The sequence below is a fragment of the Danio rerio genome, chromosome 16 (assembly GCF_049306965.1).
Source record: "Danio rerio strain Tuebingen ecotype United States chromosome 16, GRCz12tu, whole genome shotgun sequence".
Taxonomy (NCBI): Eukaryota; Metazoa; Chordata; class Actinopteri; order Cypriniformes; family Danionidae; genus Danio; species Danio rerio.
The window spans coordinates 50,453,072-50,597,250 of NC_133191.1; the positions used below are offsets into that span (position 1 = coordinate 50,453,072).

Sequence of the window (144,179 nt, forward strand, 5' to 3'; positions counted from 1 at the left end):
CATGGACATTCTGCTAAACTTCTTATGTTACAGACTTTACCCACAGGATTTATCTAAATGTTTAATTGCAGCATTTTAACTCCCATTTATTTTCATTATACAGAACAGAGCAGCATGGACATTCTGCTAAACCTCTTATGTTTTGGATTTTACCCACTGATTTTAACTAAATGTTTATTCGCAGCATTTTGACACCCATTTATTTTCAATACATAGAAAAGAGCAGCATGGACATTCTGCTAAACCTCTTATGTTACAGATTTTACCCACTGGTTTTAGCTAAATGTTTAGTTGCAGCATTTTGACTCCCATTTATTTTCATTACGTACAATCAGAGGTTTAGCAGTTTGTCCATGCTGCTCATTTCTATGTATTGAAAATAAGTGGGTGCCAAAATGCTTTAACTAAACGTCTAGTTAAATCAGTGGGTAAAATCTGTAACCTAAAAGGTTTAGCAGAATGTTCATGCTGCTCTTTTCTGTTACAGATTTTACCCACTGGTTTAACTAAATTATTTAGTTCTAGCATTTTGACTCCCATTTATTTATTTATATATATATATATATATATATATATATATATATATATATATATATATATATATATATATATATATATATATATATATATATATATATATATATATATATATATATATATAATATATTATATTATATTTCATTTTATTCAATACATAGAATAGAGCAGCATGGACATTCTGCTAAACCTGTTATTATGTTACAGATTTTACCCACTGGATTTATATGAATGTTTAGCTGCAACATTTTGACTCCCGTTTACTTTCATTATATATAAAATAGCAGCATGGACATTCTGCTAAACCACTTGTTATGTAACAGATTTTACCCTCTGGTTTTAGCTAAATGTTTAGTTGCAGCATTTTGACTCCTATTAATTTTCATTACATATAATAAGAGGTTTAGCAGAATGTTCAAGCTGCTCTTCTCTATGGAATGAAAATAACTGGATGTCAAAATGCTGCAACTAAACGTTTAGTTAAAATTAGTGGGTAAAATCTGTAACCTCTGTATCCTGCTGCTCTTTTCTGTTACAGATTTTACCCACTGGTTTAACTAAATTATTTAGTTGCAGCATTTTGACACCAATTTATTTTCATTATACAGAATAGAGCAGAATGGACATTCTGCTAAACCTCTTATGTTACAGATTTTACCCACTGGTTTAACTAAATTATTTAGTTACACAATTTTACTCCCATTTATTTTCAATACAAAAGAGCTGCATGAACATTCTGCTAAACCTCTAATGTTACAGACTTCACCCACTCGTTTAACTAGACTTTTAGTTGCAGCAATTTGACGCCTGTTTATTTTCGTTACATGCATGGACATTCTGCTAAACCTCTTATTTTGTGTTTGACAGCAGAAAAGTAAATCCATAAAGGTTAAGAATGACACAAGAGTGAGTAAACACTGTCAGCGTCTTCATTTCGGGGTGAACGATCCCTTTACCCTCTCGTGGCTCATGTCAAATGGGCTCTATAGTACTGTAAGAGGAGTTGCTGCTGATGTTCATTTGTTGTGGGTAAGTGTTCACGTAATGCGCTGGTGGTAGATGTAAGGTGTGTTGTAGTCCGCAACTAACCTTCTGAAACACTCAATACAAATGTAATCAGTCATATGCAAGCAAATATTTGTATAACCGTGTCAGCTCAAGGCCACATCGCTTCTCTAACCTTCCCAAATTTGCATTACTGATTTGCACAATTAAAGATGCTAGATTAGTATCCTAACCTCTTCATGTGGTATCGGCCATGTCTTTATAGCTTTAAATTCTCGAGTTTAAATAACATTCACATTTTAAAGCACTAGATTTCCTACTGCAAAATAAGGATTTTTTTGTCCCTCTTCCTAAATGAAAGCAACATGTTATTCACTCTTGTAACCAATAGATGGCACACTTAGGCCTTGTTTTTTCACCATTACCCCTGTTTCTAAATCAGTGACCTTTAGACACTCGTGGCTAAACGCGTAAATAAATAAGGGACAGAGAGTTTGCTGCTGATTTTGGATTCAGAATTTATGTTTGTTATTTGTTTGTTCATTCAAGAAGATTTGAGTATAATGTAATCACGAAACGCAAGCATTTAATTCAGGGGTCTCAAACTCAAATTGTCCAGAGGCCATATCAGTGACTGACAATTCATATGAGGGCCATTTTAACATTCAAGCACAACAATGTGAAAACCGATGCACTCAGACATTGTTCCCCAGAGTATATGCAGTCAAAGCTCATTTCTCTTTCTTATTGTAGACATTTTAAGGGGTGGTTTAAATTGCTTTGATAATACCATACAATAATAGGCTTAATTATTATTATTCTGTTCCAAACAATTGTTGCTTAACCACAAGTTGAACAGATAGCCTAAGAACAGCAGAAAGCAGTTTAGGTAACCTGTGACTTTACTGCACTGTAAACAATTATATGATCTATTAGTCATGACCGCATATATTTTACCTCATTGTAACTTATTAAACTAAGTTAATCCTGCTCTAACTTAATTATATAAGTTACACAAGTCAGTTTAACCTGATATAAGTTCAATGGACTCATTGGATTTATTTTGATTCAGCTTCAAATTTTAAGGCAACCAGGACTTTTTACAGTGTGGCAATTGTTCTTCTCAATATCTTTCTGTTTTTATAAACTACAGCAAAGAAGGGGAAAGATTGTATTTATTCACATTTTACTATGTTTAATTCAGCCAGCAGTAAAACTTCACATTTTTATACAAATCTTAATATGCATATTAGGAAAATCTTATGGCCCGAGAACCGGTGTTGTGTTAATTAACGCACCCCTGCCAAAAACTGCAACCCTTCAAAGACTTTCATTAGCATTCTCAATCTATAATTTAAAAAAATGAAAGGCCATAATTGATTAAAAAAGTAAATATTATTATTGTTTTGATGGATAAACAAGGACAAGGAGTGAATTTGGCTCACTTGTGACTTTTCTGCACTGTAAACAATTATGTAATCATTTAGTCATGACAGCATATGTTTTTAGTTCATTGTAACTTGTTAGACTAGGTTAATCATGCTCAAACTTATTTTTATAAGTTATGCAAGCTATTTTAAGTCAGTTTAACATAATATAAGTTCAATGGACTCATAAATTTAATTTGGTTTAGCTTGAAAAATTTAAGGCAACCAGGATTTTTTAAAGTGTGGCAATTGTTCTTCTCAATATCTTTCGGTTTTTGTAAAACTACAGCAAAGAAGGGGAAAGAATGGATATATTCACATTTACTTTAACATGTTTAATTTATTTACTAATGCACATTTTTTATACAAACCGTAATGTGCATATTAGGAAAATCTAATAAATGAAACCATTTTAATCAAATATTAGCAAAATTATCATATTTACACCACCATAATAACATGTAAGCCATGAAGATGTGTAAAATACATATGGTATGATAATAATCAAATGACCCTTGAATAATTACAAAAATAGTGCTTTAGTAATAAATAGAGCACTTACGGACATATTTCAGCGTTAAAATCTCGATCGCACACTGAGAGAAACCGAAGGTAACCTGCATATATAATATATATATATATATATATATATATATATATATATATATATATATATATATATATATATATATATATATATATATATATATATATATATATATGTACAGTACTTTAATTGTTGGTGGGTCAAAACCACAAGTGGCTGTATGCAACAATGAAAGTGATTCAGAAATGTATGTTTTGGTGGGCTGAATCTTGTTATATTTTTGACGTCAGTTGTGGGCAGGATAAAGGAAGAGTGGGGGCCGTAAATGGCCCGAAGGCCGGTGTTGTGCTAAGAAACGCACACCTGCTGCAAAATGCACCCCCTCATAGATTTCATTAGCATTCTCAGTCTACATTTAACACAAATAAAAGGCCATGATTGATTAAAACGTAAATATTATTATTGTTTTGATGGATAAAGCAAGGACAAGTAAGTAGTGAAATGCATTTTAAAACGCACCAGGTTTAATATAAATTAAATACAAATAAATGTTAAATAATAATATTGACTGTAGTCAGGGTTCATACGGTCATAGGAAACCTGGAACAGTCATAGATTTTTGACATGGCATTTTTCCAGGCCTGGAAAAGTTTTGGAAAATCAGTAAAACCCACAATGTTTTGAAAAAGCCATGGAAAACAGATCTCTGTATCCGCTTGTTAAGTGGTGACGTATGTAATAATGTTTTTGCGTCCAAGACGCCACTCGTTTGAATTGAGAAATATTCGTTTATGACCACTTTTTATTTGTCACACATTAAAGTGAATTTTATATAAAATCATAGTCTATGCATCGATCTCTGGAATTGCTGCATCACAAATACCAACATTTTAACAATATATAATAAACAAATCACTTTCTGGCCATCGAACATTAGGCATGCATATATATATATATATATATATATATATATATATATATATATATATATATATATATATATTGCAATGGTGGTTTGCGAAAGTATTACAGTGCTATTATTATCATTTGATGAGTCACCCCTATACAGTTTGATATAGCCCTTGGACACGGAAGCTGCTTCACGTGACGGTCACACTTAACAAGCGGATACTTGAAAATAGGTTATTTACTTTTCTGTCCTTTGCCAATCACATACTCTCACATTATTAGTGCGGTGTAAGCATTATCTAAATCAATTTCACATAGATATAAATTTAAATTAAATAGATTTTTCCGTGTTTTACTATATGCTGTAATAAATTTGAACGTGCATTGTTTTTCTTTTACCACACAAAGGCAGACATTGCATAAAACAATAGGTCATGAAAATTTACTTGAAAGTCTTGTAAAAATCAGGGAAAAGTCATGGAATTTTAATAATAAAAATGTGTATGAACCCTGTGTAGTGTAGCCTAAAATTAGGCTTTTTGGTGGGTTTTAACTAGACATTTAGGAACACATAAAATTGTTTCTGTTTTAAACTAAACCACACATTAAACAATTTATTTAATCTCATCGGTATTGTATTTTTAAGGCTTGGTTGTGTTTATAAGATGCAAAGCAATGTGTGCTCATGCTTCATTTGTAAAAAATCACGTTATTTGTTCACATACCTTACGTTGATTATATATAGCCACTCCACTAGCATGAAAACGACTGTCATACTTTTCTAGTTCCTCTGAAAGGCCCGCCCTCAAGAGGCTCTGATTGGTCAGCTAACATAAAGTGCTGTGAACGGCTCCAGGTTATAACATTACAGCACATCTGGCCATGCCCCTTCACTGCGCATGGTGTATGTTTATGAAAACATTAACCCAGATGTATATTTTTGTAGTCCCCAAACTTTGTTCGCTGTAGGCTTTGCTAAGCTAATTCTGTAAAAGATGCACATATTAGAGGGGGTGCGTTTTACAGCAGGGGCGCACCTCCCGCCACAACACTGGCAGTTTGAGACCCCTGAATTAACTCATGTAAATTATTATTATCGTCTTACATAAGGCATATACTCATTTACCCACATTGCGAGGTCGCAAAAAAGAAATTCAGTATGTGTGAGCTTGTGTATGCATCAGGTAAATGGTGTTTTTGCAACTTCAAGGCACAAACAAGAGGAAATTGTCAGCGAAAATGACAACTCCGGTGTGTAGGAGTTGATGTTCTCTTTCCAATGTACTCCTAGCTTGCTTTTTTTAAAGGGTTCGTTTAATTTAAGGAATGGAAAAGCTCCGCCGGACTCAATAAGAGTGCAAACCTTTTTGTATTAAGAAATAAACAAACAGTTGTATAAATACGTTCAAGTTATTTTTGTAAGTCAAGTTTTACAGTGTTTTTCTAATAGATACGAATGTATGCTGTAGGAACGCACCCTGAGTTGATGGTGGAGTCAGTGTTGCGGCGCTTGCTGGCAAAGAGAAGCTTCTTAAATCCCACAAACTAATTTCTCCATCCGTGATCTGACAAGGTATGATTTGAAAATCTATATTTGTAGTGATATTTTTCCGAAGTTTGGGATGTTTAGTTCTGAACTGGGATGTTCTTTCTTACGTGGCTATAGTTGTCAAACAGACGGGCCTCCTGAAGTTTCCTAATTTCTATTTTAACTCGAATTATGCTACTTGCTCACGTTTTATTTTTAGCGCTGACAGTGGCACCCGCCGTCAGATTTCACACACTAAATTCTCTTTATTTAATACAGTGGGCTTTGTTTTTGGTATGACGTAGCTTACTATTTTTATATGGTATGTTTTCATCGGATGTGACAGAGCCGCAGTCGTCAGCATTCTCGGATTTTGCATGAGACTGAAACTGTTGCATGTACAGAACTGGCAAATGCAATTTATCTAATCCTCTTTGTGCGTTACTTCTGACTAATTGGGCAATTTTTGTTTGTTTTCAGCCGTTTTTCTTACCTTTCTTCTTGTTTGAGAGGTGACCCCAGGCTGTGTGACAGTGCAATCTAGGTGGAAAGAACATCAGATTTTTATGTTAGTTTTTGTTTTATTTTTAATTTTATTTTTCTTTTCTTTTTGCACCATTTTAATAAAACTCTCATTGTATTTAAGCACCGCTGTTGGTGTTGGTTTTATTTTGAGCTCTCGTTGTTTAACAAATGCTGGGTTCCACACAATCCCTTCATGTTGTGCCAACACCAGTGGTGGAAAGAGAACTGAAAAAATCATACTCAAGTAAAAGTACCATTACTTGCCTAAAAATGTAGTGCAAGTAGAGTAAAAATATCTGTTGTAAACATTACTCAAAGTAGGAGTAAAAACTAAAACTTAAACACTCATGACTAGGCCACAATTAATCTGCACACATTGAAATCCACAGAGTATTTAGCCCATGAGTTTATTTAATTACTTATGTAAATGTGTGTAAATATACATTTATTATAGGTGAACATAGATCTATTTTTTAAATCTAGATTAATCTCACTGTGATCTTGGAAATAATATAGATTAAAGTGGCTCATTTGAATATTGCTGAAGGCATTCAGAATATGTGTGCTACCCAAATAACGACTAAAACTAAGTATTTGAGAACTGGTTTCTCAAGCCAGGTGGCGCATTAAACTAGGGGCTCATCTCCCGTTTCCAAAATGCATCACAAATTTTTTACTGGAGGCTTACATAAGCTCGAAACATCGATTTTCAATTACCTTAACCTGACTTAAGTTATAACTGAACTAAACAAAAATGGAATAAATATGTGGAGTATGCAGATATTTGTGGCATTATTGAAGTAAACACCGTAATCAAACTATTACTGTCATGGAGGACTTTTCACCATATATTCCGACAAGATCCCCACACGAGGCTTTCAGTAAATGACCGCACACACACACATTTAGAAATGTGGACGTTTTTTTCTTTCCATTTGGCGTGCGTTAATAAATTCCTTAACACTCTCACCAGTCCTTACTCATTATTTGCGTCTAATACTCCAATTTGTCACGGCGGCATGAATGAAATGTTCATGAATTAAAGTGAAACTGCCAAATTGCAGTTAAAGTCACCTAAAATCACAGGAAACTTCACGTACTCAAGCCAGGTGGCGCATTAAACTAGGGGCTCATCTCCCGTTTCCAAAATGCATCACAAATTTTTTACTGGAGGTTTACATAAGCTCGAAACATCGATTTTCAATTACCTTAACCTGACTTAAGTCATAACTGAACTAAACAGAAATGGAATAAAAATGTGGAGTATGCAGATATTCGTGCAATTATTGAAGTAAACACCGTAATCAAACTATTACTGTCATGGAGGACTTTTCACCATATATTCCGACAAGATCCCCACACGAGGCTGCTAGTAAATGACTGCACACACACACATTGCGAAATGTGGACGTTTTTTTCTTTCCATTTGGCGTACGTTAATAAATTCCTTAACACTCTCACCAGTCCTTACTCATTATTTGCGTCTAATACTCCCAATTTGTCACGGCGGCATGAATGAAATGTTCATGAATTAAAGTGAAACTGCCAAACTGCAGTTAAAGTCACCTAAAATCACAGGAAACTTCACGTACTCAAGCCAGGTGGCGCATTAAACTAGGGGCTCATCTCCCGTTTCCAAAATGCATCACAAATTTTTTACTGGAGGCTTACATAAGCTCGAAACATCGATTTTCAATTACCTTAACCTGACTTAAGTCATAACTGAACTAAACAGAAATGGAATAAAAATGTGGAGTATGCAGATATTCGTGCAATTATTGAAGTAAACACCGTAATCAAACTATTACTGTCATGGAGGACTTTTCACCATATATTCCGACAAGATCCCCACACGAGGCTGCTAGTAAATGACTGCACACACACACATTGCGAAATGTGGACGTTTTTTTCTTTCCATTTGGCGTACGTTAATAAATTCCTTAACACTCTCACCAGTCCTTACTCATTATTTGCGTCTAATACTCCCAATTTGTCACGGCGGCATGAATGAAATGTTCATGAATTAAAGTGAAACTGCCAAACTGCAGTTAAAGTCACCTAAAATCACAGGAAACTTCACGTAAACACCTTAATTACATTGTTGTCTATTAGGGCAAATAACTAGATTACAAATGTCCATGTAAGCGTAGTCAGTAGTGTCTTCGAAGTAAGTGAAAGATCCAGACGGGCATCCTGCTGATTTGTTTCAGAAGGAGACATTTTATTTCTATTTTTTTTGTCAGATGGCTCACTCGTCAGGTATACATCCATGCTAAAATATCAAGGTGAAAGTCATCATAGCTTGCGTAGAATAGACCCAGCTCCAAAACCAACTTTGAGAATAGATTAACGGCTATTTTTTTTTTTTATCGAGCGATAAAAGTCTCGCGTTAACGGCGATAATGGCCCACCCCTAATATTTACTCATTTGGTTAAATCAGTTTCAGTTAATTAATTAAATAATATGCCAATGTTTGTATGATTTATTTACAAATCAGTTTTTAAAGTAGTACAATGTAAAACCCCCCAAAAATGCTGTGTTATTTCAACCCATTTCTGGGTGTAATATGGACTAACCTAACAGCTGAATTTATTCAATAGGACCATTTCTTTATACAAGATTCTGCTCAAAAATAGCAAAAAGCATCCATAGATTCTCTTCCTACTCATGACCTCAAATATGGACAAACCCAACTTTAGTTTTAAATGACACTTTTTAACCCAATGGTTTGGTTTTGAGTTGCAACAACCAATTGTTTTTAAACAGATGAGTTAAAAGGTACATTTTTTTAAAGTAAAAAATTAACCCAATGTTGGATTTGTGCATGAACCACTACAACTCATGTTGAAATCATGTTCAGTCAAGTCCCTTTTCTTCCCAATTCTGATCATCTGTTTGAACTAAAGCATACCGTTTTGATTGTGTGCCTAAGTGCATTGAGTTGCTGCCTACTTCTCATTAACTAGCAGTTAAACAGGTTTTTTCCAACAAAGTTTGTTCCTTAGCCCAAATTCACAATTCAATTCATCTTTATTTCTATAGCACGTTTGCAATGTAGATTGTGTCAGTGCAGCTTAACATAGAAGATCTAGTAAATTGAAGACTGGACTGACAGTTTCAATTTCAGCGTTGAAGTTCAGTTCAGTGTGGTTTAATTATCACTGCTGAATGTCCAAACATTGAAGAGCAAGTCCATCGATGCGCAGCTCCACAAGTCCCAAACCAAGCAAGCCAGTGGCGAGGAGCAAACTTCACCAAGTGACGAAAGTGAAAAAAAAAAAACTTGAGAGAAAACAGGCTCAGTTGGGCACGACCATTTCTCCTCTGGCCAAACTTCTTGTGCAGAGCTGCATTCTAGGCGCCGGGGACTGGAGAACACTGGACGTCCATCGCAGAGAAGCAGCAGGTTTGAGTAGGTCATCGGCAGGTGTTCAGACTAATCCACAGGATCATTGCGGAAACTTGTCTGTCACTGGGGTCTTTCAGGAATTATGCTTTCCACGACCATCACAGCATCTGCTCGGGATACGGCCTGGTCCAGGATTATAGTGACCACTGGAAGTCATCTATGGTTGGATTCATTGCATAATAACACTTTCTCCAGTGTAAAAAGAAAATGAAAACATTCAAGTTGTCCACATATCAAAGTCCACTCAAATATTTGTTTAGAACTGTTATCACTTGTAAATGTTGAGTAATATCTTTACATTTCCTGATTCTAATAAGATGAAGTTTGCTGAGGAGAAAGCCATGTTTAGTATTATTTTCACTGGAAGAAACCATGTGAAGCTTAAATCCTAATGTTTGTTAAAAAAAAATAAATAAAAGCTTTTCACTGTAAAAATGCCTGGTTGTACTAACAGTTTGGTGTCAAGTGAGCATAAACCCAACATTAGGCTAGTTTTTAGATTTAACTTTTTTTTTTTTTTTTTTTTTTTTTCCCCCAGCTGTCATGTTTGTATATAAGTGTTGGGTTAATATACAGCCCAGGGTTTATAAAAAATCTCTGAATTTGTTCGGATGAAAAAAACTAAATTCTTTACATTTTGGATGGCCTAAGAAAGAATTAAGCATGTTTTCATTTTTGGCTCACCCAAAAAAGAAAATTTGGTAATTTATTTATTAAATTACTTGAGTTTCCTTCTACAATTGAACACACAGAAAGCTATTTTGAAGAATCTTGAAAACAAGCAAATTAAAATATTCTTGTAACCCTAAAATCTGCCAACACCTTTTTTCCACTAAAACTGTCTCACTGACTGAAAACCTTTGCTTAGAGGCCATTTTCAATTGCGAGAGCTTCGGGAGCCCACAAAGCACAAAGAGAAATGGTTTAGAAGATTCTGTGCAAGCTTTTATAGCTTTGCACCTGCTCTATTAGCCATGTGAATTATGTTTTCCCCTCCCACAAAAAAAAACACAGGAAATATCTATATATATTAGTTATATAGTTCTCGCAAGAATATGATTTTCCCCTCCACCATGTCATGTGAACTGTCAGTGGTTCTCACAATACTACAGGTATGGTTGTTACTTTTTTATTTTTGTATTTTTTTGTTATACTTAACATATAAAATCATTCATTCAATCCGGGGTCGCCACAGCGGAATGAACCGCCAACTTATCCAGCAGGTTTTTACGCAGCGGATGCCCTTCCAGCTGCAACCTATCTCTGGGAAACATCCACACACACATTCACACAATTTAGCCTACCCAATTCACCTGTACTGCATGTCTTTGGACTGTGGGGGAAACTGGAGCACCTGGAGAAAACCCACGTGAACGCAGGGAGAACATGCAAACTCCACACAGAAACGCCAACTGAGCCGAGGTTCGACCCAGCAACCTTCTTGCTGTGAGGCGACAGCTCTACCTACTGCGCCCCTGCCTCGCTAACATATAAAATGATTGTGCATATTATAAAATCATAGCATGTTATTGTGACCTCAATATCACCCAAAACAAATATGTACATTTTTAATATTTCTTATGTTTTATACAGCTAAAAGACCCTGGTGTTGGTGTTGACCCCAAAGAACACGGATGTTACAAAATGTGTACAGGGCATTAAAAAAATAATATCATGTTCATTTTATGTTTACCAAGTTTTCCCTCATTTCCCAGAGATGGGTTGCAGCTGGAAGGGCATCCGCTGTGTAAAAACTTGCTGGATAAGTTGGTGGTTCATTCCGCTGTGGCCACCCCAGATTAATAAAGGGACTAAGCCGACAAGAAAATGAATGAATGAATGAAAGTTTTCCCCCATTAAATTATGAAAAGTCATTCAATCTGAAGCAAAAAAAAAAAAAACAATGTTAATTATACATGCACAAGGGTGATGGGAGGGTTACGTTCAACAAAAGAGGATTAGTACTGTAAATGGTGAATAAACATATGTTTGGTTAAACCATCCCTTTAATTTGCAACATCAAAGTTCCTGAAAGCAAAGAAGGTCAAGCTGCTATAGGATTGGCCAGCCCAGTCACCAGACATGAACATTATTGAGCATATCTGGGGTAAGATGGAGGAGTCCTGCAAGAACGCTTTCTTTGCCATTCCAGATGACTTTATTAATGAGTGATTTGAGTCATTGCAGAGATGTATGGATGCAGTTCTCCAAGCTCGTGGGAGTCGTACACAATATTCATTCTGTTTCCACTGCAGCATGACTTTATATTCTATACTGGACATTATTTCTGTTAGGTGACAGGACTTTTGTCTAAGCAAAGTCAGACCTTACTGTCCTAATTAAATCATTAAAATTCAAGACATGATCATATTTTAATTTGGTAAAATAAGAGTAATCTAGAGGCCTTTGCCTTTCATATAAACCACTTCTGATACCAAATGATCGACTAGAAGTCCAGTTATTATTTGTTGTTCCTAAAACTTAGATAGGCGACAAGACTTTTGTCAGGTAGTGTATATATGAATATATATAATGCATTAAATTTAACAAGAACAAAACTAAAAAGCAAAGAAACGAATGTCCCCAAGTGTCTGAAGTTACTTCAAGGTGAAGTCATTTAAATTTAATTCACAGCAAGCCCTGTCTGCCATTTAAGACTGCTAATTACCACAGCATGTGATCTTTGCCTTGTGTCAGGACACAGTTTACAGGCTAAAGAATAAATAAAGTTCACTCTCCCTGATGAAGTTGTACATTTAATTGCCAAAGGGTGGTTCACTTCCCACTGGATGTGCGAAATAATTCTTTCTATTTCAGCGGTTGCCAGATTGGTATTTGAGATCTTTGTTTTATTTATGAAGTATTTTTGTGGGCCATCAGCTGCGAGTTCTTTTGCTCTAATAAATTCAAAGTGAGAGTCTGATGAATTAGTAATCGCAACACTGATATCTTTGGGATCAGTTTTCATTTGTTTTTGCTTTGCAGGTATCCATTTCAAGAGCAAGCCTTTTCCACAACGACACACACACACTGCATCGGTTCATATCCAGCTCGATACTGATGCTGAACCTCTTCTGCTGTCTCTATCTGCGGTTTGGAAGTTGCTGTGAAATGGTTCTTTGATCCTGCATTGACAAGGTAACTAAACTAAAAGACCAGCTACACTGTAAAAACAAATATGATCAATTAGTCCTGACAGCATATGTTTTAGGTCATTGTAACTTATTTAACTGAATTAATTATACTTTAACTCAATTTTATAAGTTACGCAAGCTGTTTTAAGTCAGTTTAACATAATATAAGTTTAATGTATTCATAAATTTTAATGGATTCAGATTAAAAATTTAAGGCAACCAGGATTGTTTACGGTGTATGGAAATGTCAAGTGTGCTGTAAAAAAAAGTTGACTCAGCTTAAAATTATACGGTAGTTCACTGCAGAGCTTTTTTTTTTTGTTTAGTTTACTCAAATCGAGTGAAGTGCAGTACTTGGATGAAAAGTTGAGTCAATTCAAAAAAGCTGTGAAGCAAGTTGCCTTACAATTTTAAGTTGAGTCAATTTTTTTTTCTGTGAAGTGATTGCTTAAAAAAGTAAGTCCATTGCCTTTAAAGTAACACATTGATTTTACTTTTTAAAGTGTTTAGTTCACATAATTTATTTAATAAAATTATGCACAGTAATTGCCTAATAGTTTTAAGCCAATGGGTTTACAATGTAAAAATTATATAATCAATTAGTCCTGAAAGCATATGTTTTATGTCATTGTAACTTATTAAGCTGAATGAATCATGTTCTAACTTAATTTTATCAGTTACGCAAGCTGTTTTAAGTCAGTTTAACATAATATAAGTTCAATGGACTCATAAGGTTGATGTGTTTCAGCTTCAAAATTTAAGGCAATTGTTACAATTGTTTGAAAATGTTGAGTGCACTGTTAAAAAAAGTTGACTCAGCTTCAAATTGTACAGCAACTTACCGCAGAGCTTTTTTTTTTATTTTTTTATTTTTTTTATAGCTGATGCTACTTAAATCATGTTAAGTGCAGTACTTGGATTAAAAGGCGAGTCAATTAATAAAAGCTGTGAAGCAAGTTGCCCTAAAATTTTAAGTTGAGTCAACTTTTTTTGTTTCTGTGAAGTGATTGCTTAAAAAATTAAGTCCATTGCCTTAAAAGTAACACGTTGATTTTACTTTAAAAATCTTAGTAAATCTCCCGTAGCTAACAAGTGTTAAGTTCACTTTAATTTATTTAAGAAAATTATGCACAGTAATTGCCTAATAATTTTAAGCCAATGGGTTTACACTGTAAAAATATATAATCAATTAGTCCTGACAGCATATGTTTTAGGTCATTGTAACTTATTAAACTGAATTAATCATGTTCTAACTTAATTTTATAAGTTACGCAAGCTGTTTTAAGTCAGTTTAACATAATATAAGTTCAATGGACTCATAAGGTTGATGTGTTTCAGCTTCAAAATTTAAGGCAATTGTTACAATTGTTTGAAAATGTTGAGTGCACTGTTAAAAAAGTTGACTCAGCTTCAAATTGTACAGCAACTTACCGCAGAGCTTTTTTTTTATTTTTTTTTTTATATATAGCTGATGCTACTTAAATCATGTTAAGTGCAGTACTTGGATTAAAAGGCGAGTCAATTAATAAAAGCTGTGAAGCAAGTTGCCCTAAAATTTTAAGTTGAGTCAACTTTTTTTGTTTCTGTGAAGTGATTGCTTAAAAAATTAAGTCCATTGCCTTAAAAGTAACACGTTAATTTTACTTTAAAAATCTTAGTAAATCTCCCGTAGCTAACAAGTGTTAAGTTCACTTTAATTTATTTAAGAAAATTATGCACAGTAATTGCCTAATAATTTTAAGCCAATGGGTTTACACTGTAAAAAATATATAATCAATTAGTCCTGACAGCATATGTTTTAGGTCATTGTAACTTATTAAACTGAATTAATCATGTTCTAACTTAATTTTATAAGTTACGCAAGCTGTTTTAAGTCAGTTTAACATAATATAAGTTCAATGGATTCAAAAATTTTGTTTGATTCAGCTTAATTTAAGGCAACCAGGATTGTTTACAGCGTATGGAAAGTCAAGTGCACTGTTAAAAAAAAGTTGACTCAGCTTAAAATTATACGGCAACCTACTGCAGAGCTTTTTTGTTGTTGTTGACTCTACTTAAATCAAGTTAAGTGCAGTACTTGGGCTAAAAGTTTAGTCAATTAAAAAAAAAACCTGTAAAGCAAGTTGCCTTACATTTTTAAGTTGAGTCAACTTTTTTTTTTCTCTGAAGTGATTGCTTAAAGTTATGTCTATTGCCTTTAAAGTAACACGTTGAATTTACTTAAAAATCCAAGTAAATCTCTTTTAACTTAAAAGTGTAAAGTTCACTTATTGAATTATTTTAGAGTTATGCACAGTTAATTGCCTAATAATCTTAAGCCAAAGGGTTTACACTGTAAAATTATGATCAATTAGTCCTGACAGCATATAGTTTTGGGTCATTGTAACTTATAAAATTAAGTTAGAACATGATTAACTTTGTTTAATAAGTTACGCTAGCTGTTTTAAGTCAGTTTAACATAATATAAGTTCAATGGATTCATAAGGTTAATCTGATTCCGCGTAAAAATTTAAGGTAATCAGGATTATTTTTACAAGTGTACTCACTTTTTTTTTAAGTCAACTAAACTGTTTTTACAGTGAGTCTGAACAGATTGTTTGTAAAATAACTTCTAAACATTATTGTATTGGTTCTTTGTGCATTTGGTGGAACAATATTTAAAGGGGTAGTTTATTTAAAAATGACTATTTTGTGGTAACACTTTAGTTTAGGTCACAATTCATGCTAATAGCTTATTACCTGCCTACAGTCAAAAAAGTGTTGCTTGTTCAAACTAATTTATAATGAACTGAAACCACACAGTTCTTGAGATTTTTTTTGGGGGGGGGGGGGTAGTTTATTTTTTTATGTTCAATCCACCTAAATTTGTTATGTTAACTTGATCCGTTTGTGTTGGGACAACATGATTGAATTTTTGTAACCCTACATGTTTTTATTAAGTTATGAACTGTTTATTAGTTCTAAAGTATTAGTTATTTTTCTGCATCCTTAATCCTACGCAAATCTTAAATCCAACTTCTACCTTACTAACTACTAATAAGCAGCTCATTAGTATTAAGCTTGTAGTGTTAGTTTAATATTGTAGTGGTTTAATACCGTGAATTGTGACCCAAGCTGAAGTGTTACCATTTTTTTTTTATCATTTACTCGCCCTTTAATTGTTTCAAACCTTTGAGTTTCTTTCTTCTCGTTGTCATTTTTGTCACATTGTCACTTTCATTTTTACTGTATGAACTCATTGTCATGTTAAAGAAACCAGTCTGAGATGATTCATGCTTTATGACATGGTGCATTATCAGCCTGAACCGTTAAACACAAGATATTTTGAAAATGTTGGAAATCTGTAACCATTGACTTCCATGGTATTTGTTTTCCTATGGTAAGCCAATGGTTGCAGGTTTCTAACATTTTTCAAAATATCCCTTTTTATCTTTAACAGAAGAAAGATTCTCAATAGTGAGTAAATTTAATTTGTTGGGTAAATCTCTTTAACACACACTCCAACTATATTATTCATCAATAGGCTTGTCAGTTTTTTTTTTTTTTTTTTTTTGGGAGCTGGTGGGACATCAGAGACTTGTTTGGCATCTTGTAAAAAGGGACGTAATAGGTTCCCTTTAATATTTTTTTTTAGCAAAAAAGTATTTCTTTATATATTTTTATATATCTTTAATGCAATAAAAAGGTAAACCTGACCCAATACAAGGTTAGGTCTTAATATAGCTGGTGCTGACTTAAGTTAATTTATCACAAGGTAAATGAAGGACCAAAACAGTTGCGTTGCATTCCGGGATAGATTGCAAATTGCAGCATTTTCCGATGTGTATTGCACAAACAGTCAAGTTCATGCGGGTATTTCGTAAAGAAATTGCTATTTACTGTAAGCATATTGCATAAATAGTTGATTTAGTTCTGTGGTACGCACGTCCAAATAAATCTGCAGCTCATTTTGTGTTTGAGACTGTTCGGTGTGTTTTGGCGCTGCTGGCCCTTTAAGAGACTCGGTCCTGCTGGTTTTTGTTACTCAGTAACACCCGTGTCATTACACACTATGGCGAAGGAGCTGTAAACAAATGCTCAGGAAAAAAGCGGGTTTTCTGTGCAGCAAAAATAGATGTGATATCGCGAATAATTCACTATATTGACATGGTTAGGATGGAGAAATGTGTGAAAGCGCTTTAATGATGCAGACTGGACGTGGACCATCCGATTTCTGTAACGTATACATGGAGAGGATCATACATTTACCGCTAAACCTCCTTCGGATACACTATTTATGCTGATAGCGTTCGTCCAGAGCCCTTTTATGTTGAAATCATGTTGACAGGATCCAAAACCACCTTTAAAGTGAGGCAGATGGTGCCCGACATGAAGGTAAGCGTTCAGATTAACGTTAGCTTTAATAATGATGTGAATAATTCTAGCGCTTTTTCTTCTCAATTCTGCGGTGTGTGTGTGAGAGAGAGAGACGTCGTACTCCATATTAAAATATGAAAAAAGGATTTTGACGGACAAAGAACATGTGTCGTTTTGTTATTTCATCTGTCAGTAAGTTTGTAACTGATGGCTGTTTGTTTATGCAAGTTTCATGCAAGTGAAATTAGTCACATTTTCTGGAAACTTCATTCAGGTCAATAGAAACACTGTTTAATGGAGTTGACCACAGTCTGCTGATGTGCTGGTCAGCTTTTTTTTTTTTTTTACTAAAATAGATTAAGTTTTCTAAGTTTACATATTTTTATATTGTAGTGTTTTTTTCATATGCTGTGATTATGAATTTTGGACCATACTTCTGACTATTCAATTCAATTTATGTTTATTTCTACAGCACATTTACAATGTAGATTGTGTCAAAGCAGCTTAACATAGAAGTCAGTCCAGTTTTTAGAGTTGAAGTTCAGTTTAGTTCTGTTCTGTTTTTAATTTCACTGCTGAAAGTCCAAACACTGAATACTTAAATGACTATAAATACTTCTTTATAACTCACTTTTTGCAATTATGACATCATTTGCATGGTTCCAGTTCATTTCAAAACTCTGAATTGTCGAGAATCTGTGGAGGCTATTCTTAGTGTATGAAAAATAAAAAAGCAAATTTTCTTCAGTGGACAGAATATGACTGGGATTGCTTTGTCGCTGTTTTAAAATGTTTGAATAACTCTCCCACTTTGATTATTAAAAAAATATTTTGTTCAAAATATGAACACTCACCGGCCACTTTATTAGGTACACCTGTCCAACTGCTCGTTAACGCAATTTCTAATCAGCCAATCACATGGCAGCAACTCAGTGCACCTTTGGGATGTGGTACAAGTAAGGTGTCTCTAATAAAGTGGCCAGTGAGTGTGAAATATATATTTATCTGTATGTTTTTCTTATCTTTTTTTAATTGCTTAATAACAAGTGTAGTTATTGATTGATTGGTAAAATTATAAACTGTAAGTTATGCCGTGAACTTTAAAATGACACAATGCAAAATAGACAAATATGGCCTAAAATACAGAAAATCATATTAACACTGTATTATTAGCCCTTTTTTAAATCAGAGTTTGTTGGTATACACCCTTTACTTTAGTTATATGGAAAAGAGTAGATTACACCATTCTGCCCGACAACTCCCTTTGTCTTTTATTAAGGATGTCAGTAAAGAATGGTCTGAATGACACGAGAGTGACTAAAGGATGACGGTTTTCATTTAGAGTTGAGCTAATCGTCTGCTTTCTTCAGCTGTATTATTCAGCTCGTGTTCACCTCTACTGCACAGCTTTTCTTCCCTGGCTATTTTAAGCAGCCTCTGGGGGGAAAACTGCTAGCAGATGCCTCCACCCTCAGATTCTGGAGCGCGTAGTAGAGGCCCTGATGTGCACAACATCTGCCTGTTTCCATTTTTTTTTTAAATGACACTGAACTCAGTAGTTGTGTGGGAGATGAATATCCATTAGAGCAGTTAAATGCAAATGTCAACCTTGAATAGCGACACCAAATTAGTGAAACCCTTCTAGGTTTTTGCTTAGGCTTCTATTAAAAAAAGTCTTTGGGAATGTTTTCAAACTGTTATATTTGATTGACAAAATCCCACAAGTGGCAATTTAACATCTGTCACATCAATAACGGAGAGACGTTCACATCCATAACCAAGCTTTCCTCATAAATGAAAAAAATGTTCTATAGAGAGCCAACTCTTATAAAGTATGTTATATACTGTAAATTGTCATACTTTTTTGGTCTCTTCCATAGCGCATGTTTATTTATAAAGTATAAAAACAGTTCACAGATTGATATTTTTCTGATCCCATAACTCGGTGTTGAATTGATTCGGAAAATATAAACTGATGTTTTGATATACAATGGTCACTTTATTAGGTACACCTGTTCCTTAATGCAAATTTCAAATCAGCCAATCAGATGGCAGCAACTCAAATAACTACTCGTTACAACCGAAGTATGCAGAAGAGCATCTATGAACGCACAGCACTTCAAACCTTAAGGCGTCTAGGCCACAGCAGCAGAAGACCAGATCGCACCACACGCATCTCAGTCATCTCTGACTGGTTTCTTGAACAAGACAATGAGTTCACTCTACTCAAATGACCTCCACAGTCACCAGGATTTAATCCAATAGTGCACCTTTGGGATGTGGTGAAACGGGAGATTAAATCATGGATGTGCAGCCGACAAATCTGCAGCAACTGCGTGAGGCTATCATGTCAATATGGAGTAAAATCTCTGAGGAATATTTCCAGTACCTTGTTGAATCTATGCCAGGAAGGATCAAGGCAGTATTGAAGGCAAAAGGGGGTCCAACTCAGTACTAGTAAGGTGTACCTAATAAAGTGGCCGGTGAGTGTAATGTAAGCATACTTTCTCTGTGAATTTATGATTTACGTTTTTACTGCAAAAGTCATCCATAACGCTGGAATCGCTCATTACTGGCTTGCCAGACATCAGAAAATGTAAGTCAGTGTTAGGGCTGCACAATATATCGAAAAATGATCGTTATCGTGATAAATAAAAAAGCGTTATCTGGCTAAAATGGGAATCACGATTTATTTATTTTTTTTGCTTAAAATAAAGATCACAATTTTTTCACGATTCTCTAGATGAAAATTAAAGCTTAAAATGAGATTGTTGTTTTTTCTCAAACAAATGGTAAAGCAACAATATTATTATTATGTGTAGGTCTTCTGGTTTCTATAAATAATTCTATACTACTTACAATTCTGATGTTGAATTATGTTTGAGAAAAAGGCCTATGCTTGCAATTTGTCATTGACAACATTATTAGACCATTTAATTCACTGGTAAAATCAACATTATACAGGCTAGAGTAGTTATACTGACACTCTAAACATTTCATGCACAACTATGTGTTTGCTATGTAAGAAAAAACATATCAAATGCTTGTCGCAATCATAACTCTAAAATGCGATATGATCATTTAAATAATGTGCACGCTTTCGGTTTCATTTTCACTGCTAAGTGCTTATTCATACTTCACGCTCGGCTCTGAAACAATCACTCTGTGCCACAAACTGAATATTATTTACAACTTTATTATCTCTTATTCACAGTCTATGCAGGTTCTGTTAACTAAAGTAGATGCGCGAGCGTGTCTATCATAAAGTAGGGTGCATGCCCGCACAGTCAGCAGCTTACATCACGTGTGACTTCCCGGCTGCGAATACAGCATTATATGAAGACAAAAATTATATTTTTAGGTGAATTATATCTTATAAATACAGTATTTGACTCTTTTACCATCATTTGGAGGTGTCCATGTCCCTGAGCAACACATTTCTAAATTTCTTTAAAGGCTTAACTAGGTTATTAGGTTAACTAGGCAGGATAGGGTAATTAGGCAAGTTATTGTATAATGATGGTTTGTTCTGTAGATTATCGAGAAAAAAAATTAGCTTAAAGGGGCTAATAATTTTGTCCCTAAAATGGTGTTTAAAACATTCAAAACGGCTTTTATTCTAGCCGAAATAAAACAAATAACCTAGCACACACAGCAAGAAGGTCGCTGGTATAGGTATGGATGTTTCCCAGTGATTGGTTGTAGCGGGAAGGGCATTCACTGCGTACAACATATCCTGGTAGGTGGATGCTGCACACTGGTGGTGGATGAGGAGATTGCCCCTTTGTGAAGCCAGTGTTTAGAAAAGCGCTATATAAAATGTAAGGAATTATTATCATTATTATTATTATTATTGTTATTATTAATATGGCTCGACAGCGCCATGTATGTGTGTGTGTGTATATATATATATATATATATATACACATACATGGCGCTGTCGAGCCATAATAATATATATATATACTGTTGAAGTCAGAATTTTAAGCTTCCTTTTGATTTTTTTTCTTTCAAAAATATTTCCCAAATTATGTTTAATAGAGCAAGGAAACTTTCAAAGTATGTCTGGTAATATTTTTTTTTCTTCTGGAGAAAGTCTTGTTTTATTTCAGCTACAATAAAAGAAGTTTTACATTTTTTTATGATCCATTTTAAGGACAAAATTATTAGTTTCTTTAAGCGATTTTTTTATTTTTATTTTCCCCGACTGTCAAAACAAACCATCGTTATACAATAACTTGCCTACATATCCTAACCTGCCTAGTTAACCAAATTATCCTTGTTAAGCCTTTAAATGTCACTTTTAGCTGTAAAGAAGTGTCTTGAAAATTATCTAGTCAAATATTATTTACTGTCATCATGGCAAAGATAAAATAAATCAGTTATTAGAGATGAGTTATTAAAACTATTATGTTTAGAAATGTGCTGAATAAATCTTCTCTCCGTTAAACAGAAATTGGGGAAAAAAATAAACAAGGGGGCTAATAACTCTGACTTCAACTGTATATATAAAAATTTATATATATAAAAAAATATAGACTTCAGATGCAAAAGCCACTAAACGTTGCTTCCGCCCAAAATGAGATAATGGCATTAAGTGAATGCTATAGGCACTTCACACCCATAACATATAGGTTTGCTTCAAATTATCTAAATCCCAGCGTCAGTGTATTTAGAAATAACAGTTTGTTTGCAAAAGCCGCTAAACGCCAGATGCCTTTGACAGCAAAAGCCGCTATATCCCGAGAACCAATCAGAAGCGCGTATCGAATCATTTGTTTTTAATGTAGCAGCGCACTGATACCCCGGCTTTTATGAGGAGACATATTCTGCTTTCGTTTTCGATTTTAACATGCCTTCATAATGTGTTTTTGCGCATGAAGCTACTTTGAGTCCGATTTACTATGCAATAAACGGTAACTCCATTTCACGAAAGACAGAGCTAAGATGCTATTCTTTTGTCTCATGTGGGTGCTATGAGGATCAACAATAGACCAAGACCTTAAGTATGGTGAGAATGAATGAATGAATGAATCAATGAATGATTGAATGCCAGTTTCTAAAATTGTCTGAGAGGCATCCCCTCTTTGCCCAGTAGGCCTACCTTGTGTTTTTTGCTAATTTAGACTATTTTTAATAATATAATTATGATGTATAAAACTAAACATTATTTGCATTACTTCATAATACCTACAGATCTGATCAGCTTTTTATATTAATGGACAATGCACAGATATTGATGTTTTACAATGTTTTTACTCTACATTATTTGAATCTACCAAGCTTGGTTTACAATGTTTGCAACGTTTACATTGTTCTGCTTACATTAAATCTAAATCCCAAATATCAGAAATGACAACAGACTGTTCAGATTTAATAAATGTCAGTTTTAATGGTATTGATTAATGCACTTACTTGACAGATTTCATTCATTCATTTTCCTTCCTTCATTTTCCCTGGTTTATCACAGAGGAATGAACCGCCACTTACTTGACAGATTTTTGTATTTTAAATTTCAGGTTTTTAATTCAGTTCAATTCAGCTTTATTTGTATAGCGCTTTTACAATGTAGATTGTGTCAAAGCAGCTTCACATTAATGGTCATAGTAACTGGATCAGGGTAGTTCAGTTTTTAGTGTTTAAGTTCAGTTCAGTTTAGCTCAGTTCAGTGTGGTTTGAAATCATTACTGAGAGTCCAAACACTAAAGAGCAAATCCATTGATGCGTAGCTTTTCAGATCCTGAACCATGCAAGCCAGGGAGGACAGCGGAGAGGGAAAAAAACCACCAATAGGAGAGTGAAGAAAAAAAACCTTGAGAGAACCAGACTCAGTTCGGCACGACCATTTTAATTTGGTTTGTGTAATGTGTTTTATGTTTGGTAAAATAACTCCTAATGGCATCTTCATTTTCAGCTAATTACACTGTCTTGTTCCGATAGGTGGATTTAGAGGGTTTTGCATAAAAAGCAGACGTGGATTTTGCTGGTTTTGACACTAGAGAAAATTTACCTTGTTAAAGAACAAAGAATTGTCTAAAGGGACAGAAAAAAAAGCTATTTTATTTACTAGCTAATAATCTTTTCATTACTTATAAAATGAAACTTCTGAACCTAATCAGAGGAGCCTGATAGAAAATGCTGAAGGATTCGGATTTCTGCTTTCCAATCCGTCTCATCATGGACCAACGTTTATCCTTTTCATCATCCTGTTTCTCAGTATTTAACTGTGAAGTGATTTTAATTAATGAATAAGTTAACACATTGCTTAATATAAGAATGTTCAGTGTATTGGCCTGTCTCTTTATACCTAATTTCAGAAGCCACCAATCTAGGTCAGAGGTCACAGAGACCTTGAGTGGAACTGAGGGCTGAGGACTGGAATCAACTGTTTTTATTTTTATTTCTACGAGTTAATATTGTCTAAAATGTCTAAAGTGATTTTGCTATTTTTACTGTTAATTCTTTTAAAGTTATTCTACTTTTTATTCAAGATAGACTTTGTGTAGTAAGCAATTTTAACTGCCTGAATGTAGATTATACCGTTTTGTAACCAGTTTTGATAAAGACGGCTGAGAGTACAGTCAGCCTTGGATAAGAAACAGATTATACTTTGTGTGTGTGTGTTCTATTTGATTGTTGATCTATTTCACAGGTCTGGAGTCAGCTCTAATCAGTCTAAAGGATGTCTGACGTTTATGTTTAGATATTGTTCAGAATTGTACGCACGAACCCCACGTGGAAATTTTTTTAGTCTATCTGTGTTTTAACCAATCAGGTTAGAACACCTTTATGTATGAAGCAGTTAATGACGTTATGTGAGAGTATAATTGTTATTGATTGGTGATTGTAAGCAGAGCGGCCTAGGAACTCATTGCGAGTGTTGAAGCTGGCTTTTGCGAATGAAACGGCAAACTATCTTCTGTAAACTTGATTTATTTATTTAAATCTCTGACTCCGGCTCTTCTTCATCTACCAGACTGGTCATTCTTTGGGTTAAACTGTAAACTATCCCTACAATGCTCATTTATAAGAAAAGAGGTCTGATGGGTTTAGAGGTTTTTGCATCTGAACTCTTCATATATTATTATTATAATTATTTTATTTTATTTTATTTTATTTTTTTCCAGTGTTGTAAATGAACAGATGGAAAAGGAATTGTGAATGTAGCAGTTGTGGCAAGACTTCTCCACATTGGCTTTTTCCATTCAAAAGTCATTAAGTTTTGCAGCTCAGATGTGAGTCTTGGGAGCAGCTTGTCTGGAATGTCGATGGTTTAAAAGTAAAATTGTAAACATGACTCATTCAGCGGTTCCTTCGTGGGTCAAACTTCACACTGTAAATGCAAATATACTGCTGTAGGGCCACTTCCTAAAGCAGATTTTTCCCTCCTTTTTTGTTGCTTTGTTTGATTTGAGTGGTACGCGACATGTGGTGTATGTAATTACCTTGGTTTATGTTAGTGAAGCAAATGCCGTCATCTGGTTTCACTATGAGATGAGGGGTTGTTTAAGTAAGAGATTTGCTGAAGGCTTCGTTTTGGAAAAAAAGAAAAATCACTTTATTTAAAAAGACATCAATAAGACTGCAACACACCCTCTAATTGAACTTGGCGCTTTTCCTGCACTGCTTTTCTTTTATGAGTCATGGGTTTCTTTTACTGTCTTAGCATGACAACACTGAATAAGCTTTAAAGGCTTTAAACAAACTGCTGGAATCTGTAGTTAAATAGAATAGTTTTGCCGATTTCTTTTATTTGTTGTTGTTGTTGGTGGTGGTGAGTTTGCTAACCAAATCACTGTCACAGTTCTTGGGTCTTGTGGGGGCTGATGTTTGGTTGTGAATGTTTCTGAGAGGGTTTTTATGTTGTGTGGTGCTTGGGTGTTTTGGGTTTCTAACTGGTCTAAGGCAGAGATGCCCCAACTAGGGCCTGTGGGCCAAAATTGGCCCTTGGTAACCTTTGATTAAACCTGGCATCTCATCTGAGAAAAAAGGATGGATTTTGGGAAGTGTTGGGGTTTAATGCCTTTAAAACACATTGTCATTTCTAATTTAAAGTAACCTTCTGTTTTTTTCCTTACAAACGAAAGCTACAAAAAACTACCTTTGATTTAATGTTTGATTTAAATGTTGTGAATGTATATTTTTAAAAATGAACATCCTGTTGTTCAATGGATGGACCACTGTTCAGAAGTCCTCAGTGAGCAAATCAAGGCAAAGGGAGGTGCAGCTTGATGTATTCAACAGTAAACTCCATTGTGTAATAAGTGGAATTCTTATGTTTCCATTAAAATAAGTTAAAATATATAATGCTGTAGTTAAATCTGAATAAAGTAATGTTTTCTATTTATATTGAAATAAAGTAGGAAATTATCCATGGCAACTTTTTAATACAGCTTGATATATTTCCCTTTGCACACAGCCCTGAGTTTGGTCTTTGGCCCTGTATAAGAAAAAGTTTGGGCACTCTTGATCTGAAGAGATCCTGTTTGTGTTTTTTCACTTTACTGATTCACCACGTGGATATGCATAATTTTTTTTAGTAATAAGATCATTTTTTTACGCTTACGAAGTAGGTATCCAAGATAGTTGTAAAATATTGGATTTCTTGAAATGTAACATTACCATAGAGAAATACCGTGATCATACGGCATGAATAAAGCCAGGGCTGCTAATATGGCATTAAAACATTAATTAATTAATTAATTAATTAACACTACCATGGTCATACTAAAATGGTAATATATATTTTCTGGTCTAATAAAATAGATTTCAGGCTAAAAACATAAAAAATGATCACATTGTAAACATTTAAGGCTCGTACACACAGGGACGCTTTTCATTTGTGTTTATCGTCAGTGTTTTTCGAGATGTTTTTCTGGATTTAAACCCAATCGATTTTTACTGGTGTCGTGCAGAAGAGTATGCAAAGAGCAAAACTGTCAATATGAGCGAGCTAGAGCTGGAGGTGCTACTTGAACCTGACACAAATAAGGAGTAAGGACTGATAAGAGCATTATAGAATTTAATTACGCACGGCTAATGAAAATAAAAAACTTCTCATAGTGTGTGTGCGTGCGTGCGGTCCTTCACTGACAGCCGCCTGTCTGGATCCTGTCAGAAAATATGGCAAAGTCCTACATGATGATAATAGTTTGATTGCGGTGTTTACTTCAATAATGCCACTAATGTATGCATACTCCACATCTTAATTCTATTTCTGTTTAGTTCAGTTAGGACTTTAGTCAGATTAATGTAATCAAAAATTGCTGTTTCAAGCTTATATAGGCCTACAGTTCAAAATTCATGTTTACTTGAATCAACAGTTAGTAAACACAAGAACATCTTATTAAACATTATTTATTTTCATCACCAGTTATCTTAGTAGAACAGTTTCTCAAGCAGTTTGTGATGCATTTTGGAAACAGGAGATGAGCCCCTGGTCTAATGCGCCACCTGGCTTGAGAAATTATTTGGGTATCACACATATTCTGAATGCCTTCGGCAGAATTCAAATGAACCATTTTAATCTAGTTTAAAAAAATCAATCTATGCCCACCTATTATATACATTTTAAAATATATATTTATATTATTTTATTTATATTATTATCATTATTGTTTTCAGTTAGTAAATGTTTTTAAATGGTTTCAGTTTAATATGACTGTAATAACCCTGCTAGCAATATGAATGATGATGCAGCTGTTTTAGTTGGCAAATAAAGCCCAGGAAAGGCCGCGTCCCGGCTAGACAGGACTGATATCTAATTTCAGTTGTATATATGCCTAAGAACAAAAGTGCTGTTTTTAGATGCTGCTGGGAGCTGACATACACAGAATATACTTCAAATGCTTTCATAGAAATAGATGCATTGTTCCCGTTTGTTGACTCTTCTTGTAGAGAAGAGAGCGGTGCACGCATAGAAAAAAAAAGCAAGCAAGCCACTGAACAATAGCTCGGCTCTTTAAAGCAATAGGTTCAAGCGTCCCACGGGGCCTCTCGTTGCTTCATTTAGCTCTAGATTGATGCCCTGCACAAAGGCTTATTGTGCCTCCAGGCGATGACTAATAAACTTAACAGTGTGAGGTTTATATGGTGGCACAGTGCATTCCCACATTCCCAAAGGCTGTCCGGTTTCTGCAAGTTTGGCCTAGTTCATTCAGGCCTGCGTGTCTCTTCAGCTGCATTTTCTGGCCTCAGAAACCAAGGGGAAGCCATGAGCAATGGAAACTGCAAGGAGTCTTGGCTGCCGTTATACCCTCAGAAGCCGAAAGGGAGGGAGGGATGTGTTTTAATGGCAACGAAGAAAAAGGCAATGAAAGAGATTGCACGATAGCGGTGGCGACCATGTGACTCCAAGAACTGAACCCTCAGCAGAAATGTGCTGCTACTGTGGGGTTTCTCTCTCTCTCTCTCTCTCTCTCTCTCTCTCTCTCCATTTTATCTGTCCTGCTCTGATTGCACATTTACTGACTTCCTTTAAGATGTGAGGCTGTTCGCTCTTCTGAAGGCTTAATATCTCTTGTAAATCAGCATTGCTTTAGGAATTCTGCAAGGTTTACTCTGTGGTCTAACAACACGCGATAAGATTCCAGGCGAAAAGCAATTTGAATATCCACAGCAGACACGACATGACAGAAACATTTAAATACCAGTCAATTCCATTACCAATACCAATACTAGCTAATTTTCATTCATTTATTCTGTTTTTCGGCTTAGTCTCTTTATTAATCTGGGGTCGCCACAGCGGAATGAACTGCCAACTTATCCAGCATGTGTTTTTTATGCAGCGGATGCCATTCCAGCTGCAACCCATCACTGGGAAACATCCATACACACTCATTCACACTCATACGCTACGGAAAATTTTTGCCTACCCAATTAACCTATGCCACATGTCTTTGAACTTGTGGGGGAAACCGGAGCATCTGGAGGAAACCCACGCAAACACAGGGAGAACATGCAAACTCCACACTGAAACCGACGACCTTCTAGCTGTGAGGCGATTGTGCTACCCACTGCGCCACCATGCTGAGCTTGGAACCCTGAGCTCGGATATAATTGACCGCAGGGGTCCCCCTGGTCGAAAAGCATGTAAGGGGTACGAGATCAGGTAGTTCTCGAGAGCTCCCCCTGGTAAGGGAGGAAAAGGGGGAGATGGGGTGGATGGGGGATTCTTCAAAAAATGAAAATAAGGAAGTAATGCCTATTTATTACCTGTTATTCACAGCCAATGCAGGTTCTGTTTACTAAAGTAGACTTCATTCAAATGCGCGCGTACTCGCCCTCTCTGTGGTAATAGGTCACGGTCTGCTCACGCCACGTGTGATTTCGCGGCCGCAAATACATCATTACGCTTAGACAAAAATGGCATTTTTGGGTGAATTATACCTTATAAATACAGTATGTGACTCTTTTGACACCATTTCAACACCATTGGGGTCTACGTTGCTGAACAATGTGTGTAAAACAATTCAATTCAATTCAGCTTTATTTTTATAGCGCTTTTACAATGTAGATTGTGTCAAAGCAGCTTCACATAAATGGTCATAGTAACTGGATCAGGGTAGTTCAGTTTTTAGTGTTTAAGTTCAGTTCAGTTTAGCTCAGTTCAGTGTGATTTAAAATCATTACTGAGAGTCCAAACTCTGAAGAGCAAATTCATCGATGCGTAGCTTTTCAGATCCTGAACCATGCAAGCCAGTGGCGACAGCGGAGAGGGAAAAAAACCACCAATAGGAGAGTGAAGAAATAAAACCTTGAGAGAACCAGACTCAGTTCGGCACGACCATTTTAATTTCTCTGCTGGCCAAAAGTCTTGTGCAGAGCTGCAGTCTCAGCAGTGGAGGAGTGGAAAACAACACCCTTTGCAACCTTTGCTTCTCTCCTGAACTTGAAATAATGATTGGCAAAATCGTAGAAAATCTGGATTAAGATCGTCTAGTTATAGTGAGTTTGGAATGATTCGATTGGCTTGCTAATAATTGAAGTTGAGAGAACAGCTGCGATCAATCAAATCACGTGCTCTTCTCGAAATTAGTATGTGAAACTTTACTTTTGCACATTTTTGATTTATTGCATAAAAAATGCTTGATTAGAATGCCAGGATGAACATACATTTTAAAAGTGCGCATAAACGAGTAGGATAAACGTTTTATTTTAGAAGATTACACATTAACATGCACATTAACTTTATCGAATAAATTTCGGCATGCGCAAAAAAAGTTGTTATTTTGCTATGAGAGCTCATATGATGATCACCTCCTTTAGTGGACTTTGCTATTATGTGTACTACAAGAAGTGTAGCTTTGAGATCTTAAAGAGCGGGTTGGATTGTAGCGAGACAGAAGGTTGGTTAGATAAACAGGATCTAGATTATTTAAAGCTTTATAGGTAAGAAGCAATATTTTATAATCTATACGGAACTTAACAGGCAGCCAGTGTGAGGAGGATAAAATTGGGGTGATATGGTCATACCTGACCTAGTAAGAACTCTGGCAGCTGCATTTTGTACTAGCTGAACTTTGTTAATAGAGGATGCTGGGCAACCAGTAGACAGAGCATTACAGTAATCCAGTCTAGAAGTCATAAAAGCATGAACTAGTTTTTCTGCATCTGAGATAGATCACATGCTTCGTAACTTAGTGATATTCGATTAAATCACATAACGTTAGCCAATAATTCACATAATCAACACCTGAGGTGATTGTTGTCATACTTTGTTGTTGTTCAGATGGCACATTGTTGAAATGGGAGCTGTTTCTATAGACAATTTTTTTTATCATTTTTTTAACCTCTATGGTATAGGACAATGAAGTTGAGACAGGAAAATGAGGGGAGCTGAGAGAGGGAATCTGGATTGGCAAAGGGCTTGCACTGCATGTAGTTAGGACATAGTGTTAGATTGGATTATTTGGATTATATTTTGTTTCTCATTAAGCATGGGCCGGTATCAGATTCTGATGGTATGATAACTTTGGATAAAATTATCATGGTATCACGGTATTGAGATTACTGCTCTAAAATATATTATTTTTAAATGTCTGGGTAAAAAACAACAATTCTTTCTACTTTGTAGAGAATATATTCTATTTTTTGAAATATTTAAAATATTTTGGAGCAGTAAACATGTCAGGCAAAATAATGAAAATGAATTACTGCTTCTGCTCTCTTCATTGGTTTCAAAAACACAGATTTCCTTACAATGTAAAACCGCATCTTTGGATTTCTTTTCTACTGGAGATACTGTTCTCCTAAAAAACAAAAAATAAAAGGTAAATAAAAAATCTTACACATACCTTACGGTATTACAGAAAATTCAGACAGTTTTAAAACCTTGACTTTTCCGAACCAAGGTATACCGTGAAAACGGTTATCATCCAATGCCCCATAAGTCATTATTATTATAAGTCCCCATAAATGTAGAGGCAAGAACATGTTGGTGTCGGGTAATTTCATTTTTAGCCCAAATATTAGAAACTTTGAGAGAAGTAACTTAATAAAGCATTTGAATGTGTGTAAAAGAATGCGGTAAAAGAACCTTTGTGATCTCACAAGGGCCGGAGGTATTTTTTGTAGTCCCCAAAATTCGTTCATTGGAGGCTTTGCTAAGCTAACTCTGTAAAAACCAAGGTCTCCCTTTGCATTGAACTTTGAGCATTTTACATTCGGGGATGTTGTTTATGTTCAGCTACATTACACATCAACTAAAGTTTAAAATATGATATTGTAGTGGACCACCCTTTTAAATGCTCAATGCACTTATCTGACATTTCCCACTTACAATCAGATAGGAACCCAAGAACTGTTAAGTGATTTTACTCACTGCCTCACTGGTTAACTCTATCAATCTATCAATAAACTATTTCCATTTACCTTTTATCCCTCCTGTTGTGACTGTTTGTAGTGTTTGTTTTGAACACAATTGTTGCTGATCATGTGGAGATAAGCGCCCTTATTATGCTTTTTTTCACATACTTTTGCATGTAGTGTGTAATGTTATGGGTGTGTGATATTTATCATCTAAGAAAGTTTCCTAATTGCTGTTTTAACAATCATCATGTTGATATTATTATGCATGTCAAAAACAAGCAAACAAAAACATTTCAGCATTATTTTTAAGTATTAACTGCATGATGAAGCATGTGCATTTAGATTAGACCATATAATTAAAGTTTTGAAGCAAAAAATATCACTGTTTATATATATAAAGTTGAAGTCAAAAGGATTAGCCTTCCACAATGTTTCCTTTAATATTTTTTCTCCTGGAAAAAATTCTTGTTTTTTTTCGGCTAGAATAAAATCAGTTTTTACATTTTTTAAAAATAACTTTAAGGTCAATATTATTAGTTCCCTTAAGTAATTTTTTTTTCAGATAGTCTACAGAACAAACCCTATTTACTGTATAAAATGACTTGTCTAATTACCCTAACTTGCCTAATTAAGACACTTTAATCTAAATACTAGTCTCTTGAAAAATATCTAATATAATATTATGTACTGTCATCATGGCAAAGATTAAAGAAATCAGATATTTGAAATGAGTTATTATGTAATTATGTGTTATTATGTAAACTATTATGTTTAGAAATGCATTGGAAAAACAATCTCTCCGTTATAAGGAAACTGGGGAAAAAATATACAGGGGGGCTAATAATTCTGACTTCAACTGTTTATACTTTTGCATTTAATCATTCATGCACCAGACAGTGAATCAACAGAAAAGGAACAATATTTAAGTGCTTTAACAAGTCCTTGTTCTTGTACAATACATGTAGAAGTTTTATTTTTATTTATTTATTTTTTTACAGGGGTCATGAACTTAGAAGTGAAAGTTATTTTGCACTATTCATATAAAATGGTAACTGTTCAATAAAAGCATCTGGTTAAAACTTTTTTGTTAATCAAACAGTTTATATTAAAACCAGTCTGCCTAAATGACAAGTCGTGAATGTACAAATGCATCACAGTGTTATAGTGTGGCTAAATCTCACAGCTCAGAACAGCCTGTTACTTCTAATTTATGGTGTTTAGGCTTTATAGTATTACAAGTAAATAGAGTACTAAAATGATAAACGCTGATAAAAAAATGTCTCTTGGAAATGACTGAAGTTAAGGTCTTTAGGTTGAATTGGGCAGGTCATTTGATTTCACCAGCAGGGAACAGACTTACTTCCTTACTAATTAAATTGCAATACATGAATTTTATTTATTTATTTATTTATTTTTAAAATGCCACCACAGGCCTGCCAGGAGAGACTAATCAAAATTAGAAACTTTTACAGTAGCATAATGGGGTACTTTATTGTCTTCTGTTTAGAGCCAAACAAAAAAGTATCGTTATTGCAATAGTGATGCAATAAATTACTTCTTTCTTTTTTTTCCTTTTTTTTTTTTTTAAGTGATGCACCAAAATTTCGCTTTAAACTCAGGATGCCTGAAGTGCAATGCTATAACCATTGTCTTACTTATGTGAATTTGGCAGATGGAGACTTACTTTGTTTATTCCCACCCAGTTGGTGCTCTTTTGCTATAGCCAATATTTTAAAATAAACATTAAAAATATATTTATTTTAGTATGAGTATTACATAAATACGTAAAAAAATAAAAATTATATATATATATATATATATATATATATATATATATATATATATATATATATATATATATATATATATATATGTATATATACTTACAGGAAGAAGGTAGCTGATTCGAGTCCCGGCTGGGTCAGTTGGCATTTCTGTGTGGCATTCCCGTTACCTTCGCGTGCCCCCTGAAAACAAATGTTTATTCAAAAGGTTAAACATGAAAAAAATCAGACAAATTAACATCCTATTACTTTGTTATGCTTTGCTTTTTGGCCTAGTTAAAGTTTAAAACTGAACTTCAGTAACACTTTGTTGCATTGTTCTTGCTGTTTTTCTTCAGGTCTTGTTGGCCAGAACACCAAAAGCTCAAAAACAAAAGCTCCTCTCAAGAAGTTTAAAGGAAACGAGAAAACAACTCGTCTTGTTCTGCTGGATTGTTGTCAAGCTGCCTATTAGACTTTGTTATCTTGCAACTAAATCTATAAATGCTGAACTGAAACTCGCAAATCGAGCAAAATATTTTTTTTTTACATGTGGTTTATTTACAAAAATAATCGCATGTTCTCCATTTACTCATTCAGTATGCAGTTTTATTTTTTGGCTGTACTAGATTGGAACAGCACTATAGTGTGATTAAATACTGATAGATTTTTCAGTTTTGGGTGGACTGTGCCTTTAACAATGGTAGAATGTGTTGATCAAACTTTAGATGTCTGCAGTTATAATCAACATGCTTCTTCTGGTTCAAAGTCTCAATGTAGAAAAGTCTCTGAAGAGCTCCTTATTTAGAAGAGCTCCTAATACTCTGCAAGAATGTTATACTGTATCCAACGCAGTAAGTGATAGACACCTTGTTTTAATATAGAGTGATAACATCAGTTCAAGCTGTTTTAGCCTCTTGTAAATGAAACTGCTTCTGTGGTTTATTGCACTGGTGGAACTGAAACTTGAATGAGCATTCAGACAAACATTAATGTTTTTTAAAGCATAGCTGTCAGCTTTTTTGCATCTTGTAAAAAAAGAAATCTATTCAGATTAATGGAAAATGTTAGATTCTATCTCATTCTGCATCTCAGATGCAGATTTTAGTTTCCTAAATCTTGTTTTATAAAATAATCTACCAAAATTAAGCTAAAATGAGCTAAATAATCTGCCTATGGGGTAAGCAAAATAATCTCCTTTTGTTTTTGACATAACATTATTTTGCTTATCACATTATCAGATTATTTAGCTTGTTTAAGGGAAAAAAACTCACTTTTTTGGCGTATTATTTCTGAAAACAAGACAATATTTTTTGCTTGTCTAGAAAATTATTCTTGATTTAAGACTTTTTAAAGATATTAGGGCTAATAACAAGACGGACAATCAAAGAAAAGCATTTATTTTTTTTTTTTGCGGGGAAGCAAATAAATTGATTGCATCCAAGCGGCAACCTCCCGCTCCTTCTTGGGAAGCCAATACGGAAGTAACTAAAACTGCAATTCATTCGAAATTCCGCTAGTCCTGGCCGCTCCTGGCTCCATAATAGAGCAAATTTCAATTAAGCCCACTGTTAGAATAGCCAGCTTTACAGCAGAAAAAAGGTGTTTACAGCCTGGTACAAAAAAAGATTTTGGTTAATACAGCTAATATTACCCTTCATGACAACTGTGAGGGGGGGAATTTTTTTATTACTCATCTGTTTCCTTTATATTAAGTTATATTGAGTTTGCATAATTAAGGGCGTGGCCACTTGAGTGACAGCTTGGTCTTGCTGGTCGCCGTCACGTCACCTCAGCTGAATCCTGCAGATTAGCCACTGAACTCTGCATATTTATCGTATTTCTGTGTTGTTTTATGTGTCTTTACACACTCAACTGCCTTTTGGACTTGTTTCCTACAATTATCATATAGCATGGCATGCTGAGTGCACTTAATTGTGCTTACAAACTATTCACGTGGGCTCCGTTTCCCATGTGAGTAAAGTTATATACTTATATACCATCTCTATACATGTATTTGTTTTATTTAAGATCATTTATCGTTTATATTTATATTTAGAGCTGTAATGCACTCCAGAATCTGAGGGATTGATTAGCTGTAGGCTCTAGAACAGTCATCTGAAGCGTTGTCATACAGTGTTATGCTGGATTTCATCAATAGTCTTGCATTTACTAACAGACTATATCTGAAGTGTTTGGAAGTATTTCACGTTTTCCTCCTGTTGAAAAACGTCAGAAGAACAATATTTAGTGGCTCAATGTATTACTACAGTATTTTTAAAAGTCTAAACACTTTATTGATATAGTATACAACCAAGCACATGTGGTCAGAACACAAACGAGTCACAGGTGATAAAGTATTAAGCGTTTCTCCCAAAGTAAAGTGTGTCTGAACCAGGTCCAAGCAAAATGCCAGCAGGTGTCTGTAGCTCCGCTCACTCTCCGCCTCTTTGCCCTTGTTTGGTATCCCGTTGTGAGTGCTATGACGCGCGAACAAAATGGCGAGGGTTGGCCGCGCCTACTTGTGGCTTCTTTTGCGTTCTTCAGAAACCTATGGATGACGTCACAGATACTACATCCATATATTTTACACTCTATGATTGCATTCAAGGCTGCTTATCTATCATGCATTATAAAGACCAATTAACCACCTAATATTAAGGCTGTCACAGCAAGAAGTTTGCTGGTTTGAGCCTTGGCTGGGTCAGTTGGCGTTTCTGTGTGGAGTTTGCATGTCCTCCACGTGCTCGCATGGGTTTCCTCCAAAGTCCAAAGACATGTGGTACAGGTGAATTGGGTAAGCTAAATTGTCCGTAGTGTATGAGTGTGAATGAGTGTGTGAGGATGTTTCCCAGAGATGGGTTGCAGCTGAAAGAGCATCCGCTGCATAAAAACATGCTGGATCAGTTGGCGGTTCATTCTGCTGTGGCGACTCCCAATTAATGAAGAGACTGAGATAAGAAAATGAATGAATGAAACTGTGATAAAATTTAAATCGTACATTGTTAATATGGCAAGCTTTTAAATGAATTTTGTAATTGGGAACAGTTGCAACAACATGTCCCAACCCTGTCATCCCTAATTAAACTGTTTATGCTTGGTAGATACATTAGCTTTAACACTTGATAGCTACACCTATACCTATGCCTGAATGAAGTGGTCACAGCTCGATTGTTTTGGCGTGAATCAGAATGCTGTTGCATGGTCCACATACTGTATGCCAAAGGAACCAAGTTAACGGGACAAACCCGCCAGGTTCCGAAACAAACATCTAGGTGTGAAAGCACCCCGAGTCAAAAGAGGTGTATGAAGTTCTGCTGTTCCTTGTCTTTTTTCCTGAAAATGGCGGAGCACCTAGCAACACAAAACATCAGCATTTATTTTAAAGCCTTGTCAGTTGAAACTCTTGATATGTGCTTTTCTGTGTAAATAGACACAGAGTTGATTTGTAAATTTGCCTTGTAACTTTATAAATCTTTTTCATGCTCAAACATCATGCATTAAAAAAACAGGGTGGTCATACGGCTCAATCTTGTTTTTTTCATAGATAATATATGGTGTATAATTCTTTTAAAGAGTTATATTTGATGTAATATCCTTCATTTCTTCATTATTTCTCTACAGGAGAGGATGATGAGCCACAGTAGCCTTCATGCACGAGGAAGAGATGTGCTCGGCCTCTGCTGTTTACCAGGTAAAGTCATACTATATTTATTTTATGCTGACACCTGATTTGTTTCATGTGTTTGACTTCTGAAGTCATTTACACTGATGCATGGAGTTTATTTATGTTTTGGGGTGGGAAAATATTTTCTGCTTACCAAAGCTGAAGTATCAAATATGTAAAAGCTGTGATATTGTAGAATATTAGTACGATTAAAGTAACCATTTTCTGTTGTATTCACTCCTTGCAAATTAGTTTTTGTAGCATAACTGCTTCAGTATCACATGATCATTCTGAAATCATCAATATATTTTGACCCTCATTTAAAACACTGTTCATATATATTTAGGTGTGGCATATATTTCACAATATAGTGATAGTCTTCTGCATCTTTTTCCTTGAAAGTTTTTCAGATTTTGAATTAAATAAAATATATAGGTTGGGGAGTATAAGTACTAAACACGTCACCATCTTTCTCAGAAAACATAAGAAGAAAGGGAGGTGTAGAAAGGCAGTGAAAGCCCAGACAGCAGCTGAAATCTCTCAGTTGCTTTTCAGCCACCCTCCGCCCTTCCTCAGTGTAAATGAATATTAGCCTATTCAGTCCAACATCTACATTGGCAGGAGGATAAAGATGAAACCAGGGTGGACATTTCAGGAAGACAATGATCCAAAACACAGTCAAGGAAACTCTTAGATGCGTTCAGAGAAAGAAAATAAGGCTGTAAAATGGCCCAGCCAATCACCTGATCTGAATCAAATAGAATTACAAATTAAAGAGCAGATTTGATAGAAGAGACCCACACCTCTTCTAAAACTCACACCTGAGCAATGCTTGTGGCTTTGTTCTCCATATGAGAGGCGTATTTTAGCTGCCATCACCAAAAAAGCCTTTTATATAAAGTATTAAATATGTATCAGTATTTCAGTAGTTTCTCCTTGTGTCATTTCATTGTCATTACACAAAACTAATTTTTCAGATTTTTTGTTTTGTTTTATTTTTAAGTGTGTATTGTTTGGGTTTTTCCCAAAATCTTGTTCAATTCCATGTTAACAGCTCCTTTAGAAGTATTATTCCCCGGAAAAATATGAAGTGTTCAATACTAATTTCCCCTTGCTGAATGTACATTTAAGAAGCTATTGTATTGTAAGCAGTGGTGGAAAGAGTACTCAAAAATCATACTCAAGTGAAAGTACCATCACTTGACTAAAAATGTAGTACAAGTAGAGTAAAAGTATCTGTTGTAAATATTACTCAAAGTAGGAGTAAAAAGTAGAATTTTCAAAAGTACTCAAGAGTAGTGAGTATTACGCTGTAAAAAGCTGATGCATTTACATGTCATTTGTGCATGTGTGTGTAAACGTAACATTCTGTAGTGCATTTAGTTATGGATTTAGTGCATTTAGTTATATTATAGATGTAGGTCAGGTGACAGAAATGGTGACGCAGTGGCGCAGTGGGTAGTGCTGTTGCCTCACAGCAAGAAGGTCGCTGGTTCGAGCGTCGGCTAGGTCAGTTGGCGTTTCTGTGTGGAGTTTGCATGTTCTCCCTGCGTTTGCGTGGGTTTCCTCTGGGTGCTCTGGTTTTCCCCACAAAGACACGTGGTACAGATGAATTGGGTAGGCTATATTGTCCGTAGTGTATGTATGTGTGCGAATGATTGTGTATGGGTTTCCCAGTGATAGGTTGCGGCTGGAAAGGCCTCAGCTGCGTAAAACAGGTTGACATGAGTCTACAACTTTGAAAAAACATGGTTTGACCAACTTGACCAACATCGTTTTGTCATTTAGAGCTATTCTATCAGCGGGAGAGTTTGTAGAAACATGTAACACGAGTACATGTAAACAACATGTAAACATGATGAAACTTCTTAACACGAGTACATGTAAACAACATGTAAACATGATGAAACATGTTAATACGAGTCCACAACCACAGCAAAGCACATTTTGTCTATCAAAGATAATAATACAGATGGTTTCATGTGTTGTTATGAACTGCTCAGTTAGATAGGTTGATTGATATGTGTGCTGAACATTTTGACTACACGAGTTCGAATCACATTGATGACATGTACACTATAATTATTTTTTAGCTTAATTTTGGTTATATACTGCTCTGCTACACAGATATTAAAATCAATCATGTTTACAGTGACACTGACAGCAAGTAATAAGAATCTTTATTTGGTATGGGCATGTTTTTTTGTTGTTAAAAAGTGACGAATCTGACAATTTGTTAACACGGTCACCAGTTAAACTGTAACACCATTTTTCCTTTTTGTGTATGTGTGAAAGGGGCTAATAACTTGCCTAATTACTAGGGATGTAACAATATTGTAAATACCGTCATACGGCAATAGTAATTTTTTTCAGTATTACCGTAGGCGCATGACTCAATAAAATGAATGAATGAAGCGAACGGGAGGTAGCTGGAACTACAATTCCTATCAGCCTAGGCGTGAAATATTGAAAAATTGAAGTTCCTGTTACAAAACTTAAATATAGATGGCTAATTTGTATGTCATTGATATGTTAAGCGCTAAGGTAAATAAACACTTTTGGCACTTTTTTCGAGTTTTTTCATTAGTTTTGTTTTTCCTGTAAATTATTCGATAAATATCATTCCGTGCCATTCATACCGAGGTATTACTTTACCGTGAAATTCTGATACCATACATCCCTACTAATTACCCTAACTCGCCTAATTAACTCATTAAAGCCTTTAAATGTCTCTTTAAGCTGTATAGAAGTGTCTTGAAAAATATCTAGTAAAATATTATTTACTGTCATCATGACAAAGATCAAATAAATCAGTTATTAGAAGTGAGTTATGAAAACTATCATGTTTAGTAATGTGCTGAAAACTACTCTCTAATAAGTGAAGTTTCATAAACTAATTTCGAGAGGAGCACGTGATATGATATGACCCCTGGCCACTCATCCGTAATCAGTAAAATTCAATCAGAATGATCCTAGATTAATATAAAGGGATCACTTTCTCCTTATTGCTCTGTCTTCATTTTGGAAGAATCCCCCCTTCCACCCCATCTCCGCCTTTTTTTTCTCCTCTTTTAAAGGGGGAGCAATCAAGACCTTCCTGATCTCGGTTCTCCTGATATGCTTCTAGACCGGGCGGGAGCCCTGGGCTCAATTATCTCCGAGCTCAGTGTTCTCTCCCGGGACAGCATGCCGAACTCTTGAAACAGAAATTGGGGAAAAAAATACACAGGAGGGCTAATAATTCTGACTTCATCTGATTTAAGTATTCACATATTGACTTAATATGTCCAGAGTGTTTGTTTAGTGCAATGTGACACACAAAAACAGTGGTGTAGTGTTCTAACAGGCGAGTTCGCTCTCTGGTGGAAAAAGCTGCAGTGTTTTGATAAATTAAATGCGCCACTGATCCCCTGCAGGTCTGAATGGTTTTGGTCGGTGCGGGAGCGTAACAGTGGGTCTGTGTGGGTGTGAACGGGCTCAGAAAACAATCGTTCAGTGTGTGTTGAAGCCCTGCAGCCCCTCGCCATAATCTCAGTGTCAGCAGAGTGTTTTAGCAGCAGCTTTACTCTGGAATGTTGGCAGACCGTGAGCTCGACCGAGACAAGCTAATCTGAAACGCTTCAGATCAGCACTTACACCCAGCGGCCCTCCAGGAGCGGCAGCGTTTATTAATGCCGCTTTGTGGTTATTCGGATCATATAGTCTCTGTTTAAACACCAGACACACACACACACAACTGTCTGCATTTCCCACCACTGTTTTACTTTTGCTTGCTTTCATTTCTGGACAGTGAAATTACAAAATGTTTACATTTTACATCAATTACAATTTTACTTTTTTTTTCTCAGTAATTTGACTTCTTTGAGCAGTATTAACTGAATTACTTTTCAATAATCTGCTGTGGCAGTATTTTTAATATAAATTCTTTAAAATGTAAAAACAGATGTGCTTATTGGCCGTAGGGATTCAGCGATTAACCAATTTCACTAATAACCGCGCTTTAATTTGTCACTGTTAATCATAAAGGCTTCTCAACACTGCGTTTCTGCATGGAACAAAACTGCTGCAACTAAACAAAAGTTGCCAACTGTGCGCTAGTTTAAAGTTCTAAGCTTGTATGCTAAGGCTAAACTATGGCTGAGGCTATTAACTAAGGGCCCTTCACATATTGCATCTTTTACGTGTGCAAGTTTGTTATTTCCAATGGAGAGGCGCAGCTTGTGCGCGCATATTGGGAGCGATGTGACACGACACACTTACGCTTTCCAGGCACACCTAGTTGAAAGAATGCCACACCGCAAGTCACATGACAAACTGGACTGGTCAGCTTCATACTTTGTATGGAATAAACATGGGAAAAAAATACAAAATGAAAAATGCCAAACAATTTTGTAATATAGTTGATCAGAAGATAGACGTTCAGCAGCCTTTGACTACATTTGTTCTCTTAAAAGGGAAGTACTTGGCTTATATGTAGCTTAGATTTACATTAGATAAATACTAGTTTTTTTTATTTAGTCTTATTTTTATTTATTGTTCTGTCATTTATTTTCAATGTAAAATTATAACTTGTTTAAATGACAACCCCTTTTTTTATACTTATTTTTAAGCCTAAAAAGAAATTGACTGTTGTTTTTTATTACTATTATGTGCTGTATTAATTAGTTCCCCTTCGGTTGGGGAACTTCAGTGCCATGAATGGGAGGATTCGTATCAGAAGCCGCTTATCTGGAGAGTATTGAACGGGCCAATGAATGAAATTAATTGGCAGCGTAAGCTTGCGCAGGTGTGCGACATCTGCAATCATCTCAGCATATAAGCACACCTGAAGCCAGCAGACGCCATCCTTTTCGCTTCAGATCCTTTCTGAGTGAGTCGATGAGGGTTCCTCTTGCTGATCAGCACTTCAGAGCGAACGAGTGTGTCTCCCGGTCCAGAGTGGGTCTTCGCGGTGGCAGACGGTCGAGCTGGGTTACTCCCTTGCCTGCGGTTCTTTGGGTCCGGTCCTCCAGAGCGGTGCGTATAGTTGCAACTTTCCTAAAAGAGCAACACAGTCGTGCAGCACGTCCTTTTCAGGATGGCGCTCCGACTGTGCGTTTCTGGATGCGGGGGTTTCCTGTCTCCGGATGATGGACACGATCACTGCATTGCATGTTTGGGGGTCCAGCATGTTAATGCGGTGCTCGCGGGCGGTTCATGTCGTCATTGCGATGCCATGACCGTTGCACAGCTAAGATCGCGGCTAACTTTCGCAAGAGAGCGAGCCACCCCAGTTGCCTCCTGTTCTAAAAAAGCAGCGGGCGCTCGGGCAGATCTGAGGGTTTCAGCGGGAGCTAATCCGCCGCCCACGGGCTCGCGGACCTCTCGCTCCTCACGGCGCTCCATCCAAGCTTCGGGTGGTGAGAGTGATCCGTCTAACCAGATGGTAGCTCTCACACTCGCTGACACCGGAGATCAGATGTCCTCCGCGGCATCGGAGGGTGGGCTTTCACTGTCCGACGAAGATCCGGACCCGCTCGCCCCCTCCGGGCAGGTGAGCGCTGTCAAATCGGATCCTGAAGCGGACATGTTAGCCGTGCTTTCCGGGCTGCTTCGGCCGTGGGGTTGGAGATGGTTTATCCCCCAGCTCCGCGGCCGGACCGACTAGATGGGTGCTACGTAGAGGACCAGAAGGCGAAGCCTTCGAAGCCTCTCGTCCCCTTCTTCCCGGAAGTGCACAGTAGGCTCACGCAGTCCTGGAGGGCACCTTTCTCTGCCCGTGCTGCGAGTGCCTCCGCCCTCACCGCCCTTGACGGCGGAGCTGCCAGGGGGTATGAGGCGATCCCGTCAGTGGAGCGCGCTATCGCGGTCAATCTTTGTCCGCGCGGCGCCTCTACGTGGCGGGGTTTGCCCCGCCTCCCGTTCAAAGCCTGTAGGTTGTCTGCCTCCCTCGGAGCCAGAGCTTATAAGGCTGCGGGCCAGGCTGCTTCTGCTTTGCACGCGATGGCCACCTACCAGCGCTACCAAGCGCAGGCGCTGGCCGAGCTGCACGAGGGCGGGTCCAACCCAAGCTTATTACATGAGCTGCGCACCGCGACCGACTATGCTCTTCGGACTACTAAGTCCGCCGCGTGTGCGCTGGGGAGGACGATGTCCACACTTGTGGTTCAGGAACGCCACCTCTGGCTAAACCTGGCCGATATGCGCGACGTTGACAAAGTTCGCTTTCTTGACTCGCCCATATCCCAGGCTGGCCTGTTCGGCGACACCGTCGGTGAATTCACCCAGGAATTCAAGGCGGTGAAAGAGCAGTCGGATGCGATGGGCAATGTCATCTATCGGCGTGGCCGTAAGCCCGCTCCGCCCGCCGAGCCATCCACCTCCGCTGTTCCTCGCCGAGGGCGCCCGCCAACGAGTGCTGCCCCGCCCCCGCCTGCGCCTCCGGCCAAGCGGGCGCGGCGTTCACCTCGAAAGCAGGCAGCCCCTCCTGCCCAGGGCGCCGTTAAGTCCGGTAAACGGACCGCGAAGCGTCCCTGAGACAGGCCATCCGGAGAAGAGGAAACTTGCTCTTTCCCCGCTGGAGGGCGGGGCCCCGATAACAACGGTACTTTTCAGTGCCACCAAAACATCAGTAAAAGAGCACTTTTTCCCTTCCCCGGATGTGACTGCACGAGTTCTGCCAGTCCGGGACGCGCTGCCTTCCGGCTCGCAGACTCTACGTGCTTCGCCAGTGGCTCACGAGCGCTGGGGGGACGGTCTCCCTTCCCTCAGCCCTCCAGCCCCCTCTCCGGAGTCAGGGTGCGGAGCCAGAGCGAATCGCTCTCCTCCAGCTTTTCCGCGGGACCCTCGTGCTTCCCGGATCAGCACACCCACTCCGCGCTGCCCCACCGCTGGTACGTCAGCGATTGTAGCGATGACTCCATTAGCGAGGGCTCTGCCTGCCTGGTTAGCGCGGGCCAGCCCCTCGCGGTGGCTCATACGCACAATCAGACTCGGTTACGCGATTCAGTTCGCGAAACGGCCCCCCAAGTTTACGGGCGTGTATTTCTCCAGGGTCAACCCCCTGTCCGCCCCTGTCTTGCGAGAGGAGATTGCTGCCCTCCTGGCGAAGGGTGCAATCGAGCCGGTTCCTCCAGCCGAGATGGAGAGTGGGTTTTACAGCCCATACTTCATCGTACCCAAAAAGAGCGGTGGGTCACGGCCAATCCTAGATCTGCGCGTTTTGAACCGCTGTCTGCACAAGCTGCCGTTCAGAATGCTCACGCAGAGGCGCATTCTCCAATGCGTTCGTCCTCGGGATTGGTTTGCAGCCATAGACCTGAAGGACGCGTATTTCCATGTCTCCATTCTTCCACGCCACCGCCAATTTCTGCGGTTTGCGTTCGAGGGTCGAGCGTGGCAGTACAAGGTCCTCCCCTTCGGGCTCTCTCTGTCTCCGCGGGTCTTCACCAAACTCGCGGAGGGTGCCCTAGCGCCCCTTCGGCTCGCGGGCATTCGCATACTCAGTTATCTCGACGACTGGCTGATTTTAGCCCACTCGCGGGAGCAATTGATTGTGCACAGGGACGAGGTGCTTCGGCATCTCCGCCTACTGGGGCTTCAGGTCAACCGAGAAAAGAGCAAACTCGCCCCCGTGCAGAGGATTTCTTTTCTCGGGATGGAGCTGGACTCGATCACCATGGTAGCGCACCTCTCCGAGGAACGCGCTCGCCTGTTGCTGAACTGTCTGAGGGAGCTCGACAGCAAACTAGTGGTCCCACTGAAGTTCTTTCAGAGGCTCCTGGGGCATATGGCATCCGCAGCCGCCGTCACGCCGCTCGGGTTGCTCCATATGAGACCACTTCAGCACTGGCTTCACGATCGGGTCCCCAGACGCGCATGGCACGCGGGCACACACCGGGTCTCGGTTACTGCGCTGTGTCGCCGCGCCCTCAGCCCTTGGAACGACCCCTCGTTCCTACAGGCCGGTGTGCCTCTAGGACAGGCGTCCAGCCATGTTGTTGTTTCAACAGACGCTTCCAACACGGGTTGGGGGGCCGTGTGTCGCGGGCATGCGGCTGCGGGCCTCTGGAAGGGTGCCCAGCTGCATTGGCATATCAATCGCCTAGAGCTGTTGGCAGTGTTCCTCGCTCTCCACCGCTTTTTACCGGTGCTGGAGCGGCAACACGTGCTGGTCAGGACGGACAGTACGGCGGCGGCGGCGTATATCAACCGCATGGGGGGTATGCGCTCTCGCCGCATGTCTCAGCTCGCCCGCCGTCTGCTCCTCTGGAGTCACCCGCGGCTGAAATCGCTGCGCGCCATTCACGTCCCAGGCACGCTCAATCGTGCAGCCGATGCGCTCTCACGACAGCTGTTACGCCCTGGAGAATGGAGACTCCACCCCGAGTCTGTTCAGCTGATATGGGCGCGATTCGGGGAGGCCCAGATCGATCTGTTTGCTTCCCCCGAGAACGCTCACTGCCAGTTGTTTTTTTCCCTGACCGAGGGCTCTCTCGGCACGGATGCACTGGCCCACAGCTGGCCTCGGGGCATGCGCAAGTATGCGTTTCCCCCAGTGAGCCTGCTCGCGCAGTTTCTGTGCAAGGTCAGGGAGGACGAGGAACAGGTTCTGCTAGTTGCGCCCCTTTGGCCCAACCGGACCTGGATATCAGAGCTCTCACTCCTCGCGACGGCCCTCCCCTGGCGGATCCCTTTGAGAGAGGACCTACTCTCTCAGGGACAGGGCACCATCTGGCACCCTCGCCCCGATCTTTGGAACCTCCACGTGTGGTCCCTAGACGCGAGGAAGACTTAGGTAACCTACCGACTGCGGTGGTTAATACCATCACTCAGGCTAGAGCCCCCTCCACGAGGCGCGCCTACGCCCTGAAGTGGAGTCTATTCACTGAATGGTGCGTCTCTCGCAGAGAAGACCCCCGAAATTGCCAGATTAGTGTTGTGCTCTCTTTCCTTCAAGAGAAGTTGGACAGCAGGCTGTCGCCCTCCACTCTCAAGGTTTACGTGGCCGCCATATCCGCTTATCATAGCGCGGTAGCTGGCGGCACCGTGGGAAAGCATAACCTGGTCATCCAGTTCCTTAGGGGTGCTAGGCGAATTAATCCATCTCGCCCCCCTCTCATGCCCTCTTGGGATCTCGCCCTCGTTCTCACGAGTCTGCGATCCGATCCCTTTGAGCCACTCGAATCAGTATCTCTAAGATTTCTGTCCCTGAAGACAGCTCTGCTGGTTGCGTTGGCCTCCATCAAGAGGGTCGGGGACCTGGAGGCATTTTCGGTCAGTGACTCGTGCCTGGAATTCGGGCCGGATTACTCTCACGTTATCCTGAGACCCCGCCCCGGTTATGTGCCCAAGGTTCCTACCACCCCCTTTAGAGATCAGGTAGTGAACCTGCAAGCGCTGCCCCCGGAGGAGGCAGACCCAGCCCTTTCTTTACTTTGTCCAGTTCGCGCTCTGCGCATTTATGTGGACCGTACTCAGAATTTTAGATCATCTGAGCAGCTCTTTGTCTGTTATGGCGGTCGGCAGCAGGGAAGTGCCGTATCGAAACAAAGATTATCCCACTGGATTGTGGATGCCATTTCACTCGTTTATTCGAGTCGAGGTCAGCCGTGTCCCCCGGGAGTACGTGCACACTCCACTCGGAGCGTTGCATCCTCTTGGGCGCGTGCACGCGGCGCCTCTCTAACAGACATCTGTAGAGCTGCGGGCTGGGCGACACCCAACACATTTGCAAGGTTTTACAATCTGCGAGTGGAGCCGGTTTCCTCAAGGGTATTAGGTAACCCTTTGGTGATTGAGGAGACAACTCGGTAGGGTGTTGAAACACGCTTGCTGCGCCATTCTCCCTAACACGGAGGTACGTGCGCCTTTTTTATCTGTCAGTAAAGTTCCCCGTCAGGTGAGCCCTGCAGATTCCTCCGTGGCCCCCAGCACTGACTCAGCGGAGGAGTCACTTGCTGGCCCACTACGTTGTAGGTCTGCCCGCTGGTCAGCCCGCGTTTTGGGTATAGGTGCCTGCTATGCGTGATCCCCACTAGGCGATCCCATATGCTTATTCCGCCACGGTTAAGTCCCCCCCCTGGGCGGACCCGTGTCTTCCCTCTCCGCTAACCATTCTTTGCTATGCGTACTCCCCCTTTTTAGGGCTAGTCCATAGGTAAATTCTGCCATCTATCCCCCCCTTGGGTAACGGATGGCCTCCGCAGCGTCCTCCCTATCGGGATTGCACGCTTCCCAACGTACTGTCGTATTTCCTAGAATTATCTAGATGCTCACGACTTCCCAAAAAATATATCTAAATCCGTAGAACTTCTGTTGAAGTAGGATAAATTAGGGCCAGGGACACGTTGGAGGACCGCGCCCCCCATGATGTGGGTGCGTCACGCTTGCTTGACTATCTCCTCATCGGGGGTGTTGGTAAGGTGCAGTCATTATGGCGCTTTCCATATTCTCCCATTCATGGCACTGAAGTTCCCCAACCGAAGGGGAACGTTCGAGGTTACAGAAGTAACCCTTCGTTCCCCGAGGAGGGGAACGGAAGTGCCATATTCCGTCGCCATAATGACTGTCCCTTAGCTGTTTGAAAGTCTCTTCAGCTTAAAAGGATGGCGTCTGCTGGCTTCAGGTGTGCTTATATGCTGAGATGATTGCAGATGTCGCACACCTGCGCAAGCTTACGCTGCCAATTAATTTCATTCATTGGCCCGTTCAATACTCTCCAGATAAGCGGCTTCTGATACGAATCCTCCCATTCATGGCACTTCCGTTCCCCTCCTCGGGGAACGAAGGGTTACTTCTGTAACCTCGAACGTTACTTAGCAGCAATAAATAACACTTTAGAATATAAGGAGTTTTCATGTGATTTTCTGAAGTTGTAGGGTTTTCAAAATTAATGAATAGTTGATAACGCTGATTATTTCTCAGATTATGGGCTCTATTTTGACGGTCCATGCGCAGAGTGCAAAACGCAGGGCGCAAACGCTTTCAGAGCATGTCAGAACGCATTTTTGCTAATTTACGGATGGTAAAATGCGCTTTGCGCCAAGGCACATGGGCTAAAAGGGTTGAGTTTATTTTCTTAATGAGTTATAGGTGTGTTTCGAGAATAAACCAATTAGAGTCTCATCTCCCATTCCCTTTAAGAGTCAGCTGCGTCGCGCCAAGAGCGCATTCGCTATTTACAGGACAAAAAGTAAGTCTAAGTGGAAAAAATGAGCATTTCACAAGCAAAGAGTTAACAGTTAACAGTTTTTTAACAGAAAACTGTTAAACAGAGCATTTACTGTGTGAGAATGAGAGATAATGGATCTACTTTCACATTCGCTCTTGGATAGGGAAACCTTTACTCACAGACATCAATTAGCCTATAAATAATTAATTTTGTTTGTTAAGCACAAAGATTTATTTGAAAACTATTTCTAAATTCAGTTCTAATTTCTAGCAAACGAATAAATGAACAATAATGACCAAGTGTGATCAAAATACTAAGTTATTTCCAAATACACCTGCCATGCCCCATATGGTCTAAAACCTGGCAGGTGGGCAAATCTACGCTTGTTTTAAATAAAACAATTATAAATATGGATATAATAAATAATACTGCTAATAATAATAACATTATACAAAAGCAAATTGTTATGAATGAACTGAAAAAGCCTCCCGAGATGAAGAAGACATAAAAGCAGTGATTTTTTATATTTATGTAGGCTAGAAAATAATGTTTTGTAATATTTTAATCCTTTATATTTATATTCTATATCTATTCTTATTATATCCTTTATATATCCTTAATATTTAAATTTTTTCATATGTAAAGATATTTGCCTATTGCTCTCTTGTGTGTATTAAGCAGTGTGTCAGCGGGGCGCAACTCTGCGCCGGAGTTTAGACCTGGTTAGTTTTGGTCTAATGAAAAATCTATTATAGTTTCTCAAAATAGCAACGCGCCAGCAGTCCGCCTCAGAACGCCTTTTTTTTTAGACCAGAACGCCTATGGGCGCACAAATTAGCGCTAATGTATTTGCTATTTAAACAGCGTAGCGCAACGCCTCAAAACGACTCTTGCGCCAAGCTGAAACTACCAAAAGACTACTGCGCCACGCCTTGCGCCCCACTGCGCCGGGTGAATGATAGGGTCCCTATATATCAGGGTTCATACGGTCATGGAAAATCTGGAGAAGTCTTGGAATTTTGACATGGCATTTCCCAGGCCAGGAAAAGTTTTGTTAAAACAGAAAAACAAACAAAGTTTTGGAAAAGTCATGGAAAACAGATCTCTGTACACTTGAATATTAGTTAGTTGTCTTTACTTCTTTTCTGTCTTTGACCAATCACATACTCTCACATTATTAGTGCAGTGTAAGCATTATCTAAATCAATTTCACATAGATATAAATATGAATTTAAACTAAATAGATTGTTGTGTGTTTTAATATCTGCTGTAATAAATTTGAACACGCATTGTTTTTCTTTTACCACGTTTATTTAGACATTGCATGAAACATTAGGTCATGAAAATTTACTTGAAAGTCTTGTACAAATCATGGAAAAGTCATGGTATTTTAATAATAAAAATGTGTATGGACCCTGATAATAGTACAACCCAAATCTGTAATTGTTGCATTTCTAATTGGCCATATTGTACAAAATATACAGCATGTATGGTTAAGTGCATGGATGCACAAAAGCAGATGGACCGCTCAGGGTCAAAGGGCTCACATTGCAAAGAGACACACATGCTCTCTTCATCAGTACAGTCGCACAATCTCAGATAACCATCCAATGCAGGACAGCAGAAACTGAAGCATCCCCGGGGGTGAACAGTGCTTTATACTGTATATACACCGCTGACAGCCTGTAAGTTAACAACAAAAATGTATGTATATATCGATCAATTATTCAATCATCTTCTTGCTGTGAGGCAACAGGGCAAACCACTGAGCCATATATATATATGTATATACAGTATCTGTGCGGTGGCACAGTGGGTAGTGCTGTCGCCTTTTGCTGGTTCGAGCCTCAGCTGAGTTAGTTTGCATTTCTGTGTGGAGTTTGCATGTTCTCCTTGTGTTGGCGTGGGTTTCTTCTGTATGCTCCGATTTCGCCCACAGTTTAAAGACATGTGCTATAGGTGAATTAGGTTAGCTAAAATTGTACGTCATGTACATGTGTGAATAAGAGTGTCTGGGTTTTTCGCAGTGATGGGTTGCGGCTGAAAGGGCATCTGCTGCATAAAACATGTGCTGGATAAGTTGGCAGTTCATTTCGCTGTGGCAACCCTAGATTAATAAAGGCACTAAGCCGAAATGAAAATGAATGAATATATATATATATATGTGTGTGTGTGTGTGTGTGTGTGTGTGTGTGTGTGTGTGTGTGTGTGTGCGTGTGTGTGTGCATGCGTGCGTGCGTGCGCGTGTGTGTGTATGTATATACAGTTAAAGTAAGAATTATTAGCCCACCTTTGAATTTATTTTTCTTTTTTAAATATTTGTTTAACAGAGCAAGGAAATTGTCACAGTATGTCTGATAATATTTTTTCCTGTAGGAAGTCTGATTTGTTTTATTTTAGCTAGAATAAAAGCAGTTAAAACATTTTAACACACCATTTTAAGGTCAAAATTTTTAGCCCCTTTAAGCTATATTTTTCTCGATAGTCTACAGAACAAACCATCATTATACAATAACTTGCCTAATTACCCTAACCTGCCTACTTAACCTAATTAACCTAGTTAAGGTCACTTTAAGCTGTACAGAAGTATCTTGAAAAATATCTAGTCAAATATTATTTACTGTCATCATGACAAAGATTAAATAAATCAGTTATTAGAAATGAGTTATTAAAAAAATATTATATTTAGTAATGTGTTAAAGAAATCTTCTCTTTGTTAAACAGAAACTTGGTAAAGAAATAAACAGGGGTTAATAATTCAGGGGGGCTAATAATTCTGACTTCAACTGTATGTATATTTATATGCATATGTATATGTTTATTCCGCAGTGGTGACCCCTGATAAATAATGGACTAAGATGAAGAAAAAAGAATGAATATAAATATGTGAAAAATACCTTTTTTATTAGTATTTGTATTATTATGATTATTATAATTATTATATAAATGTAATATTTTTTTTTTTTCATTGTTTCATGAATGCATATATTTTGAATGTGTGATTGAACTGTTCTTCTTTGTCTTACATTTATATTAGGAAAACCTTGCCAGCAATATTTTAACCACAAGCTTATGAAATCCTAAAGAGTTTGCTGTTATCTCTCTGCTGGGATTGTGAGATGTGACATTGCTTCATGGTTTCTTGTTCACATTAGCTTAAACCCAGAAAAAAAGAGCCAGCGAAGAACCAGAGAAGTTTGAGGAAAATGACAATACTTTTGCCAGAAAGTGACACTAATAGAAAACAAATGCTGACAAAAACAAATTAAACAGAACGTGTGGTTCCAATTAGCAAACACTGCAGAAACCTAACACTAGCCTGCTGTTTTCTGTAAGACTGAAATCATTTCATTTTGAGCTAAACTGACAGGGAATTAATTTTACGATTAAACATAATTTTAAATGAGCCATGAGGTATTAGCGTACACTGTGTGTGTTATAAACAAACATAAAAACAAACATATAAGGCATGTAAGTGTTTCTAACCAAATGTCTGGTGCATCAAGACAGGAGGAGTGTGTCCTGCAGAATGTTTGTCAAGCCCACTCACCTGCATGAAGCACACTCATACTGCCATGTGATTCATTATGTGTACTCTTTACTAAAAAGATAAGTCTTTAATCTAGTTTATTCCAGAGTTTAGAAGCCATAAATGAAAATGCCCGACCTCCTTTAGTAGACTTTGCTTTTCTAGGTGCTACCAGAAGCCCTGTGTTTTAAACCCCAAGTTTTGACATAATAATCAATAATATGTTGACTTATCGTGCAATACTTGATGATTCTTCCTCAATAATTTTTGATGTTGCAATATATATTAACAAATTCAGAATTAATTAGTTATTTCGAATTAAAGACATTTTACAAGTACATTTACATTCTATACCTCACTTGTGTCAAAGTATATAAGAATTTGACAATTACATAGGACATTTAATAGGTATTAATTATAAAATTTAACGTGTTTATGGCTATTTATTAAGTCATTGTCTTACATTTTCTGTCTTGTTTCTAGTCCAAACATCTATAAATCCTTAAATCAAGAAGCATAGACAAGCAAAGAATATTGTTTTGTTTTAGGAAATAATATGTCAAAATTAAGTGAGTTTTTCCTTGAAATTAGCTAAATCATCTCCCAATGGGGTAAGCAAAATAATCTTATGCAAAGAAAAACAAGTATATTACTTACCCCATTGGCAGATTATTTAGCTTGTTTTGAGAAAAAACTTAATTAATTTTGACATAATATAAAAAAAAAGACAATATTTCCTGCTTGTGTATAAAATGCTTCTTGATTTGAGAGTTTTTAGATATTTGGACTAAAAGCAAGACAGTAATAAAATCATTATATAATCAGTGACATGATCAGTGACAATGATCCTAAAATGACAATAACATCACTTATCAAAACTATTTCTGTGACAATATATTGCACAACAAAAATTCTTTATTGCGACAGGCCTAAATGTGACTGTCTGGTCTTTCTGCATCCTGTTTTCTCTGACATCTTTCTCCCATGATGCCTCAGGAATGAGCTTTGAGGTCCACCGCGCCCTTGGGAGTCATGAAATGAAGAAATTGTCTTTGAAAAGTGACCACAAGAGCATTGAGAGCAGCTAGACTCATTTCACATACGTGTTTGGGATTATACATCTCTCCTCTCCTTTTACTCTTTATAATTGTGTGAGTTTTATGTCCACAGCATCATAATTCTCCTCAAATCCCGTATATCATTTATATAAAAGCCCACAGAGTCTTTAAAAATTTGACTCATGACTTCTTTTTAATGAATGTTTTGGAAATAATATCCAAACCTGCATTTATTTGATCATTAATACAGTAAAACTATATTAGTGTTAAGTATTATTACAATTTCAAAAACCTAATTAAATTTCATTTATTCATTAATTTTCTTCTCGGCTTAGTCCCTTTATTAATTAGGGGTCACCACAGCGGAATGAACCGCCAACCTATTCAGCATATGTTCTATGCATCGGATGCCCTTCCAGCTGCAACCCAGCACTGAAAAACACCCATTCACACCCACACATAGCGCAAGTCTTTGGACTTGTAGGGGAAACCCAAGCACCCGAAGGAAACCCACGCAAACACAGGGAGAACATGCAAACTCCACGCAGAAATGCCAACTGACCCAGCTGGGGCTCGAACCAGTGACCTTCTTGCTACCCACTGTGCCACCGTTACACCCTCCTTAAAAGTTTGTGAAAATAATTCACCAATGACAATTCAACATCTTTGCTTCTAAAACTAGCTAGAATAATTGGCAGTTCAGTCCACTGTGGCGACCCCTGATAAAAAAAGGGACTAAGCCGAAGAAAAATGAATGAATAATTGACTATACCATGTTATTTTACATATGATTATTGATTAATATGTTAGATTTTAATCATATTTTACCTACAGTCGATACTCCCCTACAAAATAGTCAGAATCAATCTAGAATTATGAATTCTTTCCATAATAGAGTATTAAAAGTCATGCTGTGAACTTATGTTCACTTATCACAATATACATTGCAGATTACAGTGTAAATTATTTTTTTAAAAATATAAAGCAGCTCTAATACCGATACATTGTTTTAGGATCCTTTTGATACATATAAAGTAAAAAAATAAACATAAGTAATTTAAATAGAAGTGATGTTGCATGGCTGTCTGTACTGTAACTTTTGATCAGCTGAATTGAGCATTAAAATATTATTTAATTTACAAGGACACAACAACTGATTGCAAATAATAAAATGAAAACATAAATAAGTCTAATATCATTGTTATTGCATTTGTGTCAGAAGTATAACTTTTGATCAGTTGTATTCAGAATAAAACAATTAATTAATTCAATTATTTATTTATAAGGAAACAAAAACTGACCACAACTCTTTTAAACCACAGTTGCAGTTGGCTATGTATATCTGATTAAACTTCTTTTTTTTAATGATTGTGAGTTCCATGTCAACAAAGTCACAATTTCCTTTAAGCTAGTTTTTGAAATACCACATATCTTTTATATATGAGACCATAATCGCCCACAGAGCCTCTTTGAAGCTTCCATTTGAGTCAAAGGCCAGATGTCTGTGCAGTGCTTTTCCACAGATATTAGTTTGGTCAGCCACACATTTTCTTGTTGTCAATGTTTAAGGAATCGTTCACCCAAAACCAAGAATTCTGTCATCGTTTACTCACCCTTTGCTTGTCACAAACCTGTTTCTGTTGAAAACAATAGAAGATATTGAGAAAAATGTTGGAAACCTGTAACCATTGACTTCCATAGTGTTTGTTTTTCCTTCTTTGGATTTCTGTGGTTACCGGTTTCTAACATTCTTCTTATTGTCTTCTTTTGTGTTCCACTGAAAAGGAAAAGTTATAAAGATTTGCAAACACTTGAGGATAAGTAAATAATGAGTAAATTTACATTTTTGGTTGAACTTATTTTTAGCTTTGATAGTTTTCACATGAAGTTCTGTAGTAGAAATCCCCCCCCCCCCCCCAAAATTAATGACGCTGTTATAAAATTGATTTCATATAATGACTTCATTACAATCATGTTTATGACAGATTTATGACAAGTTTTGTTGTCTTGGTAATGTCAAGATGTCATGACAAAGACGAAAACAGGTTGTGAAATATTTATGTCACGTTGTCATAAACATGTCATTTAAAATGTCATAACTGAGCGTATGACGCTTAATGACAGTTGTTATAAGCATGCAAAAAAACGTCATTCACGTTCATGACATGGGTCATGTCATGATTATAAAGGTTTCCTAACAGTCTCATGAACACCAATTCAAATAAAGTGCTACTGTCAATGGCAAATAAAAATAAATTAAAATCCAAAGTCAAAATATAAATAGCAGAAGTGAACAAATAGATTTTTTTCTACCAACAAATATTATTCTAAACAAAACAAACCCACACCAAAAATAAAAGCAGACACTGTAATGCTCTCACTAGTGACAAGGGACAATTTTTGCAATTTCTGTGCAAGATTTCAACCCAGGCTCATTCTGAAAACGTAGTCCCGTGGACGTTTCAGGAGACCACGAAATACGTCCCGGGAGGTATGTATTTTTGCAGTTTTTGTTTTCGCGAATCCACGGGAGGCCGCGAAGTGCGCTTTTTTTGCATCTCAAATGTCTCTCGCGAGTGCCTTTTGCGCCTGTGCTGTTCTCGCGTAAACCCACCAGAGGTCACTGTCCAACGACCGTCTGTCTGACTGGCTGAATGATTGACTGGGCGACCGGCCAATCGACTGACCAACCCTCCTCCTTCCCTGAACCCAACCAATTTTACAGATTGACCCGCCCGGCCGCTTACTTCCCTAAACCCAACCAACAATTTACAAAAGCTGTCCAGAAAAAGAAAAGCCCTCGTTTGATTTTTACCACGATTTAGGATTTTACCACATTCTCTCTGAATTTTGTTTTTGTCTTACCTCATGTCTGTAACTGTACTTCCCCGGACTCGAACCTTGCATCTCAAGTCCGCCTATGTACACGAAGAGCTAACTGGACAAACTGGTTGCGGCGGTAAAGCCCTCCACATGGAGGTAAGCGATCAGCCGGTAAGCGCTGAAAGGAACGGCGTCATACTGCCCCATAGCGTTCGCTTTAAAAAAATGAAATGTAGCCATACGTACCTTCGGCTACATAAATCGCATTCTCCAAAAATGTCCACAGGACTACATTTTCAGAATGAGCCTTGGTTGCAAGATTTTGTAAAAGTATTGTTTTTACAAACATTAGTATAATACTGAATCTTGAAATACTGAAATTGATATAAAAATGGGATAAATGTATATTTACACACATTTACATAAGTAAACAAATCAAATCAATGATGGGCTAAAACAATCTGCAGATTTCTGCAAGCACAGATTGCTAGTGTAGGCCTACCAATGACTAAATCATTGAGGGATATCCACAAGATAGAGGTTAACATCGCTGAATTGTAGCTCGGACAGGAACATGACTGTTGTAAATGACTGAAAAATGACAGCGGGTGCAGTATATGGATCACAAGTGCCCACAATTTACAGTTTGTGATCCTATCTCTGTTTTGATCTGTTGGTATGTGATCCAAATAGTCATAACTTGAAGCGAATGGAAATATGACTGAACCCAACAGGCACAGGATGTCATGACGTCAGATTGTACCCCAGTGTTGTGGGACATTGCGTTTTGTTTGGAAGTGAAAATTTTCCGTCAGAACCCAATGTCAGGACAATATCAATGTCCAATGTTGGACAGACGTTGCATTTTGGTTACTTTTCAATGCAACCTAAAAAAAACTAAATATCAACGTCCAATGATGTTACAGCTTGACGTTGTGTGGATATTACCACTAAGACTTTTATCAGACAGATTGTGGTTGCCATACCTGATGATTAAATGTCAGGATTTGACGTCAATATGATGTCGGTTTAAGACAGGAGTGTCCAAACTTGGTCCTGGAAAACTAGTGTCTTGTAGAGTTTGGCTCCAACCTTAATCAAATACACCTGAACCAGCTAATCAAGCTCTTACTAGATATACTAGAAACTTCCTGGCAGGTGTGTTGAAGCTATTTGGATCTAATTTGGAGTTTGGCTGGTTTAAGATGTTGGCTGGGCGTAGAATTTTGGTCACTCAACACACCTAAAATCAACACAATGTCAGCGTCATTTTATGTCATTATTGGATGTCAAAATAACATTGTCCTTGGACGCAGGCGACAAAAATCAAAGTTAATAATAGCGTTTTATGACGTTATGTGTCTGCTGGGGATTGTGCTGCATTTTTGTGGAGATCCCAGGATAGCTGCCTTTACGGCCCATTGTTTTTTTTTTTTTAAATGCCAGATCTAAGGTCAAATGACTGAAAACTATCAATAAAGGAACATTTTAGATTGACTTTTGAGTCTCCGATAACTAAATCCCTGAGGCGATATCCACATCCTTTAATATATTCAAAAAACATTTAAAAATCTGGTTTATAGAGAATCAGACGTGTCATCATTCCTATTAGATTGAAACTAGCATGTTTCCATGTGTGCCTATCATCTTAATGATCTGTTGTCTAAATGTGTTTCAACTATTTTATCTCTATTACAAAATATTGGTGTTTTAGTTTAATTTGTAAATATTCTTTTTTTTTTTTAGTAACATCTACATAACCATGTCTATTTTAGTACTTTTTAACTATGTTTGATTGATTGTATAATTCTTGTATTGTTTTTTTTTAGGTTGTTCAGGGACAACAGATGAAAAATAGCCAAAAATTCTGGCTAATTCTGGTGCATTTGCAGAAATGCTTATTAATGTACACTGTCCCTGCTAAATAAACAAATAAACAAACAAACAAGATAAATGTAAACATTGCAGAATTGTAGATCTGACAGGGACATGATGGTTTTAGATGACTGAAAGCGGCAGCGGGTGCAGGAAATGGATCACAAGTGCCCACAATTTACAGTTTGTTATCATTTCTCTGGCTTGTTCTGTTGATGTTTGATCCAAATATATTCACAGATTGAAACCGATGGAAATATGACCGGATTGTGCTGTGTTTCTGTGGAGATGCCAATGTAGCTACCATTAGAGCTCAGTGTTGTAGTTGTTTTTTTTTGCCTGCCAGGTCTCTGCTCAGGTCACATGACTAATAACTATCAATAAAGGAACATTTTAGATGTATTTTGAGTCACCGATAACTAAATCGATGAGGGATATTCACAAGATAAATGTAAACATTGCAGAATTGGAGCTCTGACTGGGACATGATGGTTTTAGATGACTGAAAGCGGCAGCGGGTGCAGGAATTGGATCACAAGTGCCCACAATTTACAGTTTGTGATCATATCTCTGGTTTGCTGTGTTGATGTGTGGTAAAAATATGTCAAACCATAGCTTGACACCGATGGAAATATGACCGGATTGTGCTTTGTTTCTATGAAACCCAGTGTTGGGGTCATTGTTTTTTGAGCAACAGCTTTCACTTGACTGAAACCTATCAATTGTATTTGATCTTCTATCTATCATGCATGTTTTACAGCCACAAAATGTGCATTTTTTTTAACAATCATGTTTATTTCCTCTGTTTCTTCAGGAGAGTGTGTGCTGCAGCGAGCCGTTCTAGTAAGGAAGAAGCTGTCTGCTAAAGAAGGAGGAGGCTGGTTGTCTGGGACTCTGTTTTGCACTCATTTCAGAGTTGCCTTCGTGCCTCAGGACAGCCAGAAACCTGACGTGAGTACCACAGATTGCTGAGATGTTTCCACAATGACAATCCCAGCACTTTCTCTGTTTTCCGTGTAAAGTCTGCGTTACTGTGAAGCTCAAAAGTGCTTTTGGCTTTTTTTTTTTAAAGTTTTCGGCAGTCTAGTGTAACATCCTCTGCAGACGTATTTATCTTAATGGCTTCCTTTTCTCCTCATTCAGGATAATGCAGATCCTGTGTTGCTTGGAGATCACGATGTAGCTCTTGCCTCCATTGAGAAAGTCGTGGCAGGTGAGGAAAACTTTACAGATGGACACACTTTCATTAACCCTGCTGAGGATCTATTTAGGCCACATTTGAATCAAAAAGGAACACTTCATGATTTGTATGATATATGTCAGTGCTGATTATAAGAAAGACAAAAAACTGTAACCATTGACTTTCAAAGTATTTGTTTTTCCTACTATGTAAGTCAATGGTTTCTGATTTTTTTTCTTTGGAGTATCGTCTTCTGTGGTCAACAGAAGAAAGAAACTCAAAAAGGTTTGAAATAGTTAAATGATGACAATGTTCATTTTTGAGTGAACTATATCCCTTTACGGTTAGCTTGATTTCAGCAAATAGGACATGTTCCTGGATTAACATCTATGTTGATTCTGGAACAACATTCCATTCAGCCAATCAGAATAAAGGGATACGTTTACTGTTTATGTTAAGTTTAGGCTTACAGTTCGGTTTATATAGTTTTTAGGGATGTAACTATATTGTAAATACCGTCATACCGCAATAGTAATTCTTTTCAATATTACCGTAGGTGCATGATGAATGAAGTGAACGGGAGGTAGCGGGATCTACAATTCCCATTAGCCTAGGCGTGGCCATCATTCTTTGCGGTCTGTTGTTACTACAGATCCAGTAATGTGGAAATGGAGTGTGTTGCTAGTAGCGGGGAAGAAAAAGAGCTGGAAATGATCGAACATAAAGCGGGTTTTAAATCGGATGTGTGGAAGCATTTCGGTTTCTTTTTAAAAAGATACGAAAAAGGAGAAAAGGTGACAGACAAAGAAAAAAACAGTGTGCAGGCACTGCCAGACTGTGGTGAAATATAAGTCGGGGAATACAACTAAAAACAGTCATGGGGACTGCAGAACACAGCGCACTTGTTAGATTGATGCAGACATTGGCTTGTACTGCAAAGAGACCCCTATCTCACTCATGGCTTGTCCTCTCAAGTGGTGGAAAGACAATGCACAACGTTACCCACTGCTGTCAACCTTGGCTAAATCATATCTCTCTGTCCCAGAAACCTTTGTCCTAAGTGAGAGGGTTTTTTTCTGTTGCAGGGGACATTGTAAATACCCAGAGATACCAGCTTTTACCAGATTATAGTTATATGATAATTTTCCTTAAAATAAAACCCATCTCTATCTAAGTGAGTGATTAAATGTTGAATGTGATGAGTTTCCAACAATACTAAATTGAAACTTTATTTTTTCTAAATGGTTTTATATTTTTTTATTATTAAAATTGAAAAATTGAAGTTCCTGTTTCGAAACTTACAGATAGATGGCTAATTTGTATGTCATTGATATGTTCAGTGCTAAGGTAAATAAACACTTTTGGCACTTTTTTCGAGTATTTTCATTAGTTTTGTTTTCCTGTAAATTACTCAATAAATACAGTACCGTGCCATTTATACCGAGGTATTACCCTACCGTGACATTCTGATACCGTTACATCCCTAATAGTTTTACATGATTGTTATCCAACTCTTATTCCCCTCTGATTTTGGGAATAATTTACAGTTATGGTTGGGTTTAGGGGTAGGAATAGGTCTGGATTACAATTTCCAACAAAAATGATGTTCCAGGATCAACATAGATGTTAATCCAGCATCGCATCGTACTTGGCAAAATCACACCCACCATGCCTTTAAGTTCACTGCTGACTGTAATGCATTTCAATGTGTGTTGTAGTGGGACCATCTCGCACCAAACTAGTGACCCCGACCTGCTCTCTGAAGTTCACTCCAGAGGAACTGGTGTTGTACTGTCGAGATCTGCGGGTCCTCTGCTTTCTCTTCGACAGACTCACGCCTGATACTCAAGCTGTAGAGGTATGTTTCCTACTATATAAGAAAAAAATGTAAAGCCAGATTTAAAAAACAATTAAAAAATTTGGGCTCAGTTAGAGTTTGTGATCTGGTATAAAGGCTGTGTTTATTTGGTGTAAAAATACAGTAAAAAGAAGAAAAATATGTAATAATTAATACTGTCTGTTTTGTATTTAATAGTTAAATTATTAGCATTATATTATTATTATAATGGACAGAACATTTTTTCAACACATTTCTAAACAATAATAATAGCTTTAATATCTCATCTCTAATAACTGATTTATTTTATCTTTGCCATGATGACAGTAAATAATATTTTACTAGATATTTTCCAAGATACTAGAATTCAGCTTACAGTACATCAGCATGTTAGGGAATGAGTTTTATATCTGTATTATTGTTGAACATAGAAGTGGTAATACATTCTATTGTTAAAAATACATCTATACACTACCTGACAAAATATAAGGCTTAACTACTGTGGTTGAAAAGTAATTTGGGTAATTAGACAAGTTATTGTATAACGATGGTTTGTTCTGTAGACAATTAGAAAATATTGCTTAAGTAGGCTAATAATATTTACCTTAAAATGGTTTTTAAAAAAAATAAAAACTGCTTTTATTCTAGCCCAAATAAAACAAATAGGACTTTCTCCAGAAGAAAAAACATTATCAGACATACTGTGAAAATGTCCTTGCTCTGTTGAACATCATTTAGGAAATATTTGAAAAGGAAAAACAAATTACTCTTCAAACTTCAACTGTATGTTTAAATGTCATGTATTTGTGAAAATTTTCAGCATCATTACTCCAATCTTTCCCACGATCCTTCAGAAATCATTCTAATATGCTGATTTGCTCAAGGAGAATTTAATATTGTCTTCAATATTGACAACAGTTGAATATTTTGCTTGAAACCTTGACTTTTAATGGGCTATATGCACAACTAGTGTTTTTAAGCCAATAATAAACTTCCAGTGAAAGCTTTATGTGAAGATTTTTATTTTCATAAGGTTCCTTTTACAGCATCGATGTTGTAATGTAATTCAAAAATAATCAGTTAAATAGGCTTAAGCATCCATTGGTTGTTAAATCGCAAAAAGAGACAAAAGACTGTTTAAACCAGGGTTTGTCCAAACTATAGCCCAATCAGTTTTGTGGCGGCCCGCAGGGATTTTATAAATATTTAAAAAATCTGGCCCGCTATACAAAAATTTATGTAATTCAATAAGTAACCACGGGGTGTCGCTATTACATGCCTTCAATTAGGCAGCAGTTCCTGTTATGAAGTAAAACGAACCGAACAAACTGAAGGAAACATAATTGATAGTCACGTTTTGGCGATCCATGGCACAAGCAAGAAAAAGGAAAATCAACAGTGAGTGCAGGAAAATTCAGTCATGTTGGGGCAAAGAATATTTCTTCACAGAGGTCAGTGGAATATGTGTCTGTTTAATTTTAGGAATCAGTTGCAGTAATGAAGGAATATAATATTAAATGACATTATGAAACAAAACATCATGCCTTCAGCTCTTACACTGGTGCTGAACAAGATCAAAAAGTAAAACAATTAGCAGCTGGCTCATCAGCTCAACAACAGCAGTTTTTTCGTACTAATAAAGTGCAAGAAAATTCTACGCTGGCTAGTTATTATGAGGTGGCTCAGCTAATCGCACAGCACAGGAAACCCTTATATATATATATATATATATATATATATATATATATATATATATATATATATAWTTTTTTTTTTTTTTTTTTTTTTTTTTTAATTTATTTATTTATTTTTTTCCCAGAGATGGGTTGCGGCTAGAAGGGCATCCGCTGCGTAAAAAAAACGTGCTGGATAAGTTGGCGGTTCATTCCGCTAAAATTTGGCCCGGGACAATGTTTTTTTTTTTTTTGCATCTGGCCCTCAGCCCAAAAAGTTTGGACACCCCTGGATTAAATGCAGGCGCCGTCATTAGCCGCAGGCTAGCACAGAAGCTCTATTGAAAATACTGGGGTAAAATTAATTTCCATATTTTAAAGATAAGGCACAGATAAATATAATTGAATGCAGTTCTTGTTTGGTCTTAGACCCACTTTATGTTGTATCTCAGGCAGGCCGTGAAGATGGCTGTTTTATTAAAAAAATCTGATCTCAAACGTGGCAATTTTGTATGAATGACAATTAATGGCCTGGGGCTGGCTGACTGAAATTAAAAGTCTGTGTGCACATACCTCATTTCAATTAGAAATATTTTGTAACATTAAAAATGTATTTGCTGTCCCAGTTTGCAGATACACTACCGGTCAAACGTTTGGGGTCTGTTTTATATATTTTTTTCATGTTTTTTGTTTTTTTTTTAAAGAAAATTATTACGTTCTTCACAATGACTTTATTAAATGTAAATAAATTGTTAAATATTTATTAATATTTTGAATAACTGCTTTCTTATAGTATGTAGTTTCAAATTAAGTTATTACTTACAGTCATTATTGCTTATTAGTATTACCATTAATAAAAATAATAATAAAAATAATAGTAATAATAATAATAATAATAATAATAATAAAATATTAGAGTGATTTGTGAAAGATCATGTGACTGAAGACTGGAGTAATGAAGCTGAAAATTCAACCCCAAACTTTAGACCGGTAGTGTATAACACATGCCTGCTGAAAAAAAACATGAATTTCTTGAGGGAAAGTTTAAATGCAGACATTTCACACTCAAAACAACTGCTTTCCCCTGCTTTCAGATCACGTACACCATTGCTAAAACCTACCAGCCATTGAAACCTGGCACCATCCTCTCCTTTCAGAATGCTGCTTTGGGGAGTATCGGTGAGTTATTAATAATCAATGCTAAAATCATTATATTGCAACGGATAAACGTGAGGGAGCAAATCCTGTTCTTCACATCTGTCTGATGTGAAAAATCAGCTGTTTCTCCAAAACGTTTCCTGAGGGTTGTCAGCAGATGTTTCTGCGGTGGTTGTAATTACAATAATATGTAAATGTGATTTATCTATTGCATATAATAATTAAAATGCAACACATTCCAGATGATGCACTCTTCAACAGATGTTTTAGGAAAATATGTGCAACATTTACAGTAAAAGTGCACAAACATGAAGGCGTTTATTGTACATTTCAGATGTTGATGTCAGATTTTGAGTTTTATATCTGTATTATTGTTGAACATAGGTGTGGTGATACATTCTATGATTAAAAATACACGTATACACTACTTGACAAAAGTCTTGTTGCCTATTCAAGTTTTAGGAACAACAAATAATAACTTGACTTCTAGTTGATCATTTGGTATCAGAATTGGCTTATTAGAAAGACCTCTAGATTATGCTTATTTTACCAAAATAAAATATGATCATGCCTTGATTTTTAATGATTTAATTAAGACAGTAAGGTCTGACCTTGCTAAGACAAAAGTCCTGTCACCTAACAGAAATAATGTCCAGTATAGTATATAAAGTCATGCTGCAGTGGAAAAAGAATGAATATTGTGTATGACTCCCATGAGCTTGGAGGACTGCATCCATACATCTCTGCAATGACTAAAATAACTTATTAATAAAATCATCTGGAATGGCAAAGAAAGAGTCTTGCAGGACTCCCAGAGTTTTTGGATTCATTTTCAATGCCTCCTATTTCCTCTTACCCCAGACATGCTCAATAATGTTCATGTCTGGTGACTGGGCTGGCTGAGCTCTTTGATCTTCTATGCTTTCAAGAACTTTGTTGTGGAGGCTGAAGTATGACACAAATGTCTTGATACCTCAGGCTGTTGATGTTGCCATCCACTCTGCAGATCTCTCGCACGCCCCCATACTAAATGTAACCCCAAACCATGATTTTTCCTTCACCAAATTTGACTGATTTCTGTGAGAATTTTGAGTTCATGCGGGTTCCATTAGGTCTTCTGCAGTATTTGTGATTATTGGGATGCAGTTCAATAGATGATTCATCAGAAAAATCTGTCAAGTTATTATTTGTTGCTCTTATATCTGGAATTGAAGACAAGACTTTTGTTGGGTAGTGTTTTTGTATGTGTATGAATGAGAGCATGTAACAAAAACAGCAGATTAACTCGATATTATTATTAATTTTAGTAGTATTTTTACACAATTATATACATTTTATAATTTCTCTTATATTCGGTGTAAAAACATTCCTTCATTGCTTTTATGTAAATAAATCCTTGTATTTTATCTCTTGAATTAAAGGGATCACCTAAAACGGAAAATTCTGTTATCATTCACTCACCTTTTACTTGTTTCAAACTTTTACGAGTTTCTTTCTTCTGTTAAACACAAAAGAAAATATTTTGAAAAATGTTGGAAACCTGTAACCATTGACTTTGATAGAATTAGTTGAAAGTCAATGGTTACCGGTTTTCAACTTTCTTCAAAATACCTTCTTTCGTGTTCAACAGAAAAAAGAACCCTCAAAAGTTTTTAAAAAATTAAAGGTGGGTAAAAAGTGAGTACATTTTTATTTCTGGTTCTATCCTATCCTTTTAAATATTTATCTCCTATGGTGGCTCAACTATTTTTTCCAGATTTTAACTTATATGTGTTACAACTGCCCTAGCTGTGTGACCCACAATCAAAATTTGACATTGGAATGAATCATAGAAGGAAATGTGAGCTTAGGCACGTCTCTGAGAGGGAAAGTGACCATCCACCAGATGAATAATGGAAAGTAATCTGAAGCAGGTCACCTTCTAGCCCTTTTTCAACCTTGTCGAGGTTTGTTTGTAGTCAATTCATGTTCATTGCACCAAGTCAGCTTGCAAATTGAATTTTGTGGCTCTCAGGAGGTTTCACACGCAAAACTAGAACCTGTAACCAATACAAACGTTCATTGCCTCCCTCTGGCTGTCTATAGAAATGAAGCAGTTTCTAAGCAACAGGCGGCGTGACCCCAGCATGAACTGGTTGGAGTGTTCGCTGGGATGGGAGCAGGAGCTGGAGAGGACGGGTGCCAGCGGATGGAGGGTCAGCTCTGTCAATGACCGCTTTGAGATGTCCACCAGGTACAGTTTGGGTTTCAGACCTCCAGAGCTCAGATTAGTATTGACTCTTGTCCACTTTTAAGACATGATGACTGTTGGCAGTATTCTGAAATCCACTTGTTAAAGGAACACTCCACTGAATTTGGAAATTGTACAAGTCCCCTAGAGCTAAATGATTAAGTTTTACCATTTTTTAATCTATTAAGCCAATCTCTGGGTCTGTCGGTAACACTTTTAGCTTAGCATAAATCATTGAATCAGATTGGACCATTAGCATCTCTCAAAAAGAATGTTGATTTTTTTTACTTAAAGCTTTCTGTAGTTACATTGTGTACTTAGACCAACAGAAAATGAAAAGTTGTTATTTTTCAGGTGGATATAGCCATGAACTATACTCTTATTCTGGCATAATAATCAAAGGACTAGCTAGCAAGGTGTAACTAGCAATATTTTAACAATTTATATGAAGCATTGCCTGAGATGGAGGGTCAGCTCTGTCAATGACCGCTTTGAAATGTCCATCAGGTACAGATTTGCTTTCAGACTGCCTGAGCTCAGATTAGTATGAACTCTTTTCCACATTTTAGACATGATGACTATAGGCAGTGTTTTTTTTTCTTTCTTTTTTTTAAAGATTTATTTTTGGCCTTTTTTTAGATTGGACAGTATTTAGACAGGAAGCAAAGTTGGAGAGACAGAGGGGGGTAGGGAAATGTCCTCAATGTGGGATTCGAGCACAGGACACCCTGACGTGCTACTGCACCATATGTCGACACGCTAACCACTAGGCTATTGCATCGACATAGGCAGTGTTTTATTATTCACTTGTTAAAGGGACACTCCACTTTTTTTGGAAATAGGCTTATTGTATTAGTTCCCTAGAGCTAAACGGTTGAGTTTTACCAGTTTTTAATCCATTCAGCCAATCTCTGGGTACATCAGGGGCATTTTTAGCTTAGCATAAGTCATTGAATCAGATTAGACCATTAGCATCTCTCAATTTTTTCAGTTTTCTACTTAAAGCTTGATCTTTAAGTTGATCTGTAGTTACATTGTGTACTAAGACCAGCAGAAAAATTAAAAGTTTTTGTTTTTCAGGTGGATACGGCCAGGAACTATACTCTTATTCTGGCATAATAATCAAAGAACTAGCTAGCAAGGTGTAACTAGCAAGATTTTAACAATTTATATGAAGCATTGCCTGAGATGGAGGGTCAGCTCTGTCAATGACCGCTTTGAAATGTCAACCAGGTACAGATTGGCTTTCAGAGCTCCTGAAAGCTCAGACTAGTATGAACTTATTTCCACATTTTAGACATGATGACAGTAGGCAGTGTTCTGTTATCCACTTTTTAAAGAAACACTCCACTTTATTTGGAAATAGGCTCATTGTACAAGTCCCCAAGAGTTAAAAGGTTGAGTTTTACCAGTTTTTAATCCATTCAAGCAATCTTCAGGTCAATATGCAGGAGCACTTTAAGCTTAGCTTAGCATAAATCATTAAATCAGATTAGACCATTAGCATCTAAGGAATTCTCCAAAAATTCCAAAAAGATTTTTGATGATTTTTCTATTTAAAGCTTGAGCTTTCTTTAGTTAAATTGTGTACTTAGACCAACAGAAAATGAAAAGTCGATATGGCTAGAAACTATTCTCTCATTCTGGCATAATAATCAAGGGACTAGCTAGCAAGGTGTACCTAGCAATATTATTACAATTTATAGATACAGAACCATTGCCTGAGATCTGAGATTATACATTGATGGTATGTTAGTAACATTTGTTGTTTGTTATTGTCATCTGGTGTGTTTAGAACCAGAAAGGATGATGTGTAACGAACAACAGATTTAAGCTGATTGGGGCAATTCATAAGACTGGACTAATGGATGCTAAAATTTCAGCTTTGCTTCACAATGTATTTTACAATGTATTTAAATAGAACACAGTTGTTTTAAGAAGATTTCACAATATTACAGTTTTTTTGTGCAATTGTTTATTTAAAAAGTAGCCCAGGTAAGCATAAGAGATTCTTTTAAAAACATATATGCATTGATGTTCATAACTCACCCTCATGTCTTACAACCCTCCCAAGATCTTCGTTCATCTTCAGAACACAAATTAAGATATTTTAGGTGAAATCTGAGAGCTCCCTCATCCTCCATAGACTGCAACAGAAAAAGAACTATTCTTTTGTCTTGTTTTGTCTAGTCCAAACATCTCAAAAAACTTTAATCAAAAAGTATTTTTAAATTAAAAAATATAATATAATATCATTTTTTTACATAAAAATAATAAATATTGTTTTGTTTTCAGAAATAATAAGTAAAAATTAAAAAACTTTTTCCTGAAAACAAGCCAAATAATCTGCCAGTATGCAAGTAATCTTCATAATACATAATCTTGTTTTAGGTTTTAAATAAGTTTACTTTACTTATTCATTGCACAGCTGTCTGAAATACTCAATTCTGATTGGTCAGTCGCAACATTACAAGTGATGTTATCCCAAGAAAACAATCACAAAATAACACAGTCTCATCTGGGAACTTTAAATAACCTTGACCTTCTGTCAAAACATTTAAATCAATATACTTGCATCCACGTGTCCTTATACATTCACGTTCAAATGTTTTTTTCTTGTGAACGAATAATGTCCAAGTAACGCTCGATTCAAACACGGCTTCAGCGTCTACCCTTGACAGTCTGAAATTGGGGCTGACACGATCGTCATAGCAGTGTCAGCCAATGAAATTAGTCAGCAATCCGTAGGCCCAAACGGAATCTGCACGCGCAGAAATCTGCAGATTTCAGCAATTTTTTTGCCCATCATTGAGTCTATTTATTTACTTGTGTAAATTTACATTTATTCTGTTTTTAAATTGATTTCAGTAATACAATTGACTAATATGAAAGTTTTCATTTGATTTATTTACAATACAGTTTGTAAAGTAATATGTTCTGTTTTTTTGTACATATATTATATAAGAGACTTGCTTCATTTATCAAATAAGTGGATATAATTAGATTTGCATTGTAAACATTAAATAAAAGTAAAAAAATTATAAAAGTTTTTATTTCATTTATTACATTTTAGTTACTCCCAAAATAACTCACAAAATTCACAAAATTCTCAGCAGAAATAGCAAACATTTTCGACAGATTCTGTCTGGCCTTAGCATTTGGCTACTGTCTGAGCAGGTGTATTTGCATACATCGATCTGATTGGCTGACGCTTTCGTCGGCGCTTGAAAAGTTGAGACAGTCCCAACTTCTGCAGTGAGCAACGCCACTGAAGCAGCGCCAACGGATCCACATTGCAATTCATTAACGCCTGACATCACCCATTCAAAGTGAATAGGAAGCGTTGACGCTGATGCCCCGTGTGAATAGGCTGTTAGTGTGTATTCCAGCTGTTTTCGTTTCTGTCAGCTTTGCGTTTAATTGAAGGATTAATAAATTATTACGGCCCAGAACAGTATTTTGTGTCTAGTTTGTACATTTTGTGGCAAATAGTGTAATAAATGGGATAAAGAATATTCAGGTTGGTTGTTTTCACAGAATAAAACTATTCAGTCTTAGATAACAGCCTGTAATAAAGTTCTTGAATGAGTGCTCTATACTGTTGAATCAAGTTTTTTTTTACTTGCACACAAAAGTATTCTCTTAGCATCATGATGTTCAGATTAAAGCACTGAACCACGTTTCTTGACTTTCAATGATTTTGTGCCATTGCTTGCTGTCTATGGATCATCATACTGTACCAAATACCTTAATGGGTGTTTCAAAAAATAACAAATGTGTTGAGGATTTAAATATTGACATCATATTTATTTTGGGGTGAACTTTCCCATTAAATCTATTTTTGCTCCATTTACAGTGAGCTCACCACATAATATCATGTTTGCAATCATTACAGTATGTTCCATGTGGAAACTGCTCCATTTTTTCCCCCTTCTGTGTTCTTGTAGTCTGCCAAGATTCAATGTGGTTCCTCAGAGAGTTCTAGACACGGAGCTCAAGAAAACATTCGCCCACTTCAATGAAGGACGAATCCCAGTGAGTTCATTCTGACACGCATCTACAAAACACCATCCCACTTCAAACAAAACATTAAAATAAATGTGTCTTCGCTGAAAAACATTCTGAATAAAATTTAGTTTTTAGGATTCTTTGTATTGTTGCTATAAGTGAAAATACAAATACTACTCAACCAAGGCCCCAGAGCAGGAAGAATATTAACTCCTTAAAAGGAGTAAAATCCTGAGAGCGTTCATACGGAAATCATAGTTTAAGATGTACACTACCTGATAAAAGGCTTGTTGTCGATCCCAGTTGTAAGAGCAGCAAATAATAACTTGACTTCTACAGTAGTTGATCATTTGGAAAAGTGGCAGAAGGTAGATTTTACCAATGAATCATCTGTTGAACTGCACCCCAATTATCACAAAAACTGCAGAAAACCTACTGGAACCAGCATGGACCAAAGATTCTCAGAGAATTCAGTCAAGTTTAGTGAAGGAAAAATCATGGTTTGGAGTTACATTCAGTATGGGGGCATGCGAAAGATCTGCAGAGTGGATGGCAACATCAACAGCCTGAGGTATCAAGACATTTGTGCTGCCCATCACATTACAAACTACAGGAGAGGGCAAATTCTTCAGCAGGATAGCGCTCCTTCTCATACTTCAACCTCCACATCAAAGATCCTAAAAGCAAAGAAGGTCAAGGTGCTCCAGGATTGGCCAACCCAGTCACCAGATTTGAACACTATTGAGCTTGTCTGCGGTAAGATGAAGGAGGAGGCATTGAAGATGAATCCAAAGAATGTTGATGAACTCTGGGAGTCCTGCAAGAACACTTTCTTTGCCATTCCAGATGACTTTATTAATAAGTGATTTGAGTCATTGCAGAGATGTATGGATGCAGTCCTCTAAGCTCATGGGAGTCATACACATTTATATTACATTTACATTTAGTCATTTAGCAGACGCTTCTTACAAATAAGGACAAGGAAGCAATTTACACAAATATAAGAGCAACAACAAATAAGTGCTGTAGGCAAGTTTCAGGTATGTAAAGTTTAAGAAGCAAAACATTAGTAATTTTATTTATTTATTTTTTGTAATACAGTTAGTGGTGGAGCCAGAGAGGCAATTGCAGATTAGGAAGGAAAGTGGAGACTAAGAAGGAAAGGAATACACATTGTTCCACTGCAGCATGACTTTATATTCTATACTGTACATTATTTTTGCCTAAGCAAAGTCTGATCTTACTGTCCTAATTAAATCATTAAACAGCAAGGAATGATTGTATTTTATTTTTGTAAAATAAGCATAACCTAGAGGCCTTCGCCTTTCATATAAGCCACTTCTGATACCAAATAATCAACAAGAAGTTGAGTTATTATTTGTTGTTAGTAAAACTTGGATAAGCCACAAGATTTTTGTCAGGTAGTGTAGTCTTTTTATTTTTCGTAGATATATTTGTAAAGATTTTAAATGAAATCACTGGAGTCGACCCTCTGATCTGCACTTTTATGACATAATAGACACATGCTAACTTGGCTGTTAGTCTTCTGAACTTCATCTTACGGGAAAACCGTATTACAAAACTGCTTGTTAAACTGTACATAAAACTCTTTTTTTTAATACAGAAGCAAATTTATTATAATTAATTTACTTCTCCTCAGCGATGGTGCTGGCGGCATCCTCGTGGCAGTGACTTGCTACGAATGGCCAGCTTCCAAAACAACATCTACCATGAGAAGGACGACATCAGGTTTGGCACGTTGATTCCTTCTAGATAAATGTGATGCCCTGTTTAGCAGTCAGCCATTGATCATGAATCTGTGATCTGCAGGAATCTGGAGCTGGTGCTGTTTGGCGGACAGCAGCTGTGTGTGATTGTGGATCTCGGAGAAGAAATGCCTTCGCCTGCAGACATCCAGCTGGCTCACACCAGACTCCGGACACTCTGTCTGGGTGGTTAGTACTTTTAGACACTGTTTTCTCAAGCTGGGGTGAAAAATTGTTTGCAAAATCAATTCCGGATCAGTTTTTAGATTTTCAAAATGCACCACTGTTCTCTTTTGAATCGAACAGCAGGTGGCGCTTACAAATAACACTTGAACCTAAAATAAAAATTTAAAAAGTTAGGATAGGTTTAAGCGAATTTCAAAACTAGTCAAGAGCATCATCTACTGTTAAAAACAAGTCTAGAGCACCGTCTGCTGTTAAAAAATAGCCTAGAGCTCTGTCTGTTGTTATAAACTAGCCTAGAGTGTCATCTGTTATTATAAACTAGCCTAGAGTGTCATCTGCTGTTACAAAACTAGCCTAGAGCATGGCTGCTGTTAAAAACTAGTCTAGAGCGCTAACTGCTGTTAAAAATTAGTTTAAAGCGTCAACTGCTGTTAAAAACTAGCCTAGAGTGCCGTCTGCTGTTAAACAACTAGTCGAGCTCTGTCTACTGTTAAAACAACTAGCCTAGAGCGCCAACTGCTGTTAAAAACCAGCCTAGAGTGCTGTCTGCTGTTAAAAAATAAGTAGAGCGCTGTCTGCTGTAAAAAACTAGCCAAGAGCACCATCTGCAGTTAAAAACTAGCCTAGAGTGTCGTCTGCTGTTAAAAACTAGCCAAGAGCACCATCTGCTGTTAAAAGCTAGCCTAGAACGCCGTCTGCTGTTAAAAAAACTAGCCTAGAGCACCATCTGCTGTTAAAAACTACCAAGAGCAACGTCTGCACATAAAAACTAACCTAGAGCACATCTCCTGTTAAAAACTAGCCAAGAGCACCATCTGCTGTTAAAAAGCTAGCCTAGAACGCTGTCTGCTATTAAAAAAAACTAGCTTAGAGCATCATCTGCTGTTAAAAAACTAGCCTGGAATGCCGTCTGCTGTTAGAAAATCTAGCCTAGAGCATCATCTGCTGTTAAAAACTAGCCAAGAGCACCGTCTGCTGTTAAAAAACTAGCCAACAGCGCCGTCTGCAGTTGAAAACTTGGCAAGAGCGTCATCTACTGTTAAAAAAACAAGCCTAGAGCACATCTGCTGTTAAAAACTAGCCAAGAGCGCCGTCTACTGTTAAAAAAACAAGCCTAGAGCACAACTGCTGTTAAAAACTAGCCAAGAGCGCCGTCTACTGTTAAAAAACTAGCCAACAGCGCCGTCTGCAGTTGAAAACTTGGCAAGAGCGTCATCTACTGTTAAAAAAACAAGCCTAGAGCACATCTGCTGTTAAAAACTAGCCAAGAGCGCCGTCTACTGTTAAAAAAACAAGCCTAGAGCACATCTGCTGTTAAAAACTAGCCAAGAGCGCCGTCTACTGTTAAAAAAACAAGCCTAGAGCACATCTGCTGTTAAAAACTAGCCTAGAGCACATCTGCTGTTCAAAAAACTAGCTAAGAGCGCCGTCTACTGTTAAAAACTAGCCTAGAGCCCCTTTGCTGTTAAAAACTAGCCTAGAGTGCCGTCTGCTGTTAAAAACTATCCTAGAGTGCCAACTGCTGTTAAAAACTAGCCAAGAGCGCCGTCTACTGTTAAAAACTAGCCAAGAGCGCCGTCTACTGTTAAAAACTAGCCAAGAGCGCCGTCTACTGTTGAAAAACTAGCCAAGAGCGCCATTTGCTGTTTAAAACTAGCCTAGAGCACATCTACTGTTAAAAACTTGTCAAGAGCGCCGTCTACTGTTAAAAAACTAGCCAAGAGCGCCGTTTGCTGTTTAAAACTAGCCTAGAGCACATCTACTGTTAAAAACTTGTCAAGAGCGCCGTCTACTGTTAAAAAACTAGCCAAGAGCACCGTCTGCTGTTAAAAAACTAGCCAACAGCGCCGTCTGCAGTTGAAAACTTGGCAAGAGCGTCATGTACTGTTAAAAAAACAAGCCTAGAGCACATCTGCTGTTAAAAACTAGCCAAGAGTGCCGTCTACTGTTAAAAAAACAAGCCTAGAGCACAACTGCTGTTAAAAACTAGCCAAGAGCGCCGTCTACTGTTAAAAAAACAAGCCTAGAGCACATCTGCTGTTAAAAACTAGCCTAGAGCACATCTGCTGTTCAAAAAACTAGCTAAGAGCGCCGTCTACTGTTAAAAACTAGCCTAGAGCCCCTTTGCTGTTAAAAACTAGCCTAGAGTGCCGTCTGCTGTTAAAAACTATCCTAGAGCGCCAACTGCTGTTAAAAACTAGCCAAGAGCGCCGTCTACTGTTAAAAACTAGCCAAGAGCGCCGTCTACTGTTAAAAACTAGCCAAGAGCGCCGTCTACTGTTAAAAAACTAGCCAAGAGCGCCATTTGCTGTTTAAAACTAGCCTAGAGCACATCTACTGTTAAAAACTTGTCAAGAGCGCCGTCTACTGTTAAAAAAAACTAGCCAAGAGCGCCATTTGCTGTTTAAAACTAGCCTAGAGCACATCTGCTGTTAAAAACTAGCCAAGAGAGCCATCTGCAGTTAAAAACTTGTCAAGAACGCCGTCTGCTGTTTAAAAAACAAGTCTAGAGCACCGTCTGCTGTTAAAAATTAGTCTAGAGCGCCATCTGTTGTTATAAACGAGCCTAGAGTGCCGTCTGCTGTTAAAAACTGTTCTAGAGCGTCATCTGCTGTTAAAAACAAGTCTAGAGCACATCTGCTGTTAAACACTAGCCTTGAGTGCTGTATGCTGTTAAAAATGAGCACAGAGCACTGTCTGTTATTATAAACTAGTCTAGAGTGTCGTCTGCTGTTGAAAAACTAGCATAAAACACGTCTGCAGCTAAAACATAGTCTAGAGCACTAACTGCTGTCAAAAACTAGCCTAGAGTGCCATCTGCTGTTAAAAAAAAACAGTCGAGCACTGTCTACTGTTAAAAAACTAGCCTAGAGCGCCAACTGCTGTCAAAAACTAGCCTAGAGTGCCAACTGCTGTTATAAACTAGCCTAGAGCGCCATCTGCAGTTAAAAATTTTCCTAGAGCACATCTGCTGTTAAAAACTAGCCTAGAGCACATATGCTGTTAAAATGAGCCTAGAGCACTATCTGCTGGTTAAAACTAGCCAAGAGAACTGTTTGAATGCATTTTTAAATACCATTTATTTATTTTTTTTACTGAATAATTTTTAAATCCTTTCTTATGTCATCATTTGTGGTGAAACACTGTTAGTCTTGTGCTACAGTTGTTTTGGGTGCAGATTTGAGTATCCTGTGTATAAATGTCAGGAGCTTCTATTATTTAAAAAGATAAATGGGAGTTCTGGCGATGCAGTGGAGTTGTTTTGTCTGACTCTACATTCCTCCTGTGGTTGAGCCTCAACATTCCTCATAATGCTGCGAGTTCAAAGCGCCGCCGCTGCAACACACTTTTGTTTCACGAGTGCCTTTCTCTATTGTCTGTTGTGTAATGATACCATAAAATGCTGGAGAACTGAAACTGGTTCCAAGTGGGAGTTTTTTAGGCCACTGTGACATTCTCAGCTTGTGGTGTACAAATATAAAAGCCTGTTTGTATTATGTATTAAATATGGGTTTTATTTAATTTAATTTAATTTAATTAAATAATTTATTTAATTTGATGTAGTGTATGAGTGTCTGTGTGAATGAGATGTATGGGTGTTTCCCAGTACTGGGTTGCAGCTAGAAGGGCATTCGCTGTGTAAAACATATTCTTCAATAGTTGTCGGTTCATTCCGCTGTGGTGACATGGTGTCATCCTTTCTTCGGCGTGCAAAGGTAACTCCAATATTGAATCAGGTTTTTAAAAAGTTTTGATTCAGCATGTTTTTACAAATCGCATGTGCGCTCACGTGCTCTCTCTCATGAATGTGTGGCGGTCGGCGGAGCTGCGTACAAATGGCTGCGCAGTTGTTCAAATCTGCATTTGTTGACAGACAGATTTGGGCTACTTATCGGAATTATGAGAGATGTCGATCCGACTCTATTTAATTGGATTAACATTTTTTTGTTTTATGCTTTACCCAAAATATAAAAATACATATAAACACATTTAGATCACTTGCTTTAATCAGTACTATTAGACTGTGAAGAGACTTTCAACCAGCACAACAAAAATGCTTCTGAAGACAATCACCTACTGCACCTTTAACATATAGTAGCCTATTCATCAAAACCTTTAAATGTTCCTTGAACCTCATAAATGTCATCATATTCATTTATAAACTCATTTTGATACATTTTGAAATATATGGTACATTATATATGACTTATTTGTATATCTTTGAAATCTAAACATTACCTTGTATTTTAAATATATGATTTATTTTTACTTATTTAAATTACAAATCAGATCTGCTTGTTAGAGTAGGCTTTGTGTGTCAGAAAAGTGATTAAACTATAGCTGTCAACATTGGGATATAAAGATACGGCATACGCCCCCAACAACCATTACAAATATAGGAAAGAAATTAGCTTCAAATGATAGAATACATAACAAACATTAACAAACTGAAAAAAATAAAAGGTTAAGCCTACTAAAATCCATTTGCTGATCACATCTGTGTTATCGTATGCTTTAAGTGTTCATTTTTTTATTTTAATTATTCAGCGATTCCTCCACGTACCACAGTTTGAGAACCACAGTATTTTATTATATTATATGTCAGCTTTTGACCAGTTTTTGTTATTAAGTAGCAGTTTCTCATTCAGTTTTCCCTCTTTTCCCTACAGATATTTCATCATCTGTGTCAGTACCTGATGATAAATGGCTGTCCACACTTGAAAGCACTCGCTGGCTGGACTATACCAGGTATAAACATTCATGAGCATAAATCCTGACCTGTTAAATCAAAGATCACACTATTTGGACTCAGATTAAATCAATCTTTCTATCGTCTGTTCATGATAACGTGTTTGATGTGCTGGTGTATCCACAGGTGCTGTCTAAGGAAAGCGGCAGAGGTGTGTTGTTTGCTGCGAGCAGGACACATGACTGTTGTTCTACAAGGTTAGTGTCGCACTGATCATTAACAGCAGCTCTGAACTTCACACCCTTCAGTCTTTACTGTTTACACACACACTGTGAGAACTTCACCGATTAATATAACCTTTGGCCTTTAGGTTTGCACAACCATTCACATGATTAGAACCGTTTTTGACTGAAATTAATACTTTTATTATGCAGGAGTACATTCAAATGTTTTAAAGGGATTGTTTAGATGGGTGTCACGATCGCCTCACAGCAAGCAGGTCGCTGGTTTGAGCTCTGGCTGGGTCAGTTGGCATATCTGTGTGCACTTTGCATGTTCTCCCCATGTTTTCTCCGGGTGCTCCAATTTCCCCCAGAGTCCAAAGACTTGCGCTATTGCTGAATTAAATAAACTGAATTGGCCGAAGTGTATGCGTGTGAAAGAGTGTGTGTATAGGTGTTTACCAGTTCTGGGTTGCAGCTGGAAGGTCATCTGCTGCATAAAAATAAAGCATAAAAAACAAGCATATGTCTCAAAGACAATAATACAGCATCAGAATTATGAATAGTTGTATTCTGATGTCTTTACTTTACTGTGCATTAATGACCTGGGCCCGGTTTTTCAAAAGTTATCCACTAGGATATTAGATAAGGGATTGGTTCAAATCATGAAAATGTTTTTTAAAAGAAAAAACGGATTACATAATTGGATTAGATCACGTAATCCAATCTTGGTTTTGATCCGGTTCAAACCTTTAGTTTGGGTTTTTCAGACCTTTTTTGTAGGATTTGGATCACTTTGATCCAAAAAACCTGGATTAAACTGATCCCATCAGAAGGGTGGATTCAGCGTGGATTTCATGCTCAAAATGTAATGAAAACTTAAAAAAATGTATCAAGTAATACTATTTGGATCATGCAGTATCTTACAAGATATCCTGTTTATTCATAAGGTTTTAAATTTAATTGTTCATCCGTCAGTCTACGGTGATTAGGTAGGCTTTAACGTATTCAGCCTTTCAGTATAGGCATACAGCAAAGTAGAAAGAGTTTGGCCTCATAAAATAATCCCCCAATCAGCTGTCATATATTGAGCAAAAACAGAAATAATTTATTCTGTCACTAATTGATATATATATATATATATATATATATATATATATATATATATATATATATATATATATATATATATATATATATATATATATATATGTATATATATATAACAATGTAAAATATTTTTGTTTTTAGAATATTTATTTAGAATATTTTTTTAAAAAAAAGCAAAGAATTATTGATTTTTGAAATCACTTTCAACAATTGCAAAAAGAGACTGAAAGTGCAGAAGCACAGCTTCATCAGGCAGATGAACAACTGACTCTGACCAATCTGCAGCAAACCAAGGCCAGACTTGAGATCCGCTTCCTAGGCTATGCTCAGACAAGCTGCTCTCTCCACATCAGATGAGGAAGACTGAAATTATTGTGGAGGTTTTGACATCAAGTCTTTTTTTTATTCAATACCCATATTGAAACTTGTTATACATATCCTCAATGTAGTGTTTGAGTTGTAGGTCTCAGATGAGCGGACTTCTAGAAGGGGATGGAGTTTTTCTTGTTTTTAGTTTTTTTTTTTTTTTTTTTTTAATGTGTGCGTTTTCATTTTAAACAAAGTTATATTGACCTCACAATGGCTATTCTACTTGTAGCTCTTTACATATCTATAGTTCTACATTGTGATTTCCTATCCTGTTTGAGCGCTGGTTATCCAGATTTAGTGATCCTGAAAAGTTCCCATCCGAATCAGATTGATCCAATCTGATAGTACTTTGAAAAACTGGCGCAAAAAGTAAGCTGGATTACGTGATCATATATCGCAAAGACAGGATTACTAAATCCGGATCAATTTTATCCAGATTAAACCTTTTGAAAAACCAGACCCAGGACATATTTAAAGTCTGTTCAAGTTCATTATTTAAAGTCTATTCAAAATATAGCATTTTAACCAACAGTAGACCTACACGTGATATTATTACAGTTTTATCATATGTTTGAGAAAGAACAATAATAGGCTACTCATATTAACCTTTATTTTACATCTCTATAATCGTGAGAAAATCGTGATCTTGATTTTAAGCAAAAGAATCACGATTCTCATTTTAGCCAGAATCGTACAGCTCTAGAATGTTGTGTCCTCGTAAACCACATAAACAAGTATACACACATACACAAATAAAATTTTTGTGACTTGTGGGGACTTTCCATAGACATCTTTTGTTTTTAAACTGACCAAAAGACATCCTCTATATACCAAACCCAACAATATCCCTAAAACAACCCCTTACAGAAAATCATTATGGCCTTGCATTATTGCACTAGAGTTCATTCATTCATTCATTTTCTTGTCGGCTTAGTCCAGAGGTGGGCAAACTCGGTCCTTGAGGGCCGGTGTCCTGCACAGTTTTGCTCCAACACTAATCAAACACACCTAAACATGGTAATCAGTGTTTTCAAAATCACTAGAAATTTATAAGCAGGTGAGTTTGATTAGAGTTGGAGCTAAACTGTGCAGGACACCGGCCCTTCAGGACCGAGTTTGCCCACCCCTGGCTTAGTCCCTTTATTAATCCGGGGTCGCCACAGTGGAATGAACCGCTAACTTATCCAGCAAGTTTTTACGCCGCAACCCATCTCTGGGAAACATCCACACACACAATCATACACACACTCATACGCTACAGACAATTTAGCCTACCCAATTCACCTGTACCGCATGTCTTTGGACTGTGGGGGAAACCGGAGCACCCGGAGGAAACCCACGCGAAGGCAGGGAGAACATGCAAACTCCACACAGAAACGCCAACTGAGCCGAGGTTCGAACCAGCGACCTTCTTGCTGTGAGGCAACAGCACTACCTACTGCGCCACTGCCTCCCCTGCACTAGAGTTTATAATCATTATTAATCATCATTATCATATTTATTCATGTACTGTTTATACCTATTATTTAGGTTTAGATTAGTAGGTATTTTACTGCATTTTTATTTGCTATCTTAAGTCTTATGTTCTGTATTATGTTTACTATGGACTTATTTACAGTTTTGTTTTTAAAATAGATCTAAATACCATTGAAATGGATCTGATTCCTGTGCAAATTTCGACCAAGAATCTTTAGAAAACATAGTTTAATCTAAATAAGGCTGTGGTTTGAAACAATAGGATTCCATCTCATTTTAATGACACTCTCTGTGCAGAATTTAAAACACACCACAGTTTTGATTTATTTTTTTCCAACCCATAAAGCAACAAATAGCGACATCTGGCAGTGTCCTACAATTCTTTAAATTCTCATTTGGTTTTACAGTCCTCTAAAATGTTTGTTTCTCCCCACGTGACCCGTATCTGCCCTCCAATGAACATCAATATTCAGTGTGTCTTGACAAGCAGTGAGTAAGTTGAGGAATGAGTTTCTCCGAAGAGCCTGAAGCACACATCTATCACTGCCGAACCTGTTCACCACATGTGAACTGAGCAGAGCTGCAGACTCCTCCACGAGAGGGCCATCAAAACCCCACACACTCTTTAAAACCAGAGGCTGCAGGCTAAATCTGTTAATGTACATGGCAAAAAACTTTTATTTATTTAGTTTATTTTCATTGTAATCTTTTTAATGTAAAGAAAATATCTTAAATAGACATTTGAATTTTCTTTCTTTTGGCAGACTTCATTAATTTGTTTCCTTATTATACAATTACGATACATATTTTAAGTTATTCTCATAGTAAGTGTTTTTCTCCTGCACTGAATCATAAATCAGCTCTTACAATAAACTTCACACTTTTATTCACGTCTGTATTCTTTTTACCGAGTGAATTGATCAAGCATAATTTTTCTGATTATATACAACACTTTATTCTACATAAATAAATAAATAAATTCGGGAGTAATTATAATAAAAAAAGCATTTCCAAAATCCCCTTTATCCAAAAAAAAAAAAAAAAATTAAACCTGACTTTTATCAGATGTTATTTTGAGAAATGTATACACATTAGTACATTCTTAATATTGTGGCTAGTAGTTTTCCAACATTACAACAGCCACTCGCCATTTACACTAGCCACAATTTTGTTGTTTGAAAAATATATTTTATATGCATAAATATGACTTTGACATGCTAAAATTAATCGATTTAGATTTTGTGGAATGTCCACGTGGCTCCTTATTCATTTGACTTTTTGTGTATGTTGTGTATGAGCTTGCTCAGTGAGCATAAGCACATGAGTCATGGTTTCATAGTGTTGTATTACAACTAGTTTTTATTTAACATCACTTTTCAGAGCTCAAAGGATTTACCAAATTTATCTCTAACCACACTAAAAATAAATAAATAATTATTTATAAAAAAAAACAAAAAAAAAAAAACAATTGACATCAGTTAACTATACATAAATGGGAAGTTAATATCCTATATCCTGTTTAAATAATGGTTAAAGTGAAAGCAACCGGTGCTGCTTACAAAAAGACCAATCTGGAGCTCTTGAAAGCAGCAGGACTGTGGCTGCATGAGCATCACTTTTTGTCTAGTCTATTTGAAAGAGAACTGATCACAACAGTTTCCAGGCACGGTTGTTTGAAGCAGCACATGTTTTAAACAGTCGCGTGCATCACATTAGCAGTTGATGCGAATGATTATCCTCTTATTCGGTATTCAACCGACTTTCTTTTGCCCGCACGAACAAAATTATATTTGTATATCCAAACCTTCAAATGGAAAATATCAAATAAATACAAATAAATATTAGGCTCTATGTATAAAATAAAGATTAAAATGAAATGTATTGAATTTTCTAATGACACTATCACGTCTTTTTCATGGAAACAGCTGCTTTACAACTTCAAGTATTTTTCATAAATATGAGAACATTGAAGGGTAGCTAAATCTCCAATATTCTGTGCAGAATAGTTTACAGATATCCAGTCCTTTTAACACAAATAAAGAATAAAACGAGTATTGTACTGTTATCTACCAGACATTTGTAACCACAGTACTACTTTCTAATGATGGCTTTGTCTTTTTCCGCTTTTTAGCTTTCTGATCAATTCAGATTTATGAATGTAGTGAATCCTCTAATTTCATTAATTGTCTCAGGGCATTTTTCTTTGAGCAGGTGTATTATTCATTAATATTAAAAATAATTTGAATTCTTATATTCACTCAATCCTACCTGCCCAGTATAGTGTGTTGGGCTCATGACTGGTGCTTGGTAACGTTACGGGGCCTGGCTCTTCACTGAACAGTGCTGCTGCTGATGAGCTATAGTACACGCCGCTGGTTTTAAAGAAAAATATACTCAGCTTTTTTAATTCTGGCCTTTCCAGCGCCACCATTGCGTGATTTTTCATCTCTTGCGTATCTCTTAACAAATGATTTTGCTGATGAGCAAGGTGCCGCTGTTGGGGAGTCAAATGACAATTAAGTCATCATTAATGCAGGCTGCATTCTGCTCATGGGGCTGCAAGAAAATAAATAAAAATGGGGCTGTGGTGAAAGAATGAAGAAAAAGTATGTGACTATGGTAAAATAACTAACTAACTAAATAAATAAATGAGGGACCAGCACTCGCGGCCAAAAAACAGACCGGCCCACCGGGAATTCTCCCCGTCCTCCCAGTTAGCCAATCCGGGCCTGTCTCTGATACTATTTTTTTTTCTTGGAGAAAGTTTATTACTTTTATTTCAAAATTTTTAGCCTCTTTAAGCTGTATATGTTTTCTATAGTCTACAGAACAAACCATCGTTATACAATAACTTGCCTAATTACCCAAACCAGCCTAGTTAACCTAATTAACCTAGTTAAGCCTTAAAATGTAATTTTAAGTGTCTTGAAAATTATGTAGTCAAATATTATGTCCTGTCATCATAGCAAAGATTAAATAAATCAGTTATTAGAAATCAGTTATTAAAACTATTATGTTTAGAAATGCGTTAAGAAATCTTCTCCCACTTTAAACAGAAATTAGGGAAAAAAATAAACGGGGGGGCTAATAATTCAGGGGGGCTATTAATTCTCACTTCCACTATATATATAAAAATCATATTTATATTATTAGTGTTGGGCAAAGATTAATCACGATTAATTGCATTCAAAATAAGAGTTAGTTTTGACATAATAGATGTACAAACAAATCTATGCAAAACAATTTTGTTACGTAGATATTTCAGTGTATATATAATTTATGCATACATGTGTGTATTTATACATACAAAAAAAATATATACATAGTATGTCGGCACGATAGCCCAGTGGTTACGACTTCCTTAGTACCAGAAGACTTACCGAGTACTCCGAAATACCAGCTTGTGGACCTTTCCCGATCCCACACCCCCTCTCTCTCTCCCACTTCACTGACTGTGATGTCAAAATATATGTATATATGTATTTTTTTTTCAAATGCTAGTTTTGACATCACAGTTCGTGAAAGGGGAGGGGGGGGGGGGGGGGGGGGGGATAGGGAAAGGTCAAAGACATGCACTATAGGTGGATTGAATAAACAAAATTGGCCATGGTGTATGTGTGTGGTTGCAAGAGTGTATGGGTGTTTCACAGTGTTGGGTTGCTGCTGGAAGGTCATCTGCTACTTAAAACATATGCTGGATAAATTGGTGGTTCATTCCACTGTGGCGACCCCTGATTAATAAAGGGACTGAGCCGAAGGAAAATTAATGAATGAATAAATGTGTGTGAATGAGTGTGTATGGGTGTTTCCCAGTACTGGATTGCAGCCGAAAGGGCATCCTTTATGTAAAGCATATGCTGGAGAAGTTGGCGGTTCATTCCGCTGTAGTGACCTCTGATGAATAAAGGGACTAAGCCTAAGAGAATGAATGAATGAATATATAGTACACGCTTATATTATGTCAAAACAAACTTTTATTTTGTACATGATTGGTCACAATTAATTTTTGCTTAGCACTATATATTATATAGTAATTGCTAACACTTTGCGAGTAAAAAAAATATATATATAGAAGGAAAATAAAAGGATTACCCATGGCTCCTGGCAATACATTGATGAGGTCTTGTGAAGTGAAGGATTCGTCTGCGCTAGAAAGTCAAGCTCATCTGCAGCCTTGTTTTCAGATGATGTATTGTTTTTTCCTCTGTGTTTCCTCAGAGCCGGAGGACCGGGACATGAACTGTGTGGTCTGCAGTTTGGTTCAGGTGATGTGTGATCCTCACTGCCGGACCGTGGCTGGATTTCAGGGCCTGGTTCAGAAAGAGTGGATCACTGCCGGACACAAGTTCCTCAGCCGGATCAACTACCACCGCGAGAGTGATAAAGAGGAGGTAAAAGAGAAAGATTCGCTTGCACACTTTCTCGTTATTTACATCACGTTACATTAAGAAGCCTATTTGCATTCACATATAGAAACGGATTGCTCAATGGTTAGCACTGATGCCTCACTGTAAGAAGATCAATGGTTCGGGTGCTCCGGTTTCCCCCGCAGTCCAAAGACATGCGTTATAAGTGAACTGGGTGAACTAAATTAGCTATAGTGTATGATTGTGTGAGAATGTAAGTGTGTATGGGTGTTTCCCAGTACTGGGTTGCAGCAGGAAGTGCATTCGCTGTGTAAAACACATGCTGGAATAGTTCATTCCGCTTTGGTGACCCATAAAGGGTGATGAAACATCAAAACACATTTTTTGAGCTGTTGACAGTCGTATATGTTTCCCACACTGCTTAAAACACTATTAGGACACCTATATTTCACTAAAAAGTGTAAATTGGTTGTTTTTGCGTTATTTCAAGCAAATTCGTACTTCCGGTTTGAAATAAATTTTTGAAGCTGCGTCATGACTATGAGATAATAGCGTTGTATTCCAGCGTGCAGACTGGACGTCTGTGCCAGAGTGTGTCTTATTACGTCTTACAGTGTGATGCATTAATGCATGAGTAAGGCTTGGTTCAAACCAATCAGCGCGCTCTATTGTGCAACTTCATTAATATTCATTACTGTCACAGTGTTTAGACGACAGAGACGCCACGTTGTGTTGGCAAAACAAGCGTGAAGTGTTGCTTTTATAGTTTGCTGCAGTTAAGTTTTGTTTTCATTTTCTCTCTGTGAGAGCTCAGCTGGAGTAACACGTGGAATACAATGTGCGCGACGCTCGACAACAATAACTTACGTGTCTAAGGAGGATTATTGTTTACCTGAGAGCTGTTCTCATCTGCAAACACTGAGATCCGGATTCGCTTGTAGTGTCCTCTTAATAAAGACGCGGCTCTAGTTGCTGGTGATTGTCCTGTCTCTACAGATTTGGTAAGTGAGCGACCAGTGCTCTTTGTTTATTCAGTTTGCTCGTATCGAGTGTAAACATGTTAGCACTACAACCAAACTTTAACCTCGTGTAGGATTTTTACCGCATTTTGTGACCGGAATAACACACACGGCTTTCTGACACTACTTGCCATGTGCATCTAAGTTTCCGGGAAATGCTGAGTTTTTTTTTCTCTCATTCGCCATGCGGTATCAAACATTGCATGAAAAATACACGCTTAAAGCAGTTCCTCGAATCAAATATCTAGTTTGTCGCGAGGGGCATGAATGAATTTCCTGAATCAAAGAGCCAAACTGCAGTTAAAGTCCACCGTTTAATAATTTGGCAAATAATTCGACTACAGATGTCCATGTAAACACAGTCACTTTGTCCCTTGTGTGTGTGTGTTTTGACTCTGAGTCTGAAAATTAACGCGCCCAAATAGACACTCCCACACCAAGTCTCTTTTCTTCCTCCGACACTCCCCCCTAAACAGAGCTGGACGCGCCCACTTTTTGGACTTTATCCAAAGTAGAGGTGTGAAAACACCCTGCTGAAACAAGGGGGTTTCATGGCCCTTTAATAAATAAGGAACATTAGTGAATTTAGCCAAAAATGACACCTGATGCCTAAAAGTGTTTTCTAAATGAGCTGTTTCATTTGCCTATATCAACATTTCTGGAACAGTTGCTTGTTGATACTTCACTTTTGGTTTGCATTCACAGTAAGAGTCTTGTTTGAGTGTATAGTGTGATGCACCTTGCTCTCCGGCAGGCCCCTGTGTTCCTGCTGTTCCTGGACTGCGTGTGGCAGCTGTGGGCTCAGTATCCCGCTCGATTCCAGCTCACTGAGGACTATCTGCTGGCTCTGCATGACAGCGTCCATCTTCCGCTCTTCAGCAGCTTCCTGGCCAACAGTCAGAGAGAGAGATGTCGGCGTTCTCAGGTATGCACATCACACACGGATAAGCACAAAGAGGATGCGGCTGTTTACTGTGGCTTGTGTTTTGACTGGTGTGGCTTGTTTTAAGGGGGTCGTCTTAAAATAAAGCATCATAAGTTTGGATTGTATATATTCTTTATGCTCAACAGACCATTCCAAATATTGAAAGCAGTAAAGAAATAGGGATATTTTTTGTTTGAAACTGAAAGCATTGAATTTATTTTATTACAAAAGATTTTCATTTCAAATAAAGGCTCTCCATCAAATAATCCGAAATTTAGAAATCATGGTTTCTGCAAAATACCATAACCTTTTTTTCAGCATTGTTGATAATAACATATGTTTCTTAGACATAACATTAGCATATTACAAAGAGCATGATGGGTTTAATTATCCTGAAAATTCAGCTTTGCAAAGCAGGCATGAACATTTTGCAATATCCTATTCATTCATTTTCCTTCGGCTTAGTCTCTTATTTATCAATTCAATTCAATTCAGTTCAGCTTTATTTGTATAGCGCTTTTACAATGTAGATTATGTCAAAGCAGCTTCACATAAATGGTCATAGTAACTAGATCAGGGTAGTTCAGTTTTTAGTGTTTAAGTTCAGTTCAGTTTAGTTCAGTTCAGTGTGGTTTGAAGTCATTACTGAGAGTTCCAACACTGAAGAGCAAATTCATCGATGAGTAGCTTTTCAGATCCTGAACCATGCAAGCCAGTGGCGACAGCAGAGAGGGAAAAAAAAACTTCACCAATAGGAGAGGGAAGAAAAAAAACCTTGAGAGAACCAGATTCAGTTCGGCACGACCATTTTAATTTCTCCGCTGGCCAAAAGTCTTGTGCAGAGCTGCAGTCTCAGCAGTGGAGGCTGGAAGCTGGCCTCAGCGAAAACTCGTCTGTCCCTGGAGCATCACTGGAATCAGTCTCATGCTCTCCACTCCCCCCTGACCAACAGCGCAGCAGCAGCTCAGGATACGGCCTGGTCCCGGATATAGACACCTTGGGATCATCTCGTCGCTGGTCTTGGGTCCAATCAGTGTCTCCGCATAATCTGAGGACCTCGGGATGAGTATCCCCAGGTGGAAATGGAGAATAAAGAGAATAATTAGCGTTGCTGCTGTTCATAGTGTATCTAAACAAGATGTAGAAACTTGTGTGGAAACCCGCTAAGTGATGCATTGAGTGTATGCTTTACTAAACAGATAGGTCTTTAATCTAGTTTTGAACTGAGAGACATTATCAGGAAGGCTATTCCAGGCTATTATCAGGGGTCACCACAGCAGAATGAACCACCAACTTATCAAGCAAATGTTTTACGCAGCGAATGCCCTTTCAGCTGCAACCCAGTACTAAGAAACACACGCACTCATACACTACGGCCAATTTAGTTCATCCAATTCACCTATAGCGCAGGTCATTGGACTTTAGGGGAAACTGAAGCACCTGGAGGAAACCCACACCAGCCAGGACTGGAACCATAGACCTTTTTTCTAAATCCACAAAATTACTGTTTTATAAATGCAGATTTGTTGAGCATAGGAGTGTAAAAAATGTTTTAAATCTTCGTGACCTCAAATATTTGAATGCAAGTTAAATAAAGGATCAAAAAGTATTTATACTGAATTATTGTTTTAGGAACAATTCATGGAGTGATGTGAAATTAGCTATGAGACAACATCAGTTTTTAAGCAGATGTGACAGTAAAATACTATTTATAAATATGATTTAATTATTGTATCATGAAATCTGTATTTAATTCATTAAAAATAAACATTTGATTATCTTTCTTACTTAAAGTCGTTATTTAATTACTGTAATTATTTTGCACATCCTTAAAACTTTGGTTGTTGTTTGAAATATTTTTTTATGAAATCTGAATGATAACTGGGCGTCACGGTAGCTCAGTGGTTAGCACTATCACCTCACAGCAAGATGGTTGCTGGTTCAAATCCCAGCTGGACCAGTTGGCATTTTTTGTGTGGAGTTTGCATGTTTTTCTGTGTTGGCATGGGTTTCCTCTGGGTGCTCTGGTTTCCTTCACAGTTCAAAGACATGCACTATAGGTGAATTGGATGAGCTAAATTGTGTGTGTGTGTGTGTGTGTGTGTGTGTGTGTGTGTCTGTGTATGACTGTGAGAGTGTATGGGTGTTTCCCAGTACTGGGTTGCTGCTGGAAGGGCATCCGCTGTGTACAACATATAACGGAATGGTTGGTGGTTCATTCTGCTGTGGCAACCCCTGATAAATAAGGGACTAAGCCAAAGGAGAATAAATGAATGAATGATATCTGTCTGTTGCGTAGAATAATATCCATTTAAAGGGCACCTATTTTTTTATTTTTTACAAGATGTACAATAAGTCTCTGATGTCCCTAGAGTGCATGTGTGTAGTGTCAGCTCAAAATACCACACAAGTAATTTTGTATAACTCCTTGAGAAAACTGCCCCTTTTAAGCTTTGATCCAAATAGGGTAAATGCAGAAGCATGCGGAAGGACTTTTAATTTGTCAGTAACCCGGGTTAAGCACTTTTAGTCAACTGCATGCCATTGCAAAACCGGCGCGTTTAATGTCTGTTTTCTTTAAAAATCAACAATCTTCACTGCCTGATTGATATACAATAGAAAGTGGGTCTCAAGAAGCACTGCATTAAATTACATTTCGAACATTTATTTTACTCCAGCATTTCCAATGGTGTCTGTTTAGTGACTGTCGCTTTAAATTCAAATAAGATTGTGCTCTTTTCAAGGGAAAGGGCGGAGCTACAAATGCCTGTGCATCACCAAAGTGGCAGATTCAAAAGCGGGACTAACCTGTGTGGAAATGTCAATAGAAGTGTCTCAGAAGGAGGCAGTCAATGGAGACTAGTGTTCATTTATGCACCCTAAAACTCCACATTTATCATGGATCTTTGTTGCAGACATGATCTTCAGCATGTACAGTGTGAAAACTCTAATGGCGGATGACTGCTTCTCACTCAGAGCTGTCTATGCTAATGAAGGAGAGATCATCACTAGTGGGCGGGGCTTTCCCCCACTGATGACACATACAAAGGGAGAATGTCAATCAAAATGTTTCTGCAGACATTTTTTCTGAAGTGTGATTATAAAATATAGAATTAATACATTTTTACTAGTATAAGCTGGTTATATTCACACACTGTTGCCACACAACTGTGTTTAAACTCCTTATAAAAGTGACTTTTGCATAACAGCATGCATCTAAATAAAAAAACACTATAAAAGAATCATAACACAACTCCTTTTGAATTAGTTTAATTCAAGCCTGGTCAAGAGAAATGTTTAATAATTTATATATTTTTTTTTTCACCCAAACGTTTTTTAGATTAGTGGCGTCTTTTAGCAGCCAAAACACACATGAAGTCTAAGCTGTTTTTGGTTATTTCCTGCAGCATCTTCCGCAGAGCTACACCCCAGTGAACGGCCTGAGAGATGTGCCCATGAGCGTCCCAGAAGAGCCCGTGGATCCTCCGTTCCCCCCGGTGTGGGACTGGGCTCTGCAGTACAGCAGTCAGAGACGAGCCCGCTTCACACAGCCCATATCACAGCCCACCTGCCCTCCACCCGTCCTCAACGGAAACCTCAACACCAACCTGGAGCGCAGCTGGGTAACATATATCTGCTATGATACTGATGTTTAAATAATTGAAAACGGAAATTCATTATAAAACATTTTTATACAACTTTTCATAGCTTTCAGAGTATTTTACTTCCATAAAGAGAAATGTGCAGGCAACATGCATGGTTTTGGAACATTTTCATGCTTAAAAAAGTTTCAAATGTTCCAAAACAAAATGATTACGTGTGTTTCATGTGATAACGGCTGCAAAGTTGTTTTGTTCTGTACATTTAAACTATGCATGAACCGGAAGCTGCGAGTGTTTTTTGTTTCGTTTTGTGGCACAGTTTTTAAAGAAATGGAGTATTAAATGAAACAACAGTGGGCGTGGCTTTTTTTCTACTGCAAGCTGATTGGATGTTGGAAAGTTGCCATTTAATTCAGAAAGATTGAGAAAAAGGGGTTTGGGGAGAGTTATTACAGACGAACAGACTCCTCCTCCTCACCATTTCTGTTTGTTGTCAAAACTGACAGTTGGGGGGGAGGGGGGCATAATTAAGTATGGCCACGCCCAGTACCTCAGACAGATATAATCTAATGAATTTAACTAAAAACAAACAGGAAGTGCATTTTCAGATTTAAATTAAAGATTACAAGGGAAAACGTTTTGTTTTTCTTAATGACATGCAATGTGCGCAAACTAGCAATGTGAGCTAACAATAAATATGGTAGTTTTGATTTTGTGTACTTTAACATAACATGATCATATTTTTTGCACATATATTCAAGTAAACAATACTACCGTATTGAAAAACTAAAGTTTGATGTATGATTATTTAAACATATTTCCAAAAAATAATGATCTTGTTATGCTCCAAAAAGTCCAAAACAACAGGCTCTTTTTTAACAATCTAGGCGCAAAGTCTAAAGTGCATGGTACAAAAAGTATTAAGGCCGTGTCTGCATTCACTTTTGTTATTTTAAGGATGGAATTAATTTGCTTTGCGCCCTGGCACATGGTCTAACATGGTTGTGCTTATTCTCTTAATGATTTCTGGGTGTGTTTTGAGCATATCGTGCATTAAACCAATCAGAGTCTCATCTCCCATTCCATTTTTAAGGCAGTTGTGTCCCAAAATAGCGCATTTGGTATTTACATTGCAGACTTTGTAAGTGAAAAAACTGAACGCTTCACTTGCGAGAAAACAGTTAAACAGAGCATCTGCAGTGCGAGGATAAAGAATGAGCCTCCTCCATTCGGCCTCTTTACTTTCTCTTTACTTTACTTTTACTCTTTACTCCTTTACTTTCATGGATAAAGGAAACGGTCAAAAAAACCAAACAAACGTCCTATTCTTATGTCCTAAATAGTGATGCATACGTCTCCAAAACCCGACAGGTGGACAAATCTAAACTAGTTTTTATTAAAACAAATATAAATCAGCATATAATAAATAATGCTGCTAATAATAATAACATTTTTACAAAAGCAAGTTGTCATGAATAAACTGAGGAAAAAAAACAGAGATGAGGTATGGGGGCAGTGGTTTTTATAAGGCGCACAGCTGATGCACTCTGCGCTGGACTTTAGACCTTTTTTAAGTTGGTCAATTGCACAGTCTATTTCAGTTGCTCAAAATAGCAATGCGCAAACAACGCTCCTTAACACACCTCAATTCTAGACCAGCACACCCATGAGTCCACAAAGCGTGTATGATAGAGCCCAACATGTTTCATGTGTTTAGCAGTTGTTTCACATGTGATTTTAACATGTGATTTCACATGCAAAGCTCTTGTGGTTTGCATACATACATGGAAAGATTCTTTTAAGATCAAGTTTCAAATGTTCCAAGACCAGTTGTTCCTCGTTTCAAGTGTCTCATGTGTGATTTTAACACGCAATTAAACATGCAAAGCTCATGTGCTTTTTCTGTAAGTTTGTATGATTATCTGAACACAAAAAATCTAAAGAATCAACTCTCTGATTTTAATCAAAAATGCTGTTTTATGTTCGCTTCAGGCATTACATTTTTATTATCATTTGAATGCAAGTTTCATTGAGATCTTCAAGGAAAATCACATCTTTGTCAAACACTTTCAGATTAGATTCTAAATTTTTATCAAACAAATAAATCGAGCAGGGCATCAGCAGCGGTTAGCACTGTCGCCTCCCAGCAAGAAGGTTGCTGGTTGGAGTCCTGGCTGGGTCAGTTGGCATTTCTGTGTGGAGTTTGCATGTTCTCCCTGTGTTGGTGTGGGTTGGTTTTCCTTCAGGTGCTCCGTTTTCCCCCACAGTCCAAAGACTCATGCACTATAGTTGAGTTGGCTAAGCTAAATTGTCTGTAGTGTATGTGTGTGAATGAAAGTATATGTATGTTTCCCAGTGATGGGTGGCCAAATTTATTTTTTATTTATTCTTGGCCACATTTTTTAAAATATTGATGAATTTTTGATGTAATTTATCATTCATTTTCCTTCGCCTTAGTCTCTATTTCAGAGGTCGCCACAGCGGAATGAACCGCCAACTATTCCTGCATATGTTTTACGCAGCAGATGCCCTTCCATTCACAACCCAGTACTCGGATAGACTCATACATGCTCACATTGTAAGCAGGAACTATATTGAGTTGGGACTCCACTATACAGCAGAGGAATGAATTATCATCTAATAGACATTGCTTGTGTCAAGTTAATGATCATGGATTTATATTGCTGCGCTGCCCTAGATGGCTGGAAATCAAAAGGGAGGCTCTTTAAAAAATGAGGCCGACTAACAAACCTGTGCCAAAAAATTAGGTCATTTTTCTAATCGGGTCATCAACTTCTTCATTAGTGTGTTAATGCGCTTTCTCTCTCTTTTCTCGCTCTCTCTCAATTAATTTCAAAAGAGCTTTATTGGCATGATATGTCAAGTATTGCAGGTTACATAAAAAAATAAATACAGTTAAAGTTGTTATGTAAAAATTATTAGCCTTTCTGTGATTTTTTTTTCTTTTTTAAATATTTTCTAAATGATGTTTAACAGAGCAAGGAATTTTTCACAGTGTTCCCTATAATATTTTTTCTTCAGGAGAAAGTCTTATTTGTTTTGTTTTTTTCGACTAGAATAAAAGCAGTTTAAAATTTTTTAAAGCCATTTTAAACTCAAAATTATTAGCCCCTTTAAGCTATATTTGTTTTGTTTCAATAGCCTACAGAACAAACCACTTTCATACAATGATTTGCCTAATTACTTGCACAATTAACCTAGTTAAGCCTTTAAATTGCACTTTGAGCTGATTACTAGTAGCTTGAAAAATATTCAATGTTATTCATTCTTAATAGAAATTGTTAAAAAAATAATACAGTGAGGCTAATAATTCAGAAGGGCTAATAATTCTGACTTTAACTGTATATACATTCACAAAATATAAAACACACAATTAGAAATGTTATAAATACATACACAAATAAGAAAAAGACTTAATATGATTATTAAAAAGAGAAAGAAAGAGAAAACATAATAATGCAATTATGATTGTACGACAAAAATGATGAGGATATAGAAGATCTCAATGAAGATGTTTATTCGGTTTATTACAGCTATATCGCCCTGCAGCCCAAGACCGGTTACTCACTGAAGTTAAGCAGGGCTGAGCCTGGTCAGTACCTGGATGGGAGACCGCATGGGAAAACTAGGTTGCTTTTGGAAGTGGTGTTAGTGAGGCCAGCAGGGGGCGCTCAACCTGTGGTCTGTGTGAGTCCTAATGCCCCAGTATAATGAAGGGGACACTACACTGTCAGGCAGCACCGTCTTTCAGATGAGATGTTGACCGAGGTCCTGACTCTCTGTGGTCATTAAATATCCTATGGCACTACTTGTAAAGAGTAGGGGTGTAGCTCCAGTATCCTGGCCAAAGTCCCTTTATTGGAACTTACAGTTAGTATCGTTATCATAATTCAGCCCTTTTGGGAAATTCAATTCAATTAATCTTTAATTCTATAGACCTTTTACAATGTAGATTGTGTCAACACAGCTTAACATAGAAGTTCTAGTTCAGAGTTGAAGCTCAGTTTAGTTCAGTTCAGTGTGGTTTAATTTTCACTGTTGAAAGTCCAAACACTGAAGAGCAAATCCATCAATGCGTAGCTTCACAAGTCCCAAACCAAGCAAGCCACTGGCGAGGAAAAAAACTTCACCAAGGCTGCGTCCGAAACCACATACTTCCATACTACACAGTATGCTAAAATCAGTATGTGAACCGAGTAGTACGTCCGAATTCATAGAATTCAAAAAACAGTATGCGAGAAGTACCCGGATGACTTACTACTTCCGGCGAGATTCTGGAGTGCGCATCCCATGCATGCTGCGCTCTCCCATGATGCCCCGCGAATGAAATCATGAATGGGAGTGAAGCGACGCAAAATACGCAGGTACGTCATGTGACTATGTCAAAATGGCAGATGTAGTACATCCGAATTCCATTCATACTTTTCACATTCATACTGTATAGTACAGAGGTGGGCAATCTCGGTCCTGGAGGGCCGGTGTCCTGCACAGTTTAGCTCCAACCCTATACAAACAGACCTCCCTATAGAGTTCAAGTGATCTTGAAGACACTGATTAGTTTGTTCAGGTGTGTTTGACTAGTGTTGGAACAAAACTCTGCAGGGACACCGGCCCTCGAGGATCAAGTTTGCCCATCTCTGGTATAGAACTTACTTTTCTAACGGCCGAGTAGTACATTTCAATTCAAATGGTGTACCTACTGAGTAGTAGACGGTTTCGGATGCAGCCCAAGTGATGAACTGAGACTCAGTCGGGTGTGACCATTTCTCCTCTGGCCAAACGTCTAGTGCAGAGCTGCAGTCTAGGCAGCGGAAGCTGAAGAACTCTGGACGCCCATTATGGAGAAGCTACACGTGTGTGTAGTTCTCCGGTGGGGGTTCAGGCTGGCCCACAGGATCAATGCGGAGACTTGTCTGTCACTGGGGTCTTTCAGGAATCACTCTCATGCTCTCCACTACAACATGACCGCCACAGCATCTGCTCAGGAAACTGCCTGGTCCAGGATCTCTTCACAGGTCTTGGATCACATCAATGGTGCTGCACAATCTCTAGTGGCCTCGGGATGGGCATCCCCACTTGGAAATAGAGAACAAAAAAAAAATATTAAGCATAGCTGCTGTTCAGAATGTTTTTAAACAAGATCGTAAATATCAATGCAAAAATTAGGTGCTATAATTGAAAATAGCAGTTTTAAAAACAAACATAGAAACAACCATGTAAAGCATGTGAGTATTTCTAACAAAATGTCTGGTGAGTTAAGACAGGAGGAGTGTGTCCTACAGGTAGTTGTCTAGCCCATTCACCTGCTTGGAGGACACTCCAATGAGAGTGGAAGTTGGGTTGAGGCAGACTCATTTCTTACAAGATGGTTTGTAATAATGTTTCTGACCAGTTTACTTCTTTTCTCTTCCTCATTCAGCACAATGACGGTCTGCCGGGTTCTGTGTTCCTGTTGTCTCGAAGCACATTTTCCCATCCCTCCAACCTGCTTCCCTGGAGGAGTAGCAACTCTGGCTCGTACTGGAAAAGCCACCGCAGGGCTCCATCCTCTGAGAGTCTGTCTGGACTGGAGCGTCTCATCAGAGCCTGTTCGCTCTCTGAACCTTCAGAGAACAACACGATCCTTCATGATCCCTACGAGCCCCTGCTCCCCCTGCTCTTAGGGCCCTGTGTCAGAGTCTGGAGGAGCTGCTATTTAAGAGGAGCACTGCATGCTCAGGTGCACTGTGATGCTTTTCTTTCTTCTTTTGTTGCGGTGTACGTTCATGCATTTATTCATTTACAAGAAATCTTTGCACATCATTGCTGCTTTTTTTATATGTACTCTGTTTGTGTAGAATCCAGAAGATACTGTAGAGATGTTGCATCTAATTACGAACTTTCTGTGGCTCTTTTATTAAATGTAATACTTTTTTTTACAGATATGAGCTGCTGACCAAATGCTTTAAATTTGCAGACATGTTAATATAAACAGGCAGTCATATTTGGCAATCATATGCAAATATGGACAGAGTCCTGACCTTTGGCAGATTTTTCTGTTAAATGATTTGTCATCATTTATTCAGATGTATGTATATATATATATATATATATATATATATATATATATATATATATATATATATATATATATATATATATATATATATATATATATATATATTGAAATAATGAACTACTAACAATCATATGTGTGTCTTTAATGGATTTTTAAAATAAATTTCATAGCAATGTAAATTTAATAGTATTTGAATGTAAATAGTATATAAATTAGACGACTAGATGGTAACCTCTATAAATGAATGAATGGATGGAAGAATGCATATACATGGATGGATAGAAGGATGCATAAATGGAAAATGTATATCGATCAAATCAAATCACTTTTAATGTCACATCATCAGCACGTGTGCTATGATGAGTGCAAAGCTTAGGTGCTGGCTCCAGACAGACAGTGCAAATAAAATGCAAAATACAGACAGTGCAAATACAACGACAGTGCAAAATACAACAGCACACTCCCAAAAAAACAGGACAATTTAAAATTGACTGCGATATGTACAATAAATAGGTGTCCACATAGTTGTAGGACATGAATGGATAGTGATGATGGATGGATGGACAAATGGATGGATGAACAAACAAATGGATGAATGAAAAAACATAATGAATGGAAGAATGCATACACAGGAATAGATGGATATGGAATTAGGGTCAAACTGATCAATGGATGGATGATGGATGGATAAAAGGAAGAATGCATTCAGAGAGAAATGGATGGATGAATGGATAGAGTGATGGATGGATGGAAGAATACAGAGACAGAGGAACAGTGCTAGATTTGGATGGATGGATAAAAAGGAGCATGGATGAGTAGGCAGACATGTAGATAAACTGACTAATGGAGAGAAAGATGCATAAATGAAGGAATAGATTGACTGCTGGATAGACAGAGAAATTGATTATGGGTGTATAAATAGATGGATGAATTGACAGATAGAAATGGAACAATATTAGGATGAATATGTGGATGGATGGATGGATGGATGGATGGACTGATAGGAGGTTGTAATTATTGATAAAAGGATAAATATACAGTTATGATTGGATGGATGGATGGATGGATGGATGGGTAAATGAATGGATGGATGGATGTATTGGCAATCATATGCAAATAAGGACAGAGTCCTGACCTTTGGCAGATTTTTCTGTTAAATGTTTTGTCATCATTTATTTAGATGTGTGTGTGTGTGTGTATGTATGTATGTATGCATATGTATATGTATATATATATATATATATATATATATATATATATATATATATATATATATATATATATATATATATATATATATATATATATATATATATATATATAATAGAAGGAAATAATGAACTCCAAACAAGCATTTTTTGTCTCTTATATTGATTTTTTTAAATAAATTTCAAAGCAATGTTAGTTTGATAGTATATGAATATAAATAGTATATAAATTAGACTACTAGATAGTAACCTCTATAAATGAATGAAAGGATGGAAGAATGCATATACATGGATGGATGGATAGTGATGATGGATGGAAGGACAAATGGATGGATGGACAAACGAATGAATGGAAGAATGCATAGATGAAATTTGAAGGATAGAATAATATACAATATGAAGGATGATATGCAGGAATAGATGGATATGGAATGAAGGTCAAACAGATGGATAGATGGATGGATGGATGGATGGATGGATGGATGGATGGATGAAAAGAAGGAAGGAAGGAAGGAAGGAAGGATGGAAAAATGCATTCACAGAGTTGGATGGATGGATGAATGGATGGATGGAAGAATGCAGAGACAGAGGAACATTGCTAGATTTGGATGGATGGATAAAATGGAGCATGGATGAGTAAGTGGTTGTAGATAATTGGACTGATGGAGAGAAGAATGCATAAATGGAGGGATAGATTGACTGCTGGATATACAGAGAAATTGATTATGGATGTATAAATAGATGGATGAATTGACAGAAATAGTAATGGAACAATATAAGGATGAATATGTGGATGGATGGATGGTGCGATGGATGGATGGACTGATATGAAGGATGTAATTATTGATAAAAGGATGAATATACAGTTAAGATTGAATAGAGGGATGGATTGGTGTAGACGGACGAAGGTTAAATAGATGGATATACAGTGATGGATGGATGGATAAAGGAATGGACGGATGAATGGACAGCTAGACAGACGGATAGTTAAACTGAAGGGTATAGAGTGATAGATGGATGGATGGAGGGACGAACAGCCAGACAGATAGCTGGATAGGTAAATAGGTGGATATACAGTGATGGTTGAATGGAAGGAAGGACAGATAAATAAATAGATGAATTTACAGTAATGGTTGAATAGGTGGATGGATGGATGAATAGACTGACAGACAGACAGACAGACAGACAGACAGACAGACAGACAAACAGACAGACAGATGCTATATTAGTAACATGTCTCTCTGTGTTGTCCTGCAGGCGTTCTCTCACCCCGTGTCATCCTGCACGCAGCATCCAGTAGATCAGCTGGCCTGGGAAGTGCAGCAGCTACGAGAGAAATTGGCTCAGGCTTCAAACAGACGCCCTGAAAACCAGATCAAACACCAGGAGGCCCGAAGACCAGAGTCCAACCTCAACCAGAACGCCAACAATGGTACCTTCCTCTTCTCTTCCTCTCGAGTCTCTCAACAGCAGCAGCAGCAGGCGCCGTCCAGCCGAGGAGCAGCCCAATCCTCTGCTCCTCCCAGACCCCAGCGGACGGCATCCGACCCCCCCAGACCCGCTCAGAGGAACAGCGGAAAGCACACCTTTCTGTTCGGACACCAGCAAGAGCCTCAGTCGGGCCAGCGTTACATTCCTTCCCCTAGTGCCAAACTTCACAAACGCCCAGGAAACTCACAGTGATCTGTAGGTAGGAAGAAAACGGCTCCCTCTGCTGTTTGTGTTACTGAGATATAATACGGTACAAGAAACTACAAACAGGAGACCTGTGCTAATGTTAATGTTTGGGGTATATTTGTACTTTTTTTAAGCTTAGCATGGTTGCATTTATTTGATACGATTTTTACAAATGATGATAATGTTTTCTATTTGAATATTAATTCTAATATTAGTACTGATTTGTATTTGAATATAATTTAAGAATCTTTTCGTGGAATGCAAACTGAATTTCTCTCAGTATCATTTACTCCAGTCTATAGGGTCACATTATGCTGAAGAAGTCATTCCAACTATGCTGATTTGTTTGTTGCTGAAGAAAATTTTTCTCATAATAATCGATGGTAATAACCAGTTGTGCTGCTTGATATTTTGGGGAAAATTATACACTTTTTACAGGATACATTAGCCGCATTTTCACTGTCGGGCCCAGGAGCTTGAGCCGTGATGCCGAAATTAGGGCATGGCGATAATGTAAAGAAATTATCACGATATCATGTTTCAAACCATTCGAAATAGATAATTATTGAATATTTTTAACAAGGTATTTAGGATTTTTACCACATTTAACCACTTTATTTTAATTTACCAACATTACTAAGAGAAATAATTTTAATAGTCAAAAACAAAAATTTTTAAACTAAATATCTGATCTCGCTTTAATAAAATAAACAAGTGTTAAAGAGACTCCTAAACGATAAATAAAATATTACAAAGTGTGTGCAATGGTAAAGCGTAAATACTGAACAATCAAAGCAAACATTAGGGTGCGAATAATAATGAGACAGTAAACCTCAAACTCTGTCAACAGAAGAAATTATGATCATTAAATCTGAGCTTTCAAGTAAAGCTATCAGCCATCATTATTCAAATACATATTGCGACATTACAAATTAAAGTTGAATGACTACATTACCCCCTATGCTAAAAAACCTTTCAGATGTGGTGCTAGTGGCTGGGATGCACAATAAAAGAAACCAAAAAGCCCCTCTGGCGACATCCTTAAATCCTTTTTTATTTACGTCTTCACTGCTGCTATACGACACTCATTTTCGCATGTGTTGTTATTCTAGCCTGAAGTGACAAGGTCATGCGCGTGGATTCCTTGACCATTTACAATGGACTTTGTGCTCGCACTCCCCTGGTGTCTCTCGTAATTATGTGACCATCAACAATTTTCTCAGAGGATGACAAACGTACAAGTCATTGCTGAATCATTGCTTCCAAGTCGCTTTCTCAGCAGCCACATTTTAATAACTATAGCACCAAATATATTTCTAGCGTTCTTGACAATGGTTTTCAGTCAATAAATATCGATACCGATTTTATCGCCCAGCTTTAGCCGAAATCATGTTGCGTTTCCACTTTCAGGAGACTAGCTCGCAACGCAGCACGCAAACCCCACCCCATGAACATCCCCCAATTCAAACATCACACAAACCGCCCAGTTCAGCAAGAATCAGGCAGGTAAAGCACATCGCATCATCACGAAACGATTAAAATAGAGACAACCGAAGCTAACAAATAACACGATACTGTACATTATTACATTAAATGTCTATACACTCAGGCCTATGTATTTTCATTCATTATATTCGTTTTCTTGCTGAGTGACTGTTGGCATTGTGAATCAAGTGGTCTCGCCACTAACAGAGGGATGACCATCCATAATATAATCGCAAATAATATGCCGCATGTACTCGTGTGTGCGATTGGAATCTAGCATAGGGGCGGCACGCCATCTTTACCAGACTCGGGCAAACTCTGCCTATGCTTTTATTCCACTCCGAAGCCCCAGCTGGCCCTTTTTGGCCCAAGGTATTCGGCCGGCCGAGAAAGGCTGGTAGGAAGGCTCGCTTTGGCCTAATCAGGCCCCGGAAGTACTGTGGAAACGCAACTGACCCTGGCTCGCAATGTACGCTCGCTTTAGGCGCAATAGTGGAAACGGGGCTACTGATGAATGCAAAAATGGCCTTTATTTGGTATGATTTTATGGTACAGTAAAACATATCCGTAAATTAGCAGTTTTTCCGTATTTTGTGATTCATGTTTTTATTTTTTATGTTTATTTATGCTTGTGAATTGCATTGGGACCTTGATCTTTCTTCCAAGAACGTTTCGCCTTGACAAGTAGGAAAAGGTGACTTTTGTTAACATTTTTATTAGTTGAAAGTGATATATTGTCTGGCGTTGGTGTTATATATTACAGTACAAAAACCTGGTTATAAACTACCAGTACATTTTGTTATTTTACAGACTTATCTTTATATTATTTCTTATACATTATATTATTTCAAACTACTGAAATGTCAATCAAAATGTTAAACTGTTTAGAGATTTTCAACATCAAAAGTCGACAGAGCAGAGATCAAGATCACATGATGCAATTCACAACCGCAAATAAATGGAAAGCTGTTAATGCAGAAACAGTTAATTAACATATATATTTTTACAGTGTAGCTTTGAATTAATTCAGTGCATCTTTGCTAAATTAAAATAATAGTTTCTTGAAAAGAAAAACAAAAAAACTGACCCCAAATGTTTGAACAGCAATGTTTGTGTGTTTAAAAAAGTACTGACACTTTGTAAAAGCAGCTGTGCAATATTAGCACAACTTGAGTTAATTTAATTTAAATTGAAAGTGTTTTGGGGAGTTTTAAATGTGTATTTAACTAGAGAGTGTTGCTCATTTACATCATTTATTCCTTCTCATACTGTTACAAAAATGTATGACTTCATATTGTGGAACATGACAAAAATGTAAGTCACAGGTGTCAAAGTCAGCTCCTGTAGGGCCGCAGCTCTGCACAGTTTAGTTTTAACTCTAATTAAACACACCTGATCAAACTAATTGAGTGCTGTAGGTTTGTGTGATATGAACAACTATGTGTGTTGAAGCAGGGCTGCGGCCCTCCAGGAATTGAGTTTGACACCCCTGATTTAAATGAAATGAAGTATAAAACATCAAAAATAATTCCTAAAACAGTCAGAAACAGCTACATTTACATTGTTATGTGCTGCAACATGCCCTAATGTGTGTGAAAGAAAACATAAATAGCAATATATAATGAGTTGGCTTAAATTGAACCAAACCTGCCAAGTGTAAACGCACCATAAATGATTTCTTGAGTTAAACTGAAGTCATGTTTCTTTGCAGTGACACGAGGGTGATTTAATAATGATGGAATTTTCTCATAAAAAAATCCATTAGGTAAAACTAAAAAACATAGTAAATATGTCTTCATGAGAAATGTTACCTGTCTGAGGTCCATGCCAAAATACTGACTTGATAAATTCTGTGTTGGTCAAGAACCAGTTTTAGCTTTGATTAGTTTGTGCGTTTAATGTAGCAGTAGTTTATGGTACAGTACAGTAGAGTAGTTAAACAGTGATTTCTATTTAATCAAGCAAAAAAAAAAAAAAAAAAAAAAAAAAAAGAGGGGAAAATGGCTGCTATCGTGCTAATAATATAACAAGTGAGGTTCTGCAGTTCCCTGAGTGGCCACAAGATGGACGCATTATTATTTTAAGCCCAATGCTTTAGCCTCAGTGTTGAATGCAAATGAAGCATTCGGACGAAAACAAAATGCTGCCTCGCCTCTCAATATTCAAAGCAATGGCACAACGTTATGCATTTTTGTATTTTATTAAGTATTGATGCAATATAGGAGTAAAAACGGAAACTAGATGCAATGTCATTTATATTTCAAGCATTATTTATATACTGCCTTTGCTGATTTAGTGGATATGTAAGTGTTACTTCATCTTCAGTGTACAGTGATCATTTGTGATGATAGCGATCTCTTATTGTGAACAGTGGGACTCGGATGCTTGTATTGAATGATGTTGTATTTTCATTTGATATCTTTTCTCAGTTTTCATTTACTGTGTAGATTTAAGGGACTTACATTGTTTTCACTTACCTGTAGATTATTTGCATGATTTCTTTTGTAAGATTAATGGATTTTCTACTAATGTTCAGAAGTGCTCGTTCTTGTTAAAGAGTAGTTTACTCGAAATGAAAGCTCCGCCATTATTTTCTCATCTCGACGATGACGACGCATTCAACAAGAAATGTTACCGCTTTTATTTCTTTTAGGTGAACTATTCCTTGTAGGTTTGATGAAAAGGACTTGAACGCCTCTGTGATGTGGGTTACAAACTGCTTCAGAACTGTGAGACTTTTTCAGAAAAAAAGGTGTTATGCCACAGACGTCTGACAACAGTGACTTTCTAAAACTGAGAGAGAGAGTAGCTCCAGAGGCTTGTGTCCTACTTTTATTTCCCCTGCGGGGAAAAAGGTGCTGGCAACATTAACACAGGTACCGTTTTATCTTCTCCTTCGCATATCTATTGGAAGCCCATTGTGACTTGGCAATTCGGTGAGAAAAAGTCATAATTGTGAGCTAATAAATTATTACTTGTGGGATACTGTATAAAATTAGATTAGATTGAATTGCGGGATGTGAGTTCTGAGATCTTTTACATTCAAAATTGTGTTTGTAACTTGAATTTGCAAGATACTTTAGATTTTTGAGGGAAAGAACTCAGGATTTCACTTTTTACATATACAAATTTTAAGTTAAAGGCGAAATTGGAGATCTTGAAAATGCTAATGTTAGCCTGATAGCACTAAAAGCTTTCATCCCACTTTTCAAAGCTATACCTCCATAAACATGCATTAGACAACATCATCACTTCAATCCCAGAGAGCAAAATACACTCGGGCCAGGTCTGGCAATATTACCGCCAGCCAGAGACTTGCCACACGGGCCGCCTCATCACATCACATACATAACATGTTACATCCAGGACTTAATTTGTGCTGGAACAAGCCGGATCTGGAACCTCTGAAATCTGATCCGGCACCTCATTTTACTGATCCCCCTCTTCACACGGACACCCAATGTTCACTTTCTTCCGCCACTCCCCAAAATTCGTCCATGACCTCACAATTTACAGATATCACCAGAGACATGACTTTATAGTACAGGTAGTAATTTAAATACCAATTTAATAAAGAAAGTATGTTGTTGATGTTTACGGGCCATTCTCTGTCTGAACAAACGCCATCTCACAGCAATTTGTAAGTTTTTTTATTTAGTAGCTAATTTGTATGAATTTGTATAATCTCATTCTTACAATTTAGTATGATTTGCTTACCCCCAATAATGGGTGGCCTTTAGTGGCATGCCTCCTTTTAAAAATATATATTTTCATATGACTGAATTGGCCACTAACCTGACAAACGTAAAATAAATTTTGTTTCCTCGTGAGATCAAGCTGGTCTGAACCTCGTCTGTGACGCAGGCCTTTCTGAGCAAACAATGTGTGCAATGGGGTATATGCACAGCTAGGGTTTTTCTTCCGGTGGAAGCTTAATGTGATCATTTTCAATTTCATATTGTTTCCTTTTACAACATCGATGTTTTAATGTATAATCAGTTAAATGACCTAAGCATTCATTTAGTTGTTCAAACATAAAACAAGATGAAAGACTCTAGGAATCTAAGATGTGTCTTTCAGCAGGCGAGCGCAGAAACTCCATTGAAAATACTGGGGTAAAGTAAACTGGCATATTTTGAAGAGATGGCAGGGGGGAGTTGAATTTAATGCTGTGCTTCTTGTCCGTTTTGAGAACCACTTTATATTGTATATCTATCAGGGAGTAAAGATGACTGATTTTCAAAGAAATTAGACCTTAAACGTGGCAATTTTATAAAGACAGTTCACCGGAAGCGCTAAAGTTTTCTGGGTGAAACTGAAAGTCCGTGTGCATATAACCTATTACTCATTTTGACATTATGTTATGATTATGTTTTTACTAAACGTTTTAAATAGACAAACATTTCATGCTCCAACACTTTTCACAGAATAATAAAATACATATAAATGCATTTGTACCACATCATGACTGCAATCAGGATGTGAAGAAACCTTCAACCAGTCTAACAAAAATGTTCAATGAATCACCTATTTCACCTTTAACATCTCACTATTTTGACTTTTTCTCTGAAATGTGAGTTTATATGTCTTGCAATGTTTAATTATAAACTATAGATATGTAAAAACACGATTGTGATTTTAAAAAAAAGTTGAATTTGTATGATCAAAGTCAACTTTTTAAAAAACTTTTAGTATTATTATGTGGTGGACAAAAGCTTCCATGCATATCAGTATGTGGTGATTTAAGAGATTCAGCAGAAGTGGACTTGCATCAACATATTTCACAAGACTGAATTTGCGCAAATGTTTATTGTCTTGCATTTAATGAAATTGCCCAATGCTTCTGCCTTAACATGTAACTTGTTTTGTACTTTCATCCTTGCACCTGGCACAAGGGCGAATGATTACCTATTTTCTTTTCTTTTTTTCATTGCTTATTCTTTTATAGCGACCTTCATTGGCACATAGATAAATAAAATGCATCTTAAAGTTCCTAATTACAATTTCATGTTTTGAATTTCTTAACAATGGTTATTAAAAATATATGACAAACGAGCCCAGGAGATCCTGACATGTTCGATTTCTTATCAAAATAGAGATATTTACAACATGAGCACTTTACAAGAAGCATTACAACATTTCAAATCAATCAATTGTGAAATGACTCCATAAATAATCGTTTACGTCAATGGCACTTATTACAAAAATACAGAAAAGCTTCACTAATGTATATCATCTGGCATTAAAAAACATAAAATACAGCAAAATTCAAAATGAATCGACTAACAGCAGGTAGTTTAAGTAAAACACTTCCTTTACCTTTCCTCAATTATGGCACTAGAGAGCGTATGATATCAGTCAGATTCACTTACGACGCAGGTCTCATTTAATGTATTCTCATTTAACAGAAAAGGATTTTAAAATAATGATCGATATGAAGCCTAGACCCTTTAAAGCAATAGCAGATCACAGAAAATGACAGATCTGAATTGATCATTTGGTTTAGAGTAGCACACTTTAAACTTTCAGTGCCTCCATTTTATGCTTGTTCAGATAGTATATTTCATATTGTAGCTGTTGTAAAAGGTGTATGATAAAAGAGAGAACCAATTCTGAACTGCGATAATTCCAGTCTTCCTGCACAAGCATTACGTACTGTATGTAACAAAAGCCTGTCTATGGTCTTCATTGACTGCCTGTGAACATATGCATTGACCCTCAGGCCCTGTTTACAATAATGCGTTTTAGTTTGAAAACGCATAAGTTTTGCAACGGTTACACCATCCGTCCACACTACGCCGGAGTTTTCGAGCGCCGAAAACGCTGAAGATTCCATTTTCATTCTAAAACGCTGCTGCTCCGTCTCAGTGTGGATGGGGGAAAACGGAGACATGTGAAAACGGAGGCGGGGCTGCTGACATTTGCTGCCTGATTGGGGCTTTTGTGTCATTGCGTATCCTTCCCTTAATCGTCGAGCCCCTATCACATGACTATAACACATGGCTTTGACGCTACCGGAAGACAGCAGACCAGCCTTCACTGTAAACAACAACATGGACACAGAAATGGGAGCGTTGTTTGCTCTATTGTCTGTTTTAGGCACCATTGTGCAGTTTTTTGCACGGATCGTTTTTGATCTAAAACACCGTTTTAAAACTAAAACTCACTAGTGTAAACGGGGCCTCAGACACCTTATTTGTGGCTCAGACCGGAATAGCTTGGTTTTTGTTGTCAACATGTTGAAAATAGGCTGTTTACTGCAAATCCATTTTCAAACGGATGAGAATTTGCTCCTGAATTGATATAATAAGCTGAGAAACTATTGTTGTTTGTTTATATTACTGTTTACAAGTGCTGAAACGCCAAATGCTATCTTTTTGATTTTGTGGCTAATTCGTATGAATCATTGACTATGTTTACGTGGACATCAATAATCAAACTATTTGCCTTAATCTGAATAAGACAATAATATGATTAAGGTGTTTACATGAGTTGCTTTCTGAATGTTCCTTTCATGATCCCGTTTTACATGTTATAGCACATAAATCGATTATTGTCACTGCATCACCACGCTATCCACATTTCCTCTGCCGTTTCATGTAATTTTGGGTGTTTCATTTTTAATTTGTAAACTTTAACTGGAGTTTGGCACTTTCACTTTCATTCAGGAACATTTCATGCATGCCCCCCGTGTCAAATGAGATATTGGAGGTGAGTATGAGTTGCTGGAAGAGTGTGGTTTTAATGGAACTTGATACCACACGCTGTATGGGGGAAGAAAACCTTGGCATTTGGTGATACAGGTGTATGTGGTCCTTCACTGGTAGGTGCAGAAAATAGTGTCAAACAGCCGTGTGTGTATAGACTCTCCTGTCGCAAAATGCGGCAAAAATCCTACTCATGGTTTGATTGTGGTATTTACATGTCTGTACTGCACTTTAATAATGTGATTAAAATCGTCATACTACAGTAGTCTTAATATGATTTCTGTTTAGTTCGATTATGACCTTAATTGGATTAATTAACAATCTCTGTTTGCATGGTAATTTTTGATCAGAGTATTGGCCTAATCGTATTAAAATTGGATTATTGGTGTCCATGTAAACATACTCAATGATGGTTGGGTTTAGGGGTGGGGTTTGGTGCCACGCCTCCTTGTAAAAATTGGACATTTTCGTACGACTCAACTCGAATTAGCCACTAAATTGACAAAACGTAAAATAGTTACATTTCTTTGTGTGATCCAAACTCAGATGCGCTAATCAACATTTGGATTCAGACATGTGGTCGACCAATCACAAAACACTGGTCCATCTGACCAATCAGAACAGCAGCAGGCTGTCAGGAAGGTGGAGTTTAGAGAGACCAGGTCCTTGTTCGAGACCAGGGGTGCCTAAACTTTTGTCCTGGAGGGCCGGTGTCCTGTAAATTTTAGCTCCATCTTGCCTCAACACACTTGCACGGTTGTTTCTAGAAAGCCTAGTAAGAGCTTGATTAGCTAGCCTAGGTGTGTTTGATTGAGGTTGGAACTAAACTTTGCTGGACACCAGCGCTCCAAGACCGAGTTTGGGCTCCCCTGTTCGAGACAGTCCTTGCTGCAGCCTGCAGCTTTATGACGTACTAGACCAGGTCCACTACGTAGTGGACGATTGTCTACACATCCTTCAACCCAACTGTCACAGTAGTGTGGGAGTTACCTTAGTGGGCATTGCAATGTCCTCTACGCAGGGGTGCCGCTAAGGGGGAAAAAGTTAGGACAATTCTAAGGGCCCACACTGTTTTGGGGCCCACTAGCCCTAACATCCCTGTCAGCCCTAAAACACCATACACCCCCCCCCCCCCAACCCCTGCTTTTCACTTAAGTCTGCGACACAAATGAAATGTTATTATAGGGCCTGTTCAGCTAGCGGCGCCCCTGCCACTACGTATTTGACCTGGTCCAGTACGCTATCATGATATAAACTGTTCAGACACTTGTGAGAAAAAAGCTGATGCTACAATTGATATGATGAAAAATGAAAGTGTTTTTTGGACTTGGATGAATGTAAACCTTTTACAGGAGACCTATTAAAATGAGAAACCTTTCTGTTTTAAAGGAATAGTGCTCCCAAATAATGAAAGTTACCCTATAATTTAATCACCCTCAAGCATCAAGTGTATATGACTTGTTCCAGTCAGACGAACACAATCAGAGTAGTTTTAAATTGTATTCTTCCATGCTGTATAATTGTGTTGGATAACGGCTTTTATTTTGAAGCTTTCGAAAGCGCATAAATCTATCGTCAAACCAACTCATACGCTGATAAGGGATAAACGCATGTCTTATGAAGCAGATTGATGTGTTATTTAAATTTTTTTAATGATCAAATTACCCCATAGCTGAATGCATGTTATTCGTGACTTGCATACAGTATATGACGTATGATGTAAAGGCTGAATTATACTTCTGCATCAAGTGCAAGTGGATGATCCAGGGCAGCCTTCGTACAGTCGCTTACCCTTCGCCATGGCTGACATAGATGCTCACCTCTCAATAAATGTAACTAGATGTCACGATATATAGCACAAGCTCTGTGGTTGGTTAGTTTGGCATTGTTGATGATTGGGTGGGATCGAGATCCGTGGGAGAGGAGCGAGCCTGTTGGAGTGAGTGTTTAACAAGTGTTAGAATTGTGGAGACTTTGGTTTTGTTTACCTTATGATTAAAGTTGTTGCACGTCCGCCAGTTCCCGCCTTTGAATGAACAAGTTTGAGCTACTTGTAGGTAGCATTAAAGAAACTCGACATAGAGGAACATAAAAACCCACTGCCAGCTTGCATTTTGGAAGTGTTATTGCAGAGCAACACAAACAGAATGCAGAAGTATAAATGCATGACAATGCGCACGGGTAACGACGATCACTTGACTCAGTGATCATTTCAGCTTTAAGACGCATTCGTAGTTGAAGCTCCTGGGAATCCGTCTACTAAGAACCATTACTACATAGTTTGTTTACCAACAAAGATAACGTCAAACAAGAAAGCTAGTTATCCTGGCATTAATTTATAACTTTATACAGTAAGTTACTCTTATAATGCCACATACTGTACATGTGTCTACCCGTCTTACGTCATACGTTGTATACGTCAGTCGCACATCACATGCGTTCGGTGTGCACCAGAAGTGAATGATTGGAGTTCAACATTTAAAAATGATATTTATGTTACCCTAGCACATCGGCCTGCTTTATAAGATAAAAAATTCAGGGTTCCACAAGATTCCTTTATGTTGTCCTAACACAAATCATTCAAGTTAACTTAATTGTTTATAAAAACTAAGTTGATTGAACATAAAACAATGAAGAACTAATAATAATTGTTGATTCAGCTCATTATAATAAATAAACTGTTTGAACAAGCAGCAAAAATATTTGTTTGAGTGTGCGTTAACTACCTAGCAGTGTATGGGTTAGTTTGGTGACCGATTTATGGACTTAATTTTAGAAGCTTCAAAAAAAAAGCCACTATCCAACATCATTATACAGCATGTGTTACGATTCACCAGCGATCTAATCCATGCAGATCGCTGGAGAACTACAGATCTGTCACTGAACTGGACTATAAATACCATTATGTACCTTACACACACCAGTTCCTGATATCCCCTAATTACTCGCACACAGCTGATAATTTATCACGGACTGATTAGCTGGAGTTTATATTCACCCCTCGCACACACACACACACACACACGCACATTGCGGAGACTTGTTTTCCTTGTTAAGCAATTCTATGCGTATTTCCCTGTCTGTCCTGCCGTGTTGTTGGTCTTTATCTTTTGCCTGTTTTTTGACCTCACTCTTTTTTTATTGTGTATGCTCCGGTTTGTTCCTGTTCTGACCAATGCCTGTCTGACTAAGCTTAAAATGATCTGCACGTGGATCCCTCATCTCCGTTGTCCAGTGTCCTTTGTTACAGGATGGTAGAGCCAGGATAAAATTTAAAACTACTCCGCTTGTGTTCGTCTGACATAAACAAAGTCATATACACTGAAGATGACTTGAGGGTGAGTAAATGATGGGGCTATTTTCATTTTTGCATGAGCTTTTTCTTTAAATATACTTTAATAAGGAAGGAGATGATGCTTCCTGGTATATCTTGTTGTTGGTATCGTTTGGTACAGGTTTTATTTCCATGTGATGTCCTGAAACAAACCCATCCATGAACACAGTCAGTCATTCCCACAGGCCTCCTTTCTCTTCAACCAGCTGCTGCTTTTGACTCCCGAAGGGCGAACAGTGGGTCATTCCTGGGTAGCCGTGTATGGGAACAAAGCCACCCAGGTGACGCAGGGTTTTGCACATGGGGCAGGGATATTCAGCCAGACCTTCGATGTCCTCAAAAGCCAGGTTGACGATCTGATCGGAGCAGGGGTCGCAGTAGAGATGACCGCAGGACAGTCGCTTGAGTCTGGCTTCATAGGAGATACAGCACTGGCAGTGAGGAATGTCTGAGCCCAGAGACAGACTGCCGGTCAGGGAACTGCTCTCCATGCTGGCCGCCTGACTTGATCCCAGCTTGGTGGATGACCTGCAAATGTCAGAGATGAGACCTTTTTATTTATTTATTTATTATTTTTATTATTGTTATTATTATTATTTTTAACAATACCATTTAAACATTTTATTAAGAAACACGTTTAAATAAAATAAAAATCCATTTAATGAATGGCTGCCCGACTCGAACCCAACTTTGTGGAAGACCTGCAAAAGTCAAAGATGAGACCTTTTTATTTATTATTGTTGTTATTAATATAATTATTGTTATTATTATTGTTGTTGTTATTGTTATTAATTATATTATTGTTATTATTAACAAAAAATTCAATTTAAATAATTTTAATAAATAAAATTAAAATAAAACAAAATTCCACTTAAAATTTTGCCTGACTTGAACTCAACTTTGTGGACGACCTGCGAAAGTCAAAGATGAGACCTTTTTAATTATTTATTTATTTTTGAAACAATTCATTTTAAACATTTTTTATATGAATAATAAATTTTAAAAAATCCATTTAAAAGTTTTTTTTATAAATAAGTACAAATAAATAAAATTCTATTTAGAGAATGGCCGCCTGACTCGTAACTTCGTAACATCCTGCAAAAGTCAGAGATGAGACTTTTTATTATTATTATTATTATTTCACAAATTCAATTTAAAGAATTTATAATAAATTGAATTAAAACAAAATAAAAATCCATTTAAAGAATGGCCACCCGACTCAAGCCCAGCTTGGTAAACAACCTGCAAAAGTGAGAGATGAGAACTTTTTCATTTATTATTATTACTATTTTTTTTTTTTTTGCAACAATTCAATTTAAATATTTTTTAATAAATAAATAAATACAATTCAAATAAAAAATCAGTTGAAAGAATGTTTAATAAACAAAATAAAATAAAATTCCATTTAAAGAATGGCCACCTGACTCGAGCCCATCTTGGTAAACAACCTGCGAAAGTGAGAGATGAGACCTTTTTATTATTATTATTATTATTATTATTATTATTATTATTATTATTATTATTATTATTATTATTATTATTATTATTATTATTATTATTATTATTATTATTATTATTATTATTGGGGCGACGCAGTGGCGCAGTAGGTAATGCTGTTGCCTCACAGCAAGAAGGTCGCTGGTTCGAGCCTCGGCTGGGTCAGTTGGAGTTTCTGTGTGGAATTTGCATGTATTATTCCCTGCGTTCGTGTGAACGTTGAAAATCATATTCATCTAAATAACAGATATACACTCACCAGCCATTTTATTAAGTACACCTTTCCAACCGCTCGTTAATACAAATTTCTAATTAGCCAGTCACATGGCAGCAACTTAATGCATTTAGGCACGTAGGCATGGTCAAGACGATCTGCTGCAGTTCGAACCGAGCATCAGAATGAGAAAGTGATTTAAGTGACTCTGAACGTGGCATGGTTGTTGGTGCCAGACGGGCTGGTCTGAGTATTTCAGAGTCTGCTGATCTACTGGAATTTTTACGCACAACCATATCTAGGGTTTACAGAGAATGGTCTGAAAAAGAGAAAATATCCAGTGAGCGGCAGTTCTGTCGGCTTAAATACCTTATTGATGCCAGAGGTCAGAGGAGAATGGCCAAACTGGTTTCAAGCTGATTGAAAGGCAACAGTAACTCAAATAACCACTCGCTACAACCGAGGTCTGCAGAAGAGCATCTCTGAACGCACAACAGGTCCAACCTTGAGGCGGATGGGCTACAGCAGCAGAAGATCACACCGGGTGTCACTCCTGTCAGCTAAGAACAGAAAACTGTGGCTACAATTCACACAGGCTCACCAAAACTGAAGAATAGAACATTGGAAAACCACTGCCTGGTCTGATGAGTCTCAATTTCTGCTGTGACATTCGAATGGTAGGGTCAGAATTTGGTGTCAACAACATATAAGCAAGGACCCATCCTGCCTTAAATCAACAGTTCCGGCTGGTGGTGGTGTAATGGTGTACAGGAGATTTTCTTGACACACTTCGGGCCCATTAGTACCAATTGAGCATTGTGTCAACGCCACAGCCTACCTGAGTATTGTTGCATGTCCATTCCTTTATAACCACAGTGTACCATTTTCTAATGGCTGCTTCCAGCAGGATAACACACCATGACATAAAGCGTGAAATGATCTCAGACTGGTTTCTTGAACATGACAATGAGTTCACTGAACTCAAATGGCCTCCACAGTCACCAGGCCTCAATGCGATGGAGAACCTTTAGGATGGGTCGGAACGGGAGATTCACATTATGGATGTGCAGCCAACAAATCTGCAGCAACTGCATAAGGCTATCATGTCAATATGGAGCAAAATCTCTGAGGAATATTTCCAGTGCCTTGTTGAATCTAAGCCACAAAGGATTAAGGCATTTCTGAAGGCAACCCGGTACTAGTAAGGTGTACCTAATAAAGTGGCCAGTGATTGTATATTTCTGTCAAATATCATAATTCATTTCTGTCAGAATGTAAATATGTTTTAAATTGTGTGATCGTTTACCTGCCCTTCACTTTTTCTAAATCTTTATTCTCTTGAACACAAAAGAAGATATTTAGAAGAAACCTGGAAACCTCTAATCCTTGACTTCCATAGTGCTTGTTTTCCTACTATGGAAGTCAATGGTTACAGGTTTTCAAAAATATCAGAATAAACAATCTCATAAAGAATTGGAACCAATTGAGAATGATTATTTATATTGAGTAAATTCGCATTTTAGGGGTGAACTATCCCTTTAAGTCACTAGTTTCAAAATAAGCCCGGATAATTATAATCAAATACTGTGATACAAAATACGGGATAAGTGTGCCCTATTTATTTAAAATCCGATACTAAATAAAGAAACATTCTTGCGTATTACATTTTAAAATGTCAAATACAGATGTAACATGTTTAACATGGTGTATCTGAGACAAAGTTAAAAAAGAGAAGTGTCTCCTTCCCCTTTACTTGAAAGAAATATGACATGATACCAAAGAAATGTGTTGCGTAATCCGTAGTGTTGTGAATCTTACAAAACACTCCATCATTTCAGCGTTAAAGTCACCCTTCCACATCCTCAAAGCAGCCAAAGGTGCTTTTCTGCTCTAGTTCTAGCCAATAGTAGAAACAGCAAACCATTTAAGCAGAGTATTAATTTTAGCAAAGCATTAGATTTGTGTTCAATTTCGCATCCTAAAGTGACAATGCATTTAATCTCTGTAAAGAATGATGTTGGTGGCAGGTATTGCCATAGCAACCCATTTACAGTCTGCCATTGTTCAATCCACCAACACGAATCCAGCGGTGAAGATGTCGCTAAACCGATCAAATGCGCAACACCGACACACTTCTCAAACGTGCACGTACCTGTGAGAGGACGACGGAGAGCCTTTAAAACAGTCCAAACTCAAAGTGGCGATGATTTTCCAACACATGTTCGTTCCTCTCATGGTAAAATGCTGGAGTGATGCTGCGACTCATAGTTTTTCAGCATGTTTCAGAGACAGCCAGAGCTCCACGCGCGCGCGCCGCCACTAGAAATAGGTCATTAAAACGCAGTTCACGACGCGATCGGCGGGTTATTGTTTTCGAGGTGGGAAGCGGGTCAATGAGTCAATCAATAAGAGGCGATTTGATGTCGGTGGCCAGCGCGATTGAGATGCAGACAGAAACTGAGCGAGAGAAAGAGGAAAAGGGGGGAAATATGCTCGATGCGCGCGACTCTCCAGTGAACATGAACGGCGCTGCACGAGCGTCTCTACAGGATTCTGCCCTCACAGAGTTTCATTGAAAACACACACACACACACACACACACACACACACACACACACACACACACACACACACACAGAGTGTATTTAGAGGTGTTATTAAAAGGCGTTTTAACATTAGCATTCGTTAAACCAGGTTTATTGATATTGTTAGGTTGCTAATTGATTACTACATACAGCGATTTTTTATTTCACTCAAAACATGCTGTTTTGTTCAAACTACTTATTTGAAATGAGCTGAAACAACAAAATTCTTGTACATTTTAAAATTAGAGGGGACAGCTGAATGAGATCCAACATTTAAGTTCATTTTATTACTAATCACCTGTTTCTAAATGATCTGTCTCTAAAAGTTAGGGGCACGTATCCCCCCTGTCCCTCTCCGGTTCCTACACCCCTAACTGTTTGGTTAAAGGGAAAGTTCACACAAAAAATAGATTTACCTTATCATTTACTCTGTTGTTTTCTTACTTTTGTTGATGACAAAAGAGATATTTTGAAAAATGTTGGTTTATGGTACTTGTTGACTTCCATAGTAGGGAGAAAATACTATATGGAAGTCAATAGGTGCCTCAAACAGCATTCTTCAAAATAATTGAATTCATGTTTACCAAAAGAACTCGCATATATTTTGAACAAGCGAAGGGTGAGTGAATGATTTGAGTAACAGTGAGTTACAGTTACAGCGAGTGAGTTACAGAAATGCTATCATTTGGGAGTGAACTATCTCTGAAACAGTAGGCTTAATGAAAAAGAATTGCATTATTGAAATAGTCAACACGGCTCATTGTGAATACGTAGCCCATATAGACCTTTTTGTTAGAAAGCAAAATTACCCATTATGCTTTGCGTGTATGCACAAGGAGAATGCTAAGAACTTCCGGTCGGCAGCTGATGCTTATAAGGAGTCACATTTGGACAGCTTTGAAACAATAGTTTTAATCTATTTTTTAGCTTTTAACATCTTTAAACTAATACTGTTGTCGATCAGCGCCACCGCCTGGACTGATCATTTAAAAAGTGCGATCTAACTGCTGAGGCAATTTTCCTTGTCAGACGGCATCTTGTGCCGCTTAAACGAAGCCTCGTCCTCGCTAAAGTCAACATTTTCTCTTTCTTTCAAATATATAACCAACCCAAACAAATGTAATTCACCAAAAAGTTTGACACACACACATGTAGCCTACTGTACACTAACACATTGATTAAGTGTCGCAAAGTGAAAATAAAGTGGCGTTTTGAAATGACAGAAAAACTCAAACCGTGGTAAATACTACACAATACAAACTAACGAAATGAAACATAACTGCTCCCGATTAGAATCAACATGCAGATCAGCCAGCAGAGTATCAGTAACGGACTTTTATTGGTCATTTTGGTAACGCTTTCTTTTACAACCCGCAAAGTACCGCGTAAGTACAGTGAAATTACAGTGTACTTTTCTGTACGTACTGTGTAAGTATAATGAACGTATGTGTAGGTATGAGGGAACAAACCGTAATGCTTGGGTAAAAAGGGGGTAACAACCAATGTTCATCACGAAAATGACCGCGTAAGTACAGTGAAATAACGGTGTACTTTTCTGTACCTATAGTGTAAGTATAAATTACGTTTACGCAAGTATAAGGGAACAAACTGTAATGCTCGGGTAATAAGGGGATAACAACCAGATATTTAGCATAAAAGGTACCGCGTAAGTACAGTGAAATAAGGTTGTACTTTTCTTTAAATTGCAAAAGAACAAACCATAATGTTTGCGTAAAAGGGGAGTAACAATAAGATATCCATCACTCAAAGAAGTATATTAAGTTTACGATGTACATTTCTTCAAGTATTGTATACATATAAAGAATTATGCAAGGATGGTGACAACCTATCACAATCTCCCATATGATCTGATGATAGTACTTTTGTTTGATAGTAATGTATAGTGTCTGTATGGTCTCTGTAAATGTTTAGTGTGTGAAATTGTTGGACAACCACTACACACACATTAAACAGGAAAATAAACATGTCTATAGCTTACTAAAAGCCTTTCTGTCTGTTCATATATTTTATATAAATGCAGAGCAGCAAGACCCATGGGATTTCATCAGCCACTCACCATCAGAGTCCTCAGTGGAAGCTGAGAAGAGCAGAAGAGGAAGCCAAGCAAGAGATGCCAGAAAAAAAGGGGGAAGGAAATAATGTGTTATTTTGCTGTTTGAGTATAGGCAGGCGCAGTGGGTAGCACAATCGCCTCACAGCAAGAAGGTCGCTGGTTCGAGCCTCGGCTGGGTCAGTTGGCATTTCTGTGTGGAGTTTGCATGCTCTCCCCATGTTAGCGTGGGTTTCCTGCGGGTGCTCCCACAAGTCCAAAAATATGTGGTGACATTGGGTAAGGTAAAATTGTCCGTAGTGTATGTGTGTGAATGAGTATGTATGGATGTTTCCCAGTGATGGGTTGCAGCTGGGTGGCAACACGGTGGCACAGTAGGTAGTGCTGTTTCCTCACATCAAGAAGGTTTCTGCATGGAGTTCTCCCTGCGTTCGCGTGGGTTTCCTCCGGGTGCTCCGGTTTCCCTCACAGTCCAAAGACATGCGGTACAGGTGAATTGGGTAGACTAAATTGTCCGTAGTGAATGCGTGTGAGTGAGTGTGTATGGATGTTTCCCAGAGATGGGTTGCAGCTGGAAGGGCATCCACTGCGTAAAACATATGCTGGATAAGATGGTGGTTTATTCCACTGTGGCAACCCTGGATTAACAAAAGGACAAAGCCGAAGAGAAAATGAATGAGTATAGGCAATGATAGACAAGACAATGTTTGATTAATATGAAGTCTTTTAAAATGCTATGTTATTAAAATAAAGGTTACAAAGTAAAGAAGAAATATATTGTGTGTTTGTATATTTATTTCACTGCCTTTAAGATTTTACATTGTAAACTAAAGGGAACAAGGGGGGAATAAATGTTGTATTTACCCTTTAACTACAGGTAACAAGAGAGGAACAAAGCTTCACTTTAATTTACAACCCTCAAATGTGGTATTTACCCTGTAAGTACAGGGAACAAGGAGGTAACAAGAGAGGAACAAAGCTTCACTTTAATTTACAACCCTCAAATGTGGTATTTACCCTGTAAGTACAGGGAACAAGGAGGTAACAAGAGAGGAACAAAGCTTCACTTTAATTTACAACCCTCAAATGTGGTATTTACCCTGTAAGTACAGGGAACAAGGAGGTAACAAGAGAGGAACAAAGCTTCACTTTAATTTACAACCCTCAAATGTGGTATTTACCCTGTAAGTACAGGTAACAAGGGAGGAACAAAGCTTCACTTTAATTTACAACCCTCAAATGTGGTATTTACCCTGTAAGTACAGGGAACAAGGAGGTAACAAGAGAGGAACAAAGCTTCACTTTAATTTACAACCCTCAAATGTGGTATTTACCCTGTAAGTACAGGTAACAAGGGAGGAACAAAGCTTCACTTTAATTTACAACCCTCAAATGTGGTATTTACCCTGTAAGTACAGGGAACAAGGAGGTAACAAGAGAGGAACAAAGCTTCACTTTAATTTACAACCCTCAAATGTGGTATTTACCCTGTAAGTACAGGTAACAAGGGAGGAACAAAGCTTCACTTTAATTTACAACCCTCAAATGTGGTATTTACCCTGTAAGTACAGGTAACAAGGGAGGAACAAAGCTTCACTTTAATTTACAACCCTCAAATGTGGTATTTACCCTGTAAGTACAGGGAACAAGGAGGGAACAAATACTGTATTTACCCTTTAACTACAGGGAACAAAGAGGGAAGAAGCTGAACTTTAACATACTAGTGTATACTTGAACACTAAGAACAGAGTCAACTACAGCAGCAGTTTTTATTGAATGAAGACCAAATTACTAGATTTTTCTATAAAGCATCAGCTATACATTTACTGAAATGCAACAGTTAGCCCCCCTGTGCAACAGCAGTAAAGATGCGAGCCTGTTTTAATCTGCATTGAACCCTGACGGTAGGCCTATGTCATGCAAAGTTATTTGTTGATAGTGAGTTATGGAGACATTGATGGCTTTGGTGAGATCGACGAGTAAACATAAGGTAAGTAGTGTATGGAAATATATTTTATATTGAATTGCAGATTTAAAATACATACAGTATACAATAAGGGTTCATAATTTAACAGGTTGTAAACCTTTTATTTATTAAACACCCCATATAAAACCCAAGCACTGAATAAGAGTACTAATGTACTCACGCAGGTGCATATACAGTACATTTGCAGATAGCAATAGGTTGTCACCATCCTTGCATAATTCTTTATATGTATACAATACTTGAAGAAATGTACATCGTAAACTTAATATACTTCTTTGAGTGATGGATATCTTATTGTTACTCCCCTTTTACGCAAACATTATGGTTTGTTCTTTTGCAATTTAAAGAAAAGTACAACCTTATTTCACTGTACTTACGCGGTACCTTTTATGCTAAATATCTGGTTGTTATCCCCTTATTACCCGAGCATTACAGTTTGTTCCCTTATACTTGCGTAAACGTTATTTATACTTCCACTATAGGTACAGAAAAGTACACCGTTATTTCACTGTACTTACGCGGTAATTTTCGTGATGAACATCTGGTTGTTACCCCCTTTTTACCCAAGCATTACGGTTTGTTCCCTTATACCTACACATACGTTCATTATACTTACACAGTACGTACAGAAAAGTACACTGTAATTTCACTGTACTTACGCGGTACTTTGCGGGTTGTAAAAGAAAGCGTTACCGTCATTTTTGTAAATTGCATTACATACAGTACCTAATAAGTTTCATGCCAGTAATCTGGTTTGCCCTTTATTGCAGTAAAGTACTGCGTGTGTGTGCGCGCATTGAAAAACCCCTGAGCTAACAGCTGACAGGTCAGGAACACACACACACACACACACACACACACTGTATTTCTGACAGCAGACACGTGAACTAGGAGAACGTTTTTCTCTTGTGCTTGAACCACATTGACAGATTATAACGGCTTTAACATGCACCTTTCAAAGTTGTGTATCATAAAACACTTCGTAATCCACTCAAAACGCTATTGAAACCCATTTTCGGATTGCAAAAGACCAGTGGTAAATGCTGTAAACGGAAGATCTAAACATTCTACCGGAAGACGCTGGTCATTATGGCCTCCATGCAGTAGCCAAGAAAAAGGTCTATGCATTTCTGTAGAGCGTGAATTATGTAGCCAGAGGTACGTATGGCTGCATTTTGACTTTTTAAACAATCGTTACGGGGTGGTATGACACTGTCACCAGCTTGTTTTTTCTCACGCTACCAGGTGACCACTTTCCTCCATGTGGACGGCTTTTCCGCTGTTACCAGTTTGCCCAGTGGCTAACCGTGTACGTCAGGGGACTTGAGATGCAGAGAGTTGACCATGATAACGGTTTCGAGTCTGGCAATGTCCAGAAAGCAGTTAAAACAAAAACAAAAGGCAAAAAAATAAAATAAACAAGTAAATAGCAGGGTGGGAATGTGGTAAAAATCAGGCAGCTACGAGAGCTTTCCTTTTTTTGGATTGCTTTTAAAGCTTTTGGGTTTAAGGAAGGCAGTGGGCGGGTCAATCTGTGATTTTGAAAACACTATGGGTTGGGTTTAGTGAAGGCGGTGGGTGGGGGATCGGACGATCGGGCGTTTAGTCAGTCAGTCGACAGCAACCTCTGGTAGATTTACGCAAGAAGAGTAGGCGAAAATGGCACTCACTAGAGAAATTTGGATTATTATTTATATACAGTTATAATCAGTATTTATTATACACTATTGTGCAGTCTTAATAGTAGCTAATTTTGTTGTAGCCATTCTTTCAAGTCTTTATGACATTTGCTTGGTTTATTGCACAAAATGAATAACTGTACATAACTGTATTTTCTTTTGCCTTGTTCATTCATTCTTGTTCATTTTAGCAGTTAAGGAATGTTTTACATCCTATCCATGGTTACATCTATCATTTAAAAAGTTATACATACATACAGTACATATATATATATATATATATATATATATATATATATATATATATATATATATATATATATATATATATATATATATATATATATAATTATTTTATTTTTATTTTTTTATTATTTATTTTTTTACGAAGCAACAGAAGAATTTGCACCAAGATGAGTCTGATTGGATGTACAGCCTTTAACATCATCAGCAAAGGACATGGTAAGCATATTTTGATTTTGATTTTTTTTGCTTCACTTTTGAACATAATAAGTATGAGTTAGTCGTATAGATGAAAATATGTTTATCACCAGTCATTCCACACATGAAATAAGATGTTTGTGTTTAATTGTTTAACAGCTGGACCAGCTCTGAATTATCTGACTGTCTATCTGTTAACAGGTGTTCATTTAGACATGCAGTGTTCTGTTGTATTTTGCTGATGGGCAGACTGATCTATGTATGCAGATGCTACGTGTAAGCAGGGAGCACAGCGGATGGAGCCAGGTACAACTACAACCAACACACCCACATTGGAAATACTTGCTTCTGCCTAAAATTGATGTACTTCAACAGGTAATAATCAAGGTAAATCTACAGTATGTGGTGGCAGTGCACTTTTCTGTTTGCTTTTGGAAACACTATTGGTTGGGTTTAGCGGTCCCAATCTAAAATTCAATGCCCAGTCCTGGGACTTGAAAGACAGTTTTTTTTTACCAGGCCTCAAGAACGCAAAATTACTCTATATGAGATCCCACTTTATTGTGAGTTTCCCCTTCATTTGCTCACTCGCTTTAGTTTACTTGCGCAAAGTTTTTCACCACAAATTTTCAGCTCATATTTCATGGTGAACGTGATTGAGGCTAATTCCGTGTCATTTGCGGCGAACACTCCGCACATTCCATGCCGTTTGAAACATCCAGCAGAAATTTGCTTTCTTTGGCTTTAGGTGTGAGACCAGGATAAGCTTCAGTTAATACAGCATGAGGGGGAAGAACAAACATCTCGCAAAAGTTGCAGGGAAACAAGTGCTTAATCAGTGCTCACATTGAGGATTATGGTAAGTTGTATTATTTTCTTTTAGTTAGTTTTTTATGCATTTGTGATTATAGGTGCAATTTCATGTAAATCAAATTCTTATTATAAATTGTAAACACTTGACGATACCTCCCTAACACCACTCTCCCTCCTATTGTGTGTAGTCGGGTTATCAAAATGATTTAGTTAGGTCCAAATCGATACTGAAATTTTAAAAACATCCGTTTCCTGCTAACATTTGAGCGCTGTTGAGCACGTTCTTAAACACGGCTGATTGGCCATTGTGTTTACATGCTCAATAAAAATGACTGTGATTAGGGAGTGAAGGTCATCGCCTGACCACTCTTCATCACTGTTTTATGAATACAAACACAGATACAAGGATACTGGGGTGTTTCAAAGCCTCGTCAATAAATTGGCCATTTAGGAGGGCTGGAGTGGGACTCCTTTTCAGCCCTGGAGTTTCAAGCCTCACACCGGTCCACCTCAGTTCACTATATTAAAATAAGGTCATTTCCAATTCAGTTTCTAATTACACTATCAAGTCTTTTTTTAAGAAAACAGCTGCTTTACAACTTCAAATGTTCAACAACCCTAACAGTATTATATGTCTTAATAATACAAATGAATTACTCAGACGAGGATCAAACTCGGATCGGCGACCCCGTAACCTAACTTGCTAACCACTGGACCACAAGAACTGTATATAGAGGATGACTCATCTGAGTTATATCATCATTAACCTGCAGGCTGCATCCTGCTCACGAGGTTGCGAGAAAATAGATAAAATGAGCGGAGCTGTGGTAAAATAATGATTAAGAAGACTGTGGTCTTTAAGTAAATAAATAAATAAATTTAAAAAGTATGACTGCTGAGAGCAACAGATTCTGGAGCTAGGGACACCGGCCCTCGTGGCCAAAAAACGGAACGGGCCGCCGGGAATTCTCCCGGTCCTCCCGATTAGCCAATCCGGGCCTGCCATTTAGGGGTGTTTAGAACGTGGTCAACAGTGCTCAAATGTTAGCGAGAATTGGACGTTTTGAAGATTTCACTACCGATCGATACCAAACTCAATACTTTTGACATGATACTTTTGTATTACGTGTATCTGAAACGTACAACAAAACAGACACTATTGCTGCGTACGAAGCTGCATACTTCCATGCTACAGTATGTAGTGTGCTAAAAACTGACGTAGTATGTTCGAATATAGATTCGAAAAACTTTATAATGTCCGCCGAGATTCTGAAGTGCGCATCCGATAGACACTGTGCTATCCCATAATGCCACACGAGAGAATTTATTAATGGGAGTGAAGCAACACAACTGATAGGTAGGTCACATGATAATGACTAATGGCAGATGTACTGTAGTACGTCTGAATTCTATTCATACTACTCATATTCAAACTATATAGCAGTGTTTTCCAACCCTGTTCCCTAATCAAACACACCTGAATCAACTCATCAGAACATAAGACAAGACTCCAAAACCTGAAGTTAATGGGTCAGATAAGGGAGACATCCAAAATGTGTATTGTTGGTGTACCTCCAGGAAGAGGGTTGGGAAACACTTTCATATAGAACCTACTTTTCTAATGGCCGTGTAATAAATTCAAATTCAAATGTAGTACCTACTCGAGTAATAGGCGATTTCAGACGCAGCATAAGTAACGTATTTAAGAATCACACAAATGTAGACAGCGCCCTCTAGTGGATTTGCCATATGAAACATAAAACGAAATATAACGGGAGCAGCTTATGTTACGTTTCGCAAAAATGTAGCCTGAGGCACACATTTCCAGAAAGTCTGGGTTAACTAAAACTGTTGTTTTTCTTGCGCTCATTGATATTTCAAAGACTTTTCACTGTTGCATGTTGCAAATTATTTATGAATATTATATTAAAGCACCTTAAAAACATTAAAATCTCAACACTGCTGTGTGGCACTTGCTAGAGACCAAAATAAAAGCTGGTCTCCTGTCAGTACATCCTCTTTCTTTAAAACAGTGGCATCAATGACGCCCAAAGCACAAATGAAAATGTTGAGTCAGAAGCATCTGCTGGAGCTTTTCTGTTTTCATAGCTGAAAGGTGCTGCATCCTCACCAGGCGCAGAGGTGTAATTTAGCATTAATGAAGTAATCCATTGTTTTGACAAGGGTTTTCAAGGAATGAAACAATGAAGAAATAATTTCGGCGTACTCTTCCAATGGCTTATTATAGCTTGATGAGGATTACCCTGTGAGGATGTAGCAGCATATGTTGGATTTGGTTCTTCTTTTTCCATACATTTGCAACAGACCGAATCATGTAAAGCACAGTTTTCTTGATTAAATTGTTTACTAACTGGCAAACATTTTAGGCTCTTCTAAAGGACCACAACACGATGAAGGTTTTTCACAATAGTTAAGTCATCTTGAAATGCTTGCAACTTATTTTGGTTCGTTTGGAAAAATGTGCACCAATAAATCAAGCGAAATACGACCAAAAGCATGCATTAAGAAAGAAAACAGGATGACTTTTAGAAAAAATCACCTTCTATGTAGTTTAGTGTTTCTGTTCAGTGTCGTTTAGCTCTTAAATTGATAATTATATGAGATCTGATTAAAAAAAAACACTACAGCCTAGACAGATTAACAGCATTAAGCTTTATTTTTCATATTTGAAAGTCATCAAAATGATCAGAATTATTCAAAACCATTAAATATAATTCTGAAAACATTTTTACTTATAATTCGGTGAACATTTTTATTGATAAATATGTTTACTTAAAAATAATTCGTGAAGGTTTCATATCAAAAATCTTAACTAAATATTTTTAAGTAAACATTTTTAGTGATAATTTTGCATTGTTAGTGTTTTTCTTCTCTGAACTCAATCAACTTAATTCATAATATATACTTTCTAGATAGTTCCTGCTAAAAATATCAAATATGATTGTTCGTCTGTCAATTTATAGCAGGGGTCACCAATCTTGATCCCTGCAGGGTTTAGCTCCAACTTGCCTCAACACACCTGTCTGGGTGTTTTAAGTATACCTAGTAAGACCTTGATTAGCTTGTTCAGGTCTGTTTGATTAGGGTTGGAGCTAAAATCTGCAGGACACTGGCCCTCCAGGAACAAGTTTGGTGACCACTGCTTTATAGCATAAATTTATTACATAGGGTGGCACGGTGGCTCAGTGGCTAGCACTGCTGCCTCACAGCAAGAAGGTCGCTGTTTTGAGCTCCGACTGAGTCAGTTGACATTTCTGTGTGGAGTTTGCATGTTCTCATCGTGTTCCTGTGTGTTTCCTCCGGGTGCTCCAGTTTCCCCCACAAACCAAACACATGCCCTATAGGTGAATTGAATAAATTAAATAAATACAATTATAAATATAAATACACATTACATTACATTACATATTGGCCATAGTGTATGTGTGTGAATGAGTGTGTATGGGAGTTTCACAGTGATGGGTTGCAGCTGCAAGAGCATCCGCTGTGTAAAACATATGTCAAATCAAAATCAAATCAGGCTTTTATTTGTCACATACACTTTCGCATAGTGCAATTGAACCCCCCCCGACCGTACACAAACATCACAATTTTCAGGGGAAGACAGGTCACAGGAGGTAGCATTTAGAAAGGCAAGTAAGATACTTCAGGAAAATGAGGCAAAAAAAACACCCTCTAACCTTGATCTTGATTATAAGTTTAAAAAAATGTATATCTGTGGGTCACGTGTGTTCCATGATTCGTATGGAGCACAATGCACGGTTCGGATCAACCATGATCCGTTACAGCCCTAGAGCAAACTGTTTCTCACTATTAAAGGGCTGACATCTTGTTTTGATGTCCTTCAGGACAGATCAAGCATTAAATAGAGGAGGCAATCCCCCCCAAACCCCCCTGTAATTCACACCCTGTCTATATGATATGACAAAACTACCATTTTCTAAACCATAAATAATCAGTTTCATTTTGAAATATTACTATAACGTCCATGAAATGTCCGTTTTATCAGGTCATACAAGATCTTAAACCCAAACCAGCATGTTTGCATGAATAAATGAGAGGTCTGCTGTGCTGATGTCCATGTATGTGGTGCATCAGCTACCTGAGAGTCAGCATGAGAACGGCGACTTCAGCCTTATTTGAAAACCGGTCACATCATCATACAGCCTGTTGCTAAGCGCTGCATTAGCCCATTATATCCATAATGCTGCCACTTCTAGAAGTACGTCTGACTGTCACAGGTTTTGCAGTGCAGCTTTCATCACGGATATTTCACAGCAGACAGACACACACACACACACACACAGTCGCAACAACAACAGAAATATAAATGATGTGGAACCAGATTTTTCCAGTTTCTAGGTGCTCACGCTACATCTTCATAGGCAGATGGCGTTATGATTCATACGAGGTGCGCTGCAAACAACAGCTTTTATAAATGTTCAGGAAACAGCAGCTCTGTGACTAATACGGACAAAACATCTTATTTAAAAATGGCTATTGGGAAACTGCAGGCAATTATGTGGCAATTAATGTCTGTTTTAAAACAGGTACACTATAGGGTATAATCCGAGCTAGTGCTGTTCCCATGCTGATACACTTCCGGTGACCTGTTATTGTGAACTTTTTCTCATTTTATACGGTTCCTTATACAGCATTGATGTTGTAATGTCATTAAAATACATTCAGTTAAATAAACTTTAGCATTTATTTAGTTGCTCAAGCGTAAAACGAGACAAAAAGCTGTTGACTCGCACCCGCTCGTCAGAATCGGCAGTCTAACGCAGAAGCTCCATTGAATATACTGGGGTAAAATAAATGCTCATATAATAAAGATATGGCGGGGGAAATGTAATTTAATGCAGTGCTTCTTGTACAATCTGAGACCCACTTTATATCGGATATCACTCAGCTAGTGGAGATTTTAAAGAAAACTGACCTTAAACGCACCGGATTTTGCATTGGCATTCAATTCGCCGGAAGCGCTTAACCCAGGTTAATGGCAAATTAAAAGTCCTATTAGCATGCTTCGGCATATACCCCATTGTTTCTTTTGAGAAAATGAGAAGTATGCTGGTTATGAACTGATGATTTGGAGACTAAATTCACAGATTCTAAATGAATATGGTAAGCTGCTGCATAGCTTGATTTTGAACTTGCCTTGTGTTAGTGTATCAGAGGAACAGAGTTTATTGTTAGTCAATAAGGCGACGCAGTGGCGCAGTAGGTAGTGCAGTTGCCACACAGGAAGAACGACACTGGTTTAGACCTGGGCTTGGTCAGTTGGCGTTTCTGTGTGGAGTTTGCATGTTCTCTCACTTAGGTTTCCTATACGGGTGCTCCGGTTTCCCCCACAGTCCAAAGACATGCAATACAGGTGAATTGGGTAGGCTAAATTGTCCAGATAGTGTATGAGTGTGAATGGGTGTGTCTGGATGTTTCCCAGAGATGGGTTGGGCTGGAAGGGCATTCACTGCATAAAAACGTGCTGGATAAGTTATCAGTTCATTCCGCGGTGGCGGCCCCGGATTAATAAAGGGACTAAGCCGAAGGGAAAATGAATGAATGAATAAATATAAAATACATTAATTGTACATACCAAACCAATGATATAATAATGATAATAAAATCAGAGAAATTACAATATTTAAATAGCCTAGTATAAATGAAATTGAAAAAACAACACACAAGTAGACTATAATTTAAACATGCTAAATAATATTTGAAATAAATATATGGAATAAACCGTATATACACTGCCTATATTCCCAGAAATGGGATATATATACAATGTATTTTGGTGCATTTTCAACAACGCAGATTTATTAAACAGATGTAGTTAATAAAATAATATTTTAGTCATAAAAACATATTTAAAAATTGAAAAATAATGCAATTAAATTCAAGCAAAATATTGCAAAAAAAAATTACAACCTAAAAAATGTCAACTAAAATGTAATTTTTTGCCTCTGTTTTAAAAGAAATAATATTTTATTATATTATTATTTTATTATTTTAATAAAATAATAAAATTATACATTTAAAAAAATAATATACATTTTTTTATTAAAATAAATGTATTTTATTTGATTAAATATTTTTTTATTTTATATATATATATATATATATATATATATATATATATATATATATATATATATATAGTTGTGTTGGTTTAAACATTTTAATATTAGAAATTTTAGCAGACATTCACTTGCTAATACACTTAAAAAATAAAGGCAAAAAAACTTACATTTTACCAATTAGACATTAAAAAAAGAAGAAGAAAAAACAAGTCATAAAAATAATAATTAAACAAAAATTAAACTTACTTTCCCTAGCTAACCACAAACTAGTGCTATCTAATAATAAAAGTAGGTACTAAAGGCTTATTAATCACATATTAATCACAAGTTGGTAGAAAGGAAATAAAAGGGGACCATTTGTTTTTTTTAAATAACATCTTGTCTATTAGGGTATACCTGATTTTGTTCCTTGTGTAATGTACCCGTTTACTCTGTCAGCCATAATTTAAGTGTTGGAACGTCTTTTATTTATATGTATTACTAATTGTGTATGGGCCAATATATATCTTTACACATTTAATATATCGCTTTATTTTACGTTTTACACTGTAAGAACGTATTTAAAACTGAAAATCCTGCATCTTACTTCTAGCAGACATTGATCAATAGTCAAATGGGAGTGTTTTGCCTTCGATTAAAGCAGGTGATGACGTCGAATTTACATTAATAACAGTGGATGGAGATGTGAAGCGCGTCACGGTTCCGTCCATTTGGCCAATTGTATGCACGAGTTAAAGCACGTGTGTAATCATACACAGACCAGCGATTTCACCCAGTGCAATGTCCTTAAAAAGCTTATATACATTAACAAAAACACTATATAAATCTCATTAATGAGGAAACACGAGTATTTTCCACAGTCATTAAATGATCGAGTCGGGAAGCAGTTGTTTGCGTAAAGAAAGACCCTCTGACTGCAGCTTAGATTGACTATAAGATTACATTTTTTGGGTCACATTAAAGAAGCCTTTCAATTACAGCATGACAGAAGATTCATTTCGGATGGAGAACGGTTTTCTCGAGATGCTCCAGCTCCGGGATGCTTATCTGTAAATCCTACTATGGCGACGACTTTGCTTATGAATATTAATTACGTCCGTTAACGTTCAACATAATTTATTGGCTAGAAGGAAGGCGCTGGGTAAAGAGTGTGTGTCAGCTGGTGGAACGTCTCATGAATATTAATGACGCAACCTGACAATGGCGCAAACGATTGGCTGAAAGGGAGATGCTGGCTTCTGAGCGCTAGTCGATTGACATATCAATGAACTCTAGTACGGAAAAGGCTTGGCTACGAATGCTAAATAGATTACGTAACTAGACGCTCCAGGAAGGTTACCATGCAACGTCAGCGTGCCGATTAATATTAATAAGCCCATCCTTCGCCGTAGTAGGAATCGTTAATTTCGCCTGTAGTAGGGTTGCACCCCGTTACACGTCACACGCGCCTTCGTTACAGGGTGAAGATACAGGCAATGTCACACAGCCCTCCTCATCGTCACGACTAGAAATTCGCCGTATCTTCTGCAAAATAATTCTTGACAGCATTTGGGGAGAAATAATAACCGAAGCGCACTGGTGAGTGATGTTTAATGCTAATTAATTAGCGTTTTGAAGCTGATTTATAATCATAATTCTACATAAATTTGATTTAAATCGCTCGTACATGATTTAAATACCTCATTTATGTATAAATAATTGTCATATGTTGTATGTTTACGCTTCAGAAATGAGATTCAGTCATTTGGAAATTGATGTGAGCTCATCAGTGATGGATGCAGACATAATGTTAATCAAAAATAATAATGTTTGTTCATAATTATAACAGAGAACGTAATTTATTGCGTATAAAATATTTAATGGCGATGTTTTATCATTTAGCACATCATCTTGAGACATTAAAATTAATTTTTTCCTCCACACAAGCAGATTTTTTTTCTCTGTGGAAAAAACCGCTGTGGTTTTCCTCTCAGGACGATATTTGTTGTTTATTTAGCATATTTATGTTAAGCTATAATTGTCATAGGTTGAAGAATAGATTAAAATAGGAATTCATGAAAAAGCAATGAAGCCATAGAGACACAAGGCACCTTAAGCCTCGCCCCTTCACCTAATATCTCCATCAGAATAAGGCTGATTGGGTTTTCCATTCCATTTTCCTCACTGAATGATTTTGGCACAGTATCGAGTTTAATAGATAAATTCTCAATTGATTAAACACGGGAAATATATATTTAAGCGATGTTTGTAGCGCGCAATGTCTTGAAGCATATAAATGACCTTGCAGCAGACATGAAGAATGGAAACCTGCTCCATGTGTGTGTGCGCGCGCGCGTGTGTGAGTGTGAATCTGCTCGATGATTTATTCCACTGCTGATTGCATTTAGTCTTGTCACGACAGCATGTGCCATTTCATGTGCTTTTGACGGAATTGACAGTGAAGATCTACATGTGTCCGTGTCACTTGGTAAAATAAAGGCTTTGAGCTGGAAATGGCCAACCAATCCCTGCTGAGTGCCACGCAAATATTGTGCTTAGGTTGTGTGGAGATTAGTATTTGGCAGTTCTGAATAGGCAAAGCGTAATTGTGGTTTTGATTGAGGTTTACGTTGTTAGGACTGTTAGTATGCAGATTGTGCATTGGTGTATCTGTAGTAGCCTGTGTACCCTAATTTTGGTTGTATATTGACAGAATATATGCAAATAGCTGTTTAAAACATTGGTAGGCTCTTAGTACTTATATTTTAATTTGTGTGTTTGATAGTATTTTTTAGAATGTAGAGATTTGTTTGAATTTTTTATTTTATTTAGTTTTACCTTAAATGGTTTTATTTTGTTATTTTTTTATACTATTTTACTTTAATTTGTCATTTCATCATGGTAAAAATGTTAAAGTTATATATATATATATATATATATATATATATATATATATATATATATATATATATATATATATATATATATATGTGTGTGTGTGTGTGTGTGTGTGTGTGTGTGTGTATTTGTGTGTGTGTGTGTGTATATATATATATATATATATATATATATATATATATATATATATATATATATATATATAACTTTAACATTTTTGCCATGATGAAATGACAAATTAAAGTAAAATAGTATAAAAAATAACAAAATAAAACCATTTAGGGTAAAACAAAATAAAATAAAAAATTCAAACAAATCTCTACATATAGTTGAAGTCAGAATTAATAGCCGCCTTTGAATTATTTTTTCTTTTTTAAACATTTCCCAAATGATGTTTAACAGAGCAAGGAAATTTTCACAGTATGTCTGATGATATTTTTTCTTTTGTAGAAAGTCTTATTTGTTATATTTCGGCTACAAAAAAACAGTGTTTTAATTTTTTAAAAAACATTTTTGGGTCAAATTATTAGCCCCTTTCAGCTATATATTTTTTCGATAGTCTACAGAACAAACCATCGTTATACTTGCCTTATAACTTGCCTAATTACACTAACCTGCCTAGTTAACCTAATTAACCTAGTTAAGCCTTTAAATGTCATTTTCAGCTGTATAGAAGTGTCTTAAAAATATCTAGTCAAATATTATTTACTGTCATCATGGCAAAAATAAAATAAATCAGTTATTAGAAATGAGTTATAAAAACTATTATGATTAGAAATGTGCTGAATTTTTTTCTCTGTTAAACAGAAATTGGGGGAAAAATAAACAGGGAGGCTATGAATTCTGACTTCAAGTATACATATACATATGTTTGTGTGTGTGTGTGTGTGTGTGTGTGTGTGTGTGTGTGTGTGTGTGTGTGTGTGTGTGTAAAAAGTGAAGGTATAAGATTAAAAAAAATTATATATATATATATATATATATATATATATATATATATATATATATATATATATATATATATGTGTGTGTGTGTGTGTGTGTGTGTGTGTATGTATACAACAACAATAATCCAATAGAATAAATAAAATATCATTCTTGTTTTTTTATTTAAAGTAAAACTAAATAAATATATATTAATTATAGAGAAATTTCAGAAAAAATACATTCATCAGTTGAAAATAAAATGTTGAAAAATAACCATAAAATCTTCCATAAAAAGCTTCCATAAAATAAAAAGTATAATGTTGATTTTTGTCCCTAAAAAGTGTATACATACATGCATATGTGTGTGTTTGTGTGTGTGTGTGAGAGAGAGTGAGTGTGTATAATCAATCATAAAAAAGTACATTAAACATAATCAAAATATAATAATTATAATGATAATAGGCCAGCACTGTGGCGCAGTGGGTAGCACAATCGCCTCACTTCAAGAAGGTTGCTGTTTCGAGCCTCGGCTGGGTCAGTTGGCATTTCTGTGTGGAGTTTGCATGTTCTCCCCATGTTCGTATGGGTTTCCTCCGGGTGCTCCGGTTTCCCCCACTAGTCAAAAGACATGCACTATAGGTTAATTGAATAAGCTAAATTTTCTATATTGTATGTGTGTGAATGAGTGTATGGGTGTATCCCAGTAATGGGTTGCAGCTGGAAGGGCATCCGCTGCGTAAAACATATGATGGATAAGTTGGTGGTTCATTCCCTTGTAGTGACCCCAGATTAATAAAGGGACCAAGCCAAAAATAAAATTAATGAATGATAATAATAATAATAATAATAATAATAATAATAATAATAATAATAATAAATATAATAATAAAATAGAATAAAAATATAATTAATGTTCTATTATAAGAAAAACTAAATAAATATATTTGTAATGTAAAGAAATAAAATAATAAAAAACAAAAATGAACAAAACTGTTGCATAAATACATTTTTCACATCACACTTTTCTAACTGTGATGTGCAATAACACAGATCATTAGTTTAAGAAGCTGTTTCATATATATCAGTTCAGTTTAAAAGTGACCAAATGTAGACCTTCAGAGCAGAGCGGTTTGTCCTAATGTGAATTGATCTGCAGTGGTTTGAGCTCCGGTCCTCTGGTGGCTCCATCGGAGCTTCTGCTGCTCAGGATTGCAGCTGTTTCTCAATCATTGTGTGCTCGGAGCGCTGTGCTGCTCTTTTCAACACTAACCTTGAGAGGAATCCTCAGAGGAGAAGACAGAGAAACAGGGTCAGAGAAAGGCTTTCACGTCTCTGATCTCTGCTGCTGATGATGGTTTATCTGACTGGGCCATCGTTCACAACTCATTCAGGAGTCAGGAGTTGGATAAGCGCTTGAGTTTGGTGCAGACAGGGCCTAAAATTAACTCTCGCCAAGAGCCAAATGCTAGTAAAAATCAATGCTGGCGAGGGTATGAAACAGAGTTACTCACCAGTTGGCTGGTACCTGCGAACATGATATGGTTTAGTAAGATTTAAAAGTAACAAATATTGGGATGTACTGTAATGATGTCAATATTTATGATGAGCTATGGTCTTTCAGTCAACACTGCTGCACATGATCTCCATCTCTGTTAATGCTGTGTGTTTGAGTCACTATAGTTGGTATTTAAAAATGCAACAGACATCTTCACAATCTTGCAATGAGAACCATTTATAAAAAGAGCGCTATATCAAGAGGAGTTTCTCTGTGATTTTCAGCCAAAATAAAAGTTCTTTAGTTTACCTTTTAAATGAATAATAATAACTAAATGTTGGATTTAGTAATTTTATTGATGTTATTTAAAATATTAGCGGTAAAAACAATTAATAATATTGCTAAATGCCGAACAATTTGGTAGTTTTGTAGTGAACGTTATTGAGTTCACTTGTATTTTATGAAACCATAGTAATAACACCATTGATAATAATAATAATACAAATAATAATAATAATAATAATAATACTAAAAAATGGCAAACTATTAAGTATTCCCCATAATTTTTAGGCCCTGTGCACAAATTTCACGAATTGGCGAAAACAAAAACTGCACAAATACATACCTCCTGGCACGTATTTCGCGGTCTCCAGAAACATCCGCGGGACTACGTTTTCAGAATGAGCCTGGTTTGGACCGTTCCTATGGTATATGTAAGATTTTTTATTTACATTTATTTAGGACAACAGTATCTCCAGCTGAAAAGATCTCCAAAAAGGTCATTTTAAATTGTAATGAAATCTGTGTTTTAGTGACTAATGAAGAGAGCAGAATCAATGATTCATTTGGATTATTTAGCCTGACATGTTTGCTGCTCCAAACTATTATAAATGCTTCTCAAAATTAAATATATTGTGTTCAAAGGGAAAAAAAGTTTTAGATTTTTTATCCAGTGTTAATCAAAGGCGGCAACACCAAGGCTCCAAAAATACAAATTTATTAAAATAAAAAGGCTGACACAAAGCGTGTAACATTTCGAGCCACCCGGCTCTTCATCAGACCATCAAATTTGTATTTTTGGAGCCTTGATGTTGCCGCCTTTGATTAACATTAATTAGCACTTTTTGCGGTTTTGGCTGAGCACCCAGTTAAGAGAGATGTGCGTGCTTTTGTACAGTTTTTTCAGATTTTTTATCCAGACATTTAAAACGAGTATATTTTAGAGCTGTAATCACAAAACCATCAAACCATGACCTTTTATACAAGGTTATCATACCCTCATAATCTTATACCGGCCCATACCCATTCAGCTATCATCCTGTTTTCTACATGTGGTTTGTCGAGCCCACTCACCTGTGTCAATCACACTCAGAATTTCCTAATGTTTTGAGGTATTCAGAATCGCATGATGTTTTAATCAACAGATACTAACCTTTGTCAAACTCTGCTAAATATATCATGTGTACAATCAAAGTAATGTATATTTACAGAGTAAAGCTTGAAATCTGAAGCTCAGAAGAGCTATGTGTAAATATAAGTCTCATTCCCCCCAGTTTGAACTCAGATCTATATATTAATCTCCCAGCATGCCTTCAAAGAGATGCTGCCAGTCTCTTTGAAGTGAAAGTGACATCACAGTCTTCAATATATGTTTTTTTAACGAACATTTTTCAAGGTTAGACTCAAATGTCCTCAGTTTCACAGCAATGCTAATGGAGGGTGAGGGGATTCTTTAAAACCGCAGTATGCTTACAGTAGGTTCAGAGTCAGCATAGAACCGAATCATAATCTCTCGCCCTTTAATCCCTGCAGTTAAATATACCAGCTCTTGGGGTATTCTCATTTTAAATTTTATTCTCCAACATGTTAAGTAGCACGTCTAACTTTTTTATAGGCCAGGGTCAAAATTTAAAGGTGTTTGCAGGCAATTTTACATCTGTGTGTATGGTATGTTCAAGTGAGCCAGGAAATTCTGAAAGAAATAATGGAAAGCACCCTCAGTCTTCAGGATGTTTTATGTTTAATTGTGTGATGATAGCTGTTTTGTTTGTAAATATTTGTGTAATTTACACAAGCACGGTTTAAATGAAGATCGTTTTAAGCACTCCCTGGTTTTTGATGGAATCTTGCATGGACAAAACCAGGGGCATTGCTAGACATAAAGCTCTACTGGGGCACAGCTCCCACCCTCCAAAAAAAAAAAAGTAAAAATAATATATATATATATATATATATATATATATATATATATATATATATATATATATATATATATATATATATATATATATATATATATATATATATATGTATAGTAGCAGAGCGATATGGCTGTATATCGGCACTGGTGGGAGGCATGCATTGGCACAAGGCCGCAGGCCGAGTGCCTTAGTCCTTCCACTAGTACCGATATACAGCCATATCCCACTGCTACTCGTGTGATATATACGCATAATTGTGTATATAAAAACAAAATCAAACATGGAGAGTCTCAAAAACCCTTTTGTATGAGGAACTACTTTCTTCCGCATTGGATTTAAATCATTAGCTGACAGTTGAGCAAGCTGAGCAAGCATCTATTAAACTTTAGATCTGTAGTGTCTGCTTGTTGCAGGCTCTATGTGGGCGGAGTAATACACAAAGAGTAAAGAGGCTGTACGGGTGCTCGAAATTAACTTCTTTACTTGGTAGCACCAAGTGCCATATATATATAGCACCAGTGCTATATATATATATATATATATATATATATATATATATATATATATATATGTATATAAATATATATACATATATATTTATATATATAATATATATATATAATATATTTTTCTAGAAGAAAAAAATATTATCAGACATACTGTGAAAATTTCCTTGCTCTGTTAAACATCAATTGCGAACTATATATAAATAAGGGGGGTTTAATAATTCTGATTGCAAATGTATATATATATATATATCCTAATTGTAACTGGAAAACAATCTAAATACACACGTGGAGTGATGCTAAGATAATTTAAGAAATCTTTTGCATGAATATTAATTTTAATTAAATGAAATTCTATAGACAATTCTATCGAATACAAAAAGATGGTTTATAGAATTATCTGTTGTGTGATGTCTTACACCCGACTCGTGGCCGAGAATTAGGTTGATTAAGTCTTACCTCACTAGCTCGTCATGCCTCCTTTTTGCTTCATTCAAAAAATCAGGAGCCATGCTTAGTCTAAATAAGTTCATCATCATATTATTTAAACTTTGTTTTGACGACTTGCAAAACTCACTGCATGTTGACACTGCATTGCTCACCTCCATTTTTCGGCATACATATTTAAAACCAAGACTTACACCAGGAGCTGAGCAGTGCGTTAAGCAAGAGTGGTGCGTTTTTTTCTGCGCACATGCTCAGTTTGCTTTTTGATTAAACTATGTTGCTTTTACACGTTGGTTCGGTTACACATAATGACTTTATTCTGGGATTACCACACTTAATATATACAATTGCATATAAAGTAAGTCTTAAAGCATTTACTGGGGCACTGGCAGTTTTTACTAGGGGCACGTGCCCCAGTGAATGGGGTCTAGTGAGTCCCCTGGACAAAACCCATCTGAACGTGTCGATATTTACTATATTGTGATATTGAACATGCTTCATGTGGGTTACATTGATATCATGGGTGTTTATTCATTTTCCTTCGGCTTAGTCCCTTATTTATCAGGGGTTGCCACAGTGGAATGAACCGCCAACTATTCCAGCATATGTTTTACACATCGGATACCCTTCCAGCCGCTACCCAGTACTGTGAAACACCCATATTAGTCCCTCTCATTCACACATTCATACACAACGGCCAGTTTGGTTGATTTAATTCACCTATAGGAGGGCTTATGTTTGTACTGTGGGGAAAACCGGAGGAAACCCATGCCAACACAGGAAGAACATGCAAACACCTCACAGAAATGCCAACTGACCCAGCCAGGACTTGAACCAGTGATCTTCTTGCTGTGAGGCGACAGTGCTAATCACTGAGCCACCGTGCCACCCGTGATAATATAATAGCAGTTAATCACAACAAGAAAAGCCTACACCCATCCAAAAGTGGTTGAGTCCAGTTTGCGCTGGACTTTGTGTTTTGGGCTGAGGGGATGCTTATGTAGCAGCGTGTTGATGCTGTGTTCACCGAGGGCTAACGTGACTCACATCGGCTCCGTCCTCTCCTGAGAGACTTGCCGTTCAGATGCTTCAACCGTCCACACTCATTCCCAGATCCATTAACTCAAGGCTTCTGCTGTCACTTTTCCTCTTTGAAATACACTAGACGCTGTGAGCTTTGGCCTTGTTAGAAAGGGGTTTATCTTGCGGAGCAGATGTCAGAGACAGCCAGTGGGTTTAAAAGTGTGTTTAAATTATCACCCTGTGTGAGATTAAAGTTCAAACAAGAAAAAAAAATGATGATGGTGGACTGAAGGTAAAGCATAAAATGTTGGGGAACACTTTAGAACAGAGGTGGGCAAACTACGGCCCGCAGGGAGTTTTTTAAATGGCGCTGAACACTTTCATCCAGCCCGCGAGGGAGTTCTTAATATGCTGCTTCTGAGTAACAGTTTGGTTTCAGAATTAGTAAATTAATAATGCAATACAAGTGAACGCCATTTGATGGCAGTATTGCACGTGGTACAGTTAGTGCAACCAGTAGAATCAGAACACACTCTCGGATATTAGAATACACTCGACTGTTAATGACTGAAAATGAGTCGGGCAAAAAAGTGAAGTTTATTCATAAACTAATTTCGAGAGGATCACGTGCTTATGCCAGTCTCGCATTTGCTAATCACTATCTTCCAATCATATGAGCCCTAAGCTACTATAAATAGCCACAGTTTTCAGTTCACTTTATCTTCGTTTGGAAGAAACCCCCCTCCTCCCCTATTCTCCTCCTTTACCTGTGATCGGGCGGCACGGCGGCCCAGTGGTTAGCAATGTGAGCCACACAGCAAGAACACTGCCGGCCCTGGTTCCACAGGACCGGTGGGTGTTTCTGTGAGGAGTTTGTATGTCCTCCCCGTGTCCACGTGGGTTTTCCCCGGGTTCTCCGGTTTCCTCCCACCATCCAAAGACATTCAACATGCATAACAATCAAGCTTGTCTAATCCCTTGCGTTCCCTTAGCTACCGCAGCAGGGGAGTTCTGAGATTCACCGAACTCAGGCTCCCCTCTTGCTCTGCCAACGGGAGGAAGCCCCGGGCTCGAGGAGCCCTTGAGCTCGGGGCTCTCTCCCGGGACAGCATGCCAAACAAGCTTTTGTAAATCATCAGCTAAGTGTGAACTCTTGAAATAACAATAATTGAGTGTTTTAATTTTCATTTATTTTTAATTATTGTATTTTTATTTTATCTTTTTTCCTATTATTATTATTATTTATTTATTTATCTATTTATATATTTTTAATTTATTTTATTTATTTATTTATTTTATTTTTCTTACAAAATTTGAGTACTACTGTGTAGTAAATACACCTGACAATAATGCACATAATTTTTATACCACCTAAGTTCACATACTGAGATACCAATGTACCTTGAAATGCCGTATGATTGTACTCAATTGAATGTTCAAAATAAACATAAAGTTGCAAAAAAAGAAATAACAATAATTGACTCTGAATGTCGTGTGTTTAGGGAAGAATTAACAACAAAATACTTCTTCACCAATATCAGAAGGTCTAATATGCAAAGAAAGTTCGGTGTGCCGATCACACAGAAAGCGCATTTACGCTCCAAACACGCGAGGTGCACCCACTGCCTTTTTGTAGACAAGAAAAAAAGGAGCGCGGTGCGCTTTTTTATGACGTTAGGCAACGCCTGAATCAGCTGGGTATTTTGCGAGAGTGTTGCTGTTGATATTTATGTAACTTTATTTTCAGGCTCATTGTTCACATTAACACAAAATAACATGACTTTGAATAACAAAGATTAAGATTCTTCTTCCGTTTTATCTCATAGTTTTATGTTTGATATGAGCATATTAATGCATATTAAGACAAGCTCAAATGAGATTGTTGTGAATTTGACTCAAATTATGTAATAATTGCTGGTTAAATGTGTTGATTTTGGTCAGAGAGTATATTTTCCATGCATATCTCCACTTTAAAAATTTTTTTTTATCAAGTTTTATGATGTTTTTTGTATCATTTAATCATTTTTTTGTATTTTTGTATCATTTTATCAAGTTTTATGATGTTGATCTGTATTACACACCTGAAACTTGCCTACAGCACTTATTCATGGTTGCTCTTACAGTTGTGTAAATTGCTTCCTTGTCCTCATTTGTAAGTCGCTTTGGATAAAAGCGTCTGCTAAATGACTAAATGTAAATGGATATGTATATTCTAAAAGCAGTGCAAATTAGATGGTTGTAAATTTGACTGAATAGTAAACTTTAATAATTATTTTAATGTGTTAAAATGAGATTTTTTTTATCAGACAATAGCTTTTCTATTCTGCACTGTAAAAATTATTACATTATTATTATTATTATTATATTTTATAAGGGATTATTTTATTGCTTTATGATGATTGATAAGTAAGTATCAATAGCAGTGCAAATTCATTTGACTTGTAAATTTGACTCAATAATAACTATTAAAAAAATCAGTTCTGTGTTAATGTGACATGTTTCTGTCTGATATTACATGTTCTCTGCATAATGCCTTTATAAATTAGAGTTTGGCGATGTCGACCAATTTGGCATCGTACGATGTTTAAAATGAAACATCGCGATGGATGATGACATTGTCGTCATTGGTGGCGGTGAATTAATTATGAATAATTAATGAATTCATAAATAATTAATTATTTGTATCCTACCGTTTAAACTATCTGACCCGCATGGTCTTTGTTTTAGCCATAACTAAATCATAAATGAATAAAGATAAGTTACACACATAATTATCACCTGTCAATCACTTCATCTGCGGGACTCGTGAATAGGCAGAGTGATCTGTATTGTTATAACGGCGTTGACAAACTTGGTTGGTACAAAAGGTGCACAACCAACAGGAACCAGCCAACAGTATTTGAGGTTTTCGTTAAAATTACTAAGTACAAGCTTGAAAGCGTAAGATTGAACCAGTCTACTGACCCCTCAGGCGCATGACAGTGTGTATGTGTGTGTGTGTGTGTGTGTGTGTGTGTGCCTGTGTGTATGTGTGTGTGTGTGGTCATGTGATGTGCGTTTTCAGCAGTAGTTTGGACTAGAGTGGGCTGCTCAGAAATGCTAGGTGAAATGCTAGAGTGGATTTGGATCGTTTTCGCTCTAAAATGCCATTAAAAATGAAGACATATTAGTGTAAAAAGGGCCTGGGAGTGTATTTTTCACGATCGGATTTGCAACGGGGGTGGGGTGGAGAATTGCGATGCCGGCTCAGCATCGTGGTGTCTGTCGGCCATCGCCGATGGACGATGGCATCGTCTATCGGCCCAACCCTATTATAAATAAAACTTGTGTTTTGAAGGATTTGACATGTGGCCCTTCACTTGGTTTGCAAAACTTGATGTGGCCCTCGGGTTTGAAAAGTTTGCCCACCACTGCTTTAGAATAGTGCTTTATTAGTTAATCATCCAGTAGGTGATTTGGCTAAAGGCCTCCCCTGCTGTCCAAAGCCACACCTCCTGCAATCATAAGTGCGCACTTCAAAGATGACAGAGACCCACTTGATCATGTCATTCGCCAGTTAGAAAACGTCTTAGTACTTTATAATACTACAATTCCCAATGAAAAACTGTATTATATCTAGCACGTTTTCAGTTGTGTAACAAGCAAAACTTGTCATAATGTTCAATATTTCATGCAAGTATCGCTGGTCTCACTCTCTCATGCGCTTTGTCCTAAAGCAACTACTGTATGCTTAGTGATTGGCTGACGGGCTGCAGGAATTACACTTATTACTAAGCCATACTTACATGCTGTTTTAGACTAAATATTCAGAGTAGCTGTAAAAAAAATATAGGGAGCGCGTCACAGGTTGTCATTGTTTAAAAATGCAGATCCAATGTGATGTGAATATAAAAGCAACTTCACCTCAGAAAAGTAGGCTGGATGGAATAGTGCTTATGACTGATGTCTTGTTATTAAACTAAATAAAAATCAACATTATCAATGCTGTTAAAGGACCTTATGAAATTGAAAATAGTCACATCAATCTTTCACAAGTAGATTTCAGTGGCTGATCAACACTTCTGTGCATATATCCCATTCATGAAAGAACAAAATCTACATCAGCTTTGCATGATTAACATACTTTTAAAACAGAACATTACCTGTCTAAAAGAAATACTTCAGCCATGGTGTCATCCTTCCTCCAGCGTGCAAAAGTAACTCCAATATTGATTCAGGTTTTTATAATAATAATAATAATAATATTACATTTTATTTAAAGGCGCCTTTCTAGCAACTCAAGGACACCGTACAATCAACAAGAGCAATAAAACAACAAGAGAAATAATAAAATATACACAGCAATAGTGCAAATAAAATTAAGTATTAAAAGCCATCCTAAATAAGTGGGTTTTGAGTCTTGATTTAAACAGTGTAAGGGAGTCAATGTTTCTGATGGCAGGTGGTAGTGAGTTCCAAAACCGCGGAGCAGAGCGGCTGAATGCTCTGTTAGTTGAAAGCCAAGTTGAAAGCCAAGAAGAGGGAACAAACAAGTGGAGGGAGGAAGAAGATTGCAGGGTGCGAGAAGGAACAGAAATGTGGATGAGGGCAGACAAATATGGTGGGGCGAGATTGTGGATGGCTTTGAATGGTAACATCAAGATTTTAAAGTCAATTCGAAAATGAACAGGTAACCAATGAAGCTGCTGCAGGACAGGGGTGATGTGATGAGAAGAAGGGGTTCTGGTGATGATACGGGCAGATGAGTTCTGGACCAACTGATAAAGTTTTGATTCAGCATTTGTTTTTACCTCTGGCACTCACATGTGCACATGAACGGGGTGTGCTGTAATACAGATCTATATTTGCTGATAGACAGTTTGGGCTTCTTACCAGAATGATGGGAATTGTCTACTTGACAATATTTAATTGGACAAACATTTTTTAGTCTCATGCCTCACCCAGAATTTAAAAATACATATAAATACATTTAGATCATTTACTTTAATCATTACTATTGGATTGTGACGAGTCTTTCAACCAGCAGAACAAAAAAAATTTAATTAATGTATTTACTAACATTTACTAAGTAACTAACTAATTAAGAAGGAGCAGAGCCGAAAGGCAAAGCTCTTGATTTACCAGTCAATCTACGTTCCTGCTCTCACCTATGGTCATGAGCTTTGGGTCATGACCGAAAGAACAAGATCTTGGAGACAAGCTGCAGAAATGAGTTTCTTTCGCAGGGTGGAATGGAGCACCCTTATAGATAGGGTGAGGAGCTCTGTCACACAGGAGGAGCTCTGAGTAGAGCCGCTGCTCCTCCACATTGAGAAAAGTCAGCTGAGGTGGCTCGGGCATCTGTTTCCGATGCCACCTAGGTGCATACCTAGGGAGGTGTTCCTGGAGTGACTATGTCAAGAAAAAAACGAGCTAGTTTAAGCCTCGGCTGGGTCAGTTGGAATTTCTATGTGGAGTTTGCATGTTCTCCCCGTGTTGGCGTGAGTTTTCTCTGGGTTCTCCGGTTTCCCCCACAGTGCAAAGACATGCGTTATAGGTGAATTAGGCAGGCTAAATTGTCTGTTGTGCATGCGTGTGAATGAGGGTGTATGGGTGTTTCCCAGTAATGGGTTGCAGCTGGAAGGGCATCCGCTGTGTAAAAAATATACTGGATAAGTTGGCGGCTGATTCCACTGTGGCGATCTCTGATTCAGGGCCGGTCCGTGGCATAGGCAGTATAGGCAAATGCTAAGGGCGCTGTACATCCAGGGGGCGCCAGAAATGAGCGGGGGTTAGTTGGTTTTGTTTTCAATATTCCTGACACACATTCAGTGATAGATGGCAATAACTCAAAAACCTCTTACCCTAAAAAGATCTAAAGTGTCACACTCAAATAAATGTTCGGATAGATCCAATTGCGAGTGAACAAAGGAATTTATTTGAAACAGTCAAACTTAAAAAAAAACAGGTGCAACAAAAGAGTGCGGTGCTAGGGGAACAGGACAGGAATCAAGCAGGAAAACAGGCTCTAGCGGGAACTCCTCACGGTCCTAAGCACAGACAGAAACACAGACATGAGCACACACAACGAACTGACAATGAACACTAAACATGTAGCACTTATATAGTCACGATAATGTATATCAGCTGGCGAACAATCAATCCAGCGGAGTGCAGTCAGGCCACATGACCAAAACAATACACGTGGGCCACAAAAACAAAACAAACCCACATGATCACACAGACATTCCGGAAGAGCGCACAAACCTGCAACCGTGACACTAAAGTGTGTTTCCTACAAAAAGACAAAGCTGGTTATGTTTCACAGCTGTCTTTTTTTTTTCGCTCGATATTACGAGCATTGCTCCGTTTAGCCTGGGATATGCGTATAGCCGGGAGAGCTGAGCTCGCGCGGAGTGGAGCTCTCCGTAAGGGACCGTCGGAAAAGTGCTTCTTTTTTTTTCGTTTTTTTATTTATTTTTTTGCTCAATTCTGCTTGTTTTATTTTAAATACAACTAATTTTCTCTTAAATGAGCACAACAGTTACTAAAGTAGTCGAATGCTTCATTCATTCATTCATTCATTATAGATCTGTGAATTCTTACATTAACACCTCTGTTATCAAACAAAACACAATGAGAGATTCATTTGCTGCTCTTCACTAAATAGCAAATACAATTAAAAGTTAAATAGATTTTATAGCTTTATTTAATTTCTGTATAGGCCGTTGATTTTAATAGGTTAAACCTTTTATTTTATTGTCAATATTTTCTATTGTTTGCTATGTATTCTATCATTTGAAGCTATTTGTTGTCCCATATTTGAACATCCCAACGTTGATAGATATGACATAACATTGCTAATCATTAAATAGCTATAGTGCTATCTGTTAGTTTTACGTCAGGTAATGTTATGGAAGGGCATAGATGTTTTGGAAAATAGTAATATTAATGTAACTACCCCATCATTCCTTCCTTAAGCAAATGTGTAAATATTAGATCTATTCAGCAATAATGTTAATTGCATTGGCATATTTATCTGACATTTTCCCAGCTTGTAGTAGTCAATCAAAAGCTGTTTAGTTTCTTTTGACTTTACACTAGCAGTGGAATTTACTGCGATGTGACGGGGCGCCACCTGAAATCTTGCCTAGGGCGCCAAATTGATTAGGGCCGGGCCTGCTCTGATTAATAAAGGGACTAAGCCGAAAAGAAAATTAATAATTGAAATTTCATGATAATGCTAATCAATCGTGTGTTGGCAATGATTTTCATTGGTTGAACAAACTAAAGCCCCTCCCCAAATTAAAAACAATTGGCTGAATCGTTTGAGCCAATGTTTTAACAAAAAAGTTTTTGGCTGGGCTTCAGTCGTTTGCAGTTAAGTTCACTTCAGTTTCTGTCATTCTCACTGCCGTGTCTCTCTATCTAGTCCTTGTCATGTCGTGGATGTTGGTAAACTCATGTTTTGTCCTCTGGGAAGCCCCAGGGCTGTGTGTGGGCTGTGTGTGTGTGTGTGTGTGTGTGTGTGTGTGTGTGTGTGTGTGTGTGTGTGTGTGTGTGTGTGTGTGTGTGTGTGTGTGTGTGTGTGTGTGTCCATCAAACCACATATCCCGTCTGCCTGCTGAATAATGTATTAGCTTTACATTTGGCACAAATAAGGGTTTACTATGTGGAAAATGACTTCAATGCGCCGTTAAGACAAGTGACTCAGCATGTATTGTTCTTGACGGGCACACTGTTGAGGCTGAAATTGCTTTTCAAATTATTTAAATGAATAATTAATTAGCCAGTTAGGTGTATTAACAGGGTTATTATGTGGGATGGCATGTAAAGGATTTATAATGGCTTTTATGTAATAACAGTGCAGACAAGCGATGTTTAATGGCAGTGCTGCTGTAGCTGCAGTTAAAAGAGTGTTGGGAATTTAAGTAAGAGATTTGAGTTTACAGATATTTATGTATAATTT

The 144,179-nt window shown here is 37.4% G+C and overlaps 2 protein-coding genes across 6 annotated transcripts in view; both read left to right on the plus strand.

Annotated features, from left to right (window-relative positions):
• Nucleotides 1-12,578: 12,578 nt before the first annotated feature.
• Nucleotides 12,579-104,317, plus strand: mtmr11 (myotubularin related protein 11). 5 transcript variants are annotated; one of them, XM_073924511.1, is made up of 18 exons: nucleotides 12,579-12,799; nucleotides 12,874-13,026; nucleotides 36,575-36,644; nucleotides 57,869-58,005; nucleotides 58,198-58,267; nucleotides 59,953-60,092; nucleotides 62,839-62,923; nucleotides 64,988-65,135; nucleotides 69,080-69,167; nucleotides 70,801-70,889; nucleotides 70,971-71,095; nucleotides 75,763-75,841; nucleotides 75,969-76,039; nucleotides 83,177-83,349; nucleotides 85,099-85,269; nucleotides 88,677-88,892; nucleotides 94,312-94,611; nucleotides 97,416-101,064. In XM_073924511.1, exons 3-18 carry the CDS (start codon nucleotides 36,581-36,583, stop codon nucleotides 97,839-97,841), a joined length of 2,382 nt encoding a protein of 793 aa, XP_073780612.1. In that variant the 5' UTR covers nucleotides 12,579-12,799; nucleotides 12,874-13,026; nucleotides 36,575-36,580; the 3' UTR covers nucleotides 97,842-101,064. The 5 variants fall into 5 exon arrangements, 3 of the variants coding, with proteins under 3 accessions (XP_073780612.1, NP_001313370.1, XP_073780611.1); XR_012391312.1 differs by lacking the exons at nucleotides 12,579-12,799; nucleotides 12,874-13,026 and adding an exon at nucleotides 17,067-17,396 and having other exon boundaries at nucleotides 97,416-100,653; nucleotides 100,776-104,317; XR_012391313.1 differs by lacking the exons at nucleotides 12,579-12,799; nucleotides 12,874-13,026 and adding an exon at nucleotides 17,067-17,396 and having other exon boundaries at nucleotides 97,416-98,296; nucleotides 100,776-101,064.
• Nucleotides 104,318-128,195: 23,878 nt separating this feature from the next.
• sv2a (synaptic vesicle glycoprotein 2A) overlaps nucleotides 128,196-144,179 on the plus strand; it is an 86,604-nt gene continuing 70,620 nt past the window's right edge. Inside the window, exon 1 of the mRNA XM_691342.9 lies at nucleotides 128,196-128,333. The gene's annotated coding sequence lies outside the window, so the exon portion shown is untranslated. The remainder of the gene's footprint in view (nucleotides 128,334-144,179) is intronic.

Excerpts from the sequence above, each read along its gene's own strand:
- mtmr11 (NM_001326441.1), top strand. The coding sequence starts at position 17,340 with ATGTTGACAGGATCCAAAACCACCTTTAAAGTGAGGCAGATGGTGCCC. Across the intron at positions 70,890-70,970 it reads CATGAGAAGGACGACATCAG|GAATCTGGAGCTGGTGCTGT; the intron begins GTTTGGCACGTT and ends TGTGATCTGCAG. Across the intron at positions 71,096-75,762 it reads CCGGACACTCTGTCTGGGTG|ATATTTCATCATCTGTGTCA; the intron begins GTTAGTACTTTT and ends TTTTCCCTACAG.